Source organism: Phycodurus eques, chromosome 3, assembly GCF_024500275.1.
Source record: "Phycodurus eques isolate BA_2022a chromosome 3, UOR_Pequ_1.1, whole genome shotgun sequence".
Lineage (NCBI taxonomy): Eukaryota > Metazoa > Chordata > Actinopteri > Syngnathiformes > Syngnathidae > Phycodurus > Phycodurus eques.
In genome coordinates, this window is record NC_084527.1 from 6,573,410 (window position 1) to 6,695,305 (window position 121,896).

The 121,896-nt window shown below is 40.6% G+C and overlaps 2 protein-coding genes across 2 annotated transcripts; one reads left to right on the forward strand and one right to left on the reverse strand.

Moving 5' to 3' along the window:
- Window positions 1–18,652: 18,652 nt before the first annotated feature.
- On the reverse strand, window positions 18,653–92,858 carry ntrk2a (neurotrophic tyrosine kinase, receptor, type 2a). The gene is made up of 19 exons (XM_061671838.1): window positions 92,276–92,858; window positions 89,244–89,318; window positions 87,488–87,559; window positions 86,102–86,170; window positions 85,725–85,873; window positions 79,123–79,256; window positions 78,446–78,578; window positions 78,205–78,276; window positions 76,833–77,081; window positions 76,672–76,698; window positions 75,146–75,183; window positions 74,974–75,073; window positions 52,170–52,358; window positions 47,215–47,345; window positions 38,564–38,736; window positions 38,024–38,179; window positions 34,230–34,314; window positions 24,313–24,471; window positions 18,653–22,191 (listed from the first exon to the last, which is right to left on the reverse strand). The coding sequence occupies exons 1-19, from the start codon at window positions 92,530–92,532 to the stop codon at window positions 22,006–22,008; spliced, it is 2,454 nt and encodes an 817-aa protein (XP_061527822.1). The 5' UTR covers window positions 92,533–92,858; the 3' UTR covers window positions 18,653–22,005.
- A 4,565-nt stretch (window positions 92,859–97,423) lies between these two features.
- Window positions 97,424–111,101, forward strand: LOC133399542 (solute carrier family 28 member 3-like). Its single transcript, XM_061671109.1, is given in 18 exon segments — window positions 97,424–97,501; window positions 98,864–98,940; window positions 100,751–100,842; window positions 100,953–101,142; window positions 102,012–102,156; window positions 104,234–104,347; window positions 105,417–105,494; window positions 105,577–105,657; window positions 105,754–105,834; window positions 105,921–106,046; window positions 106,449–106,576; window positions 107,539–107,629; window positions 107,631–107,708; window positions 107,782–107,979; window positions 108,778–108,859; window positions 108,941–109,039; window positions 110,073–110,187; window positions 110,981–111,101. Coding segments are annotated over 18 exon segments (1,974 nt in total).
- The last annotated feature ends 10,795 nt before the right edge of the window (window positions 111,102–121,896 follow it).

A 121,896-nucleotide genomic window follows, 5' to 3' on the forward strand; every position in this document is an offset into this window, starting at 1 on the left:
TGAGTATAGGTTTAGATTAAGGGTTAGAGTTAGTGTTAAGATCTGGGTTTAGGGTTTTTGACGTCAGGGTTAAGGTGTCTGGGATTGGGTTAAGATTTAGAATTAGCATTAAGGTTTGGCTTAAGGGTTCACGTCAGCATTAGGGTCTTGGTTTAGCATTACGTAAAGTGTTAGGGTTAGTTAGTTAGTTAGTTAGTTAGTTAGGGTTTAGGGCGATAGTTCACAGTTAGGGTTTTATGGTTCCAGTTATAAGGTTGGAGCTATACAGTGGACCCCCGCATACTCACAGTTCAGGTGAATCCATGGAATTTTGTTTTTCTTTTTTACTGCCAATTTCTTTCTCAATTCTTTTTTCAATTTGTTTGGGATTTTTTATTTTTATTTTTTCGGTGGGGGGAACCAACTCCATCAAAAACACCTGAAGCTAACCCTAACCCTAACCCTAATATGGCTGGTTTACCCTACTTATTCAAGAATTTTTTAATCCCCCCCCAATGCAATCATAATGGCCCGGTCCATATCCCTCGCAAATAGCGGAGGTCCACTGTACAGGTACTCTAAAATAGAAAGGTGCTTCAGAGGTATCCTTTATTTATCCAGGTAAAGCAATTGAGAGCAGATTCTCATTTGGGATGCCAACTTGGCAGCAGAGAGCCGACAAAATAAAAACAAATACATAGACAACAAATGTAGTTAGATAATACATTAGATCGTAGCACATGGCAAATAAAAACATCCTAAGTGATCGCGTACTGCGTCCCTCGCTAATGTTCTAAATGATGGTATTGGAATGATTGAGGTGAGTTTTATTATTTGTTGTAACGTTCCAATCATTGGGAGCAGAAAATTCAAAGGAAGATCGACCAAATATAGTGCGGACTTAGGCAACAGAGCGGTTAGTAAAACTGCTGGAGCAAAGAGTGCGGCTGGTGGTATGCATGGTGAGCAGAGAGCCAAGATATGGTGGGGTCTGACTGATGAACGTTTATGAATAAACATGGACCAGAACCTACAATACAATGTCCTTCACACTGCAGACAGTATTTTATCACGAAAATGGAAAAAAAAAAATCCATATTTTCGGATTTTGTTTTTTTGCCATGTTACAAAAACAAATCATGAATAGGCAAGTTTTTCTGCAAACAACTGAGGCTAGATTACCCCCCTAAATATCTGCCGAATGAATAAAAGAGTGCCAAACTGTGAAAATGCGGGGCTCTATGTAATTAGGGTCTGGGTGAGGGTTAGACTCAGTCTTCAGGGTTAGTGTTAGTGTTACCTGTTACCGTTTGGGGTTAAGGTTATGGTTATGTCGTTAAGGTTAGGGTCAGAGGTGTATTTCCCCTGAAAATGTTAGTTGCATTCCAAATTTTACGATGTCATTGAACTTTGGAGCTTCCGCTACTTTATATTCGCATGAACAAAGTTAATGTCTCGGCTTTTGTAACAGCCCACGCACTTTAACGCATGCCATAGAGAACAAGTGAGGATAAAAGCAAGAACGTTCACTCACTTCATATTTTGCCTCGGGTGCTTCTCGTTTATTTGGGCCCCGTTAAAATGATACCGCCTGCTCTTCGTCGCCGTCTTAAAGCGCATAGTCGACTTTTTGCGATGTGCGGAGGACCGCAATTAATATGAGAACAGCGCACTTCTACAAGCACAATACTAGGTCAAATGATATATTGTTAAATCTATTTTGCGTTCATTTTATTTGTACAGCTTTAATAACTCAGTGGAAAGTGTTGAATATTTGACATTCTTTTCAAATACGTGTATTTGTTTATTTTTCACAACACTACACACACGAAAAAAACGTTTTGTGCGAGATAAGTATCCTTTAAATGGCTTGTAGGAATTGATATTAGTTGTATTATTTATTTGTTATTATAGATCTACTAATGCACTGGCAACAACGTTCAAATTTTATTTATTAAAAATAATGAAATATGATAGCATTCATTTGTTTTCAGTCAAAAAAAAAAACCCGAACAAAGCAAAAAGGACAAAAAAACGGAAGAACCCATTTAATTTTGTGAAGGGTTTGGATGTACAGTATTCATAATATTGTTATTTTTATTAATTTGATTCTTAAATATTTGAACTCACTAGTAATTTATTTATAAATAGAGTACTCTTTTATTTTCATGCATTTATTACCAAAAGAAGACTATTGTATTTCACACTAAGGAGGAACCCTTAACATTTCTTGTTTTTTAATGTTAAGTTGCCTAGTTTCCTACCCCATTGGCACGAGTTTTATTGTTGACATTTTTTTTTAACAGCAAAGTATACATTTTTTAATTAGTATACATTCATTGCACATAAAAAAAATGACCTAGGAAGAACAGGTATTTATGGCTGTTTATTAATGTTTCCCCCTGGGGGGGGGTAGGTGGGAGGGAAAGCATGCATTTGAAAGCCGAAATGAGCAAGACAAAATGTCTCCATAAGGTCCCCATTGAAGGGATAGAAAAGCGGAATGTGGAGAAAAACATACTCTTCAGATGCCACGCCCCCCCCCCCCCCCCCCTCCGACTTCCGGTCCTTTTCGTCAGTCACAGCAGTTGAAGTGCACTTGACACCCCTTCTGCAACCCCCCCCCCCTACCCCCGGCCAACCATCTGCCCACATCATCCATGAAGGGTTTTTGATGGAAGTATGGAAATGTGCACGCTTGTTGCCAGGAGGACTTTGAACTCCCTTTTTGCTTTCATTTCAAGCTTCCTTTATCTGTGAGTGTGTGTGTGTGTGTGTGTGTGTGTGTGTGTGTGTGTGTGTGTGTGTGTGTGTGTGTGTGTGTGTGTGTGTGTGTGTGTGTGTGTGATGCAGTGTGGGAGCTCGCAGCGGGCCAATTAGCGCAGTGGTCCGACTTGGCTGCTCGTCAAGCGCTCTGGTGGTCCGACTGAGGGGACACAATGGCTCCTGTGAGAAGCTACAAGACCGCAAAGAAGACGAGGCCTGCGATGTGTGTGTGTCCAGTGTGTGTGGACACACACACACTGCATCACACTGGAATTAAAAGGAAAACTCAATTGATATATCAGTTATTTGTCAGTTAATTACAGTTTTACCAAGCAAATGCAAAGACCCTGTAAAGTGAATTCCGAGAGTTCTATCGAAATACGTTATACATGTTTGTAGATAATTGCTGAAAAGACCGAGAACTATACAGTCCAAATACAGAAGCGCCAGGAGGGACAGTGAGTAAAAAAAAAAAAAAAAAAACAGATTTCAAGGCCAGCATGTGGACCAGGGCTTGGGGCTGGCATGGCTGCTTTAGAGCGCCTTGTTGTCACGGCGTGGAAAAGCCCCGCAGTGACCCACCACACGCTTTAAGTGGATATATTTTTGCAGCGCAAAGATATAGTTAGACGCTCAGCTCAAATTAAATTCATCATCTGTTTAATGTATTTTTAAAATGTATTGTAATTATTAGATTCCCTACTCATTAAAGTTTCAAATAGATACAAAATATTATTATTATTATTATTATTATTATAATTATGTATTTCTATGCTGCTATTCATAATTACAATTTTTCATCATTTTATTATACTTTAATTAAAAAAAAAGGACTGGGTGGGCAGATTATGTATATATTCTTTTATACAGTAGAGCGTACATATTTATTTTAGAGTATCTATTTTTTATCATGAATTGTAGTCTATTTCATTCAATTTCAATTTAATATGATCTTTATTATATAAATCATGATGTCATGATAGCTAATGTGAACAGTATGAGTCAGTAGGGTTCATCAAAAATGCAAAATAAAAATACATGGTTGGATTTTTTGTGTGTGTATGAAGTTAGCATAATTGAGACACATGCAATTTTCTGGCACATCCAAATCATTAGTGAATATTTTGTCTGAAGCCGGTGAAGTGATGGAGCATCCTCATTGTGTGACCTTTCATACACTTTGTTCTTTCACTGACTTTCATTCAATGTGATTCAATGTCTCTTTTTGCAATTGATGCTTCAAACATTTTGCTCGACGAAGCCTCCGAGCGAGAACAGGGCGTCCAAGACCAGTGGGAACAGTATGTTGCTTTTGTGGAGGGACGTGGATTTATTTATTTTTTTTAATTTTTTTTCCCACACAAAAATATCTCTAATGCAAACTAAACGATGGGGAAAAATGTTGTCGGGCTATCACCGTCACCATGGCAACAGCATCCACTTTAGCCATGAAATTTACGCCCGTTCGGTTAAAGGCAGCATTCATGCATCTTGATGGCTGGAACTACAGTTATAAAACATTAAAGATTAAATGGAAAAGTACATGTAAAATTAAATAATACATAATAATACTCTAGACCAACTAAAAGTAGGGAAAAAAATAAGGAAGAAAATGAAAAAATGGATCGTGGATTAAAAAATACAAGTAAACAATATGATATAAATACAAAATAATATAATTTAAAAAAATACAAAAGTTAAAGAGTCGGAGTGCAAGAAAAAAAAGTTCAATTAATACCTAAATCAAAAGTGAGCCTTATTAATTCACAAATTAAAATGTAAATATTAAAGAAACAAATGAATAAGAATAACAATGCATTTTATTTAAAAGACCTTTGAAGCCACTCAAGATCACTATACAAATAAAGTTAAAAGAAATCAAGCAACACAATAATAAAATAATCAAATATATATAAAACATCAATTAAAATGGCAACTGATATGGGAAATGTTAGAGTGACTAGGGAGTCTGGAATTGGTGTGTCTTGAGTTTGGATTCGAAAAGGGGTCAATGAGTCTTTGTTTCAGAGCTCAGGTGAGTTCCAAAGACGGGGTCCGGAGCAGCTGACGGTGGACAGACGGGCAGAAGGGATGGTGAGGTGGATGGACGACAAAAATCTGACAAAGCGGGACGGTACGGCAACGTGAAGGAGGTCAACAAGATGCGGCACGGCGAAGTTATTGATGGCCTTGATGGTGCAAATCAGTATTTTATATTGGATGCAGTACTGAACAGGGAGGCGGTGGCTGGAGTGACGTGGTGCGTGAAAGGGGGTCCTCGTGATAATACGCTTGGCAGAGTTCTGGAGAAGCTGCGGTTTTTGTAGTGACTTGTGGAATAGACCAAACAGGAGAGACTTGCAATAATCCGGACGGGAAGTGAAAAGGCTTTGAACAATCACGTGTAATGGAAACGCTATCAATTTTGCCAAACATGGACTTGGTAACTATGAGTAGGATTTTGGTTTTATCACTGTTGAGTTGTAGAAAGTGGGATGAGAACCAGTGTTTGAGTTCAGAGAAGCAGTCAGTAAGGGAGGAAGGGAGGAAGAGTAGCAGTTGGTACGGTGGAGAGGTAGGGCTGGGTGTCATCCGCGTAACAGTGGAAGTGGAATTTATGAAAAATATTGCCAAGAGGTAGGATGTATGTGATAAAGAGGAGCAGGCACAAGAAAGAGCCCAGGGGGACACCAGAAGAGACTGGGGATGAATGTAGTGCTACCGATCAAAAGCTTCAGAACACTCCAATTTTTCAAGTTTTTTATTTTTTAAATTTTCTTTAAGTGAGAGTCAAGTCGTTCAAGTCCAATGAAAAGTCACACAGTTATGGGAACTTCCACAACAGTCGGGAAGAACTTTCTGAAGAATATTTGATTCCCATTTTGTGTGTTCGGCTGTTATATCTGCCCAAGGTGGTTACTTTAACGAGTCAAAGGTTTAGAATACAATTTTGTTTGTCGGTTGATACCGTGATTTCTTTTGTAACTTCCATCCATCCATTTTCCGTACCGCTTATCCTCACTTAGGTAGTTTATTTGTTCTGTGCTTTGAAAATTGAACTGCATAAATTTCAATTAAAAAAAGAAAAAAAAAAGCAACCTTTTGACCGGTGCTGTATGCCCGACCCCCTCGTTTATATGTTCAAATAAAGCAATCCATCAGTCCAACATACTGTATTAGCTTCAAAGTAATGGCGCCATGCATATGAGGTGACACGAGGTCAAGCTTTGCCTCATTACTTTTTCATCTGCAAGCAAATGTGTCTGCGGGCGGGCGCGCGCGCGTGTGTGTGTGTGTGTGTGTGTGTGTGTGTGTGGAGGCGCCTTTCATCAAATATGGCATGAACATGGCAACCTGTGTGCGCTTGTGTGTGTGGGAGAAGCATGTTTGCATCAAGATGGTTGAGAGTGCCTGTCACATGGGCCCACTTCCTCTTTTGCATATCAATGGTCGCCACATCGTAGACACACACACACACTCACACGGCAACATAATTGGCTGCATTGGGAACCGAGCAAAGGTGCACCTCGTTGCCGTGGCAACCGGGAGACAGATTTTTGTTGTCGTCAGGAAACACTTACTCACATCCGGTCTGTTCTTCACGTTTTTGTTTTGTTCATTCATTGGCACTCTCAAAGCTTTCCTCCAATGAGACGCCCCGCTGGCAGGCATATGCAAATGAAGTGGCCATCCACACCAATTAAAACCAACAGAATAGTTCACGTTGCTGTGCCCATTCGGAATGTCGAAATAGGTTCGCATGTCTTTAAAAATCCATTATATAACATATTGAATTTGAATGTGTTTATGTGGCGCCATGTTTAACATAGGGGAACAAAAACAGATTAAAACGTGTTGTTTTGGCAGCTCGCTTATATAAGTTTTGAAAAAAGCACTTTTTTTTTTTTTTTTTAATGTTGAAAACGGAATACATAATACACAAATTCACCCAAAAATGCGAAAGTCACACCAAACTTCAGCGTCACATGGCGTCACGCATTATGACCGAACTTGGCTAGCAGGCAGCATTACCTTAAAAACACACACGGAATTGAAATACTTTATACTTTTCTTCACTTTCACATGAAGCAAAAAAAAAATAAAAATCCAATCCAATTTTGATCATTTTCTGAAAACAAGAAAAAACAAAATAAATTGAACAAAGAAGATGAGTGACTGAGAAACTACAGACTGTAAAGACAAAACAAATTGCTTTTAGTAAACACATTGCTATTTTTCATTGCTATTGGGACAGTAAGTGAAAAGTTACAAAGGCAATTGTGAGAATGTGATTTTTTTTTTTTTGATGGCCACGGTCTGACCTTGGGGCAAATTATTTCTATTACCATTATTTCTCATGGGAAATATTTTTCCCCTCCTAAATCTGGACACATCTTTTTTTTTCAGTTTTTTTCTTCTTCTCCTGAATTATTCTTGTTGGACATTTGACCGGTGAACCCTAGAGTTCCCACTGCATTTACAGATTATTTGTGTTTCTTGGCCAGATGACATCGCCAACTATTTGCACTGGGTCAAACTCTTTATGAACCCAAAGAAAAAAAAAGGATTCCTGTTTAAACTGGCTCAGTGTGCAAAAGTGTGTGTAAAAGTACACCCTGAAAGATTTCAGCTTGACTTCCTAGTCGCTTTTTGCCGTGTTGGCGGTGGCCTCCAGGGTGTATCAAATTATCATTGGCCAGCAAAACAGGAAACAAAAAGTATTCCGTACGGGTTTCTGCAGAGGGGCACACAAATCAAACACGATTCATCACATCGCATGCAGCTCATGTCAGCTGTCCATCAACGACACAAGCTCAAATAGTCCCGTGTCAGCGTCCACTCAGGTCTCTCGCTGACTGATGAGAGGCTGAGTCGATGAGCGGACGGGGGTCCGGCTGACGGCCGTGACCTTGAAATCGTGTTGAAGGTCACACTTGGAACTAGTATGGACGAGTGGAGGGAAGCGTGTGTTGTTAACCGCAGCTAATGGGATGCCAGCGATGCATTGAGACAGGCAGCATGGAAACACGAGCAAAGTTGAGCCCCCATATATATATATATAATATATATAATAATATAATAATATAATATAATATATATATATATATAAGTCAATATATATATATATTGACTTAGAAAAATAAAGCCTAATAAGAAGTAAAAACGGATGTTTAAAAAAAAGTCAATGACTCACATAACATCATAATTATATTATGTATTTCTATTTATTTCAATGAGTAAATTTCTCCTGCATGCTCTTTTTTTTTACCAGTTTTTTTTAAATTCATTTTTTTTTTTTTTTTTTTTTTTTTTTACTGCTACTTACACCTGCTAATGTTGCTCGTTTATTGCTCCCGAAGAAGAGAAGGCCTCAATTAGCTGTCCGCGACCCTTGTCGGACTCATAAGCACACGTGCGCGTGCGCGCACACACAAACACACACACACACACACACACACACAAACTGTGGTGTCCCCCTCAGGATTAGTCAATTATTAAACGATCTAGCCCACTAAGAAAGAGTGTTATCGATTGATTATTACAGTATGTCTTGAATAATTCAGTTGTTTGAATAGCAATATGGAATCGAGGGGATCGGACATCACAACATTCGCAACGACTGAGTATGTTGACTTTCAAGTGTTTGACATGTAGCGAACCCGATGTTTGCAACTACAGTGACTAGTAAGACATCCAATAACGGTACAGTCAGATTGTGGAGGAAGGAAGTATTGGAGCAGCAACACAAGCTATAGCCAAGTGGAGTAATACATACGGACTGACGTATGATCAACATGTGGAGTGTTCAATGACTGCATGAACAGTAACTGAATGGAAAGTTGTTGAATTATGGCAAGGACAGATTGTATGAGAGGGCACGATTGACACAGAAACACAAGTACAACCCCAATTCCAATGAAGGTGGGACGTTGTGTTAAACATAAATAAAAACAGAATACAACGATTTGCAAATCATGTTCAACCTATATTTAATTGAATACACTACGCAGACAAGATATTTAATGTTCAAACTGATAAACGTCATTGTTTTCATCATCATTCATTTGGAATTTTATGGTTGCAACACGTTCCAATAAAGCTGGGACAGGTGGCAAAAAAGAGAGAAAGTTGAGGTATGCTCATCAAATACCTGTTTGGAACATCCCACAGGCTAATTGGGAACAGGTGGGTGCCTTGATTGGGTATAAAAGGAGCTTCCCTGAATTGCTCAGTCATGTCATTCACACGCAAAGATGGGGTGAGGTTCACCTCTTTGTGAACAACGTGTGTGAGAAAATAGTTGAACAGTTTAAGCACAATGTTCCTCAATGTACAATTGCGTGGAATTTAGGGATTTCTTCATCTACGGTCCACAATATCAAAAGGTTCAGAGAATCTGGTGAAACCACTGCATGTAAGCGGCAAGGCCGAAAACCAACATTGAATGCCCGTGACCTTCGATCCCTCAGGCGGCACTGCATCAAAAAGTAAGTGCAACTTGAAACTCTACTATGCAAAGCAAAAGGCATTTATCAGCAACACCCAGAAACGCCGCCAGCTTCTCTAAGATGAACTGATGAAAAGTGTTCTGTGATCTGACGAGTCCACATTTCAAATTGTTTATGGAAATTGTGGACGCCGTGTCCTCCGGGCCCAAGAGGAAAAGAACCATGCGGACTGTTATGGACGCAAAGCTCAAAAGCCAGCATCTGTGATGGTATGGGGCTGTGTTAGTGCCAATGGCATGGGTAACTTACACATCTGTGAAGGCACCATTAATGCTTAAATACAGGTTTTGGAGAAACATATGCTGCCATCCAAGCAAGGTCTTTTTTTATGGACGCCCTGCTTATTTCAGCAAGACAATGCCAAACCACATTCGGCACATGTTACAACAGCGTGGCTTAGTAGTAAAACCGTGCGGGTTCTAGACTGGCCTGCCTGCAGTCCAGACCTGTCTCCCATTGAAAATATGTGGCGCCTTATGAAGCGTAAAATACGACAATGGAGACCCCGGACTATTGAACAGCTGAAGCTGTACATCGAGCAAGAATGGGAAAGAATTCCACCGACAAAGTTTCAACAATTAGTGTCCTCAGTTCCCAAACGTTTATTGAATGCTGTTAAAAGAAAAGGTGATGTAACACTGTGGTACACATGACCCTGTCCCAGCTTTTTTGGAACATGTTGCAGCCATAAAATTCTAAGTTAATGATTATTTGCTAAAAACAAAAAACAACAGTTTATCAGTTTGAACATTAAATATCATTGTAGTGTATTCAATTAAATATAGGTTGAACATGATGTGCAAATCATTGTATTCTGTTTTTATTTAGGTTTAACACAACGTCCCAACTTCATTGGAATTGGGGTTGTAGAAGCAAAGTGACACACTTTGCTTCTACAACACATGTACACTGAGGTATGACTGACGTGTAGAGCACGTAATGACTGGATAAACAATGACTAGCAAAGCTATCATATTGCAGTACAGTCAGATTGCACAAGGCAGGACTGAAACAGAAATACAAGCCACAGCGAAATGGAATAATACATGCAGACTGAGGTGTGATTGACATGTGACGCGTCCAACGACAGCATGAACAGTAACTCAATAGAAAGTTGTCCAACCACGTTAAAGTCATAATGTGCAGGGAGGCAGGACTGGAACAGAAACATAAGCCACAGTGAAGTGGAGGAATACGTGCTGACTGTAGTAGTGAAATGTCACGACACGTAATTAGGTCGACATGTCCAGAATAACAGTTCGCACGAAACTGAACAGGAAGTCGGCCATTTTGTTTTGACGCAGCCATTTTGGAGGAATTTCAGGGCTCCAACTTTGATACATTCCTACTAGGACTAAAAGAGCCATAAATCGAAACATGAACCACGTTAACTTAGCACTCTTTTTAAAAAAAATTTTTTTTTTACCTACGTGACGTCAAAGTTTGATTACTGTAAAAAAAATATTGGATCAAGTGGTTATGAGGGTGTGCAGTTTTAATGAAAGTTACAACTGCCTTCTTTGAGCCCATATCAACATCCACAAAAGGCATTTTTAAAAACGTTTTGAGGGGCAGAAAGTTATTATTAAATAATATACATTTAGACAAGCTTCATTAAGCGATTGGAAACAGCGCAGGTGGTTTTTAGCCCCTGAGTCAAATGCTCCGTTGATGCCTTCAAATCAGTCTGCCGCTCTACCACGACCACAAGTCCCAGGTGCCGACACACACACACACACACACACACACACACACACACACACACACACACACACACACACACACACACACACACACACACACACACACACACACACACACACACACACACACACACAAAAACTTCTTCAGCAGGTTCTGTAGGGTTCTCTATTCAGGCTCCAGTACTCTGGAATGATATAATATCAAATATCGACTTAAGAATTATTGATACAGTCTCGGATGTGGTTAAACCACAACTAATATACAACTAGTCTCTCGTTCTGCCTCACCCCCTGCCATCTGGATTTTGGCCTGTCTTCCTGCCGCTTCTCCTCGTTGATTTTTGTGAACTGTGGGCCTGCGACCCCCTTTGAGACTCTATTGTGATTAAGCGTCATATAAATAACGCACATTCGCAAGTTCATGTAGCGTAAATACGTATTTGATTTCAATACGAATCAAAGCTGTCGTGGTTGTGACTGACGGTTGTGATGTGTTGTCTGTTTGTTTCTTACGACCGTTTAGCGATGTCGTCAATTAGTTCTGTGTTAATGCGGGATGTCAAAACAAAGCTATTGATCGTGCGGCCTAAGCAGAAGGGATTGATCCGTCCGTCAACTCATTACGCCGGCTGGCGCTGGGCCGTCATAAGCGCTCCACTGGAGACTCCATCAAGAGCATCCGTGGCGCTGTCTGAACCCCTGCTTTATTCATTTCAACAAATAGCCCCTTTATTGTTATGTATGATTTGCTCTTTTATTCCATTGATTGTTTTTCCTTTGCACGCTCCCACGCCCCGTCTTGTCATAAAGATAACGGAGCCTTCCATGTACAACAACCGTTTCTTCAGATTTCAAAATTGTCACCATTACAGGACATTTTTACACTTGCAAAAAAATAACGGCTGTAAAATAATTGGTAAATAGAAAATTTGAACATGATCCCAAAGTTTTGAAAACAATTCCCATGGGAAATAGTGGAGATGGAAGTTCCAGTCACTGTATGCCCCGCCCAATATATGCTGGGCCAATGGCGAGCCTGGCTCTCGTTACCATGAAGACTGGGTGTGGTTTCTGCTTGTGGAGGCAGAGCGCACAGGAGAGGGGGGGGGGGGAAAGTGCGACAATAAAAAGCATTTTCACTCACGGCGGCAGCACTTCATACACTACTACACTGTGTGTATGTGCCACAGAACAAAAAAAAATAAATTACTAATGTATAACAACTAAAAGGCGGCACGGTGGACGACTGGTTAGAGCGTCAGCCTCACAGTTCTGAGGACCAGGGTTCAATCCCCGGCCCCGACTGTGTGGAGTTTGCATGTTCTCCCCGTGCCTGCGTGGGTTTTCTCCGGGCACTCCGGTTTCCTCCCACATCCCAAAAACATGCATAAATTGGCGACTCTAAATTGCCCGTAGGTGTGCATGTGAGTGTGAATGGTTGTCTGTTTGTATGTGCCCTGCGATTGGTTGGCAACCAGTTCAGGGTGTACCCCGCCTCCTGCCCGATGACAGCTGGGATAGACTCCAGCATGCCCGCGACCCTAGTGAGGCTAAGCGGCTCAGAAAATGGATGGATGGATAACAACTAAAATTATTAGTTTCTTTCAAACATTATATTCCCACCACTGCAACATACTTTTGCCTTTGAAATGTTTTTAAATTAACACCAAGTCCGAATACAATTTATTATGAAGACCATTTTGACTCATGTTTCTTACATTCCTGTTTCCTTTCTGACGTGCCTTCTTGTCCTCCCTTTCTTTCTTGCTTCCCAAGTCGGCATTTGAAACCAGAATCTAGAATTGTCAGGCAGATGTGGAAACCTTTCGACCAGCGTGTTGTCCCCATTTCCTGTGCTTTCCATCATTCCTTTCTAATTTCCTCTATCCATTCTAACTTATTTTATTGTCCTTTATTTTCCTCTCTTCCTCATTTTTCTTCTTTCCTTGCTTCTGTTTTTCTTTCTTTCTATCTACACAAAAGCAATCTATAAAGTAGCTTTCAAAATAAACAATGAACTAACTAGACAGCAGTTGACATAAAAGTGACATAAAGGTTGCGCCTAAATAAATGTTTGCAAACAAACTATTCTAAGATTATATGAAATCTTAAAATTGAAATCTCTACGGATAAAGCCTGGCTGTTTTGTTATCATGGTCTTCTGTGAATAATATATTACACCAGGTTATTTCCAAGAGTGGTTAACGTTGCTCCGAACATTGCTTCTTTGTGTTGTTCTGTGGTGCTTCCTCCCACTCGTCACGTTCCTTCGAGAAACTTTGAGAAGACGTGAACGTCCCGGATGACGGGACAAGGACAGGACGCAGCGTAATTATCAAATTGAAAGCAGTAATAGTCGTAACATCACACTATTATATCAGAAATGACACTCATACACTTTGTGTAGAATATTAACATATCAAGTTATGTCATGTCTACGCTATACGATGAATTTCCAATTATACTGCCCCCATGTGGCCAATTTGCGCATATCATAAAGAGCAGCACAATGTCCATTGAATTGAAGCAAAAATGTGGCATGAACGGTTTTATTGAATTATGTCATTACTGTGTGTTTAATTCGATAGGCCTGTTCGATAGGCAATTTGGATTTGCTTTCGTGGGTTATTTTGGCCATTTCCAAGGGTCCTTCAAAGACAGACGCATTCGAGATTTCGTCCCAGTGCGACCAAATTTCAACCAAGCACGTCAGACGCATGGCTAATGTTAAACTGCGAATCATTTGAGCTTGCGTAAACGGACATGCGTGTAAAACGCAAAACTCAGCTCCGCAAGATCAGACCCAGTTTCAATTTGCTACATGAAATGTGGGAGGCATGTCTATCACGAGTAGACACTTAAAAGAAGGCCGTGAAACTTGCCAAGGGTTGTTGAAAGATGGATTTGTCCTAGAGATTTTGTCTGATTGCTACCGAATTTAAAACACGTATACTTGACAGACGAGCAACGCTAAACTGCGAAACATTTGAGTTTCTTTCATTGGATGTAGTGGGAGCACGGGGACTCAGTTTGATGACTCGCCATTTCAGGGTCCTTAAGTGGCATTTCCTTGGATCTTTCAAAGATGAACTCAACTACAGCTTTTGTCTGATTGCTGCCAAATTTGAACTTCTCGTGGCAGACAGGTGGGCCACGCTAAATTGCAAACCATTTGAGTTTTCGCCATTGCAAGTAGCGTTGAAGTTTGACACATATTCACACTTTCACATACTTAAAAAAATATATTTACACATATTTTAAAGCTGTATGAACCTCCCCAGGCTCTTATTAATCTTCCCCACACTATTAACCTCTACCATACACTTATACAAGCTTACACAGATTTTAAACTCTTAAGCATACAGTAATGCCCAGTAGTATTGTCCGCTACATACATTTTATTCCTTGTAATATGTGTTTTAATTACATTTTCTTTTGTTTTTCTTACATTTTTTATGTTTTAGGCTAGGACTTGTTTACTTTTCCACAAACAAATTTACATCATCCACTCAAAATCCTGCGATATGGCGAATTATGCGCAATATGAATATGGGAAAAAAAATCGGCAATGCACTGAATCTTCAATTGGTGAACCGTGATACATTTCCCCATGTTTGATGATGGAACACATCAGCCCTTTTTCTCAGCTGCTCTTGTGTACTTTTTGATGGCCTAACAGCATCCAAATGGCATGTCAGATTGGCATCAAAGATAATGACCATGATGGCATCTGGAGGGAGCGCTTCTTTGTCCCACTTGTTTTTATTCCCTCCGTCTCTTCATCTTCATCTTCCCGCCACCTGCTCCCCCCGCCTCCGCCCCAACAACAAGTGTCTTATATTTCCAAGCTCATAAATCTTGATCACGCTGCTGGCTGTTCCGTTCGGCTGGAACAGGAAACACGAGCAGAAGAGCGGAGACCACACAGCATGAGGAATGATTCTCGTTCGCCAGCTTGTCCTTTTTTTTGCAGCCTTTTCCACTCGGACCGTGTCCTCCGGGAGGGTTCGCCCTTGTGTGTCGAGAGCACGCTCACAACTACGAACCTCAATATTGTTTGTCATCACGTCCACATCTCTTCAGCCGTCTTTTATATTTGTCCTTCAATCTCCTGGACGCTGCATGAGCTCATTTTTATACACCTGTAGCATTAACCTGTAATTACATTGTAATAGCATAGTAATAACGAGATATTAACATTTTAAATATGTAATACCATTATAATAAGAATCTACAAACTTTGCAAAAATCATTTCAAGAATACTGTAATAAATTATTGTTATAACACTGTAATAACTGCTTTGTAATAGCAACAAATGGCAGTTTGGACTGGCAGTATATGGTGTTTCTGAATCGGAAAACATTTACATGGCAATTTTTTTTTTTATGTTTAAAAACATATTTGTATGTTCGAAACAAAAGTTCACTTGTCAATCCAAAAAAATAAAACATGGAAAATCCAGAGAAAAAAGCTCTAACTGTAAGAGAATGACGTTTCGAGTGAACAAGAAATGGTACTGTGTGTTGTGAATAATATTGTTCAGAGGGAATACAACGTAAACCACATACAGCACACATCGTCAGGCTGTACTACACACACACGCACACACACACACACACACAATGTGAAGAGTACACAAGACACATCCGCCCTCCCCGTGGCGTGGCTGATGTGACCCACAGGTGCAGCGGGGCCTGTTGAAGCCTTAATAAGCACGTGCGGTTCCTTTGACTGCGGTGACTGGATAATTGGTGCTGGCGTCATTACAAAGCATCCGTTCCACACTCTTGCCTCACTGCGTGTGTGTGTGTGTGTGAGCGTGTGCGTGCGTGTTCTTCCTGCCTTCAACTGTTTCTCTTCCCCACAGCTGTGCCATCTCGAGCATGAGGTGACAAGTGTGGAATTAAAGCAACCTGCAAGCTATCGTTAGCAGCAGGTGCATCAGTGAATGCCAAGTCCCACATGACGAGCAGCAAAACGAGTTTGCACAAACATGTGCATTCATTCGCCAACATATATTGGAACGACAATGGAAAATTCTAATTTCAAACAAACCCACCAAAATTCGAACCCTAACCTAATCCTCTTTTAAAACCATAATTCACAACCAAGCCCCTAATTGAAAACTTTAACGCTGTATAGAAACCCAAATTTGAAACCCTTTCTCTGCCTTTGAACCTTAATTTGAAAAACAAACCTCTAATTTGAAACCCTAACCCTGTCTTGAAGCCCCAATTCAAACCACTAACCTTTAGAGTGATACATAAAACATGAACTTGGACATACATTTAGAATGGCCCTCAGGGAACTTAATGTAAACTGTAAATGGCCCCTGATATCAAAAAGCTTTCCTGTTATAGTTTCTTCAAGCACAACTTCATCCATCTCTTGTGCAGGAAGCACCGAAGCTGAAAAGTCATCTTAAGCGCTACCTTTTGTGGTATTTGCGCTCTGTTAACTAACGCCGCCACGTAAAGGCTGTGAAAGACGAGGCGATTAAAGGATTTGGATCAGGACATGTGGAAATGTCATCATGTGTCTCATGTGACCCACGCAAAATACACAAAACATGCCGCACTGAACGCATCAGTGGGAACGAAACGTGCTAGCATACGACAATGGAGGAGAACAAGTGTCTCTTGTATTAACCTCTGGAGACCCATTTAATTCTAGAGGAGACTAAGGGCCACTGCAGCAAAGTGGAGACTGTGGAAACCCCAATCCCTTCTTTAAAACCTTAGGTTGAATTCCTAACACTTTTGAAACGTTTGAACTCTTCTTAAGGAGCCCCAATGTTGTCCAAGAAGAGACAAAGGGTGTCTGCAGCAAAGTGGAGACTGTGGAAAACCTAATTTGAAACACTATATCTTTTCATGAAACTTTACTTTGACACCCTAACCCTTGTTCGAAATCCTTCTGTTGGCCACGGTAAAGAGCCCCAATTTTATCCGAGAGGAGCCGAAGGGCCTTTGCAGCAAAGTGGAGTAGTACAGCCCGGACTTGTTTTTGAACTGTAAGCCATTCTACTTGCCACGCGAGTTCACCTCTTTCATTCTCACCGGTGTCTAGATTCCTCCCCACAGGGGCGCCACAAGGATGTGTCCTCTCTCCGCTGCTCTTCTCTCTCTACACAAACGACTGCACCTCAATGCACCCGGCTGTCGTGGATTACGCTCGAGTATAAAGGCAAACTGCGTGCGGGATAGCCGCAGTGACGTCCGCGCGAGTATAAAGAAGCCTGGAGTGACTCTCCGTAGTGTGCTTTTGTGTTTTTATGCCTCAAAAGTATTTATTGTCACAATGGCTGTCTATTGTTGTACTAGAGCGACTCCAACTACTGGAGACAAAGTTCTTGTGTGTTTTTGACATACTTTGCAAATAAAGAGGACTCCGAAAACTGCGGAGTACAATACAAAGCACAATTATTGAAATTTATGGTGAATACGACTTCTTCTTGTACGGCCTTAACTGAGCCTCATAGTTTACAGCGGCAATGAGTAGAGATTGAAAAGTATATCATATTGCAGATATTGCTGTCCAAAAAGGTGTTAATAAAGCTGTGTAGGCGCCATATCAATGCTCCTCCAGGAGGTCGTTTGTCATAAAGTGGTGATCAGTGACAACAAATCAATTCCACGATCCCCACCCACCACTCACACAAACACACACGAGGGTAAGGAGGCCGTCCTCATGAAAGTTTAGGCGGGCGGAATTGCCGCATCTCCAAAAGCGTCGACTTTTCAGGAAACCCAAAAAATGGCACGTTTGTCGAGCCATTAACATTGCATCATCAAAGAGCGCAAGACATTTTCAACACTTTCGATAAGGCAATCATTTGTAAAGATACCAGATTTATGTGAGGACTGACTGGATATTTGCATGTTTAAAGCATACTTCGCAAGAGAAATCTCAAATGGTCGGAACGCTAATCACTTCACATTCTGAAGCGCCATTTTGTGTCTTTGTGTGTTGTGGCGAGATTGAAAAAGGACATGGCAACAAAATGTCAGACATGGTGAGCAACTCTTTGTTTCTTTCGGCAGCTTAGTCACATTTATATCCAATTTTTTGTTCTTGTTCATTCATCGCCACTTTGTTTTTCCCTTTTACAAAAGAAAAAAAAAAAAGAAGAAAAAGAAGCACTTCTAGAGACGTACACGTACATTATAGGCAGCATAGAAGAGAAAAAGGAGTTTATGGTACAGTAGGTCACTTGAAGGAGAGAGAAAGTCCAAAGTCTTTGATTGTCACTCCCTCCGTTCATACAGAAGTTATCGCCTCTATATTTGTCTTGACTCAAAACAGCGCCATTGTCCCCTTTGTCCATTGGATAGAAACAACTTATTAAAAACATAATGTCACTCAGCAGAGCACAGACCTCCGCCAAGGCTGGACAGTTCACTAAAGTGAAAGAGAAAACAAACAAACCAAAAAATCCCAGAGAGCCATTTTGCATTTTTGTCCGTTTGTAGGCAAGCAGGCTACTTCCTGGTTGAGGACAGGAGTGTACCATTTTTATTTTATTTTATTTTTTTTTATTCCAAGGTGAAGCGAGGGGCATGTTCATTGTGACTCAAATGTATTTTGTTAGGTTGCCAGATACTTCCCGGTTCATGGAAAACGATGTAAGACATCAGGAAACGACAGACCGGACTCTAGGGGGAACAGTCCATTGTGACATGAAAAAAAAAAAAAAAAGAGAAAAGAAATTCCTCCATCCATATTTTCACACAGATTAGTATCAACATGTTGCTGACGAATACACAAATAACCAAAAACCTACATCTGGCCTTTACACTTTGCATACTGTAAATAACAAAGCAGTGGAGTCTATCTGACTTCTCTTTTTGTGTGTGCGGGGAGGGGGGGGGGTGATTTTTATGTTTTTTACCCAGCATGCATTCTGCCTTCAACATTGCCCAGAGAGGCTGTGATTGGCCGGGGCTTATATTTAACACTTGAACACGTTGAAAAGCATTGAAAGTCTTCATCAGTTTCCACGTCTGCAAAAGGCAACCATAGAAACAAAAAAAAAAAAAAAAAAAAAAAGTACGAAATGCCTCGAAATAGTCTCTATTATTATATTATATGCATATATACATATTTGTTTGTATATATGTATATAAACCAAATGACTACAAGTCAACTCAGTGAAACAATTCATCAAGTCAAGTACACAAACATCAAAACCATCAAATGCTGTTGTCGTGAAATGAAGTGAGAACCTCTAGTTCCACATCAGATTATCATTATTATCCTCACTATAATTACTACTACATGACGGTTTTGGACACAATATGGACGAGGCTATGATTTGATGCTTGTTTTTGCCCTTTACAGTTAAGGAATAAAAAACAAAAATGGAGGAAAAAAAATGCATGTTGTATTTACAGTGTGACTTGTGTGCGCGCGTGTGTGTGTGTATAGCAGCGGTGGGCACATGTACATTTAAATTAAAAAAAACAAAACAAAATTGTTTATTTTAATAATAATTTGTACTTATTTTAAATTTCGATTATTCATTAATATCAATTGTATATTAGTAATTGTATAGAGAAAATTGTTTATTTGACCAACATTTAGTAATGTATGAGTCAGTTAAGCAATTATTTAATCAGATAAATGAATTGCAAATACAATACAATGTTACAGAACTTTCTTTTTTCTTAGCAATCACTGTCTGGCTCTCCACTCCTGTCCTTTTGGACTTTTTGGATGGAGGGGGGGGGGGGGGGGGGCGGCGGGGGCGGGGAGATCAATTCTGAGCAGTTTCCCCCAAACAAATAAAAAATGCTTTGCCTAATCCCGGTGTATCGCGTGTGCGTGTCGTGAAATGATGGCCGCTCACGCTCACGGACTCCCCGAGGTCGCTCGCGCAATCACATCCCCACCCTCACTCCTCCACTCCACCATCTTGCCTTCAACCTTTTCCTCCCTCGTCTCCTCTCTCCATTCCCCCCACCGCGTTCCCCTTCATCCCTCCCCGCCGTCCTTTCCCCTTTCCCCTCTGCGCCATAAAACAATAAGTCTTGAATGTCTGCGAGGAGGCCCGCGCTAATGGAGCCCATTAGGCCCCGTAATGAAATATACATTACACCATTACAGAGGACTGCAGCGCTCAAATAATAAAACATGCACAATTCAATTTCCTACTCGGACCGGCGTGAGTGTCTTCCAGCGAATGTGGGTGTGCGCGTGTGTAAAGATAAGGTAAACAGTTTGTGTAACACGCACACACACAGTTTTGAAGCATGTCTGAATGTTAAGAGGCCCGAGCATTTAATATGAGTTGACCAGAAGAACCGCACCTGCCACGTGTCTCTCCCCACGTCTGAGAGGGTGTGCAAGCTTTGTTATCAAGTAAATATATAAAGTTGACAACATTTGTTGCATTATTTAAAAAAACAAAAAAAAACATGTATTAAAGTGTCTCATTCTACTTGTGTCGGAAATAGAAACCACGGGGGAAAAAAAGCTTTGCTGCCTGGACTCCCTATATTGTCCTTATTATATAGTAGAAGCCTTTTGTTTTTTATTTTATGACAGTTCCTTCGAGATTTTGTTTTTAGAACTAGCTTAAAGCCCCCCCCGTCTACAACGACCCCTTTAACGACCCCTTTAGCCGTGAACGTGGCGCAGCCGTTGCCGCGTCAATCAATCGACCCCCGACACCAGCAGAAGCGAAGCATCTGTTCCTTTTTTTTTTTTTTAAATGCGGGTGGGGGTCGGTTTTCGGCCGTTCATCATATTCCCCTCTTTTAAAAAAAGTGTAACAACGCAATGATCATAGCAGGCCGAGCAGTTCAGTCATGCTTTGAAAAGATCAACAATCGAAGATGGCAATCAGAAATCCATTCATTCTATCCAAGCCTGCCTAACGGGCTTCCGTAGAAATTCGGAAACAGGAACAGGAGAAAAGTGGGATGCTTTCTTAGCTTGAAAAAAACAAAACAAAAGACAGTATAAACCAAGAACTAAATCGTAAGCTGGCAGGAAATGAACGGAGGGAGGTTCCGTGGGACGGCGACGATAACGCGTCGCTATTTTTGCACTGCCTTAATGTATTTTAGCGACACAACTGCTTTCAGAAGTTGACGAGCTCGTACTTAATTAAGGAGAGTGCGAAGCAAGTGCTTTAGCTCTGAGCCTCAGCTTGCTATTCCTGTCTGGTCGGCCTTTCCGAATTTTTGCATATGGTTTTTTATCTTGGATAGATCCTTCAGTGTTGTTTCTTCGGTAGTTTCTACCGTCATTAATAATAAAAAAAGAGAAAAATATAAAAATACATAAAATAAAATAAAAAAATACATGTATAAACAATCTGTAACATTAAAATATTTGTAATATCATTAAATTAAAAAAATGAATACATGATAGTTACTTGCCAGTTTGTTTGAATGTCCCAAAAGTCTTTTTTCTTTTAGCACACTTTGTTGGGCGAACGTTGACGTGCTGAGCACGTGTGCGTAAGGTATAAATTAATCACATACAAATGAAATATCTAAAAATATATACAATTGAAAATATTGACTTGAGCATTTTTTAAATGAATAAATCCAAAGTTGGATCAAGCAAATTTCTTCGAATGTCCATCCCTAATCTTCATTTCTTGAGGGCTGACATTGAATGATGAGATGGTATGCGCGCGCGTGTGTGTGTGTGTGTGCGTGTGTGTGCATGCGTGTATAGTGGGTTGGTTGATTAATGGAGGGGAGGTGGTAACACCGTGTCATTTCGGCTCCATATCACATGGAGCCAAATCCTCACACACACAACAGCAAACCTTCATCCAGTCTCGTATTTACATGGAAAAGCGCCAAGAAGCATTCCTTGTCGAACTGAGTCAGTCCGTTAAGTCCAGCAAAGCGTTCCAAAAGGAGCTTTTTCCCTCTTTTTTCAGGAAAGATGAAATGGGAAATAGTGGAAGGATAGGTGGTGTTTAGGGGATTGTTTTTCATTTTTCTTTTTTTTGTTTTTTTTGTTTTTTTGATTGCCTTTAAAAGTTGTTTTCACATCCGGTACGGCTCTTCTTCACTCCTCGTTGCGTTCATCCCAGAATGTCCAGGTAGACGGGCGAGGCTTTGGCCAGGTTGAGGAGCAGGCCGTGGATCTCCTTGATGTTGAGTCTCATGTGCGGCTCCCTCTGCCAGCAGCCCAGCATGAGGTCGTACACCTCTTTGGGGCAGGTCCTGGGGCGCTGCAGCACCCTGCCCTGAGTGATGCACTCGATCACCTAAGGAGAGCGGGGAGGCGGGAGACACAAACACGGGCGATTTGTCGGCGTACAAAAAAAAAAAAAAAAAAAAATGTCAGCATACATGAATTATTAACCCGCGTGATGAAGTCAGACCCAATCGGAACTGACAAGCGCACGCATCCGACGTCGCTTCTCGGCGTCGGTGCGAGGTGAAAATCTTCAAAGTGGCTTTGAAAGCAGACGCTTCATTCAGTACAGCTACATTGTCGAATTCGAGAGATGTATCAAATAATCCCACTACTGGCCATGGATTGCTGTGGTCCAATTACTCTACGGGACCGTTTGTTTTATTATTGTCTTTGCAAAGTCAACATATTTGATACAGCTCTAGTTTTTGGATCACTTCAAGATTATGCAAGTCTACCAAATGGTTTGGCCATGAGGTGCACACCTGAAGATAACAAATGGATAGGAAAAAAATGCAGTGTAAATAAAGGCAATCACATTTGACGACCCCCTTAAGGGATTAAAATGTGTAATTTGAAATATTAGAAAAATTAAAATGATCCAAATATATGAAATAAACTAAGTATAAGTAATAATAAATAATTACAATAAAAAATAAAAGAAAATTGCATAATTACAACATATCATAATAAAATAAATATAAAATTGTACTTACAATGTTTATATATAGTTAATATTAGTAATTTCATAGAATATAATTACATATTTACATTCAGAATATAACTATGAAACAATGAAATACAGTAAATGATCAAATTATTATTCATAATAATAACTTAACCATTTCTATTACTAATTATCAAAACGTATCATTATAATACAATAAAATATAATACAATAAAACACGTTCCATAAGTAATAAAATAATGCTATATAAATATAATAATAATATATGTTAGCTCATATATAATGTAATTGCCATACATATAATAGATAAATCAATCAATAAATGATGACATTTTATCATTGAAGACATAAACTGTACATGTGTATGTGTGTGTATAATATAGAATATATACGCGAAGAGCACAAGTCTACTGTTACTTTGTCAGATGATGTGACTGACGCGTCATCAGTCGACCATGGCAGACAAACGTCAGATGCCGCCACACCGTCGCATCACTTCCCGTGCAGGTCACGAGGTGATTGGACGGATGGAAAAGGCCGAAAGGTTCAACGTGAACGCAACAAGAGCGACTCGGAACGGCAAGAAAACCACTTGAGAGGTCAGAAGGGTCGAAGGCCAGGCCGAAGGGCTCCAAATGGCAGCCCACCCCCGAAACTGGGTCACGGCCCAAGAAAAAGGAGATTTGTAAATCCTATTAAATATTCAAAGGAGTCTCAATGCGTGCTCGTAAAGTGAGCATGTGAGCCCCCCCATCTTAGAATGCCCTTTTGAAGTCAAACAGAAACCACAATAAAAGCAAATTAATCCAAAATGAAAAACAGTAATTATACAAAAGTGCTGTTATTATTTTCATTATTATTATTGTTATTTTTGAGCGAGAGAGGAGCCCGTGTGAGCTAATCAGAATATTAAAGCAACAATTTAGTGCAAATTGTACAAAAGCACGACCATTCCATTCCAACTGGACTATTTCCCAGCAACGTTAGCCTGAGTGTGCTTGTGGAAGTTCAAATTCTGTAAATTGTACAAAAACACTAATATTACATTTAAATTGAACTATATTTGAAAGCAAGAAGAACTTTTACACATTCACCTGTGTGAGCTGATCAAAACAACTTATGACAAACTGTACAAAAGCACTACCAGTATATTTAAACTGGACTATTTCAGAGCAAAATTAGCATTCAGTAAATTAAATCATCATGTGCTCACGATTTTATTTATTCATTGCAAAATTGCTGTTCCCTCATGTAACAAAATCAGAACAATTAAAACACATTGGCGCAAAAGCTTTTATGTGTCGGAACGGGATTATTTTTCAGAAACATTAGCCCAAGGAGTCAGCATTTCCCAGATAAAGAACATTAATCCATATCGTCAAAGCTATCGGGGTTTAGTTAGGGCATATTATGTCCATTGTGGACTAATTAGAGTTCATTACTTTTGGTATGAATTCCTACTTATAATTCTGACCACAGCGTGACGAGAAAGCAGTAAGGTACCTCGTTATTGGAGAGCTGGTACCAGGGCTGTTTGCCGTAGGTGAAGATCTCCCAGAGGACCACACCCAGACTCCAGACGTCACTCTCTGTGGTGAACTTCCTGTACATGATGCTCTCGGGGGGCATCCAGCGGATTGGCAACATGGTGTGACCTCCCACCTGAGGGCGCAAAAAGCAGGGGAGGAAGAGTATGATGAGATGCGGAGAAAATAAGAGAGAGTTTGCAAATGTAAAATTTGCGCACACACCAATTTCAATGGGAATATATCAAGTGGGGTGAGTGCATTTTCAAAAGGGCTGCAAACATTTCACTTCTCCAAACTACTTCTTGACACTTAATAAGTAAATGGAATTTGATACTTTTCGTGATGATCGCAAAGCTTGCACCGGCTCTAAATCAAATGCACGTACGTTTCAGTCAAGCTCAAGAGGTTGTCGCTCTCCAATGAAAACTTTTAATAACCACGTATCTATGTTTAGCGCGGGGGATATATGTTGCAGACCGCAATAGGTGAAAATCCAAGATATAGTTGCGCATCTAAAACCATCTACCCCTCTTACACACTGTAAACATTTCATATCAAAAACCTTCTAAAGCACAGTGGAGCCTCGGTATACGAATTTACGTGTTACGTGACTGCGTTCAAGCGTTCGCGAACCAAGGAAATGTTTCCCATTGAAATGAATGGAAACACAATTAATCCGTTCTAGCCCCAGAACAATCATTATTATTTGCTTTATTGGTGGGTGATTAAAGTAAATATAGTACAGTATAGAAATGAGTGAAACATTTTTACGACGTTTGCTAGAAAATCACTATGCAACGTTTTAACCTTTTTGCATACAGTGCTGTATTCTTAAACATCGATAACATAGGTGAGCTTGTGCAAGCTTAACAACAAGTTCTCACAAAAAGGTAGAATATTGTACAAAACTGCAAATATGTTTAAACTAGCCTATTTTCTTTCAATATTAGCATGGGTGATTCTGTGTGAGCTTGTCAAGTAATCGCAGGACATTTGCAGGAAACTGTACAAAAGACATTTTAAGCACTCACCAGTCCATTTATTATTTAGAAAGAAATTGTACAAAATCATTAATATTCCCTTGAAACTGGACTAGTTTTGAGCAACATAACAATAACAAATAACCAGTTAAACATTTAAAATTGTTTACCGGCATCATTATTTATAACTAGGATCTGTATTTGTTGCCGGAAATGCCCTTAAAAACACATTTCTGCACCCAAGACACACGTCACACTAAAACAGAACGCTGTCACTTGGTTTTAATGAACTGGCTGTCAACAATATTTATTATGAATGTAATGTTTTGAATAGGTGATTGACCAATTTTTATCAATCACTCGCTTCACTGAAATATACTTTTATTGTCAGCTAACTTCGCAATGAAATATTAATCGCGATAAAAATAGGTAGCAGTGGATGTGCGTGCCATTTGCGTCAATAGCAGTTTAACTAAGTTGTCCCAGGTTAGCGTAAATAATTGAATTATGACTTATGGTCACTGGTGACAACCAACGGCAGCGTCGGCGAGCAGAGAGCAGCAATCAGCCGCTAATCACAAACTCAGAGGGACTTTTGCTCTTTTCATTAAACGCTAATCACAAACGAGCCTTTGGAGAATATTTTTGCTTAGTGAGGGTGACTGTCACACTGTAGAAGATGTCATTACTATATTCGGGATGGGCATGATAATCGCTTCCAAGTTTTAACACTCGCATTGACACCTATGGACAATTTAGTCTTCAATGAACCTAACAGGCATGTTTTTGAAATGTGGGAAGAAGTACTCGAAGAAAACCTAGACAAGCACATGCAAACGCCTGAGCAGGGATTTAAACCCAGAACATCTGAACAGTAAGGCAGCCGTTCTCACCACCACCTTTGATTTACTCTTTGAATAATTTAAGACAAACAAAATGAAAAAAAAAAAAAAAAAAAAAAAAAAACCCGGGCAATTGTACAGAAGCACTTTTTGTTCATTTCATTTTGTTAAAACTGGACTGTGCGCTAGTCAATATTAGTATTTAGTAGAAAATTGTACGAAGAAAAAACTTTACCTGTTCACCAGGGTGAGCTAATCAACAAAGACTCGCATAGTATAAAATAGTTCAAAAAAAAAAAAAAAAAAAAAAAAAAAAACTCATGCAAGCTTATCAACACATTTAAAGAATTTAGAGGGAAATAATACATCATCTCCTTTACGTGAATTTTAATGTGATTGTGCGACGTTGATACACTCGAAACGTCAGTACTGATGTCAACTGAGGACACTACATATTTTCTTGTTGTAATGCAGTAATGTTACACGCTATACTAGAAACGGAGTAATATTTTACAATCTCAGCAACACACGCTTCAATGCATTATTCGGCATATCCGCAGAGAGAGCACGAAACAATTTATTGAAGTATTTTACTGTGTGCTATATGAAGATGCCGCTCAAGTCTTTCTTCTTCTTCAACCTGCACAAAAAAGTGAATTAAACCTCGCTCGGTATCGGGCGTCTCCTCGATTGCTCTCGGCGAACATGAATCTCGCCGGCGATCCTCGCGCCGTCGCGCCCCGCCGATAGGACAGTCCATTTTCCGAGGTTTATGTCCGTTATTAATGGCCTGCGCGCCGCACTTGGCCCGTTTCTGTGCTCGTCAGCGGCTTATTTAATGGCGTCATAAAATGCGGACGGTCACATAGATAGCCATCAGGTTCTGCCTCCATCTCTGGAGTGCTAAGTCTTCGCAAGCAAACCGTTCTTCTTCTTCATCTTCTCCTGTCAAGACTGCTTTTTTTGTTGTTTTCTTCTCAATTCAGTGAGGAGCTTTTTTTATTATGCTTCTCCACTTGTTGGCTTACATCTGCTAACCGCTGTCTAGCTTGGACGCCAGCGAGAATATAACATACTTTATTTGATTATTTATCTCGGGAAAGCATCCGAGTATACTGTTCTAGTCTACGCTGCTGCATTTCTCGTCTTCCTCTCGTTCTCGAACATCATCGAGTCACTTACGTCTCTCAAACCGGTCGTACCCATTAGATGTTTTGTTTTATTCATCATGGCTGATCATTTCCCCTGAAGGTCTGAAATATTAATAGCTCAAGTGCTCGGCCACCTTGTTTTAATGTTTGTTACGCCTGCGTTTGGTTTCGATGTTTGTATGTGTTTTACCAGCATAACAAACATTGACTGAACTGATTTCCAGTCAACTCTAAAGCGGGGTGTGGCACCGACCAAAGAAGAAACCATTTGACTTTGGTGCCGATCCAGTACTATTTTATCTTTTTGATGCATAGCATATCCTCGGGAAGACTCCAAAGTCATGGAAGGCAGTAAGAACGGCAACATCGGCGTCACCTAAATGATAAATGTTTTAGCGTGTGAAAGGTTAAATATGAGTATTTCCACATTCAAATTCTTTCGAAACAAAAACTTTTGAATGAAATACAGAATGGCAACCAACACGCAAAGCCTCTAGGCCCCCCTCTAATCTCGGTGAACCGACCCTTACCGACTACTTGTTAAAATGCCAAACAGTAATTACACATTTGTCAACTATGGCAATGTTGTTTACTGCGTCTGTAGCTTTTTTAAGACCTTCGAAGAGCGGATTTGGGGATTAAGTGTCATTATGAAGGATAATAAAGACTTAATTCAGCCTTAATTATGGAAAATCAAATCAGGGTCCACAGACACATTGCATTTGTCTGTGTGTGTCATTTTGGGTCATCTTCAAGTGTTATGAAATTGGAATATATTGCCGTGTCCATTCAAGTACATTTTGGCTGCAGCGAGGTTGTAACGATACTTACGTTTTCGCGATGTAACATTCGGTAGCGTACAGAGGCGTATCGAGTTTCCAGACCGAACATAGTCACTACGGGACAGGAATTGAAACTGCCGCCTGCTCTCGTCACGCACATCTCCGCAAACAACCGCAGCGCAGCTCGGCCGCTGGCTAAGCAAGCGATATGTTCATATACTCCAATGTGAATATCAGTGCAGCAGAAAAACAAACTAGTGCGGCGGAAATGTAGCTTTCATTGAACATAACATTTAAACAGCCGCCACCGGGCTTCTCAGATGGAGCCAAAGCGGTTACCAATGCCGTTGGGTGTTTTTACCGCATAATCGTTCCGCCTATTCAAACTGTTACTGTCGCCCTTGTCTCCATTGTTCATTGACGGACAAGCAGACAAACTATTGATATTGCACTTGCTGTTAAATTCTATTACATGTTTATTTTACTGGATACATACCCTATGTGGTTGGATTGCAAACCTTTCATTTCCTGGCGAATTAACTGATGGCATTTTGTTTTTCAACGTTTACACAAAGCAAGAAAATCAGTTTTATATTTTACATTCTGTTCCTTACTGCAATAATTCCCAACGACTGCGCCGCAGCAATTGATGTATCTTTGTTCATCTATCAGTGCCAGCGATGTACAATTAAATGCTCTTCCATTGGATGGCAGACGGTCCAATTAGCCTGTGTACACACCTGTTGCCATTCATACAACTTACGTCATGGCTTCCCGCGGGTACAGCGGACCGCAGCTAATTCACGGGGGATGGAGACTGAACCGGACCGCGAATAGCGAAAATCCACAGATATTTGACGCCAGTTATAATTGCAAAAATTAACCCCAATAAACCGCCACTAAGTGTTTTCGGGGGTTGGTTCCCCCCCAAAAAATAAAAAAATTGCAACAAAATGAGATTTTTTTTTTTTTTTGGTGTGTGAAAAATTAACCCGACAAATTTGCAGATAGTTGAAACGTATGCGGGGGTCCATTATTTTTGGATCAGCTTTGTGTTTAATTCAACAGAAGCAGATTTCCCACTAAGTTCATTTGCATTTCCGTGTGTTTGAAACATTTTTGTTACGTCGTGCGCCCTGAGAGTTTTCTAATGGAAAATATGTGCCTCGGCTCAATTAAGCTTGAGGAACGCTGCTTTACTGTGCCGAATGGGAACTGAACTCTGGCCTTAAAACCACGATACGTACCAAACCCTGATTTTTGGCCTACCCCCTAATATATTCTCTATTGTCGTCTCGCTAGGCATATATCCATCTCTGCTGGTCCCTACATCCTTCCATCATGGATCAATCTTTCCTGTTACATCGACACATCAATCTATCAATTCATCAAGAGTCCAATATTTCTCACGTTCCTGTCTCTCCCTCCTCCTCGCCTTCCCGTCCGTCTCTCTCCCGGCCTCGTGAATATGCATCGTTGCAGCCGGACGGCCGCCTAAGTGTTCCAGGAATGACTAAAATAAAGAGGGGAGGGGTCAAATACAGCAGTGGAGGAGATTCTTGTCACTCAGCGGTGACCACCTGGAGCCTGGCGTGACCATGGCAACTAGGCCAGTCCAAAAAGACGGGGCGGTGGGGGAAGCCAGTGGAAAGATGCTGTGTGGGTTGGGCTTATGTGACAAACTCCACCCACTGCTTGATACACAGGAACCTTAATTGGCCTCAGTGTTGCCATGGAAACAAAAACGAGTGAATTTTTTTCTTTTTATGAGCGCGTGTGCGTATGTGTGTTCCTTTCGCCTCCTGAGAAGGAAAGAAGTCGCTCTCCTGATGCACTCATTTAATATATTGCGATTATTCTACTTGTGGAAAAAGTCTTATGTAACCGCCTGTCGAAGATTAAGAACACAATTTGAATGAGAGTAAATCTTCCAATTAAAAACCACCCACACGCAATTATCATACAGTAGATAAAACACCAAACATAATTAGTTCAATCTCCGTGAGCTTTGTAAAATGTTTGCTTAACACGTGTTTAAGTATCGCCTTGGTGTTAATGTGTCACGTGACAGCATTGTGCTCGCTTATTGGGAAGGGCTCATCGCTGCTCTCCTTGCAGTCAGCTTCTTCATTAAGATGCGGTTTGTTTGCTTTGTAAAAAAGGTGAAAAATATGGAAACAAAAAAGGTCTGTCTGTGCTTTGTTACCCGGAAGAGACAATACAACCAAATCAGACATTTAATTTCATTTCTCATATTTATGCATGAACGCCGTTTAGGGAGCGAAGGCATTCAAAGTCCTTTTTGAAGTGTTTGTTTCCTTTTTTATTTGTTTTCTGTCATTGTTTATTCAGAATCAAGCATTCACTAGCACTGAATCTGGCGAAGGTTATGATATTATGTTATGAATATCAACTTTTATTGCACTACTGTGAAAATAACTAATACATGATTCATCTGGTGTGAAATTCAAGGCCCGGGGGTCAGATCTGGCCCGACAAAGAATTTTTATGTGGCCCGTGAAAGCGAAAAATGCAAATTGTCTTTACTTTTAATTAGGGCTGCAACAAACAATTACATTAATAATGTCGATTAGTCGATGAATTGGATTAAGAAAACGTTGCAATTTCCATCCCTCTGTTTAAAAAAACGGCATTATTTCACTTTGACACAGCATGAAATACATAAATTGATTATGATTCAGTTACTGGTTTGGTCTGTAACTTGTCAGAAAATAGAAACAAATGTTGCTCATTGTTTTCCAGTGTAAAAGTAGATGTTTGTGTCAATGTCTTATTTTGATAAAACACAAAGATAATCCAGCTGCTTTCATGGAAGTCTACACAAATCTAAGAATATTTCATGTTGAGAGGCTGAAATTTGACAACATTGTTTTATAATTTTAAGTTAAACACTGACTCCAAATGATTATTTGGTTATCACAATAATTGTCGATTATCTTGATAATCGATGAGTTGTTAATTAATCAATTAATTGTTGCACCTTTACTTTTAATAATGTTGAGATAGTGGAAGCATTTTTTGTTGTTGTTACCAAGTAAATTGAATGAACATTTTTTTTAAAACTGGATTCTGATTTCAAAACTAGTTGTCCATCAATTTGTTGTGTATATATAATAATATGAGACCGTCATACATTTATATGGGTTCACAGTCATAACGGTCCTCTGAGGGAAACCATAACTATGATGTGGCCTGCAACAAAAATAAGTTTGAAAACCAAGTTGTATAAACAACTAAACATCTTGAAGCCTAATTTACTTATTTAGACTTTTCTCCTCAAGCTGAGCTGATTAAAATTAGACAACTCTAAATTCCCCAAAAGTTGTCTAAATTAAAATTAAAGCGCAGTATCCCCCAAAAGTTAAAATAACACTCATGTAAATCCCTCCAAAATTGCGCTGGTTAATGTAAATCCACTAAAAGTTCTGCATGATAAAATAACACTACCGGGAATCCCCCAAAGTTGTGCAGGTTAAAGCATGACAATTCTAATGCAATCCCAAGTTAAAATGAAACTACGGTAAATACCTCAAAAGTCATGCAGGTTAAAATAAGACTAAAAAAAATAAAAATAAAATAAGACTACCTTAAAATAAGAGTACTCTACAGCAAATTATGAAAAAACTGCACTATTTCAAATAATAGAAAAATCCCCCAAAGGTTGCTCTGGTAAAAATAAGACAACTGAAAATCCCCCTGAAATTTGCAGTGGTTTAAATTAAACTACTGTAAATCCCCCCCCCCCCCCAAAATTGTGAAGATTCAAACGAGACTACCACAAACCCCCCAAAATTGTTGTTTAAAAAAAAAAAAAACCTACAGTTAAATCCTGCTGGTTAAAATAAGACTATAAAGCCATCAAAAGTTGTGATGGAAAAATGATTATATTAGTAAAAATCTAATAAAGATTCTGGGTCTGCATAGAAATTCATCTATACTGAATTAGCATTAGGGGCACCTGGGTGGAAATTTAAATAAAAAAAATAAATACAAAATGCTTTGCAAGGGGAGTCTATGAATAAAGGCGAGAATGGAGGCATCAAAAGCGTCTGCCAGCCTCTTTTTTTTGTAAGCGGATGCTGTGACGTTAAAGCAGCCTCGTCAGTCCTACGCCTTTGCTTCTATTTCCTCCCACACACACACACACACACACACGAACGCGCGCGCCGCACACACACACACACACACACACACACACACACACACACACGCTGAGGTAGGGGGCTGATTCCTTTATGAGTCATCTTGGCTCCTGTCTGACGTAAGCGGATGACTGAACACGCTTACCCCCCCACATGCGCGAGCACACACACACACACACACACACACACACACACACACACACACACCACGTCCCCTGACTCTCCTGGATGCCAAAGCACGACTAAATTCTTGCACCTCTTCTTGCGTCCCCGACATTTCTGTCATTTGCGATAGAAGTATTCACTTGATGCTCAGTTGTGTTTTATTTCTTCTGCGACTGTGTTGTACATCGCCCCCATCTGATTCTTTATCCTTCCAACACTGACTGCTTTCTCAGCTGGTGTATATTTACTTGTTTCCGTCCCCTCCGGCATCCAACAGTTTGCGCCCCCAACACACACTATCCTCCTCCGCCATCTCCAGCGCTGTTCCAAGCATACTAAACAAGTTCCCTGATTACTTTTCTTCCCGAGAAAACGTCAGATACAACTCGGCGGCTCACCGGCGCTGCCTTTGTGTGTTGCCATGGCTACAGCCTCAGCACACTTAGCTCTGTTGAAGAGAGGAGGGGATGCGAGGGGAATAGGGGAACAGGGATGTGGGGAGATTTGTGGGGACTGGTATTTTGCCATCACAGCGCACAAAAGAAAGCCAGAGGGAAGTCTTTGTATTTGCACACCTTTCATTCCGAGCAATGCTGAGATTCCACATTTAATCCGGACAACATTTAAACAATTTACAAGGGCACTTTCCGGGCAGATTGGCTGTGTAAACTGTGTAATAAGATCTCCTGTTGTCACAGACACGAATATAAAGAACACAATGCATTTGGTACGCACGTTTGTCAATTCTTCCCCTACAATTGCGGTTAATTGGGGACACGGCCTTCATCAGAGCGGAGGCCGATAGTTGAGGACATTGGAAACAACTCTCATTGTAATGCAATCAGATTTACACCAGCGCAAACTACACGCGCAATAATAAATGTACTTAAATGAAAACCTAAGCATTATTATGAACCTCCCTTGTATGTTCCCTTATATAATGTCTCTTCCACTATCATCGATACTGTGACCCAATAAGTCCCTTCTACCTTCAGAAAAAGATGGCAACTGTAATTACCTCAGTTCACGACTGCTGAGCCCATTACAGCGCAATTGCTAGCCAAAACAGCAGCCCTCATCAAGTCTCTAAGATGAATTAAAGTTCAGTTTGACTGCATGTTGCAAGCAAGTGAAAAAGTCCCATAATAAGATTGTTCAAGGTCTCCTGCTTAATAAACGACTGCAGCCATCTGTAGTTGAGTAGTGTGATCACATTTCACTTTTCCCAAATTCACCTATTTCCTTCCGCCTTTAGAACTTATCAGCTGTTTGCTGAAAAACTATCCTTTGCATCTTTGTGTGCTCATTTGGTTATGCCTTAAAAGGCCACAAGATGGCGCTAGAGCCTTGGCTATACAGGAAAGTAGTAATTGGTATGAAGGACATACATTGAAGTGATACTTCTGGACTGACAAAAAGGCTTTGTACGATGGGGAGGAGCTAAGTTTAGCCTGGGTTGTTAGTGGAAGTTAGTCTTACAGGTGCATTTTTGGTGCTTTTTTTTTTTTTTTTTTTTTTTTTAAATCAAATAATCAGAAAGTTATTATTTTTAAGGATAATGTTGCAAAAAGAGTTTACAATTATACAAACTGTTTTGAGAACACAGTTTATTGTATAGTTACGGTTTAAACTATGAATATAGGAAATTATAAACATTTTATAGGTTTTTAAAAAAAAAAATGTAATTTATTTTTTGAATTATTTGTGACAACCCTTGGCCCAAGGGGCCTCATGCAGCAGGGATGAAGGGTTTGGAGGCGCTGGGACGAAAAAGTGTAAAAATAATAAAGTTGGACACATACACCTACCCTGTAGTAGTCAGTGCTGTAGACGTCTCTGGACATGCCAAAGTCTCCGATTTTCACCAGCAGATTCTCACCCACCAGGCAATTCCTGTTGGACGGCAGGCAAGACACGTCAGCCGAGAACCGGCGTGTGCTGGCTAGGCAGGTATTGATTTGAAGCTTGGAAGTTGCAGTGTAACTTTTACATTTGGTTCCGCTGTAGGCTGTGCTGCGTGTTATTGATTAGCAATAGCATGCACCCTGAATTCTGGATGCAGCAACACACTCAACGTTATCAGACGACCTGAGAAGGCAACATTTGGTGCGAGGCATGGTTGATTTCGCTGATTCGAAACATTTGAAGGAGATTTGTATCATTCAAATGAATATTGTCATATGTATGGATTTGTTTCCGTTAAAATGAATATTAAAATTGCCTTCTCATCTAGTTGTCCATGATGCGCAGCACAGAGTTCATGAAAATCTCATACTCTTTGCAGACACTATAAGACCACTACAATACTTTGAAAATGTGAACAATTGCTAGAATGGATCATTTCAAAGGCTATTATAATACGGAACACATAGGAATGAATATTTTTGATGAGTACTATTATGTGGAGCAGGTACTATTTTTCGTGGGTATTATGATGAGGAACGGGCTATCATTTCTTTAGTATACAGTATAATATCGCATGTAATGGTGTTTTCAATGGCTATTGTTAAGAGGGTTAGCATTTGCAGCAAATATTATAAATAATACATATATTGATTAATTTTCACCACCGTTTTCACCAAGCTAAATCTCAGAATATTTTGTAATACAAGAATGTTACAGAAAGTTGGTTGATTAATTTCTCCACGATTCTAATTCAAAACATGATTTCCTAGCAACACCTGGTTTGGCCCTTGCTAATATATGGTCTTCTTCTTTTCCTTTGGACTTGTCCCTTTAGGGGTCGCCACAGCGCGTCATCCTTTTCCATGTAAGCCTATCTCCTGCATCCTCCTCTCGAACACCAACTGCCACCATGTCTTCCCTCACGACATCCATCAACCTTCTCTTTGGTCTTCCTCTCGCTCTCTTGCCTGGCAGCTCCATCCTCATCATCCTTCTACCAATATACTCACTATTTGTCCTCTGGTCGTGTCCAAAGCATCGAAGTCTGCTCTCGCTAACTTTGTCTCCAAAACATTGAACCTTGGCTGTCCCTCTGAAGAGCTCGTTTCTAATTTTATCCAACCTGGTCACTCCAAGAGCGAACCTCAACATCTTCATTTCCGCCACCTCCAGCTCTGCTTCCTGTTGTCTCTTCAGTGCCACTGTCTCTAATCCGTACATCATGGCTGGCCTCACCACTGTTTTATAAACTTTGCCCTTCATCCTAGCAGAGACTCTTCTGTCCCATAACACACCTGACACCTTCCTCCACCCGTTCCAACCTGCTTGGACCTGTTTCTTCATTTCCTGACCACACTCACCATTGTTCTGGACGGTTGAAGTATATAAAGTCCTCCACCCTTGCTATCGCTTCTCCCTGTAGCCTCATTCTTCCCCCACCAGGCCCTCTCATTCATGCACATATATTCTGTTTTACTTCGGCTAATCTTCATTCCTTCATTCCAGTGCATGCCTCCATCTTTCTAACTGTTCCTCCACCTGCTCCCTGCTTTCAGTGCAGATCACAATGTCAATGTCTGCAAACAACATGGTCCACAGGGATTCCAGTCTAACCTAATCTGTCAGCCTATCCATCACCACTACAAACAGGAAGGGGCTCAGGGCTGATCCCTGATGCAGTCCCACCTCCACCTTAAATTCATCTGTCACACCTACAGCACACCTCACCGCTGTTCTGCTGCCCTCGTACATGTCTTGTATTTTTCTAACCTACTTCTCTGCCACTCCAGACGTCCGCATGCAGTACCGCAGTTCCTCTCTGGGTACTCTGTCATAGGCTTTCTCTAGATCTACAAAGACACAATGTAGCTCCTTCTAACCTTCTCTGTACTTTTCCATCAACATCCTCAATGCAAATAATGCATCTGTGGTACTCTTTCTAGGCATGAAAGCATACTGTTGCTCGCAAATACTCACTTCTGTCCTGAGTCTAGCCTCCACTACTCTTTCCCATAACTTCATTGTGTGTCTTCTCAACTTTATTCCTCTATAGCTCCCACAGCTCTGCACATCAACCTTGTTCTTAAAAATGGTTCTCTGCTCTGCCTTTGTCTTCCTAATCTTCCTCCCCACCATCAGAGTCATCTTACACACCACCATCCTATGCTGTCTAGCCAAACTCTCCCCTACCACTACCTTACAGTCGGTAACCTCCTTCAGATTACATCGTCTGCACAAGATGTAATCCACCTGTGTGCTTCTACCTCCGCTCTTGTAGGTCACCCTATGTTCCTGCCTCTTCTGGAAAAAAGTGTTCACTACAGCCATTTGCATCCTTTTTGCAAAGTCTACCACCATCTGTCCCTCCAAGTTCCTTTCCTGGATGCCGTACTTACCCATAACTTCTTCATCACCCCTATTTCCTTCACCAACATGCCCATTACAATCTGCACCAATTACGACTCTCTCTCCGTCTGGGATGCTCAGAACAACTTCGTCTAGCTCCTTCCAGAATTTCTCTTTCACCTCTAGGTCACATCCTACCTGTGGGGCATAGCCACTAATCACATTATACATAACACCCTCAATTTCAAGTTTCAGCCTCATCACTCGATCTGATACTCTTTTCACCTCCAAGACATTCTTAGCCAACTCTTCTTTTAAAATAACCCCGACTCCACTTCTCTTCCCATCTACACCATGGTAAAATAATTTAAACCCTGCCCCTAAACTTCTAGCCTTACTGCCTTTCCACCTGGTCTCCTGGACACCCAATATATCAACCTTTCTCCTAATCATCATGTCAACCAACTCCAGAGATTTTCCTGTCATAGTCCCAACACGGCGGCACGGTGGCCGACTGGTTAGAGCGTCAGCCTCACAGTTCTGAGGACCAGGGTTCAATCCCGGGCTCCGCCTGTGTGGAGTTTGCATGTTCTCCCCGTGCCTGCGTGGGTTTTCTCCGGGCACTCCGGTTTCCTCCCACATCGCAAAAACATGCATGAATTGGAGACTCTAAATTGCCCGTAGGTGTGACTGTGAGTGCGAATGGTTGTTTGTTTGCATGTGCCCTGCGATTGGCTGGCAACCAGTTCAGGGTGTACCCCGCCTCCTGCCCGATGATAGCTGGAATGGGCTCCAGCACGCCCGCGACCCTAGTGAGGAGAAGCGGCTCAGAAAATGGATGGATGGATAGTCCCAACATTCAAAGTCCCAACATTCAGTTGTATGCTCTGTGCTCTTTCTGCCGAAGAACCCGCTTTCCACCTCTTCTTCTTCGACTTAGACCCACAATAGCAGAATTTCCACCGGCACCGTCAACCTGCAGGGCGCCGGTTGTTAACCCAGCCCACGACTGATCCGGTATGGAATTCTTTGGATGACGCTCATATTTGTTTGGCAAAGTTTGAAGCCGGATGCCCTTCCTGACGCAACCCTCTGCATTTATCCGGGCTTGGGACCGGCCTACAGTTTGCACTGGCTTGCGCCCCACACAGGGCTGCATTCTTGCTAGTATATGGTAAAAGATGATAATTTTCGAACTATTAGATTTTTCTTAATTTGGAATTTTTAGTATTTTTTTTTCTGATATAAATCAAACAATTGAAATCAACTCAGGTGAGGGCGGACAGTATTGTCTATGCTTTAATGGGCCTCTTACTGTCAAAGTAAGTCATGAGATACGTAAGTGCTCAACCTGGTGGCCAAGTCGCGGTGCACAAAGTGCTGTGACGCCAAGTAGACCATTCCAGACGCGATCTGCTGAGCGATGTGCAGCATCTGCGACTGTGTCAGCTCCACCGGTCTGGTGGTCTGGCCTTCTGCCATGAGAACCGCATCCGGACCGTGAGCCCTAAATGGGGGGAGCATGTGGAGAGGCCTGTTAGGTTTTTCCTGTCATGTTAATGCTTATCTGCACAAATATTTGTAGGACACATGCCATGAAGGATGGGAAAGTGGAAGAAAATATGGAGTTGTTGCACTCTTTGCAGCTAGAACTGCGTCCAATTTGCTGGGAAAGCTTCTACATGATAGGATTTGACCACACTGATTGCAGGATGCGGTGTTGCTGTGTTAAACTGTGCACAATATCCTGCTTCACTGCGGTCTGTGTAAAAGGCACAGGTTGACAAATGCCGGGTCTTCTCTTGCAACCATTTTGCGGAATCTCTTTGTGAAATAGACTGTGTATAGTGTAGTAGACTCAATATGGGAAGGGATAAAAAAAGATTCATGCCTGAGGAACTTATTGAGGTCTCCGTGTTTCATGTACTCGAACACCATGATGAGGGGGTCGCTCTCCACGCACACGCCGTAGAAGGTGACGATGTGCTGGTGCTGAAGGTTGGTCAGCAGCTCGGCCTCACGGTGGAAGTCCTTCCGGGCATTTTCGCTGGCCTCTTTAAGAGTCTGACACACAAACATACACACAGGCACACACACACACACACACACACACACACGTGTGCGCACACAGTGACATTTTATTAAACTGACAAATGTAAAAACATTATGCCACACTACAATGATCAATTAGTCATGTCTGCTGATTGAAGAAAAAAAATTGTCCTGCCTTGTAAAAAGTGAGTTACGGTAAATTAGACCGAGTAATGATTGATTACAAGGAGAAATTACAACTGCGAGCAGCAATAAATGTTCGAGAGTTGCGCTCAACGTGAGTATATAGAGGAAATCGGAGCATCAGGAACGGAGTTATGCATCCGTACATTTCCGTCAGTCGGGAGCGCCTTAGATTCTCTTCAGAGTGGGACCTCTATTGAGCAAGCGCATGACCTTAGCTCTAGTGTTGTTGAGTTATTAGCAGTTTTTGTTTTATGGGCGAGTCATCCCACTTCACTGGCACGCTCTACGGACACCCTTTTCTGACAATAAACCAGGCTTTTCTAACGTATTGAATACATTGACAAATAGCTATAATAATAATAAGAATTATTATTATAAGTGGTAAGGCTAGCCCTATTTGGGGTCGTCCACAGAATTTAGAATGTTTTCAAGGTCTAAAAAGTTTGATCAAATTTCAGTGTGGTACTTTCGAAAATTAAGTGATGGGTTCAGCCCACCCAAAGTACTTGACCTAGACCCGCCCCTGTTGCTAAGTGAATTAAAACAAAAAAAGTAGTACACTTTCCTCAGGGTGATTATGTTTTTGAGTGGGGGGAAAACCCTTAAAATGATGATTTATTAAGCCAAAGAATAATAACAATAAAGGAATGAAGCCATTTCAACAGTCTTGGCGCTGCATGCTCAGACCCTCAGATTTGCTGATTACATTCCCAGCTTGTCTTGAATCCAATCTGTCATCATCACATCAGCCAGGGTTACATAACACGTGCATTTGTGACAGAGCAAAAACGTCAACTCAAAGACGTGGGCGACTGATCAAAAATGAAAATGATACGGGTTACAGTATGTCTGCATTTCGCATCCCAGCAGGAAAAATATATCCAATCGCTTTCGCCCTACATGAATAATAGATTGTCTTCCTACTGTAAATGCCATGTATATACGTTCCCCCTTCTGCAAAGAAATAAAAAAAAAAACAAAAAAAAAACAGTAGCTCCCATTACAAATATGTGTCTGGGGCACAAGGACAAGTTGCTAAAAAAGCTCCAGGAAGACGGAAGAAAATGACACGATGACCTCGTGGCAGCTGGAATGCTGAGATGCCAGAAAATGAGCTGGACCATAACCCCGCCCCCCCACCCTTTATCAACCAATCAAGTCTCGCGCGAGACCATTATGGGCTGTAATGCGAGCCGTCGTGACAATGGAGATTATTACAGTGCAAAAGATGGAAATACAATATTGTGCAGATATGGGAAATCTGTGAATGAGGTTGAATGTCCAGGTGTGTCCAAAGTCCGGCACCGGGGACCATTTGCTTTCCGCCATTTATATTATATAAATACTATTAATACTAAATAATGCTTAGGGTAGGGCGACGATGACAGATTTATTTCAACAGTGGGCATCCAAATCTCTTAATCATTATAGAAATCATTAATTGAATGTATTATTACAAACGGTCGTCCATGGGTTGAGACAGATTCAAGAGGTCGGCGGCCATTTTTAAGTCACCGACGGGTATCGCCAGCTCATTCTGTATTCATGTAGTAAGGCCCCTTTTGTTTTTCCAATTGCACAACACTGGTTTCTTAATTAATAACCAAACGGTGCTCACGGTTCATGATGAGAAATCTTCAACGGCAACTCGGAAACCACTAATGTGCTTTGTGTTGAGTGCATAAAACATTCATGAAAGTGTAAAACCTGATTTATTAAATAGTGTGTGCGTTTAGTTCTACGGCACATCGGTCCACCGAGGCCACAGCAAAGACGCCGTGAAAAGAGAAACGTGGGATACAAAAATCAGATTTTATGAATTTCCGTTCGAGTGACCATTCACTGCTCCTTCGGGGGTCGGCCAATGATGTGATAACGGCGTGGAATGAGAAATTAAATCAGTCATCGCCGCACATAGACAATAACACGAGTGCGGGACGCTGCAAAGTTACAGCAGAGACCACGCGGGGTGACAGCAATAGAGTGTGATGAGTCCCTGAATGCATCATCCTAGCCTCACACGCTTCCGTATACAGTGAATACGGTACGCGTGATGCATTCGGGGACAAATAAAAGCAATCGACATCCTCGGTCCCGGCGGAATGTAGCGACTCGCATTTACATGTGTTGAAGGAAGCATTACTGAGAGTGTTCCTGATTGATGAGCTACAGATGGGGAAGCGTGTGTGTGTGTTTGTGTGCACGTGTGTTCGTGTTAAAGAGTGCCTGTGATCAATGCCACCTAGCCGTATATAATTCAGTACGAGTCAAACTTACCTTCGCGTTATGGGCCCGTGGCTGATTGATAACCAAGCCTTAAGCCGGGATCATTAAGCTCTGCTGGCGTGCGCATGTTTATTGTGACGATCTCAACATGTTTCTGTAGTGTAGCATACGTGACAGAGTGCCGGGCTAATTATGTACAGTCTGTGCACAAGATGTGTTGGCAGCGTTTATGAAAGTGAAAATGGACGACAAATTGAAAGGTTATGCACTGAATGCCAATGTGAAGCTGTGTCATTAATGATCTTCTATCACAATGGAGGTTTCAAAGCCACATTAAATGGCGAGAGTATTCCTCTACATATTCACGGTTTACGAGTTACAAATTCACCTACTCGCTATGTTCTTTTCCCTGTGGAGCTTATACCCAGCTATCTGCTACAAAACTTAATTGGCTTTTTTTCATGCGCTTTCTGTAATGCACTAGAATGTCACAAGATGGCACCAAAGCCCTGACTAAATAGGAAAGTAGTAAAGTAATTGGTCCAAGGAAGTATGTTAAAGAGATACATTATGACTAAGAGATAAGAGCACTGTGTATCAGGGAGAAGCTACGTTTAGTCTGTGTTGTTACAGAGAGTTTTTGTGCTTTTCCACACGGATTTAGGGTGCATTCCCCCCAAATCAAATCATCTTCAAGCCATTTATTGTGAAGGGTTTGTAAAATGTGATTGAAATGGTATTAAACGGTTTTGGGGTAATAGCTTGTGTGATATTTACAGTTTGAAGTATTAATATAGGCCAAAATGTATGTATCTCTCCAGCGTGTCCTGGGTCTTCCCCGGGGGCTCCTAATAACTTTACCAATTTTACCTGCATCTCTGCCACCGAAACGGTAACCTCAGCTTGCTGACCTACAACCCCAATTCCAATGAAGTTGGGACGTTGTGTTAAACATAATTAAAAACAGAATACAATGATTTGCAAATCATGTTCAACCTATATTTAATTGAATACACTACTTTATTCATTAATTATTACTTAATTAATTTATATATTATATTAATATTAATGTTCAAACTGGTCAACTTACATTTTTCTTTTTAGCAAATAATCATTAACTTTGAATTTTATGGCTGAAACATGTTCCAAAAAAGCTGGGACAGGTGGCAAAAAAGACTGAGAAAGTTGAGGAATGCTCATCAAACACCTGTTTGGAACCTCCCACAGGTGAACGGGCTAATTGGGAACAGGTGGGTGCCATGACTGGGTAGAAAAGGAGCTTCCCTGAATTGCTCAGTCATTCACAAGCGAAGACGGGGCGAGGTTCACCTCTTTGTGAACAAGTGCGTGAGAAAATAGTCGAACAGTTTAAAGGACAATGTTCCTCAACGTACAATTGCAAGGAATTTTGGGATTTCCTCATCTACGGTCCATAATATCATCAAAAGGTTCAGAGAATCTGGAGAAACCACTGCATGTAAGCGGCAAGGCCGAAAACCAACATTGAATGCCCGTGACCTTCGATCCCTCAGGCGGCACCGCTTCAAAAACCGACATCGATGTGTAAAGGATATCACCACATGGGCTCAGGAACACTTCAGAAAACCAATGTCAGTAAATACGGTTCGGCGCTAAATCCGTAAGTGCAACTTGAAACTCTACTATGCAAAGCAAAAGGCATTTATCAACAACACATCATCACAACATCTGTGAAGGCACCATTAATGCTGAAAGGTACATGCAGGTTTTGGAGAAACATATGCCGCCATCCGAGCAACGTCTTTTTCACGGACACCCCTGCTCATTTCAGCAAGTCAATGCCAAACCACATTCTGCACGTGTTACAACAGCGTGGCTTCGTAGTAAAAGAGTGCGGGTACTAGACTGGCCTGCCTGCAGTCCAGACCTGTCTCCCATTGGAAATGTGTGAATTGTAAAATACTAAAACGGAGAACCCGGACTGTTGAATAGTTAAAGCTGTCCATAGAGCAAGAATGGATAAGAATTCCACCTACAAAGCTTCAACAATTAGTGTCCTCAGTTCCTAAACGTTTATTGAATGTTGTTAAAAGAAAAGGTGATGTAAAACAGTGGTAAACGTGACCCTTCCATAAAATTCTAAGTTAATGATTATTTGCAGTTTGAACATTAAATATCTTGTCTGTGTAGTGTATTCAATTAAATATAGGTTGAACGTGATTCGCAAATCATTGTATTCTGTTTTTGTTTATGTTTAACACAACGTCCCAACTTCATTGGAATTGGGGATGTACAATACAATATATGATGTATCAGATTTCCCTGACGGACCAGCAAGGACGCCTCTCGCGTGGTATGAGTGTGGGGATTACTTTGGTGTTTAGCGCGAGTATTTACTAATAGCGTCAGTCAGCTTATTAACAAAGGCACACGTTTATGGCTGTTGAACTGTATTCAGCACCTACACAACATGGAGAGACATGGAGCAAAGAAAAAAGACATTACTTATTGTTTGTGGCTTTAAGTGGTCATCCAGAATGTGATTAAAAGGCGAGTCAACATGGAAGCCGATCAAACAATCCAGAAGAATGCATTTACTCAAAAACTTGGAAAGGACGTACCCCCAATTAATTGTTATTAATAGTGTTGCTTTATAAGACCTTGGGGAAATGGGATAATTAGCACGCTATCAGATCAAATTATTCTAGAAACTCTATTCGCCTCAAATAGTGGCCTCCGCTCTAAAAACCAAGTACCAATGATTTGGCAAGCATGTCATGAAAAAATAAATAAAAATAAAACGTCTTGCTTTAAGGACCATCTGGAATTAATTTACACCCAGAAACCTATTTTAAAATACTATATTCCTTCAAATAATCGCATCCGTGCTAATAAACACCGTGCCCCAATGAATTGTTGCGTCATCACAGTGTTGGTTTAAGGATCTTCCAGTATGGGATTTAACAGCTAATTGACACAGGGCCAGAAGAAATGATCTAAAATCTAAAAAGAAATGTCCACAAATAGTGACCTCTCCTCGAATAGAAGCCGTGCCCCAATTAATTGCTGGTTGTATCATAGACAAAGGGGAAAAAAACATTGCTGGAAAGACCTTCCTTTTCTGGTTGCGTTGCCTCAAGCCACCTTCGAGAATGTGATTCATTGTCTAATAGCGGCTTGCCCCGAATAGACACCTAGTACTCTCTGCAGTTGAGTAAATAAATGCGTTTCGGCTATTAACGACGCAGTTTGGGAAATTGCCTACTTCATTTACACAGTACACGACCATAGCAAAGAAAGCAGAAACAATACTAGCACCTGACTTCACATTTAAACGTAAAAACGGCTCACTTGATTGACAATTACATCCGCCGGTTGAAGTCATTTCATCTATTTCCGACAGCCTGGTTTAATGTTCCAATGGTTGATGCAGCAAAAAAGGGAGGAGGAGGAGGCGGAGGAGGAGGAACCCTGGTGAGAAATGGTGACTCACAGCATTCCAGCAGAGGGAGGAGAAAGGGGAAAGAGCGAGAACATGCCACATTAACTAATTGAAAAAAAAAAAAAAAAAAAAAAAAAGAACCTCTGTGGAGTCTAATCAATGGACTGCCTCTAATTATTCCATGATGAATGCACATTAGTGAAGCAGCGGTTTTCAGAGCATAACATTGGGTACACTTGCACAATCGAAAAGGAACACAGTAGTACCTTGACTTACGAATTTCATTTGCTCCGTGAACAAGCTCTTGACTCAAGTTGCATTGGATATCAAATCCATTTTTCCCCATTGAAATGAATTGAAATGTCATTATTCCGTTCGAGTAGCAACGACTCAAAAATGACAGGTCGAAGTGGCCGTTCCAACCAGACTCTGAATTCTGACGCACTGAGTACGACGCACCAAGAATTTAGAAAATCGGACGATGGGTTTTGGGGGGGGGGGGGAGCCTTTTTGGGGGAACATTTCTCATGATGTCGCCTGTAGAAAATTTGGTTAAAAAAAAATAAAAACGGCTTCAAATGAAAGCCCAAAATAACAACTACAAACCAGGCTGTCTGAAGATGAATACATACGTAGGTCACTGATGCTTCCCGCCTCCTCTGGCTCATTTGGTAGAGCGGTAGACTGAAGGGTTGCCGGTCCGAGTCCCGGCCGTGCCGACTGTCTGCTGTCGAAGACATTGAACCCTAACTTTCTCCCAGTGGGCATGGCAGCAGCCGCCCTTGTGTGTATGAATGGGTGAATATGAGCCTCTGTAAAGTGCTTTGGGCACCATTTTTTTTTTTTTTTGTAGATAAAGCGCTACCTAAATACACTCCGTTTACCATTTTGGTTCTGCACTTCTCTCGAGCAACAGCGTACCTGAAATTCACTTGTAACTCAAATTTTGGCTGTGAACACAAAGCAAAATACTGACCAAGCGACAACTTGCGACTTGAAAAACTTGTACGTTGGGGCACTTGTAAGTCAAGGTACTACTTACTATATTGCTGTAACAATTCCACCGCATGTTATTGTGACTGAAGAAGGTAATGCGGGTGAAGAGGAAGGGGAAGATGTGTAAGTGGCGGAATCTCTTGCAGGTCATGTATTGTTAATGAGAAGCCTTCCTCAATCGGATTGAGTTTCGCACCCCTGATGGAGAGATGGATGAATAGATAAATCGGAATTTCCGAGGAGGCAAAGTGGCTCAATTTGACTCGGAAGCCCTGCGGCTTAGGTTCTAATTCGACGGCTTACTGGCGACAAACTGCAAAGCGAGGAGGGTGAACCCGGAGACCAGACAGAGCAGAGATGGAAAATAAAGGATTACTATTTTCAACTACATAAATAAAAGGGAGGTGTTTATTTGTCTTCTTGAGTAATTGGACAACAACATCTACAGAGAGAGAGCAACCATTTGTGAAAATAACGTTTATGACAGCAGAGACCGCATCTTTCAAACTCGTGGCCCGGGGGGCCAGATCCGGCCCGCCACATCATTTTATGTGGCCCGTGAAAGCAAATCATGGCAACGGACTTCATGTTTCTTGTGAAAACACTAAAACTGCAAATTGTCTTCACTTGGAATAACTTTGAGATATTGCAAGCATTTTTTGTAACAAATCCCCCTTTTAAAACAAATGTAATAATAGTTGAACACTTTTTTTTTTCAATTATTTTTGGGGCTTCTGATTTCAAAACAAGTTCTCCATCAATTTGTTGTGTATATGTAATTTTATGAGGTGATAATTCATTTACATGGGTTCACAGTCATAACGGCCCTCCGAGGTGAATCCAAAACTACAATGTGGACCGCGACAAAAATGAGTTCGACAGCCCTGGTATAGAAATATGACGCTGATGGTCCCAAAACTTTAGAAATGGCTTTATTACCTTTTCCACACTGATAGATCTAAATTACTTTCTTTCGCATGTGTTCCTGAATTTCTTTCGACCTTGGCATGATGTCTAGCTTTTGAGGATCTTTTGGTCTACTTCGCTTTGTCAGGCAGGTCCTATTGAAGTGATTTCTTGAGAACAGGTGTGGCAGTATCAGGCCTGGGTGTGGCTAGAGAAATTCAACTCGGGTATGATAAACCACAGTTATGTTTTAACGGGGGGCACTCACATTTTCACACATAACTATGTAGGTTTGCTTATTTTCTCCCTTAATAATTAAAACCTTCACTTAAAGACTGCACTCTGTATTTACTTGTGTTGTCTTTGATTCTAACATTTAAATGTATTTGATGATGGGGAAACATTTAAGTGTGACAAACATGCAAAAAAAATCATTTTTAAATAAGGAAGGGGGCAAACAATTTTTGACAACGCTGTGCGTTGGATTCGATGCAGTAATCTGTTTAATATTCCCGAACATGCTGCGGGGGATGCAGGTCTGCTGCAAAAAAAATAAAAAATATTGTGGAGCTCGCAATAACTTCCCCCTCCGTCGATAACAACATTACTGGCTTTATTATTTGTGTGCCAACAGTCGCCTTCCATCCAAAAATTAATTTGACATGCAGATCTCTTCAATTCCCGCGCAGTAAAGAGAATAAACAGAATGGGTAGTTGGCAGGTCTGAATATTAAAAATAAGAGTCAATCTACTACCTTGACTGCCACCAGAATCTTCTCCTGGTCAGGTGACAGGTTGTAACATTCGGCGAGGAAGACTTTGCCGAAGGCGCCCTCTCCCAGCTCCCTCTTCAGCACGATGTTGTGTCTCTTGATGTGCTGGACAACTAGCGCAGGTGGCAAACATTTTGCATTAGTGAAGAGCAGTAGTGGGGGGGGGGGGGGGGACCGAAATCACAGAGAGAACCGATATTATGGCGTGGCATTTACGAAACATCCATTCATATTGCGCTGATGTCATCCCTCATTAAGTGGAAATTTGCACGTTATGCTGCAATGTGTTATCTTGGAGTCCTCAATTTATGGTTAATTGAATGCACACAGTATCTTCAATAGACAAAACACTATGGCATCATACTTGGACTTCATTTAAATTTGATTTTAGTTTTGGGATATTTTTCACACAACCTTTTTTCTAGAATTGGGCATTTGCCAAAATGTATTTCTTCAACAATGGGATAATTAATCATATTTATCAATTATTTGTCATTACATATAATGTACTAATAATTATATTTAAATTGAATAAGTATTATTACTATTATTAAAAATGTATCTAAATATAAAAACAGGGTGTTACTTTATTCAATTGCGTGAGGTAAAATAAGTTTCGGTTTGAGTAGCCACTCTGTCGGAATGTTCTCCACTCTTGTTTCCATGCGAGAGTCATATTAATCTGAGGACGAGTGTATTGCGGCATAGACGAGGTTGTGGCTAAATATCCGATACCGGGTGTTATATTGTGGCTTCTTTAGACAGCAAACCACCTGAGAGCAGTTGCAGTAGAATTATTCGTTATCTGTTATTTCAAAACGTATATACATACAACATATCTGTTGTTGACCAATACTGGCCACTCGTGTGCCTGAGTAGCATCTGCGCCATTTGCACAATCGACTGAGTAGTATCTGCAACATTTGCACAATCGACATTCTCCCAGATTATCGCACTACTCGTCACTTTAAACTGCATACATTTCTTGCACTATGGTCATTGCACCAGACTATCGCGAGATTAGTCATTCAAACTGCTCTCATTGCTAGAGAACGCTGCATCTTTTTGCACAATTATATATATACACCAAAAAAAAAATGTACTGACCGGCATTACCCGATTACTAGCAACCTTTTATTGCTCAGTGACTGTTTTTCTCAATGTCTTTATGTCTCAAAAGTATTCTCTGTCAATTGAGTGTCTGTTGTCGCACTTGAGCGTCTCCAACTACCGGAGACAAATTCCTTGTGTGTTTTTGACAGACTTGGCCAAATAAAGAGGATTCTAATTCTGATTCTGATAGGATGATCAATTCAATCATTTTTATTATGGCCATCTCTAGTCCTTGTGAAAGGTATTTTCTCTTTTTAGGGGGTGTGAGGAGTCTTTGTGTGTGTGTGTGTGTGTGTGTGTGATCCCTCACTGCCTTCTGCTCTCCCCACAGCTGAATCGCTCCACAAACCTGCTTTCTGTTGCTTGGCGACCTGTGACTCCACGTCAGCTCATTTTGACAACATTTAACATTATTATATTTCATTCCGCGCATCGCTTAAGAACGTGGTTGCTGTAACCTCGGGCAGGCAGACGTGTAAATTCCTGCCTGTATAGTAACACCCCATGTGACCACCCCAAGCACACACACATAGACACACGAGCTGAGATTCATCTGTGATGTGATTAAGAGGCACATTTGAAGAAAAACTGTCCTCTCAGAATATCACATTAAGAGCCAGCCGGTCTCTTAGAGGCAGCATTGATTTATGAGTGAGAGCGAGAGACAAAAGATATCGAAATTGGAGAGCGAGAGAACCCCCGTCATGCTGCCTGCAAAAGCCCCAATTGTTCGCGCTGCTTTTACGTGTCACTCATTTCATGTACAGGGGTACACACGTAATAGTTTCTAACATCTTAACCGACTTTTCGAAATGTGTGTGTGTGTGTGTGTGAAAGGCAAAGGCGGAAAATGTGGGATCGTCCTTTACAGCTCCGATTTTTGCGGGATCGCTGCGTAAAAGAGGCTCCCGAAAACGTTAGGAGCGACACGAAACAGTAGCAATGTTCATTTCAAAGTTGACATACAGGGTAGCAGAAGTTAATTTAGGACATTGATTTAAGAGAGCAGGTGCTGATGATCCCGCCTACTGGTGGTGAATTAGGAAGACTAAAGAACTGGCAAAGGCGACCATCTTAATGCGGAATAAACACACATTTTAAAAGGCATGAAAGTAAGATAACTTGCTTTTTAATTGACGTTCTTAATTGTCATTCCTAGCGCATACGGTATTGCACCGCACATTTAAAGATGTGCAAACAACCTCAAGCAGTGTCTACACATCATTGAGTTCGTGACGCGAGATGTTGATTCAAGAGAGGTGCTAAGCAGGGAGTCTTCTTCATGGCGAAGAGCTTATTGCTTAACAGTGCGGCGGGGCGATCAGCGCGTTAAATCGGGGGGGGGGGGGGGGTTAGTGGCAGATAAGCGGATGTGTTGGTGTGTTTTATTCAGTACTAGCAAAGTATTGATATCGCCGCTGAGCGCCGTTGCAATGTTGCAGATGTAACAGCCAATCAAAAATGCATGAGCTTTCATAAAAAAAGTTTCCAGATTTTAAGCATAAGCGAGACCTAGACAGACGATGCAGCACAAAAAGTATATAATGTATAATACTTGTAGTTTCTAATATTTATAAATTCTAGCAAGCAAAATGTAGGGAGTCTCTGGAGACGAACTGCACGCGTGCAGGCTCAAAATATCCACACTTTCTCTGCTATTCTCGCCCAATTCCTGTGTTTGTGACAATCCGCTTCTTGCCTGACAAATGATTTTGTGGTTCAATAATAAAAAATTAAAAAAAAAAAAGTGCAGTGCAGTATATTGTATGTGTAGCCTCAAAACCCGATGCAGAGTCGCAGTTTCTCTGTTGCAACACGTCGGTAGACGTGGAGTGCTCAGTTGCTTCGTGCGCGGCAAAAAGTCGACAAATGTTTTGATGCTCCATTTGAGTTGCTCGTTGAGTGCCGGACTTAAAAGCAGTAACGTCTGTTCATATGTTACAATTTGGAATGTGTGTATGCGGAGAAAATGGAGAAACCGATTTGACGCCTTAATGCAAAACGTGTTGCAGAGAGACACCAGGAGCAGTTCAAACGTTTTGGATTAAATTTGGTTGTTTAAGTCAATCCAAAATCTATTTAATATGAAAAACAGGTCATTGTGCCAAAGACTGGGTAATATTGTGTACAAAATGTGTTTAAGCACGATGAATGAATTGTTAAGCCTTGAATTTAATTCTAATTTGTATTTATTATTTATTAGTGGTGCCAATATGGGATTTACAGATGTAACCATAAGCCCCTTTGAAACGGTTCCGGCACAATTGTCACATCAGAGCCGAAATAAACATTCATCCATCCGCCTTTGCCTTTCACACATAACGCAGCGAAGCACACAGCAGACAGATGGCGGCTTTTACAGGCAGGGTAAAAGGTACCTTTGCATTTCACTCTGTCTTTATTGAACATCTTTGTGGCCCCGTTGTTTACTCAGGAGGGAGTTTAATTAACATGCGCCCTTCGCTTCCTGCAGATCATTTGCACGCTGCCACATTATCGCCCCCATTCTTCAACTCCGGCAGTCTATTTGTGTCAGGTGTTTTTCCCCTGCTTGGACACTTCCCATCAAGCACCCTCCATTTTTTCCCCAATCATTCCGCCTGCTCCCTCTACGATCTGGCCATCTCCATGCACACACACACACACACACAAACACACACACACACACACACCTTTCACCCGCCTTCATCAACATTTATTTCCTGAATCCCCTGCCGCAATTGCTCTCCCAAATCTTTCCGTGACCTGACCTGAAATAAAAAAACGTACATAAAAGCTACGGACTGAGTTTAACTTATATATATATATATATATATATATATATATATTCACAGTATGTATATATATATGGTTGAATGTATTGCTTTCGATGGGAAACCACCACTAAACATTTTCAAAATGTTGCAAAAAGTGTAACTGTAAGAACCTTGTGTGTTTCCATCGATTGATCAGCGTCAAGTGAAGTGTTATGAGTGTTAATGGGGCATTTATATACCAGCCCCGTGGCTGTTCAAATATGTTTCTTGCGTGTGACGTTTAAGTGTTGCCGTCATGCGTCATCCTCATCAAGGATGCTGACAAATAAGTCCATATGCACCACATATAAAGCATCGGTATTACTTTTAATGTCTGTCAAATACACAAAACACACTTAATATTGAAAGGCATTGATTCCACATGCTTTTTTCCGCTTCTCTTATGTAGTAAATTCTGCGCTGTTGCTTAAGAGGTCAATCCCACATTTGCCATTATTATATAACCCCCCCCCCACACACACTCTCCACCCCACTCCGCCTTGCTTTGCTAATGTACTACACAAGGTCACAGCCTGCAAAAGCTTTTATGACTTGCCAATAATCATAATGTCACATTGATGGAGCCGGTCAATACCTGAGTGTATACATATGTGTGTGTGTGTGTGTGTGTGTGTGTGTGTTAAACCTGAAAGCAATGTGACGTTAAAGTTTTTCTGAACGCTAATGTGTTCACGCGTCGCTCACATGCGTGAGCTTGGTTTTTGTTCATCCCTCAGAATAGACAGCGGCTGATATGCTACAAGGTCATCGCCATGACAGCAGCGGCAGCTATTTCGCCATGGCAACCACAACACAACTTTCACAGTTAATTTAGGCGTCGCCACTTGTGTGAAAATGTCAACCCTTTGCAAACTCCACCAAGGAGGTTACAGGCCAAAATCTGATAGCTCTCTCAAACGTTGTTTTTACCATATGCTGTGGGACACTAAAAAAAAAAAAAAAAAAAAGAAAATCAAACGGGCGGGGCGCCGGACTTGGTTTAGTGGTTGGTCTGGAGATGCTACTTACAGGTGTCTGTCTTGAGCAAGCTGTTTGAGCTCCTGAAGTACTGAGGGTTCTCGATGACCGGGATTTTGGTCATGCCAATGATGACGGCGTCGGGACCCATCTCGGAGGACGACGGCGTGTTGCTGCCGTTGGAGACGTGGTGGAGCGGCGAGGCAGAGTCGTCGTCGTTGCTGATGACCGAGGACGGCCCTGAAAGAGGACAGAGACGGGTGAATCGCGTCTTTACGAGAACCGAACGCCGAGCCATTACAATGCACACGCCCGCCACAGCCACTGTAATTGTACGAGAGGCACAGGAGACTTCATTAGGCAGTTAAGCTGTTATTAGTCAAGATGGAGCGGATGGAATCCTAAGGAGAGGTGCTTATGTTATGCTATTTGATCCTAACAGGCTCCTGTAGGAGAAAAGAGATGCCAGTCAATCAAATGTTGTAACACTTGTTGGGTAGACTCAAAGGGTATTACTACGGATTCTAAATAAATGCCGTATTCCTCAAATAGTGACCTCCGCAATTAATTCCTAGGTGCATCGTCCACTTGAAAAAAAGGGGTTAAGCCGGGCCTCAAATGGGTGCTTGCGTTTTCCCTTCAGGGAAAATGACTGAAAGTGGTTGGAACTACCTTACCCGGACTTTAAGCCTCATGCTGAGTGTTAGTGCCTCTCTAACCATATTGTGTAAGATGCAACAACTTCTGCAACGAAGGGGAGAAAAGAAAAAAAAAAAAAGAGTTCCTTTTGGCAACAGCGTAGATGTGTCATTAGCATGTAGTTAAGATAGCGAAAACAGAAAATTGTTTTCATACACCTTCCCAACATTGTTGCCAAGTTTGCGTGCTAGTGGCGTGAAGCACAAACAACATCACAACAACATTAGCAGTGGGAGTGGGGGAGGGTGGGGGTGGGTGGGCGTGACTAACTTCACAAAGAGTGAATGAAGAATTATTCCAACACACACACATACATCCATATTAAAAACAACAGCATGGCTCAAGGCCAGTGCATTATGAGCTGGGATTGATTTCCCATGAGCATCAAATGACAATGGATGTCTTTCCTCTCATGCGGCCGCTTCAAATGAATTTTAACATCCAGCTGCAGCCGACGGGACGTGACTGAGGATGTGTATTTATTTGGGTGTGTGTCAGGCTTGACCAGCTGGCTTGTGCGCGTGCACGTCGGTGACTCATGCGAGGATTGAAGGAGTCTCGATTGGGAAGCGGAATGAAAACAGATAGTGCAGCAGTAGATGGGTTTTTGTAGATGATCTGCGTGTTGCTGTCGTAGTTGTTGTAGTTATGCTGGAAGCTAACACCGTCTTTGACACAGAAACACTGCAGAGTTGGTGCATCGAAATCGTAGCGGAGGATTTAAAGTAGCCATATTTGCCTTTTACACACGCAATAATTGTGTTCAACACTGCAGGACTGGTTAAGGAAGGGTGTGGTGTTAAACTCGCCACCCCTGTTCACTGACGAATAAAAGTACAGGATCGCCTTCAGCCCCCAATTCTGTATTGGTGCCTTTTACACAGAACAATGACATGGAAAAATGTCAGGACCCCTCTACAAACTACCACTGCCATTTCGTAGTGATTATATAGCAGATATACGGCACTTAAATCGCTAAATTCGATGAAGAATGCGCCTTCATACCGTCACATGGCGCCAGCGGCCACTCTCTTTTTCTGTTGTACAGCTGCTACTTGGCTGCTCGTCTGTCGTCACTGTCTGATCGGCTCAAGCGTGTACGCTTTGACGATTCCAAGTTCAGTTGGGTGCTCCTGTACGTCGAAGTCCTCCTCCTCCACATATTCCAACACGTTGCTCGCCATTGCGTATAGTGTGTAGCGCGCTGTGTTTGGCAATTGCCGGTGTCTTGAGCTTCGGGTATGTTCGGGGAGGACTCCATATGCGCATAAAACCCTCATTTTTAGCTAAACTATGGTTGAAAAATTGCTGGAAGTTACGTGCATGTATTGCATAACAGAAACAATGCAAATATGAATTTTAACTGACCCCATAACATCTTTGTCATCAGACCTTTAAAGAAAACAAATGTAATATTTTTTAAGGCCACCTTGATCAAATTTAAGACCTCTCAAATGAATATGACCACAGGTAGTGGGCGACATGGGCTCAATCTTTTACGAGAGTATTTTGTGATAATAGTTATGATATATCCAATATGTGGATAAATGTTTCTAAGACCTTTGAACGGTGGCTGCAAAGATTAAGGGCTCAATTTTCGTCGGGCGGCCAGCGCGATCTGCTCGGAGGAGGGTTAGGCCGTGTTTTCGTAAGCTCGCAGATGCACAGAAGCTGGCGCATTTAAAAAAAAAAAAAAACACTCTGCGCCTTTTTGGGCGTGAACAGGGTTGACTTTATTCGCTGCCAATCAAACCAGCTCCTCTCATTCCCTTTAAATGTGGCACGAGTCTCACGTGGCGACATCTCTGTGACAAAGAGGACGCGGCGATCCGTGCTTGACTTTGAGTATTCTCACTGATCTTGGCCGGTGTGGCAACAGACAAAAAATATTTTATATCATTATTATATTAAAAGAGAATGAAATGCTGATAACCGCGGACCTCGTGTATACATCCCCACCCCCGATCGTTCGTGGATAATTCTGCATTACAGAAAACTGGGAAATTTTAAATTAGGACCGCCAACTCGGAAAAGACCTTATGTCCATTACAATTTTCTCCTTACAAACTTGGACCAAATTGATCTGCAGTATCCCACAACTTTCCCCAAAATGCAGAAACCTGACGTCACACAAAGCAATCAAAGAAAAAAAAATGCTTCAATTTAACCTGCGCAACATTGATGGGATTTACGGTGTTTCAGGGCGTCTGCACGTTTAAGGAAGCCACGTTTAAGACTTTTGAAGACCCACTTAAAACAAATTTTAAGCCCTCTCAATTAAATATGAAGACGGGCCATATGTGCTGTCAAATCTAACAAATCATCTGTATGAAATGCAATATTATTTAACTATCCCCCCACGGCCCTCACCCATTAAAAAAAACAACTGAATAATTGTTTGTGGTTCCATTCCTTCTGATGTTATGCTAAAATGTAAATACTGTATGTTATTAAATGCAAATATAACAGTTTTGTTTTTATTTTGTGTGACGTTTTATTTTTACCCTAATCTTTTAAAGCCTTTCAGTGGGTTTAAGGATTAACTGTTTCTTTTACGGATAGTAAGGACCTTCGTGTCATCCAAAGACTTTCACAGAATCCTCGGATAGCCTGCAAGTGGCGTTTTCAAAGATAACGAAGACCATCATTTGGACAATCCAATTTTTCTCTCCGACAAAGAACAAGCACAGGGTTTCTAAGTCCTTCAAGGAACTGAGCTGCTTGTTTATGTCCAGCCAATTCCTCATTTGTTTAGCATTCTGAGGCTTTCAGTGTGTAACGAAAGGAAGGGGACACACACCCACACACACACACACAGATTATTCTCAGGGGTGTGTGTTTGTGTGTGTGTACTGGGAGGAGCTGAAGATCATTAACATTGGGGTCAGATCGTTATAAATACAGTTAAGCCGAGGGGCAAAAGGAGGCCGTGTGTCTTGTGTGTGCGCGCGCACGAACGTCTGAAGACAGAGTGAGGTGGCGTCAGGTCCACTGGGAGTGACTTGGTAAAAAACATGAAGGACAAGATGGAAGGGTGAGGTGGAATAATAAGTGGGGTCAGGTTAATAGACATGGAAGTCATGTTTAAACTGGCCTGCCGGAGGGGGATGGAGGGGGAATCCCCCACTTAACGGTCAATAAATCCGTCGTGGTCCTGACTGAAAGCTGGGTGCTGATTGTGCGTTACCGTCAGACGCATTCTTTTTTTTTTTTTTTTTTTTGCACACTCAGGCCTACAGGGTCAAAGGGCGGTGTCGTAGAACACAGTAAACATGTTCCCTAAGTGAATTATTCTTACCTTTAAACGTGTGTTCCATCGCGTCATCCGCGGAGGTTCCACAGCAAAAAAACATTTTTTGATAGCGATCAGGCAAAAAGATGGGCTGCTGTTTTGTCCTAAAGCAAGGCGTGAAGCCTGTTGATCCAAAATGGCTGACAAATTTCTGTGACATCATGTTACTGTACGTCATTAAAAACAAAGCAAAAAAAAACCAATATTGATTTCATTGTTATTATCTTTTCGATTGGGTGGAACTAATACATCCGTAACATCAACATGGAAAGAAAACATCGTGGAGCAAGCGCAAAGGTGAGAGTAAGTCACGTAAGTCAAGATAAGTTTTTATCTTTAAGTTTCAAGCAAGTCCCAAGTTACTCTGCCCAAAACTTGTCGCCGCAGAATTTCAAACAAGTCAAAGTCATTGCTTGGTTGAAGCAAGTCGAAAGTCAAGTCTTACGATCTTGCTCAGTCACAGATTACAGTAGATCGGCGTGATGGTAAAAAACATTTTTCCCCTCATGATAACACAAAATCTATTTACACCTATAAAAGTTATATGAACAAAAAGAGAGTAGGAAATAAATTAGAGAAATAAATACATTTCTTGTTTTGTATGCAACACTGTTGAAATATAACAGATATATTGAAACACTGGATATATGGGAGTAGAAAATGTATAATCAACAGATTTGAAAAAAATACATCTGTTCTTTTTTTTATGCCTATCTGTTCTAAGTCTTGGGAATCATTCAGATGTTTTATTGTTTTTGTTTTTTTGTACAAAAGTAAGACAAGCCTTGATGTTCCTTTTGGTCAGCAGTTGTTTTTGCCTTTGACCTCTGCCACTTTTTCCCCAGTCTCTTCCACATTGTTGAGTAGTAAACACTGACCTTAACGGAGGCAAGGGAGGCCTGCAGTTGTTTAGATGTTGTCCTGGGTTCCTTTGTGAACTCCTGGATGAGTTTTTGCTGTGCTCTCGAAGTAATTGTTGGAGTCCGGCCACTCCTGGGAAGGTTAACCACTGTTTTCTCCATGTGAAGATAATGGCTCTCACAGTGGTTCGCTGGAATCCTAAACCTTTAGAGATGGCTTTGTAACCCTTTCCAGACTGACAGTTACTTTATTTCTCATCTGTTCTTGAATTTCTTTGGATCGTAGCATTTTGTTGCAACTTTCTGAGCTTTTGGCTGACTTCATTTTGTCAAACAGGTTCAATTTAAGTGATTTCTTGATTGGATCGGTCTGAAGGTCATCAAGTTCTGGTGGAGTCAGTGAAATCAACCAATAATTGTGAATTCACAGCACTGTACGTGTTTTACAAGGTGCTGCTGTTTTAGTTAGCAATGGAGTTGAAGTGGACTTAGTTGGAAGCACTTTCATGTCCGTGTGAACAATGGCGTCTCTAAATGGAGTGTACTCAATTACCATTTAAGGGAGGCGTTTATTTGTTGTGTGGAAATTGACAAGCACTTGAGCGTAGGGACCAATATTTAAGCAAATACGATACTGTAAATGTGTGACACACGATGTCTGGGCCAATTCTTTAAATCTGGGGTGCATATTATTCAATATCAGAGCAGCAATCCTACATGTGTTCTTCATAATTCTACACATGTATTTCTTTTTCTTTTTTTGTGCCAGTGCTGTATGGGATGTCATTTTAGCCATTCTTCCTCATGGGTTGAAAGATTTTTGGTCAACACAATTATTTGTGTTTGCCAGTCCCTCAATGGGTTCCCGATTTTGACGATTACATCTCAGTTTTGGGGATTTCATTTCCTCGAGTGAAGACACGTTTCACTCAGTCAACAACGGCAACAATTGTCTGACAGAGCAGCTGTGTTGTGTCAGACGAGGTCGGACGACTGCGGCGCTTTAATCACAGTACATCTTGTTCGCAGTCGCACTGTCAAATTAACACGATGCCATCCCGGCTGCCTCCTTCATCGGAGATTTGTGCTCAACAATACAATTAGCCGCTTAGTAAGAAAGTGAACAGATGGCTTTTTGTACATCGTAGACACTGTGATTGGAGATTAAGAACAAAGAATAATAGCAGTGAAATGGAAATGTTTATCATGCTAAACAGTGAGTTTAAAATACATAGCATGGTGTACGCTGGAATGTGTGTATTCCCACACTTTGTGGCTACAATTTTCTTCAGGGGGAATGCAATTGATATTCGCTTGAGTATTGCCAGCTGGATATCAAAGGTAGAATATTTAAGTTCTGGAAAATACATCACGTGAATCAAAAGAAAATAATTTTTCACTCAGCTTTTGTATTGGTTCGAATTAGATTGCGCAGTGTGACTGCAAGTCAGCTACAATGCTAATTGGGTTATGTAGTGCAGGTTCATTTTTGAAGTCCCAGTTGCTGTGAGGGCCTTGGGGGGGGGGCTTTGGATAAGAAGTTTTATGGCCCGCGCTGGAGCCCGATGGAAATGACGACTGTGAGCGATGACATTGATCTGCCTCGGGCTCGCCGGGTACACCGCAGACAAAGTGTAGCCATTTGCCAGTGCCTGTGCCTGTGCCTGTGGCCCGGGGCGATAGATGTCGAGAGGCTATAGTGGGATTTAAGAACAACAGTGAGAATCTCAAGGGACCCGTGAATGTCACATGCCCGGGGAGGAACAAGGACAGTTATTAGCGGAGAACGGTGGATTTTAAAGATTGAAGATAACGTCAAACCGTTTGTCAGTTCGGTTGGCAATCAAAATCCCCATAGCTAGCCCAGGAAGCTAATGTAGCAGTCTACGTTTTCAGTCGGTGGCACTACTTGTCAAAATAGAACAAAAAAAGGAACTCAAATAGCACATGCAAATCAGTCCTTTGGATGCAAAAGTTCATCAATAGTATCAAGTCCAGTCAAGCCAACACCAGTGGGAACAAAGACGCGAAAGACAACAGAATAGACGCGTAAGGCTACGGCCATGGAGAGTTTTTCTACCTTTAAATGTCTGCATGCTTCACGGTAACTTCTTCTCTTACCATCGTCCTCGTTTGACAAGTGAGGAAAAAGCCAAAGGAAAAAGGGTCACACAGGGTCACTCCCATTTTCTTAGCATTAAGCCCACTTCAACCAATCCCACAATTAACGAAGTGATGGAAAAACGAATATTGATATCATCCGAAACATAATACCTTCACGTAAACAAACCCCAAGGATGCGGAGGATGAGGAGCAGGCACTTCTACCCGGGAAAAAAAATCCTCTGTGACCCATTAAGCTCTTCTCAAAATGCGCACACACACACACACAAAAACACGGAAACGCGCGTGTGGTAACGTGAACCCCAATGGTCTCTAAACTGCTGTCACCAAAGGGGACTAAAGGCAGGAAGTCAAGTATTGATCCTGACCAGGGAGGAAGAGTCTGCCTTGGTAGAGGTGTGCACTGTACCAAATAGACCTCCTAAACTAGTTCATTACAGTCTTGATCAATTTGAACCACCAACAGTATTGCCCCAAACGTAAATTCTTTGTCATTCTGCTCCAATTTTGTCCCGACTTTACCGATACAATATTTTGCTAACAGCGACAGTATCGCCATCAATCTATTGCGCGATAATCGATATTCAGTATTTGAATACAAAACACCTTTATCCCATTATCTATGTAACTGAAATATTTATTCAAAATACAACCATGTGCAACCAAATGTGAAAATAATGAAATAATAAAAGATGGAGGAGACAGCGGTAATATCGATATTTGATGTTTGTGTATCAGTAGCATAAAATGGGAGCTAAGGATACAATAAATGACAACATCGATATTTTGCTCCATTCCCAGGGTTTTTGTATATTATTGATACACTAAAATCAAACGGCGACAAAGTGGAATGCCCCAAAAGCAGTACAATTAGTAGTTAAATTGGCAAAAAAAATATATATATATAAATTGAGCAGCAATTACAGACTTTTGCAATTTGTGTGAGACCTTCACCAGAGTAACTAAAGGATCAATTCCGGAAAGACCTATAAAATGTCCCTAGGTAATGGTATTGCTCTGCAAGGACCTTACTATTCTATTTTAAATATCTTTCAACAGATATCGGCGGGATCGCAAATAGAAAATTGTAAGCTTGGCATCAGTAGACGGATGGTGGCTCCTTAACATCGCACTAGGATAATAACCTCATGAATCGGCCTCCTCCACTTTGGGCCTGATGCAGAGCCTCATTGCATTTTCTCTGCAGCACACCTCCGCTGGAGAAAAATAGTCATTCTCTCCTCTCCATTCTCGCTCACGTTTGCTACTCTGCCATCTCTTGCATCGCCACCACCCCGTTTTCTTGACTCACCCTCTTGTTTTTTTTGGTTTTTTTTTTTTTAAATCACCCACATCCTTCTCGCTCTCTTTCTTCCCTCGGTTTGATCCTTATGCTTTTTTTAACATTCCGCCCACATTCAGGGGCGCTGACGACATGCTTGAAGACTGATTCCTCCTCCTCCGGGCCACTCTGTCGTGACGAGCTTGAGTGTAAGTGAAAAGTTGGCGGTGATGCTAACAAGTAGCATCTGCGAAGCTAGCTGGAGGTTCCAGGCGTGCTGAGCTGACACCATAACAGTCCAGCAGATTCATCATGCAGCATTAAGCAATGAGGCGGCTCCAAACGACAATCACTAACACACAATAATGTCTTGCGTCTGCACGCTACAGCATGATACGCCAATGTTTCCATTTTGCTGCAGCCCTTAGTTGGCTCTCAAATAAAATGAGTCTCCCAGAAGTAAATACAGAAGATCATGGTTATCCTCCATTGTGGTTGTTTGTTAGCGCTCAATGCAGTGTGGTTTCCGCCGTTTGCCGTTGTTACTGCTCTGCACGCTGCAGTATTATAATCCACAGTCTCCATTTTGCTACAGCAGCCCTCAGTCTCTTATTGGTCCATCCAAGGTGGTACTCTGCAGTGGAAAAATGCATGCCGTACCGAGCTCGGCCATTCTGTACAGCTTGGAACAGAACTCGGGTAGACGCAATTGCACAGAGACCATGTACGCTATTACTAAGGGGCGCCAAGAGGAAACCCACACAACCACTGCATCAACCATTAAAACACCCAAAAGACACATTTTCTTTGCCGCAAGCAACTGCAATAACATAGCAGTCTGCACTAATGCTTCAGTCAATTTTGACCTCTGATATGACACTTAACATCTATCTTGAGCTTCAAAACAAAACAAAACATCCATCCATCCATTTTCTGAGCCGCTTCTCCTCACCAGGGTCGCGGGCGCGCTGGAGCCTATCCCAGCTGTCATCGGGCAGGAGGCGGGGTACACCCTGAACTGGTTGCCAGCCAATCGCAGGGCACATACAAACAGACAACCATTCGCACTCACAGTCATGCCTACGGGCAATTTAGAGTCTCCAATTAATGCATGTTTTTGGGATGTGGGAGGAAACCGGAGTGCCCGGAGAAAACCCACGCAGGCACGGGGAGAACATGCAAACTCCACACAGTCGGGGCCGGGGATTGAACCCGGGTCCTCAGAACTGTGAGGCCGACGCTCTAACCAGTCGGCCACCGTGCCGCCCAAAACAAAACAAAACAAAACAAAACAAACAAAAAAAATCCCCAAACAAAAAGTGTTTCCTTGAGCAATTCAGGTCTTCACAACAGCAAAATTATTCTGAGATGGTTCAGATGCATGCTTTAACTTAAACTGTGGCCCGAAGTATTCAGGTCACAACATGACCTAACACACTCCCTCGAAAGCATATCAACACACTCCGTGTAAGCCTGAGGCAGATTGTGCACTCGTCGCCGATGGCAACAGTGTTTTTAAGCAAGCAGGTGAGGCTGGAGAGTCTATCGGTGACGAGCAACGCTTTCACTGCACGTTGTTGCCGCGGCGTATTCTTGTGAATTTTGTGGAACTAAAGAAAGGAGCCGTGGGTACAAAGTGTTCAATGCACCGATGAATACAAATATACGCAGACGCGCGCACACACACACACGCACAACTGTACACCAATTGCCTTTATTGAAAGAAATGCCTCAAAATGAAGGAACATTTTTCAAATGAGCAGTTAAAAGCCCCTTGAAGGCAGCTTTAAAAGGCGCAATATGCATTTTCTGGAGGGGCTCCAGGGCCACCAATGTCCTTGAAACTCAAATGCAGATGTTTCCTTCAGATGCTTTTCCAGGAGTAGGACACTACTTCCCATACTACTGTTGATTGAGGTGTATAAATTGATAAATGGTCATGAACAAATAAAACAAAAGAACCTTTTAGAATCTCACATTTGCCATTGTTAGCATTTTTTTTTTTTTTTAAGAGCAGTGTATAAATCACAACTGTCAAAAATAATGTTTATATACAATCGTGCAATTAAAGGCATGATAAAACAAATGTGTTGAAGCACGTAAAATACCGTTATGTATAGACCTAATAATCCTCTTATGGCTGAAAACACAACAACAACTTTGTAGTAGGGTATAATACTTCGAGCTTTTTTTTCTCCTAATAGGAGAAATGAAGAAGCCACGTTTCTACAAAATGGTGCCGCTCTGTTTAGTTTGCCACAGTAAATCTTAATCGGGATGGAAATAACCAATGAACTGACCATTAAAATTCTGCTAATTTTGTGGAATTGCTTGATGCTAACATTAAGAGATTCTCCCCATATTTGCAAAATTTATTGTTAATTGATTGTTAAAATGAAGATCATTTTCACCCATTCTGAGTTTGCACTAATGTGTATAGCGGCGTTACTTGAGTAATTAGTATGATCGCATACACTTCATTTTATGGCACATTCTGTGTTTTCGTTATGGGGGGGGGGGATTTATGAGATTATGGTTTTGATATTCGAAGCACAAAAAAGGAAAAAAAAAAAAAAACTAAACTGAGATGTGCTGAGTGGTGAAAACATGACTAAACCTTGTATACTGTGAAAGAGTCAAAAGTGCTGCATTTGGTTCTGTTGTTTCGCCAACACTGAGGAATCTGCCAAAATCTGTCGAAAATTATCACTTCCACTCCCACAAAGAATTCTGAGGATCTCCAACAAAACACACTCCGCAAACAGAAGATATGCGAAGTGTGACATTTTACCACAAAAACATTACAATTAGTGGCGTTGCTACTAATTGCAGGCTACTACTTTTGGACAGATATTCTTCTGGGTCCTTGTGAGACCAAGCTGGATTTTCACAAAAAAAACGTTCAAGTTGCTGACTGATCATGTTTCTGCATGTTGTTGCCCCCCCCCCCCAACCTCCAATATCTTCTCATATACACCCACCAACATAATGACTTCATTTGTCATTCATGTGTCACTGGAGTCTAATTGAATCAATTTAAATTACTATTCCATTGCTCAAATATTAGGTATCGTGAGTTCGGGATGTGATTAGTTTTTGGGGTCTAATTAGCACTTTGGTAGATGGATTATTTGTCGCTCGGCTTCCCGGGCCTTGACGATAGCAACGCTACCCTAGGAATCAAATATTCCCCGCGCATCTGCCTCGGGCGGAACGTGCAGAAAACATTATTTTACAGTATATGAACAAACAATTAAAAGTTAAATCTGTATTTCATATACTAACAAAAAGACACTGTTGCAAGATGAAGCATCCAACGTGCTCATGCGCTATTTCGTCTTTTTGTTCTTCTAACACGTTACGCTGTCCAACGAAAATCCAGCATGTCCACTTTACCATACGATGACTGACTAAAGCGTGTAGCTAAACAACTAAAGAGAAAAAAGTTTGTTATGATGCCATTTAATAACCAGTCACAACTGTCTTGAGGAAAAACCGACCAGATGTCACTTTGTTTGAAAGTGTCAACAATCGTAGATTACTAAGGTCGGGTTTTGAGCAGTCGATTAACAATAAAAGGTTTATTTTCACTGATCTGAGTCTAAATTCGCCATTACCGATGTCAAATAATGTAGTGCTTTGATGACAATGCGATCTTAGTGTCACCATGTCGTTTTACCAAGCAGCGCATTGTTTGGAATGATTCAAACAACAAATTTAACATTTAATGTCCTCGCCATGGACATGGAAGTCATGTCTAATAACTCTGTATTTATATAAGAGTTGTTTTATAAGTTTGTACTGTAAAAATAACCAGTTTGTTGATGTGCAGTGGGGACAAATGTTGACCACAGCAGACTTGATGGCAAGTAGACAGAGGAGGAAAAGGTTTCCCGGAGCCGACGTTCAGGATGCTTCGACAGGTGCAGTTTATGCCGAGTACCTGCAGAACTAATTTCATGGCCATCCGGCAGTTTCATCCGGATTTACCGACTTACTGCTGTTACCGTACGGTCCAAAGACATTTCAGACGGCAGGAGTGCAAGTGAAATCAGCATCAGCCAGTATTGATCTGTTTGGAATGAATGTGTTCTCATGAGAATTTTGTCGGAAATTGCATGACAAGTTTGGGAATGGAATGAACTGCTCTGAAAACAATACAGTCGACCGTGAAAATGATGGATTTTGGCATCAAACTTATGCCCAGTGACTGGGCATAAGTTTATGGCATATTATTTTTAAGAAACCCCAAAATGTGTTGGTTAGACAAAGTATAGCGGTGGGAATCGTGATACGATATTTCCCCAACATCTACTTGTATATGATCATGAACTACACAATTCTCGAGTCACTGGAAGAAAACCACTGACTGATACGGTACGTTAGAATATCGATAGCCCCTTTCATACTATTAATAGATATGTATATCAACGTAACGTTGATACTAAAACTGAGGTTTTATTTCTTCTTTTTTCCAGGTAGCAGGAACGAAGAATGAGAGCATAAGTTGCACGGAGAACATTCCATTTTTCCGGAGGCGATACTAGTGGTTGCTTGTACAGTTACGTTCACTGACCTCAGGAGATCAAACGGCAGAGGATGAGTGGAACGCAGTGTGTGTGTCTGGGCACCTGGATGAGTCGGAGGATGGTAGGCGGGTGGTAGATGTAGGTTAATGGCCATCTACGGCCATCTGCATCCATCTGATGTGAATAATTCATCCAATGGGAGAGGCTTTTCGGCCTCAAGGTTCGCTACGATTGGTTAATGAGGTTCTCGGGCCTGGAGCTGGGCTCCTTTGCAACGATTAGAGTGTTTTCTTTTTGTTTTTGTCGAGTCGATATTTGTCAATATTCGTACTGTCCCCAATTCTTTGCCCTCTGTCTTATGTGCAAACAAGAACTCTTTCAGTCGTTCTTTTAGCCTCGCGTGTGTCCACGTCCATTAGTGTGATATCACCTCCACTGGGATGTTCACACATCCTGAAGGGAAACAACAACAACAAAAAGAATATCACAGAAACATGAACAGAAATAATAAGAATAATTAACTGTGGGGTCAGTATTGTTGAGACTATTCTATATGTATTAGTATTTGTTACGTATATGATATTCTATGGAATGGAGAAGGTTTTCAGTTAATACAGAATTTCCTCTAATACGGGGGTCCTAGATTTATGACAGTTTTGCACGTAAGTCCGAAACTATAAGTGTCGTCGTCTGTCACTAACCTACGCTGATGTAAAGTCATAATTATAGGGATTTATTTGTACGCAAAACACTTCTCGGCCGTACGTATAAATCAATCCAATGAAAATCAGTAAGTACGCCAGTAACTGAGCGCGCCTTCTTGTGTCATGTGACAACGTATTCTTACTCACGCAGCTGTGCAAAGTAGTTCATTGAGCACCTTTTGTAACCTCGAAAGGTCATGATTACAGAAAATATTTGGATGAAAAAACTTCTAAAAAGACAATGAATCTAAAACAATCCAATGAAGAACAGTAAGTCCGGCGGTAACTGAGCGTTGATGTATTGATTGCGCGGCGTTTTTCTTCACAGCAAAATGTCATATGCCGTGAATGCCTTAAACCGAGGACCCCCTGTGGTGAGTCACGTAGCTACTGTAGCCCAATTGGGGTTAGGTTAGGGAGTTAGTGTTAAGATTAGCGTTATGTTGCGAAATGAACAATAAATGCAACCTTGCGATCTATAACAGTACAACGGGATATTCTAATTTAAAAACCAATCTCGAATCCTCACCACGACGCCACCTACATTCCCTCTTCTCCATGACTGTTGCCGCTGAGGTAATGTACAGGAATAAGGAAGAACAAGCACCGAGTGTCACTGCGAGTGAGTGATAATGTCAAGTATATTTATGCGTCACTTATTCAGCAAAGGTCACCTTCTCTCTAAACGTGTTTGACAAATTCACAGCAGAGTGGCGGCGCAGTCAAGAGGATGTTTGAAACAACAATTTACTCACAGCCGGGGTGAGGTGACCTTTTAGCGCGACTGCGGTGACACAGCCTATCAACGTCACTCTGCTAAACCCACACAGACACACAGCAGAACTCCCCTTTACAGTTTTCATCCGACCAACTGCGCCACACGTTTCTTTGTTTGTTTGTTTGGTTTTTTTAAATAGCATTTTCTGCCAATTTGCAGTCTCACACCAGGCACCCGGCTCGGAGGATTAGCGCCAGCTTGACAATTTCCGACAGAGGCGGCACCAAGCGGTAGATGTGACACGTCTCAAGTTACAAATGCACTGGAAACATCAAAGGGGGGAAAACGAGACATTCAAACCCAAAAGGAACCTAAAAGCAGAAATGAGTCGCAAAGAAACGTCCAAAACCCCCAAAATTCCAACCTCATAAAATGTGTAATTCGACCATGCTTTCCAGGAATAATTGACATTAAAGTCAATCAATCGTCAGAGCACCTTAGGAGAGCTCATTTCAGCCAGCATCAAAAGGAGTAACTGTGTGTGTTTGGCTTCTGTATCCAAGTACTTTTGGAGTATTTCAGCATCATAATAGTTGCAGTTGTTTTTGTTCCAACTCCTGTGTTTGCTTGAAAGAACTCTTAGTTGGATCCTGTACTGACAAGCTTTTGTCGGAAAATGTGTTGTTGTTTTATATATATATATATATATATATATATATATACTGGCACTGGTATTGTGCATTTGAGTCCATCTGTTGTGACAAGAAAAATGCAGTTTGCTGTATGCTTGTCACTAGTTAGGATAAAAAGTTGGTTGTATTGGGTGTTTTAACATTTTACACTACATTAGTGGTTGATTTAATTTTAAGCTTTCATGACCATTAATAATGTTTAAATTATTAATGATCGATTCAATGCCCTGAGAATGGAATGACCTCGATGAATGAGAATATTAAATGTTAAAATTCAACTTAAAACACTATCTGTAGAGTTACTAAAGGGTTTTTGAAGGTCGAGGTATAAAGAGAGAAGAATGCCGCGTCTGGTGGTGTTATCATCACGTCCGGCCCTTCAGTTTGATTCCAGGCGGCGGTGCACCAATAAAAGCAGCTCCTATTTTGCCACTGTTCTCCACACACAAACAGTTTTGTGTGTGCACTAAAGCACTAAACTAAAGAGTCGCTGGAGTCAAGTGACGCCACCCACGCAATCTTTTCTCTAATTGTTTTACAAAGATTCTGCAAGGACAAATATGATTTTGTTTGCGAAGCAACAAGCAAACCATTGAGCAGTTAATCTCGGCTATGGCTAAATTATTTATGAGCAGGTGAATTCAAACTATGACCATAAACATAATGGGGTTAATATTTGACGAGGTTGCGTTTTTCCTCAATTTTTGTGTGTTGGATGAGGAGAAATATAAAACTGCAAAAATGTGGTTGACGGTATTAGGAAAGAATCTATTCCAATGCAGCGTCTGCTCAACGTGCAATTAAGGAGCATGCGCTGCGGAAATAAAGTGAAGGCGAGGTAAACTAATGGCTGACGCATCTGTCAGGAGAAGAACGCAAGGAAGAAAACAACTCCAGGCAGCTGACACTTGGCGATAAAGGACACGGCGAGACGAGCCAAAAACAACAACTTGCTCCCCGCGACTCGCTCGCGCCGGCTTTGTCATTGCTGTTTCGCAAAAACAGAGGAAAACAAAACAAGTTTACAAGGCGTATAAAAAAAATTTGTTTTTTAAAAAACCACATGCTGTCAACTGGGAAGACTTAAACTTTCAGACTTAGACGACAGGAAAAGTTCAAAAGAAAGCCACTTGAAGTTCCTACTAACGAAGCAAATTGATTTGAGATGCAGTAGTTGCCCACCCAGGCATTGTTGGCTCACTGCCCCTTAAAAATAATAATAATAATAATAAAAAGTCTTCAGTGACATTACGACCAACAATATGCCTTGTGTGGACAGATTTACCCTTATATTTCATAATTTTTATCATATGTGTGTAGTTGGAGGCCCTTACCCTGTCCACGCTACCATAGTGAAATAGCAATAGAAATATTCGAAATATATTTGTTAAACTGTACACATTTAGCTTGCTAACTGAATCATGTTGCTCAGTGAAGGTCCACCATGTGCTCATAAAGACGCTAACATTAGCCAAATGGCCACCTTGTCAGCTAGTTTATTTTAGCATTATATAAGCATATTTTACTGTTTGCTTGTTACAGGACGATGGTCTGCTTACAGTTTATTTAAAAAAAAAAATCTATTCTACTTAATATAATGAATATAATATATATTTATAATATAAAAAACGTTTTGGGGTGACATGGGGACGTTTCAAAGGCACTTTAAGGTGATGTTAAAACACACTTTACACACCCTATTTATTTTTATTTATTTTTTTTTGCCAATTTTTGAGGGGGTGGTCCTGCGCACCTAACCACGGGACCAATGTCGATTCCAACTTTCATGAGCCTTTAGTCTAAAATATATATATATATATATATATATATATATATATTCTTCTGAAAAAATAAATAAATACAAATAAATCACAAGGAGAACTCCACAAGAGGCAGAGACTCCGCCACAGCATTTTCTAAATACTTCAAACCACGGTTAGACAATCTTTTCGGTGTCCTGTCCCTTTAAGGAATAACTGCCAGACTGTAATTTAACAATCTCAGGTTGCATCAGAGATATGATGCTTGTCTTGCATCGCAAAGTCTTTGGCATGTGTAGCAAAGCCAGAGTTCAGGTTCAACTATTCTGCAGCAAGAAATGCAGTCATTTCCTCATAGTGGGACATAACAGATGATCCATTGGGGTTGAGAACAGGTGAGCATCTGCTTGTTGTTTGCCTCGGAATGAGCAAAGCGTGTAAATATTCCAAAGTAATACATAACAGATTTGGCTTGACATTTGCGCTTGCCCCTCGCGTCTCACATTCTCAGTAGGAATACACAAATTGTGATGTCTGATGCTCGGTTGCCAGTCATAAACGGATGGAGTGAATAATCTTGTGTTTTTTTTTTGTTTTTTTTATCCCCCTCCGATGACTCACTGGGTAGCCAAGAGCAGCAAACGGGGCCGAGAAGATTTTCGGTAACGAACGCGGCGGCTTTGCTGTCCTTCGTTGGCACTCGGGTCCTCCCCAGGTGACGTTTCATGCCTTGACGTCTGCTCGTCTGATTCACTCCTCGCCACGCTGCGCTCGCGATAATGACTTCCTCTTCGGCGATGGCGGGGGATGCGTGTTGCCGTGGCGACCGCATGCAACGAGGTAACAGGAGGCGACTGAGTCAGCGACGCACAAAGTCTACGGGGTTCGTTGTCGGGGTTGCCCGATCTCCTCTGGCCCATCAGATAAAGGACGGCTGTCAACGTCACTGTTATGTTGCAAAACAAACGAAGCCTTTTTCAAAGTTTAAACATCTATAAAGAAAGTTTTGAAGACGTGGCCGTAACGACGGCGCTGTGAAGAAGATTTCATATTTTTCTCTCTTATTCTTACATATGGGAAAAATGTTTTGGAGTTTGAACAACTTGGAAGTCAACAGTGTCACAGAACTGCGAGTGTACAACGTTGGTGTTCGCACTGTATTTTTGTGATCATTATGCAGTATTGGCCGCCAGCATCCTCTCGGTTAGCCGCTGATGCCAGTGGATGGCAAAACAAATACCGGCCTTTAACTTGGCCCCAGGCCGTGAACAAAGACGTGAGAGGTGAAACCAAGTGACCCTTCTCCGAAGTCTTTAAGAACGTGTCCCACACGCAGCATGAACACGTGGCAGGAAAAAAAAAAAACTAAATGTAAATCATGCATCATTTGGCCCTCTATCACTTCTATTTTACGTCATGAAGTCTCCATCTTTCAACACTTATCGTTAGCCTGTCAGTCATTGATGTTCGTCGACGCACGCGCACGGAGAGATGCTTACCTTAGCATTAGCCAATGAGGAGGGGGCGTGGCCAAGTTGAGAGACGCATCCCGACCGGCGTGCAATCAATCGATCAATCAATACAACTATCTGGTAGAGTGCTATCCCCAATCACTCAGTACTGCTGCTGCCACCACGCGCGCGCACGCACACGCACACACACACACACACACACACACACTCCTTGCTGACAAAATCTACAGCACAAAGTCAAGAGCCACACTAAATGATATTGGCACTCATCTTTGGCCAATGCTTAGCCACATTTAGAGAAGCAGCATGGCGCCATTTGTGTGCGCGTGCGCGCTCTCCTTGGCCGTCCCGCATCTTGCGCGACAAGGTCTCGATCGATCGCTAAAGCCTCATTATCAAAGCGCCTTATCGAGGCGTCGTTCACCGGCCTCCCGAAAGAAAGAAAGAAAGAAAGAAAGAAAGAAAGAAAGAAAGAAGAAAGAAAGAAAGAAAAAGCCACGTCGACGCAAATGCTGTCTGGCAGCGGCGACGTTTACGCAGCGACCGGGAGGGACTTTGAACGCCTCGGTATTGCATAGTGCGATGCCGTTGCCGTATGAACACGATGAGTGCCTCCGAGCGCAAATACTGCAGTCGATAGACTCACGTCATGAATTTAAATGAGCGGTGGTGAATTCGATCGCCATGTTGAGGACTTTCCCATACATACACAGTCACCAAATATTCCCGCCGTGTTGCCAATGTTCCCGAGAACACAAAATTAGGTCACCGGTAGTAGTCTAGCTGACATTTTGGTTCGAAGCGGACATCCATCCATCCATTGTCTGAGCCGCTTCTCCTCACTAGGGTCACGGGCGTGCTGGAGCCTATCCCAGCTGTCATCGGGCAGGAGGCGGGGTACACCCTGAACTGGTTGTCAGCCAATCGCACGGCACATACAAACAGACAACCATTTGCACTCACAGTCACACCTACGGGCAATTTAGAGTCTCCAATTTATGCATGTTTTTTGGGACGTGGGAGGAAACCGGAGTGCCCGGAGAAAAGCCACGCAGGCACGGGGAGAACATGCAAACTCCACACAGTCGGGGCCGGGGATTGAACCCGGGTCCTCAGAACTGTGAGGCTGACGCTCTAACCAGTCGGCCGCCCGAAGCGGACATTTGAGGTGTTATTCAATCCATCCATTTTCCATACCGTTTCTTGTCATTAGTGTCACGGGTGTGCTGGAGCGGCGGGATGCACCCTGGAATGGACACCGGCCAATCACACGGCACAGATTAAAAACGGAGACAAACAAACATGCGGACAAGCGCTATCAAAAAATGGACGGCTGGATAGCACAAGGCTCAAGGCCACTGCCATCGACAAACCGTAGCTGACTCGTCTGCCGGGAGAGGAAGCGTTAGGAGGAGGCGGGTGTGCCGAGCACGCGCAGTAGCACCTTCTGGCCTACAGTGGAGTCGGGCTGACCTTGAGGGTGTCACGTCGATCGATCGAGACTCGGACAGGTTCTCCAAACGAGGAGAAAGCCGAAACGTCCGCTAATGATGAATCATTGATGGCGTGCGGACAGCGCGAGACTTTCTCTTCACGTCCACTTCAGCATTCGCTCTCGCTTTCTCTCCACGTCCCGTTGGCCCTGCAACTTCACTTTCTATCGCTTGTCTTTTTGCCGTCCGTTTTTTTGACCGTCTCGGTTCTCCATCGCAACTCGCACGACGCGATTTGGATCCAGAGCACGGGCAGTCGATCGTTAATTTCGATCATTCGAAATCTTAAAGGGCAACTCGAGCCACAACAATTTGTATGTCATACAGGGACGTCTCGGCAAATTAGAATAGTGTCAAAAGCTTCATTTAATTAGGTAGTTTGATTCAAAAAGTAAAACTTATTATAGAGATTCACTACACACACACAGAGTGAAATTATGATTTTTTTTTTTCAATATATATGCATCATTTTGATTATAGCTTACTGCAAACAAAAAAATCCACCATCTCTAAAAACTAGAATATCACGTTAAAAAAATAAATAAACATTTTTAAAATAAAATCAAGAAACAATGGAAATTATTTTTTTAATGTAGATATTAGGCAGGTTTTCCCAAGTGTTTAATGAATGTATAAAATGTATGAGTACTGAAATTGACCTTTCTGGCATATTCTAATTTATTGAGATGTACCTGTATTTTAAATCTGCATATCTTCTTTATCAACTGCTGTTTATGTAAAAAGACACCGGAAGAAAAGACCAAACGTACTTAAATCGAACATGTACATGTATTGAACATGATTTAAATGTGTTCACAAATATGATTATTTTTTAGGAAAAGATGGGAAAATTCCATCATTTTACCACATTTGAAGCACATGCAGTTTTTATTTTTTTTAATTTTGTTTTAGTGTACCAAGTACAGTATGGGTCAGACACACATCCAACGTGAAATTGAATTGGTTATTTGTGAAAATCGCATCAAGCCATTCAGAAATCGTATCGTGACAATTCGGATAAACTGTCATGTCAAAGCCAAACGGTAAGCAGAGCTGCGGTGTTAACACGGATTAGCACTGGCTAAGAGTTACAGCCTCGAATGTTTGTTGGGAAGTGATTATTCCCAATGTTTCCTTTGCACCGGAACAGACTGCGCTGGACTTGAGCAGTTCCACGGCACCTCGGTGGATGAGACTTTTGCAACCATCTGCCATAACACACAGACACGCTCGCGCCACATCAACAACAACATTACTGTGAGGCAATAAAAAGGACCAGCCAGGTGTGTCAAGAATCGGGCATAGCGTGAGAAGAAACCCGCTACCAAATGTTGCCCATTTGTTATGGATGAGAGATAACGTCACACTTATGAATTATGTAAACATCAGCGCCAACAGCGACATGGTTCACACGCACACACACATAGGGGGTTTTTCTCACACAGTACACATCTGTACAGAACACGCGGCCCCGCACACATTCCCAACTTGACTGCCATCAATGGGTTAGGTTATGTAATCATGCTCAGTTTAAATTGACACTTTCAGAGAGCTGCTAATTTGTTTATCCTTCTGGTGGTAATTTGCTATATTTGTGTCACAATTGCGCATCATTTTTTTTTTGCTGGAAATTGAAATTCTGCTTCCTCGCTGGGACTCAACTCAACCCACAGTACGGGAAACCCTAGTCTGTACCGAACAATACGCCTCGACAGTGTAATTATTAAAAACAACGACAAGGAAGCTGTAAGGTCTTAAAGAGGCCACATTTGTAACCCCCTGGTGAAAGAAGACGACCCCTAAAAAACACAAACGCACAAAGAGCTCATGGCGCATGTGTCACGGTTGCCGCCTCTCCCCGGAGGGCCATGAATCAATCACTGCCAAAATACTGCACTTCAACTGTCAGAACGGCCGGACTCCAGCGCACGCCGTTTATTTGAAATAGTGTTGAAGGGTTACGCAGTGTGTAAAGACTATGTATAGCCCTAAAAGTTCATGTGGAAAACACAACACATGCATGTTATGTGCAGCAGTTATGGTTAGTTTGCAAAGAATGAGAAAGCCAAGCAAAGATATTAGCCAAATCTGCACAGCAGATCACATTAGAAGGACTCAAACGGTCATTGACAGCCATTCTCAAGACATCAGTAAAGTTGAGAGGGAAGAAATAAGAAACGGGCTCCTCAGTGGATGCCACCACCTGGACTGGATGGATTCATGGACGCACAGCCTGGTTTTGATCATTTGTATTAACATTGTGTTACTCTACAAACGCATGGGTGAAAATTACAGTGGAACCTCTAAGAATGGAAGTCACTTTTTAAAAAAAAAATAAAAAAAAATTAATAACGCACATCCAAGTATTCAGTTCTGGGATGAAAAAAAATATGATCTGCGTCACATTTTTTTGTTTTTTTTTTTAAGTCTCTTCATTTACACAAGTAGAGAAAGAAATGAATACAAGAACCTAACGTAATGCAAACTAACGCAGCATACCGTAACGCAAAATACCGTAACAGAACCTAATACAAACTTAACGCAGCATACCGTAACGCAATTTACTGTAACGCAACTTGACATAATGTAAATTACTGCAACGCAATATACTGTAACATACCGTAACGTAATGCACTCCGCCGTAACTCAACCTTCTGTAATGCAACATGCAATGTACCGCAACGGATCACACCTTAACGCAACACACGTTAAAGCAACATACCGTGACACAACTTAATGTACAGTAGGCTCATGCAAAGTAGATAACGCAAGGCAACGTACCACATAATGCAAAGCCCAGTACCGCGACACACCTAATGCAATGCACCAAAACGCATTGTAATGCAAATGTGACGCAATTTAACACTGCAGAACGTAACGTAACACAATGGACCGAAACGTAATTACTCAGGAACGCAATACACCACAAGGCAAAGCAAGGCATCGTAACACAACATAACGGAGTGCAAAGTTACATAAAGCGACTTGCTCAAAGCAACGTAACTTCTAGTGTATATGAAATGATTGCTAAATACACCTCTCAGAGGCGACGTGTCTTGTTTTTGCGACAACGTGTTATATTTCTTAGAGAAGGTCCCACTTCACAATAAATAGAACTTCTTGGGGTATCACCCTGCGGGATAGCTGATATATTGCGTCTTCATGAAGCCATCCATTGTACACAACAAACAATTCTTCTCATGTCGTCGCCAAACACCAGCGCGGACTTACCTTTGATGCCGAACTTGGAGTTGCCCCCGAACTTGAGGATGGCCAACATAATCAGGAAACCGAAGAAGGCAACGGCGGCAATCCCCACCACCACGTACACCTGCAGGGAGGACAAAATTTAGCAATATTTGTCAAGTGCACGGGCTGGATGGAAGGCTGATTGAAGACTTACGGCGACTCTGTCCTCTGGTGGGTCCGCAGTGGGGCCATCTGTTCAAGAAGAAAACAATCTGTTAAACAAGTGAACGACCGTAGGATTCTGCCCTTATTTTACACAACACCGTAAGTGTAGCACAAAAAAAAAAAAATGACATTTGTAGCAAGTACCTATGGGGAAGTCTGCAGCCAAGAGAAGGCGAGGTTAAGAAGCAGCAAGAGAGAGACAGAAAAACAAATTAGACCGCAAAAAAGTCAACACATTTCAAGAGTCTTTTCCTTGACATGCAGCTTACAAATGATGTCAATTATCATGCATTGAAGCGCCAAAATACAATGTTTGACCACAGAAAGACAACAATGGCTCACATGAAGCATGCAAAGATCAAATACAGAAATATATATATATATATATATATATATATATATATATATATATATAAAATAAAATGGGGCCACAGTGAGGGCATGAGATACACGAGCGTGCGCTGTGTTCCCGGCTGCAAGGTTGTGTAAATAGGCAACGCACCCTCACCAAAATGAGGACGAAAACGACACATAACACAAACAAATGAACAATGAGGCACGAAGGAAACAAAAAAAAAGGGGGGGGGGGGGGGGGGAAATAAAGTTACATGGGGAAAAAAATATTACAACCTTAGTCATCTTTTAAATGTCATGTTTTTTTTGTTTTTTTTACATATTACAACGAATCAAGTTGTAAAAAAATGACTTTCCTCATGAAATTATAGCTTTGTTTCGAGAAAATGTTTTTGCGTAATACTTTAGCAAAAAATATGTAAATTGATAAGAAAATATGTAATTTTATGAGAATAAAGTCATAATGTTATAGTCGTGCAAAAACATAGAAGACGACATAATACGAAAGAACATTACATTTTTTTTTTTTATTTTTTTTTTTTAAAGTCAGAGGACAGAATTTGTAACAAAGCCAAATGCTGTACAATTGATATAAAAAGTCTACACACCCCTGTTCAAATGCCAGGTTTTGGTGATATAAAGAAAAAAAATGTACCAAAATAAATTATTTAAAATCTTTTTTGCACCATTAATGTGAACTACAACCTGTACAACTCAATTGAATTATTAGTATTATTATTTTTATCTTTTAGAAAGGGGCAGTAAAAATAAGTCAATGTGATTTCACAAGTGTGCACACCCTTTTATAAATGGGATGTGGCTTTGTTCAGAATGAACCAATCACATTCAAACTCATGTTAAGTGGGATTCTGCACAAACTTGCCACCATTTAAAGTGCCTCTAATTAACCCCAAATAAAGTTAAGATATTGCGGTTGCCTTTTCCCAACATTTATTTTTGTACTATTTCTAGCAGAAGGGGTGTTTTGTGCCAAGTTTTATTTTGAACTGTTAATAATTCCTATAAAGCCAGGTCAAGCTTAAGAAAATCAGCCCCAAAGACTTTTTAGTTTTGGAATGATGACAGACTCCTGAAACAGTTTTTTCTCTTTTCTAACATTACAACTTTATTCAAACATTTGCATTTTCACATTTCACTCACCGTAGTAGTAGGATTCTTTCTCAGTTCCTGCTAGAGTACAATAAAAAAAGATTGAAACACTTGAAAGTTAGATCAATGGACGAGTAAAGACAAGGCCTGACAGGAAGGCTTTTTTTTTTTTTTTCTCTGCAGAATTCAAATGTGGTGTGCGCCATAATGACCTGTCAAGTGTGACTCCTCACCGTCCCAGGGTTTGCGCATGAAGTGGGCCTCGACCCGCTTCCGGTCTGTTCCGTACTCGTTCTTGGCCACAAGCGTGTAGAGGCCGTTGTTGAGGTGCGTGGGGCTGTCCAGCTGCAGACAGCCGTGATACTCGCGCTCCGTCACGTCATAGATCATGGTCTTGATGAATTTGTCCTCGGTCACTGCTTTGTCGTTCAGAAACCACTGCATCTGAGGTTCTGGGTTGCCTGGTAAACACATAGATTCAGTTTTACCTTCTTAAAATCAGTCTTGCATCAGTTATAGATTATTTGTTGTTTGGCCTACTAGAACCTCTCACTATCACTGACATTTTTTTGAAACATTTCATCACATTACAACTTTATTCTTGGAAAATTAGGACTCTCTCATGTTACTAGGACTTTTGTCCATGGTCAAATACAACAATAGTCTCCGAAAATGGTGCTATATTTTAAAGAAGGGTGAGTTTATTGTAATCCAGTATGAAAAAAAAAAACATACAATACCCTTCCCATGGGCTCACCACCTGAGGGAGGGGCCATAAGGGTCAGGTGCGGTGTGAGCTGGGTGGCGACCCAAGTCAGGGATCTTGGCGATCCGATCCCCAGCTCGAGAAGCTGGCTCAAGGGATGTGGAATGTCACCTCTCTGGCAGGGAAGGAGCCCGAGCTGGTGTGTGAGGTCGAGAAGTTCCAACTATATAGAGTTTTTCTCTCCTCCGCACACAGGTTGGGCTCTGGTACCAGTCCTCTCGAGAGGGGTTGGACTCCCTTCCACTATGGAGTTGCCCACGGTGACAGGCGCCAAGCAGGTGTGTGTATACTTATTGCCCCCCCGGCTCGGCGCCTGCACGTTGGGGTGCACCCCGGTGGACAAGAGGGTAGCTTCCCTCCGCCTTCGGGTGGGGGGGACGGGTCCTGACTGTTATTTGTGCCTATGCACCAAACAGCAGTTCAGAGTACCCACCCTTTTTGGAGTCCTTAGAGGGGGTGCTGGAGAGCGCTCCCGCTTGGGACTCCATCGTTCTGCTGGGGGGAGTCCAATGCTCACGCGGGCAATGACAGTCTGATTAGGATGCCTCCTGGGCTCCTTCCTGGTGAGGTTTTCTGGCCATGTCCCACCGGGAGGAGACCCCGGGGATGACCTAGGACACGTTGGAAAGACCATGTCTTCCCAGCTGGCCTGGGGATCCCCCCCCCCCGGAAGAGCTGGATGAAGTGGCTGGGGAGATGGAAGTGTGGGCGTCCCTGTAAAGCTACTGCCCCGTGACCCGACCTCAGATAAGCGGAAGAAAATGGATGGATGGAGGAACATACGATACATGAAGAGCAAGAATCTAACCCCATCTTACCTGCCACACTAAAGGGGATGCACCAGTGGTGGTCCGGGATAGCGTCACTCAACTTGGTGATATTGGGAGGAACTAGGGAGATTAGCGGCAGCGGACACAGACACAGACACACACACACACACACACACACACAAAGACTTAACGCGAGCAAAGCATTAAAAGCAAATAAGGTCTATTTTGTCCGGCTCCGCGTGAACAGCTTTCATCTAAATTGGATTTTTGCAAAAAAGGGCAAACGTACACAGTATGTCCAACAGCAGCGAGGCCTCTTTCTCGCCGACGATGTTCTCTGCAGTGCAGCTGATCTTGCTGTTATGGTCCAACGATGACAAGTTGGACAAGTGTAGCACAGAGCTCTGGCCCGATCTCTCGATCTGCGGACAGAATTTAGCGTGAGCGGATTTGAGTAAAAGTCGGTGCTCTGAATAGCCTTCTTCACTGCACTACTGACAATACTGCTGGCTTCATTCCTGCATTCATATGCAGTATTGTCAAGCCATGTGGTCCCCGCATACAATGCTGCCGACTACTCTTGCCGCATTTGTTCACATTCATCTCTGCATATATAGGATGTATAATATAGTATTCTGTGAAGTTTTAAGCATAATCATGATTTTCTCGATACAATTCCTTCAAAGGCCCCTTCGATAGTCTTCTTCAATTATGCTTCAAACAACACCCCAAATGCAAATATTATCAGTCCATCAGACAAGCTCAAGCGCTACAAAAGTGTATAGCTAACCCTTCGAAAAGACATTTTCAATTATTACCACAAGAGCGCCATTAATTTCCTAACCCCGAAACCATTATTTTGATTCAGTGACGATGACTCCATGCAGCGATGCTTTATTGCGCTCATTTCCATAACTTGTGGGATATATACAGTAAGTGTGTGCGTGTGTGTGTGTATATACGGACCTCATAGCTGGTGACGAGCGCCGTGTTCCAGATGAGGTCGGGCGAAGGCACACCCGAGGTGGCGCAGGACAGCTGCATGTTCTCGCCCTCCATGACGGTCACTTTGGACGACATCAGCGTCGCCATGGGAAGCTCTGAGTGAAGAAGCGATTGAGGAAAAGTGATTTAGTGCTGGAAGGAAACACCAATTTTCTTTTCTCTCCCATTGAAACACTTTGCACATAAACACACACACACACACACACACACACACAGAGAGAGAGAGTCAAAAGAAAGACCTTGGATTCAAACTCGGTGCCCTCGCCTTTCATGTGTGCACGCTCACCTCAATTCCACACACACAAAGAAACACAGAGAAGCGGTTACACTCATTAGCGATGGAAGACTCCAGCACGCAGACTGCTAATAAACTGATTAGACACAGTTCCCTTTGTGTGTGTGTGTGTGCGCGCGCGCGGGTGTGCACGTAAACAGGAATAATCAGGTGACCTGTGACTGACAAAAATCAGCTCATCAGACAAGACCAGACAACAGAAAGAAAGAAAAAAAACACATTTTTAAAAATCACTTTTTAGTAACCAGTGCAAACAAGGCACGATATATGTTGCCTTGTCCTCATGTTAGTAGCTTTGCTTATTTGTCTGCAAGACATTTGAGATTTGCTACATAGATTCAAAGAGGCGTTTGTCGTTTTGCCAAGTGCAACCAAGGCAAATATGTTACCGTTGTTGTATATTGCGTTGATTTTATTTTTGGGCTTTTGACTCTCTTACAGTCACATACCAGCACCAAAATATTTCAAATTCAATGTATATATCATTTGGCCTTTTTTTTTGTTTGTTTTCCAACCAATGTGTCAAGGTCTGAGGGAAATCTTGAGTTCCTTGCAAGGTTAAACTGTAAAAAGAAATGAATAATAATTTTAACTGAACTTTTTCTTCATCCCGTCATCTTCATACTTAGTAAGCATACAGAGCATTCCAGCTCCTGATGTGTACTCTCGTGTTCTGCAATCGTGTCAATGTGCCCTCACATCAAGGTGCAAAATAAGTGGCTTGAAAATGCCAGAAATATTTATGATAACAAAAAAGTCTATTGTACAAGTCTGGCATGTACAGTACTATAATTCTACTATAGTAACTATTAACGAAACACATTAACGCTAAGTATTTCGATCAGTGCCATATAAATGGTACCTTAATAAAAATGTTTTCCAAGCTGCTTGTCGATGTTTAAATCCTAATCAGGTAATGAAAGTTAGGCCTGGCTTATTAGTTATTTAAGACCACATCAAAATAAAGAGACAGTCCTCGCAGGCCTTACGTCAGTCAGCCAGAGGAGATGGCGAGGCGTTGACAGCAAGTGCACATTAAACTGGACAGATTTCTTATCAAGTCCTTTTGTCCGTCGGCCTGTCACCAAGGCAACCCACTTATCACCACGGCAACCCGTTCAATCACCACCAGAGACATTAAAAAGACAATCGCTTCCGCGATGCCAGCTGCTGCGTTACAAGCGCATATCTTCTGAGCCATCCTATCAAACACACTTTGTCCAATTAAAGTGTCTATACACCTAAACATGAGGCCGATTGTACGGTAACGTGATGATTCTGCAGGGAAATTATTTCCACGCTCAGCTTTTGGTGGTGAAACCAGCCTTGACATTTGGTGACTGCAATCCTTCGGGACGTGATCAGAAGGAAGGAAGCGCTAATTAGCATTGGCGGCGCAGCTCGTGACTATTTTGCGCGCATCTCCAGTTTGGCTCGGTTACAGCCTGCGTGTAAACATCTGGAAAAGTCACACAGCCCAGGCCTCACTCACAAAATACACTGCAAATGCAAAGTTTTCCCATGGTTTTTCTTATTTACTGCATTGTAAATTCTATGCATACCAAAGTTGTCGTCACAGCTGCAACTGGGGGGGGTCGCCACCCCACTTGCAAAAATGCAAGTGGGCGATAACTCCAGTCAGTCTGCACCTTTATCGGCACCAACATTTAATGGATACTAATAACCGACCAACTTTTTAACTAACTAACTAAGTCCTGCTATTCTGTGGGGATATTTTTGAAAATAGTGGCCATTTATTTCCTCAACTGCAGATGGGGGAGGAGTCTATTTTTGGATTCATATTACAACCGATGTCCTGTGAAAGCGTCGTTTTACCGGTAAACGTCATTTTAAAAAGGGACTGTTACGGCGAAACGAGGCGAGTGGGCAGAACAAAAACCAGTACTGAAGAGGTAGCTTGTTCAGGCTCTTTAATGCGCCGGCGAAACCAACATCTGTGCTGCTGTTTTGGTGAGCAACATAACTCAAAAGGGCTCAGCAGTAATATCTATGTGAACAATACTCAAATAACCACATGATACTACGTGACGGAAAAAGAGAGGAACCTATGTAATGGAGGTGTACATTTTCTTGGAGTGGATCACAATCCGCTGTTTTGGTTAGCAACAGACTTCAAATGGGCTGAACAGCAGTTAACTTCTTAATGTCATGTCGTGAGCTGATTATAAGAGATTGACAGGTGACTAATTGGGGCGACAAAACCGTCATCAATGTTTACATGCTTTGGTATGTGCTGCCGTTTTGGCTAGCAAATGAGCTCAAATGGGCTCAGTGTATGAACAAGGGCGTCTATGGAATCATAAGATTTACTATACGTTTGTTTTTCCCCAAGGGGAAAAAGGGAGGCGTAAGAAGATTGTGGGATGGTGTATTTGCAGAAATTCATATCACTCTTTATATTATCTGAAAGCTGCAATGGGACTCATGGGTCCACATTGTTCATTCCATTGTAAATTTGCTTCATTGAACCTAATTTGGCTTCATAAGTATGTTGGCATGTTTAAGGGTCAGTCGGCCTTCTGTTTGACAGCACCCATATAGTTTGACTTGAGGTCATTACTCTTAAAAGACTTGAAATGAAACATTCGCTTTAATAACATCCCCATTGATCATTGTACCTGGTATTTGTACCTCCCTCCCCCCTTTTTGTTCAACCCGCACGATTAAAAAAAAAAAGCGAGTCATGACGGCGTTCGCATCCCGCTGGTTTAATTTACTCCTATTCAACCCGAGCGCTCTTTCCATTCAGATGGCAGCAATTCACCCAAAAGTACGAATGTGCTCTGTCGACACTGGAGCCATCTGGTCTCCTCAGCGGCTTGGTTCAGCCGTTTAGCTGCCTACATGTCTGCTATATCTCCGTACACAGCATATAGTAGGTGCACCGGGAGAATATTGTCTGCTTACACCTCAGACACTGCTACAAGTTGGAAAGGGGACCATTTTTGTGGAGTTTATCGACTCAGTTACAAATGGGAGGAGGCATCTTTTAGGGCGGAGGCCTTGCTTTCTTGGCGTATTGTAATGTATGTAAAGTGAAAGTGCAGTTTGAAATGATGATTATTATATAGAAATACAGTAAAATAGAACAAATAAACCACGTAGTGCAGCAAGGGCGCTAGTGGTTAGTGCATCTGCCTGACATTTCTGAGGTTCGGGGTTCTAATCTCTCTCTGTGTGGACTTTGCAGGTTCTCGCTGCCACGCTATAGAAAATGAAAAAAAAATAGATAGATGGAAATAGGGAGGCATCTATTCCGGGGAGGTTTTGATTTGTTTTAAGTGGGTGACTAATTGGGGCAAAGCATCTATTAAAGGGATGGAAACTATTTCCGAAAAGTATGGTAATAATGCAATTAATGTGCTTTGTTAGGTGTTCGTGTTTTGGTTAGCAACAAAGTGCAAATAGGCTCCAGAATACGGGGAAACCGCATCAATAAACTGAGCTCATTATACTTACATTTATTTTCTTTTTTTCCCCCCCGAGTGAGGTGTCTATATAAGGCAGGCGTTTGTTTGTTTTGTTAGTTTTTTTGTTTTGTTTTTGAATCCGATTAGGACCATGGAGCTAAAAGGTCTCGGCATCTACAAACTTGTATTTTTCATCCAATTTACGACTAAATTGTAAACTCGGAGAAATAGAGTAACTTTTATGACATGGATAGTACTGGCTTGGGCATTACGGTGCATTTGTGGTTACCCCGACTCCCTCATGGTCAGGAGATCCGGGTTTGAATCTTAGCTCTTATGGCTGGCCGCCATTTTCGGGGTATTTGATGGAAAATGGGAGATTTGGGCACATTTCCTACATAACTATGTCACATACCTGCATGTGACTCGCTTAAAACTGAATACTTAAGACCAAGACCATCTTCCTGCGATAGAATGCAGTCCATGTTTGAAGTATCCTTTGCACAACCGCCTTGGAAGCTTCTTTTGCTCTAGGTTTGCTTTTCCTTCTTGCAAGAACACTAAATCATCGTTAAGCTCATCCAGATCTACTAGGAAGCATTGAAGTATTTTTTAACTTTATAACAGTGTATATAATGAGGACAGGCGCGATAGGAAATGGATGGATGGTCTCGGCTTGTCTGTTCCCTGGTGGGAGTGCAGCACCAACCAGAGTGAGACATATGTGTGAGATCAGCGCAAGCCTGAGGGCACGGCCGCTGACAAGCGCACAGACGGACAACGGAACACGACAGACAAACAAAGGCTAACCGTCCAGCTGGACTTTTTCTAGTTCTCGGCGTAACCCCCGACAGCCTCGGGGCTCCGACCAGACCGTGCCCGCCTCCTCGTGTGTCCCGCGGCCAAAAAGGAGTGGAGCTGGGGTTCCCCCAATGCCAAACATAACCTCCGCTAATGGACAGAAGGAAGAAGGAGAGGATCAATAGGAATTATCAAGGACACCGTTAGCTTCCTGCAGACGGCGTTTGTGTTCTCTGCGTCCCGACTGCCCTGAGCAATCACTGACCATCTCACTCATTCCGCCATTAAAAGCCTCTTACGCCCGGGGCCTCTTGCTTTATTATGTATATTTATTTAGTCAGTTAGTTAATTGTTTGTTGTTTGTTTATATTATGCATTAAATCATTGCATTTTCCCATCTACATTTTTGCAAATTGGTATCAATACAGCGGAAAAGCTACTAGGCAGCATATTTGCATGGTATCCAGGAATTGCTATGAAATCCTACGGTCATGAGTCGCATCGCTCAGCGGTCGCACACAATTTTCTTTTCTTTTTTTGTGTAATTTTGATTATAAGTGGCATGGAAAATGGATGGATGGAATTTCATTTTTACATTTTTTTTAAAATGTACAAAGGTTTTTATAAATAATGTCTGTATTCAGTATTACATCGAAATCTTGGGGGGAGAAAAACACGCACGAGTCTCAAAAAGCGTTTACAACTTATCGAAGTTACTGTAGAATTATTATTTTTTTTTTTTTTTTAATGCTTGTTTCTTAACAGCACTGAGTTACTTTTACACTCGATTGACAGTTGAGAACATTTAAAACAAATTATGCCTTACGTTGAAATGTTACTGAAAACACTACCTGTACAGTTTTAGAATGACAACAGTTTGTAGTTATTTTCTTTTCACTTTTTCTCCCATGGGAACAATTGTTTTTAAATGCAAACCAATCAGAGGTGGAAGTACGCCAGCGGGTCCGACCAGGCCCAGCTGTAACGGAAGCCCGTTTATGAACAGTGTCTAAAATAGAGCCATTCATGAAAAATTCATCGTGTTGGTATAAAGGAGCCAAAGAAACAGTGTGCCAATTAAATGCAGACGTTTATATACTCCAGCGTGATAAGTACACAAGGAGGGTTTGTGGTCTGCGGCAGGCCGGCATGGTGCTTAAGGTGACATTGCACTCGCTGGTATTGTAAATAACGATGTGCATCGCTGCGGGCTACCTTTTGTCAGCGTTCATCTAAATATTCTGGCTATTTTAATTTTAGGGCTTAAATATCTTTCTTTGCCTAGATAACGTGTCATTCCTTCAGGGAATAAGAGACTTTGCACTTCTGCAATGCATTAATCCAAACCCAAAATTGAAAAAAAAAAAAATTTTTATCAATCAGGGATACATTTCCTCAAATGCTGTCCGTCCCTCAAATAGACAAGTAAACACCACCTCAAACAGACCATTTGAACTCCATCGCTGACCAAAACAGCGTCACCAGACGACAACGGTACACATGAGAAGACTTCACCACGTCATGTGGGTCTGCCTACTCGAATGCTGACGCCATTCGAAAAGCCAAAAACAGATGCACCAACCAACGCACAGAAACAAACCGTCTCTCAGAACAAGTCGAACCGCAAAAAAAGGAGGACGCGAAATTGATACGCAATGTTTCAGTTCTGCCTAATCTGCATTAGTTAGTTAGTTAGTCTGCCACCCATTCAGTTCCTCAGTTTAAGTTATGAAGTTTGTTTGTTCATTAGTTTGTTCTTTGCTTGGGTGATATGTGAGTGAGTGAGTGAGTGAGTTAGTTAGTTTGTTTGTTAGGTAGTTAGTCAGTCAGTCAGTTTATCTGTACATTCATTCATTAGCTAGTCAGTCAGCATGACCATTTCTAAGTGTGTGTTTATTCATTTGTTTGCAAGTTAGTTTATTCCTTCCCTGGAAAATAATAGCGTGCAGTACATTATTTGCATTACTGCCACCTAAAGGACAGGGGTGTAACAGTTTTAGCGGTGTGTGAATGTGTGTGTGTGCGCGCGCCCTCACCACAGTTGGAGAGTCTAAGTCTGGACAGCGGGCTGCGTCCTCCGCCGTCCTCGATGCAGCGCAGCTCCTGGGTGTCCGCCTCCTCTCCCAGCCACAGCTTGATCCACATGTTCTCACAGGAACAGTGCAGTGGGTTTCCCGTCAGGATCCTACACACACACGCACGCACGCGCACGGACATTTAATGCAGACAGTAAAGGACAGCGAGAAGCAGAGCTAGACTAGAATGATGTAGGTTTTTTTTCTATGCAGTTTAAACAAGGACACAGTAGGGCCAACTTGCATTAACCTACATCTAAGGGCATAATTATATTACATAAAACATCAGTTTCCCCTTAATAGCCATTCTGTATAGACAAAGCCATGAATCGACTCACATGTAAGAGATGTTGAGGTGTCGGAATAAGGTCCAGGACAGCGATGACAGGTTGTTATCTTTCAGATTCCTGCCAATCAAAGGATGATATTGTTTGAATTGTCACAAAGAAAAAAATCATAAATTATTCATAGTGATAATGACGATCATTAGTTTGTGTAGTCTGGACCTGTACAGCTAATGAATGTTCCTCTAAAAGTAGCATTTTCGCAAACAGCATTGTGGAGCATCAGATTCTAGTGAAATGCTAATAATGTACGTGAAGCTAACTCGTTAACATCGTGATAAGACTAACGCACGCTTCAATACAGCTGAGATTTCTTTGTGTGCCTCGATCAGTGCTGCTTTTTTTGGTTAGCAACAGAGTTCGGATGTTCTCATCTGTTAACTCTAAACTCTTTCAGTTACTAAAAAATGTTTTCCCCTCATGGAACAGGAGAACCACCTATCTGCAATGCTAATAAATCGCATATTTTGAAGGTAAGTTTGCTAGCATCGGTTGCTAGCTTACTCCCATGCTGACATGGTGTGGTGCTCACGCAATATAGACGAGTAAGATGAGTTGTGTGCTTGTGTGTTGATCCTTCTCCCATCACTACTGCTCTAAGGTCATTACCAAACATTGTAAATATGACTCAAATGTTAGAAATGAATGTTTAGTCAGAAACAGATATAATGGATGCCAACCCTCAGGATTGAGGGTTTTCTTGGTGTTGTTGTGGAGGACTCAAGTGCAGAGCTGCAGGAAGGCAAAGTAGGAGCCTTGTAAAGTCATTTAATTTATATTTTTAAAAAATAATAATAAATAAAAAAATTTTTAAAAAAGGCAAACGAGGATCATGGAAGCACACTAAATTTAATAAAGTCCAAAAATCTAAATTCAACATAACAAGGAAATAAAACACTCACCACTACATGAAACATGAGGGTACTGAGAAAACATGGCAAATGACGACAATGCACCAACACAGACTGCAAGAAAGCAGGGAACTAAATGCAAACAAACTGACGAGACAACGAGGCACACCTGGACTAGACACAAGTGGGTGGAGAGAGCTGATTGGTAGACACAAGGAACAGGGTTGATGAGAACAGGTGGAGAGGGGAAACCTGACGAGCGAAACACGAAATGAACATTCACAAGTGACTCAGGGGGAAAAAAAAGTTACATGAAACAAAAATGTTATCGAATCAAAACAAAGTCAACAAAAACACAGATTATGACACGAACGAGTTGGTGATAGCATGTCAGCGAGCGTCACTTGCTACCCCGTAAGCGTGCTTGCCGGTTGTTTCCTCATGTTTGCATTCTGCTCGTATTTAAAGCTGACATAAGAAACAAAAGGAAATTGTCAAAGAAAATAATCTGAGGTTTGTTTGTACTTACAGGTATTGTAATTTGACGTTGTTCTGAAAGGCCAACTTGGAGACGTACGTCAGCCTGCTGTTGGTCACCGTTCTGACACACACACAAACACACACATCGTATTCACCACACCAGTACACGAGTGACAAATAAAACAAATAATGCCTCTTTATCAGTATTTATGCGCTGTGACGTATTGTCACACAAATCAGAAGTCATGCCCCCCCACACACACGTACACACACGTACACACACACACACACACACACACTTTCCTGCTCGCTTGGAGACGCCCACTCAGACTTTGTCCAATCAGTGACTGTCCTTTTTGCCCTCCAGATCTTGTGACCAGCCAATGGTGCTGGAATTGTTTTTTGGTTTTTTTTACTGTACCTTTAACTGTTTTTTTTTTTTTGTTGTAACTGGATGTTCCTCTGCCTGGTTGCTTGGATTTTGGGATCTTATGTTAAGTTTAGCATAAGCACTGAAAATGTGAGTTACATTAGACACTTTTATTATGCTGATTACAACCTTTTTGTGTCATTGGATATTTGGATGTGATTATATTTACAGGAACAGGAACCGTTTCATTAGGAAGTGTCTTCCTATACAAAACTGGAATTGAACTGTATCATAAACGTGCTTGGCTGAGGCTCATTTTCAACATGCACGCTCACTTGTTATTTTATTAGGTCCACTGTTCCTGTGTTTTGTACCGCTACCTGTGCAACAAGATTTGTTGGTCTCGTTTTGGATCTAGACTAAATTGTCAGTTGCACAAGATCCTTTTGTCAGGGTTCTTCGTTGGTTGAGTTCTTCGTGAGTTCTTCGTTGAGTTCTTCGTTGTTCAGTTGGACTAATACCATTGATGACATAAAGTGACTGCATGTACAGGAGCAGCAAATTTGAATCTGCACTGTGTGTGTGTATGTGTGTGTGTGTGTATACGTGTGTGTGTATGTGTGTGTGTGTGTTTTCTGGATCCAAGAGACTCGTGACAAGTGCAGGGACAGGGACAGGAACAGCTTCAGTAGCATTCATATGCGAAATACATTTTTTTTCTTTTTCGTCTAGAAAAAAGTAATTGGAAAATATACTTTTGTGTTAAATGAGAAAATAACATTTAAAATGGACAATATAAATAATTAATAATATGTATAATGCGATTGGCTGGCGACCAGTTCAGGGTGTACCCCGCCTCTCGCCCGAAGATAGCTGGGATAGCCTCCAGCACGCCCGCGACCCACGTGAGGAGAAGGAGAAATGGATGGATAATATATATATAAAATATGTAAATAACACATTTAGAAATTATTAATAAAATATGAATTAATATAAATTAATCCAAATATTTAAAATAATGGATAAATACAAAATTAATAGTTTAAGTATGAAAGTATTTAATTATAATTTAAATAAAACTTTAAAACAGTGCAGAAAAGTAAATACTGTACATCCAAATAAAATACAGATGTTATCAAATATTTTTAAAAACAATCGTAAAAAATGAACCAGGACAAGTAAATAAATTGAATCTCAAATTAAAAATTAACTTCTAAAACTTGCAAGTCAAGTGAACTGTTCTGTAGTGCTTATCCTCTCTCAGGTCACAGGTGAGCTGCAGCCTATCCCAGGTGACTTTGGGCGAGAGGCGGGGTACACCGTGAACTATTACCAACTGTGCTAACCATCCGTCCAGCGTGCCACCCCAAGTGAACACTATTATAATATTTTCAGCATATTAGCGACATCCATTATGCTGTTGCGAGAGACTCACAGGTTTCTGAGGTTCTTGTAGTCGTGCAGGTCCTTGTCGTTGATGGACGAGAAGCTGCTCTGGTTGGCGATGTAGCTGTCGGGAGATACAAACAGCGTGTCAGGCTGCTGCCTTACTTGCTCGGGCAAGCAAACATTCCCGAGCGAGACAATGCGCCGCTGATAAAGGGCGTATAATTAGCAGTCAAAGTGTAAAAATGAGCGTAGGGAGGACATGCATACATCGGAGCACAAAGGGAAAGCATGTGCCTCTGCAAGGGCGCTTGTAGAGGAGGCTTTATCAGTACGATTGAGTGCATTTCGGGTGAGGTCAGACCCATAAACAAGGTCTTACTGTTGACACCTGAGAACACTCTGGAAGGATCAGTGTCGGAACATAAAGAAAATAAGCGTCCTTGTCCCTTTTATGTATTCATAAGGGCATGCGAATAGCATGCGCCTTCATTGAGAAAAACAACTCATTCTGATAGGATTGGAAAAGATGACTGAACGCGGTTATTGGATATGACTAAAAGTGACGAGATACAGTCACAGTCGAATAAAATCCAATCCAAGAGTTAGTATCACAAATTCTGCATTTGCAAAGAGTACATCGTTGCAAACCAGGCGACAAAACAGGCGATTCAATACCTGCCAGATGAGGTAGGTGTATGGTTGGAATGTTTGGGACCCCAAAACACTATTAGACAACAACAAACAGCATACCCCAGAGGATTGTGTCATGCATTCCCAAAAAAAAAAAAAAAAAAAAAAAGCACAAAAGCACAAATACAGCACAGATTCCAAAACAGTGGTGGGCAAGTTTTAAAATGGAATGACAATTTGGTACAACAACTAGGCATTTTTTTCCCCCCCAAGTGGGATTGGCTACATTGGCGATAAGAAGGAGTCACTGATGGTGTAGTGGTACACTCGCCTGACTTTGGTGCAGGCAGCGTGGGTTCAGTTCCCACTCAATGACGGTGTGAAAGTGAGTGCGAATGGTTGTCCGTGTCTATATGTGCCCTGCGACTGACTGGCGACCGGTTCAGGGTGTAGTCCGCCTTTCGCCCGAAGTCGGCTGTGATAGGCTCCAGTGTCCCGCGACCCTAACCAGGATAAGCGGTGTTGGAAATGGATGGATGGATGGATGGATGGTGATAAGAAGGCTTTTATCTTGTTGAAGGAGGTGCGTAGTTCAAAAGTTCGAGAAACACTGTTATTGATGACGACAGCATACCTCAAAACACCAGATTTTGATTCGCTAGCGCAAATTAGAGGATTCCCAAAGAGGTGCGTGAGAGTAATTGTGTAAATGTGGGCTGGGATGATCATTGCAAGGCTTTTTGTTTCTTTTTTCAGGAAAGAAAGAGGGTACGCTAACAGTGTCAGCACGGTGAAGTGCGTTCAAATGTTTGGGAACGGCGACACCTGATGTTGTCGTCCATTCCAATATGCATTTCGGCGAGCAGGCTGCAAGGGGTGCGCAAAATGAAATGTGAAGGTGGGCTGGTATCATAATAAACAACAATAATCTCCTTACCGCGAGTCGTTATATCGAGGAGAGGTCGAGATGGTGCGTGAGCAACAATATAATGACCGTTTATCATAACAACATACATGCTGTAGTTGCATTTTTATTTTTTTTTAACCTTAAAGTGTGATTTGCAAAATTGCAGATAAACTAAATTAAAATTTGCAAAATTGCAGATAAACTGTTAATTTATTTGTTTTGGTTTTTTTTTTGGTTTTTTTTTGGGACTTTCAAGATTTGTTTATTTTTTTTTCACTTCACCATTGCGGGTACAACTACCGCACTCATCGACTGCGGCAATGCATGGTGGGTAAAAAAAAAAATAAAAAAATTTCGGGATGTCATTCGAGTGCAACTGTTTTACCGAATGTTGTGGTTATGATATGATTCATAACCGGGGCAATTAAGGACACTATGATGATGTATATCATTGACAGCCTGTTGCCTGCTTGCACAGCCAACTGATATGATTTGCACTGATGTAAAGATAACAGCAGCTATAAAACACGCCGCTCGGGTTTTTGATCGGTTTGCAACCAGATTTCAGCGAGGTTAATCTGACTTTATTAGAACGTATTGGTTGCGTGTGGTTAGAATGTGTTAAACTAACATATTTTTCTATTATTTTCAAGGAGAAGAGGGGGAAATGATGCCAGTTTACCGTATTTTATTCATACATGATCAAATTATGTTGTTGTTGTTTTTTTAAAGTGGAGTAGTAGAGTTTGAAAGTTCAAAATTGTATATTTCATTGTTACGATACTTAAAATAAATATTCTCATCATAAATATAATAGATATTCAAATCCAAGTTTGCATTTAAAAAAAATTAAGAAATCAATAAAAACCAAAAAGTAATAAGTACAGCCAATCAGCATTGATAACAGAAAGTTTATCTCGCGCCAAGTCAGATACTGGCAGCCAATCTCCGCTTGAGACGCTCTCGCCAGTTTACACAAGCTTTTATTGTTGTCCTATTGAGTTATCTTTTTTTTTTTTTTTTTTAATAAATGATCGCTTTTTACTCTCTTGCCCTGTCAAATTGTTCACCATCATCTCTACAGGTGCGCTTTATAAATAGACAATCACGGCCATCCAGTGTCTGTGCTAATATTTGGACAGCACACACTGCATGGCTCCTGTCCATTAATATGAATAAATTCGATTTTTCTATAGCGATCGTCCTCACCCTGGACTGGTCGCCTGCCGATCGCAGGACGCATATAGACAAACACTTCGCATGCACCCCAGTGGACAATGAAGTCTCCAGTTTCCAATGCACTCAATGAAAAATGCTTTAAATGACCATGAGCCTTACATATGCAAAGTTGACTCCTTGTAACATGCCTTTTAATGCATATAGATGCTTCTGAAATAGATTTAAACGCGTGTTTCAATCTTGATAATGAATGCAGATGTTAACCGCAGACGTCAGCTGCCAAGCGGAGGAGACGATGACGGGATTCGGAAGCGTGCGGACGAAGTGGAAAATAAAAAAAGAGGAAAGAAAAGCTGACATACATGTCTGTGATGTTCTCCATCTCAGCCTCGCTCTGCAGGATGGGGAAGGCGCCGATGCCCCTCTCCGGGTCCACGCAGGAGATTCTGGTGTTGGTGCAGGCGCAGGAGGACTGGCATGCCTCGGTGGGCAGCCACGGGTCCCCGGAGCCCACCGCCAGCCCCAGCAGGGCCAGCCACAAGCACACCATCCGGCCCTTAAAGATCCACCGGGCCGACGGCGACCGAAGAGCCCCGCTGCCGGCTGTCTGCGCGCTCATGTCGGGTTACGAATCTCAGCCGAGGCGCGCCGCGCAGCCCCCACCGCGCCCCGCGCCCAGGTCGGCTGTAAGGATGATGAGTGCAGCCAGGCAAGGGGAAGGGGCGGCGGGGGGGCGGGGGGGGGGTGGCTCAGGGGTCAATTACAAACACACACAGAAAACCAAAAAAATGAAATGAAATCCTCGATGGGAGGTGTACAGGCAGGCTAGACAAGGTGTGAAAAACAAGAAAATTGCCCAATTTGCTCCTTTGATCCCCACACATACACACGCACACACACACAGCCTGTGAAATCCTCCTTCAGTGCAGCTGAAATCAAACTGACACACTCAGTGCATTGTGTGCCAAGAAGACTCTCGACTCTCTCCCCTCTGTCTACTCGAGCCCCCCCCCCCCCCCCCCCCCCTCCGCCCGCCCCAACCCCCAACCTCCCATGATTGGATGGATGGATGGATGAAGCCACAAGGCAGCTGACGTCACAGCCAGCATGCACTCGCTCCTTCATGGTTGTCCAGCCTGCAGGTGAAGGCGTTCCCACAAAACCTATTTCGACCTACTCATCTATTTCGTCAAAGACAAACATAATTGCCACCCCCAAAGCAAATGTTTGGTGGCAAAAAAAAACAAAAAACAATAATACAAATTTCCCACTAATGCAAAAAATGCTGTATTTTCTAACATGTATCTTGTATTTGGGCGTCGCAAAAAAATCTGAAATCATCTTTCACCATTGAAATGAATGGAAAGGCCGATAATCCTTTCCATTATATATGTATATATATAAAACAAGGAAAAATAACACAACAGAAAAACATAGAGTAATGAAATACTTCAATTGAATGAAAATAATCCGTTTTTTGGTCACATTTTTTGCTTCAGTTCAATGGACAGTGTGCTGCTCCTTCTCCTGGCGGGCGTGCGTGGCCACCTGGGGGCGGGATAATACAGATATTGATATCATAGATAATAGATGAAGTAGGCGGTCACAGCTGTTCAGTCAGCCGCAGTAATACTAGTTCTTCGCATATACAGTAAACACTATGTGCGTATTGTCATATTGTCTGTCTAGAAGCACTGCTCCACCGTTCAAATATCCAATGCTTAAAAGATTATAACACCACGACACAAATGTTACACATTAGCCCGTCTATGGCGTTTTCCATTGTTTGTCAGCAACATGCTAAACGGACTTTACTAAGTCAAGGTTAGGTGATTGTTTTAAAGTTCCCCTTCCATCATAAGCATTTTTTCCGCTACTGTTTTATTCACAACATCGGACAAAATGTGTCTGTCACATGGTTTAAGGTTGACGTCTATGCCGTTTGTCGTTTGAGAGCGAAAGCCTCTGAACACCAAAACGGCTTGCAAATGACAGGATTTGAAATTGCCGACAGTGTGACGTAGTTTGGGTAATTACGTTCATATATTCGTATATTACACCTGATACCCGCCCACTCAACTCAAATTTAAACGACCGAGTCTCAGCCGCTGACAAGCCATAAAAATACACTCTATAAAATATACACATGTTCTGTTTTCCAACAATACTTAACTATGTGTATGTATGTATATATATATATAAATATATATATATATATATATATATATACATATATTTATTTATTTGTTTTTGTTTGTTTGTTTTTTAAATATGACTGTGGTGCGGTGGATGAATTCATCGTCGCGAACGCGGTCATGTTCAGCGGGTCGTCTCGCCGTGCTGTGAGAAACCGACGGGATCATGGAATTTGCCATGGAAGACGCTAGTGATTGCTACAAACGCCATTTTGAGCCCAAAATGTGCTTTACGAAAAATACCAAATTTTGCAACAAAATGCTGTATTTTGTTAAAAAAAATAATAATAATTCGCCAAGCAAAATGTTTTATTTTGTCACGTATCAGCAATAATTTGCCGCCAAAGTCAGTATTTCGCCACAAAAATGGTGCAATATGCAACAGAATGTTGTATTTTGCCACAAAGAAAACACAAAATGCTGCCATAGATGCTGCGTTTTATTATAAAAATGCTATATTTTGCTACAAAATGCTGTATATTGGAATGTTGCCATACAATGCTGTATCACAACACAAAATGATCATTTTGCCAGAAGCTCCGATTGATTGCCACAAAATGCTCAATTTAGCCACCAAAATGTTATACTACGGCACATAAGTACTGTATTTTGCCATTAAAAACATTATTTCCTTGCTCTCAGTCTGCTCTCTTCTTCTCTTCCCCTGTGGGTGGATTCCTGAATCCATGAATGATGGATCCAGGATGCAGCCCACATACGGTAATAACCAACTTGCACTGGCCCAGTCTGCAGGCCAGAGTGGAATGGAAAGGCTTATTTGTCCGCGCTGGACTTGCCTTGGGCAGCGAAGGAGGAATGTCCTCGTGGAAAAAGAGGGAGAACGAGGAAGAGGAAGAGGAAGAGGAAGAGGAAGAGAGGGAGGAGGTGGTAGCGGTGGTGGTCATGCTTTTAGGACGTTACATTTTTGCCGGTGGGCAGCCACAAAGATGCTGTTGTGTCCCAGACAAAACAAAAAGTCTATTTGTATATCATCGAATATGCTATATTTTTGTATTAAAACAATTGTCTCTTTTTTTAATACCACGTAATGTCACAAAATGTACAATGCCACAAAAATGCTGTATTTGGCAACAAAAAGGAAATCTATGTCATCGAAAAAAATGGTTTGCCACAAGAAGCACTAAATGCTAATTTGCCACAAAAGGGTTACATTTTTGAGGAAATATGCATTTGTATGTATTGCATTTTGCCATAAAAATACTATGTATTTTGAACCTCTTTTATTTCTCCAACACTTTTTTTCTGGAAAATATATAACCTTTTCTCACACATCTACATCTTTTTAAAAAAAAAAAAAAAAAAAAATTCCTTAAAGAATTTTCAAAAGTACACAGCCTTTTTGTAAGATACAGGATTTTTTTCCCTCCAACATCTACATATTGGACTATTCTCAAATTGATGCCTTTATTTATGTTTTTTTTTTTTTTCAAATCTATGTGACTTTTGTGATATGTACTACATGTGACTCCTGATCAGTTTGTACATACTGTAGGAAAAATAGGTAAACCGAGGATTGCAACACCTCCATGACGTGAGGATAGGGGTTTGTAATTGCCTATAGGTGCCACAAGATGGAAGCAAAGCACTTAAGAGGATCATAAAGCATCAACACCATGCATCGAGCATGTCTACCATCATGCAACCATGTCACATAAATGACTGTATTCTGAGGTTAAATGATTCAAAACAAACAAACAAACCACCAAACAACTGTTATTATCGGGAGAGAAGCAGAAACATACCTTCACTTTCACGTTTGACTGTGCAAAAGGTGCATTCAAGGACAGCCAACAAAACAGGACATCTCAAATGCAGATGAACAAAAACACTATCAATAAATTAAACCTTGCACCAGGTGCCGATGACAAAATAATACTTTCAGTGTGTCAGTCTGAGCACAAAAATAACAAAAATCCTCCTTTCCCCCCCAGAATGCTGTGCTTTGCTTGAGGCGTTTGCCACCAGAATAAGATGTTATTATTCCTTCTCAAATCAGCCCTGCTCCACGTTTCACCTTTTGTGTGACAGCCAATGACGTCACACGTCGACACGCTTGCTCCTCTTCCTCTTTTTTCCTGCTGCTGCGGCTTTAACATGACGTTTGTGGTGACGCACGGACACTGCTGCTGAATAGAGCAGTGTAATTATGGACACACACACACAATACACTCCAATGTGTGTCCATGGCTCTAATTAAAAGGTTGTCACAACAAGAGAATATTGCGACTAATCGTGTCCTTCCTGGTGAAAAGTGACGGCTCCTCCAACCATAATGAAGTATGGCCGTCCATCACTATTGTCACTCCAAGGTCCTCTGTGATAAAGCTTTGCAATCATTTTGTCAGTGGAAGTGCAAATGGCAGCGGCCTCGAACACGTGACCTGTATTTACAGTAAGGTGTCATAATTTCTGCAAACAAATCATCCATTACGTCGCTGTGCTCCATTTAGCACTAATTGCATTTTGGATTGATTCAGTGCCTTTACGCGTGACACATCAGGCCAATTTTTTCCTACCTATATCATTATATACCCTGGCAGGAGACATTTTGATTTCTTTTTTTTTTTTCAATTCATACATTTATTTTGTAAAATATTTTGCCCTCCCCAAGTAATATTATTTTTGCAGCATACAATTTTGTAATAATGAAATGTTATATTCATTTGTATTTTATTTCTGCTATTTTCATTTCTTTGTCAATGCTTTGTCAATTTTAATATATTGAAAGTATTTACAGTATAGGCCGAATATGACAACGTATATTTTAAAATATATATTATTTTAGTTTATTTTTCTCCTTATTTTAGATTTGCTTTTAATTAAATTTTCTGTGCAGTACTTTTAGTCATTTAATTGAATATATTGTATATATTTTAATTATATTATATTATTTATATTCTATATTCTATATGTATAATTATATTCTTATACATGTTATGTTATGTAATGTTATGTTATGTTATGTTATGTTATGTTATGTTATGTTATGTTATGTTATGTTATGTCAGTGAATTGATGGCATGGCCTTGAGTGAAATGAGCTAATGTCAACAACTCTTCGCCTGAACGTGTTTGTTTGACAATTACTGAGAAATTATGAAAATACTGCACTCTTGTGGTGGTTGATGACATCGCAGGAGGTGGAAAGAAAATAACCTGAGCGACAAGGAGGGTGGAGAGAATCAGGATAAGGGTGGAGCGGGTCGAGCCGATATTTCGAGAATGTGCGTTTGGTTTCTCCTGTGCTGCCAATTAAATGTTAAATTTTGAGCAAAAATAAACTAAAATAAACAAAATGAATATTAATATAAATATAACGGAGTTGATTGGGGGACAAAAACGCGGCAAACACAACAGAGCCTTTGAGGCAGAGGTAGGAACATTATTACATTCTTGTCAACTATTTTTTGGGGAAAACAACATGAACATGGCTTTTTCTTAAATATACATACTTTCTGTCTTTAGGCAAGTTTTTTTTCCTTGGAAAGTATAGTCATTTTTTCCCCCTCAAAAAGATAACTTACTGAAATATTCAGGGGGGTTTTTTTGTTGGTGGAAAATGTTTTTTCCGAGAAAAAAAGGTTTGATATCACATTTTTCTTGAAAACTTACAACTTTCTTTCGCAACAAGATTTGCGTTGAGATGTGACTTTTTTTCCTAAATATACAGTCTTTTGGGGGAAACTATCCAAATTTGTTTACCCTCCAACATATAAATAAACAAATTCAAAATATAATGCTTTTTTTTCTATAAAATAATCTACCTTAAAATATATATGTGACTTTTTAAAAACTTTTTTTTCTTAAATGCACTTCCGTTTTTCTTGGCAATTTGTTTTTTTTTTAAATATATGCAACATTTTTCTGGAAAGTACACCACATTTTTCCTTAAAAATATATTTTTTATTAAATACTAGTGCAACATTTTGTTCCAGAAAAAAATAACTTTTTTCTCACCATAAAAAATAACTTTTAATAATAAAAAAATTTAAAAAAGTAAATAATAATAATAATAACTTTTTCTGGAAAGGGGAAAACTTTTTTCCAACATATTGATCTTCTTGGTGGAGGGGAAATATGCATTTTTTCGCACGTCTGTTGTTTTCCCCGCTCTTAAATATACTTCTTTTTTTCATGAAAAAATACCCTTAAAATATATATTTGTCTCGAATGCAGACACATTTTCTTTCATTGAAAATATGATTTTTGTTCTTAAATATGCATAATTATATATTATATATGCATTATATCAATATTTTTTTCTGTTAAATATACAACTTTTTTGCACCATAAGCATCTTTTATTTGGAAAATATACATTTTTTTTCTTGAAGAAAAGGCAGCTTTTTTTTTTTGTTTATACTTAAAAATGTGAGTTCTTTCTTAAATACAGGCACATACACGATTTTTTTTTTCTTAAATGTGCTTCTTCACCCCAAAATATACTGCTATTTTCTTGAATAAAAAATGTCAGATCTTTTATCAATATTTTTTCCTTATGTTTTCAAAAAGACATGTAATGTTAGCATATGCAGCATATGACTTTTTGTACAGTCTGCTTGCTGATGTAATAGAACCGTTTGCTGTGTTGTCACTCATTTGCCTTCTGTGTATCTATCTGCAGCACATGAGCCAAAACCTTGTGTAAACATTGATTACTCCAGTTTGTACACATACTATCCCCAGGCTCTGTGTGTATGTGTGTGTGTGTGTGTGCGCGCGCGTGTGTGTGGCAGAAGCAGGTGCCCGTCGATATGGACTCCGACATTGGTGAAGATGCTGAGAAGACGTCGTAAGGGCACAAAAACAGTTTGTGTATCTTTATTTTTTAAGTTACATTTTCACAGGCCCCTTCAATACATACACCATCATAATGAGGATGCAATACAAGAGCTGTATCAACCCTTCAGCCTTCATGAAAATGATGATGATTCTAACCTTTACATGTAGACAAACAACAGTGCACACACCCTCCGTGGGGTGTGTGAGACTAAAAGTTGCATCTGATCTGATCATTTCATATTTACAGAGTCTAATTATTATTTTATGATTTTTGTTTGATGGTGTGCCATTGAGATGCCATGTGCCAACAGCATGATGCTGTGTATCACCAAAATAATAAAAAAAAGAAAAGAAATGTTTTTTTAAATGACTTTTCCTTGCAAAGGCAAAAAAAAAAACCATTGTAAATAAATGAAATAATAAAAGATTATCTACGTGAAGAAAAAAAATAAGACATACATTTAAAAAAAATACATGACAAAAATAAAACAAGTAAATTTTGTCATTTTTAGATGAATAAGATGATAAAAATAGTATTTGAAAAGTCATAACAATTACAACAAACAACATTAACACAAATTTGTTTTAAATGATTCCAAATAAGCAAAACTTTTGTAAAAAAAAAAAAAAAAAAAAAAAAAAAAAAAAGTTTCATAAAAACTCAAATAGGAAAGAATAAAAAACAAAAAGAGAGTACAGTACCTTTTAAAATGGAAATCAAAATAAATAATGTTTTGTAAAGATATTATTGGTCATGTTTTTAAAAACCTCAGAAAATAATTAAAAATCAAAAAAGCATTTGAAAGTAAATGAAACAATATCAATATTGATTCTCTATGTAAATACATATACAGATTAAAAACGAAAGGACAATCTAATACAAACAATTTATATTTTTGAGGTCAGAATCTAAACTGAAAAAAATGGATATAGTGGTGCAGTGAGATATGAGTGCCTTGACTTGCAAGTTTTTCGAGATAAGGGTTGTCGCTTGGCTGATTTCTTGTTTTGGGATACAAGCAAAATCTGAGATCTGAGTGCGCTTCATAGGCCTGCCGCTAGATGGAGGCAAGCAAACCTCACAAGTAGCCACCAATAATTCACATCGGTTTCCTTGCAGTGGAAGGTCACTAACAGTTGGTGGCGCTAATGCATCTTTAAGCTGGTTTGCCAACCACAATTAGACCCCAAAGAAGAATAAAAGGAGCCGAAAAAAAGATAACACAATACACAGGGTACCACGAATATGAATAAAATGGAAGATATGCCAGCGTACTGTAGCAGCTAATCGACACGCTTACATGGCGGCCACATTGGTGGGGGCAACGTTGCCATCAAATGTACTTTGAAAATAAATCATAATGTGCTCATTTCTCAACCGATTTTCATGAAGTTGACTTTTTTATTGACATCACCATGTGCGATTAATTCAGAACACTTGAAAACAGAACACAAAAAAATATTCTTACATATGAAAGCTTATTCCCAGTTCGCTTGCTGTGGCCGAGCGGCACCGTGTGCAACCGTATGCGACTGTACAATATGCAGGCATTCTTGTTATTTTGGTTTTCATGCCATTTACAATTGTGGGGCGCGTTGACACATTGCCCCCACAAGTTCAGTATCGTCGCAGGCACGCAGTTGAAAAGGGGCGTGTCATATCTACCTGTTGTTCATTTATATGTTAGGTACAGTCATGTTTTGTGCGCACATTTTTTTATTTGAAGGTTTTGTGGAGAGCATAGCACTGTGTGATCTACACAGTACTATACTAGCTCACGCAGGGGTACCTAATACTATTAGCTTTTCCTTCATTTGCTATTCTTCTTTTGGGCATGCAGCCTCCTGCTAAGGAAAGCGGCGTCACTGAAAGGCTTTTGCATGCAACACCGAGACGCATTGGGGCTGCTTCTGAAGCTGCTTGTTGCGGCAGGTGAGTGCTCTTTGTTCAAACTGGAGGTGTTACCTCTGCTGTAAAAGGAAGTAAGTCACTGCAGGTATGCCCCTGCAGGTGATTATTAATTAACTGGGCTTGTGTTCCAGGCTGGGTTGCCATGGTGATCGCGGCCTGCGTGCTGAACTTCCGGCGGGCCGTCGGGCTGCTTGTCATCTCCTTATTGGCGCTGTTCTTCCTCGTCTGGGATTGGACGATGGGGCGCTATGGCCACCGGATATGGGAGGGGCTTCTTCCTGTCAGGGAGTTGGTCAGCACACACTGGATACGAGTCAGATGGTGAGAAACGACATCTGAGATGTATTTGATGTGCAGTAAAGTATTACCAATAAGATGATGCAAATGATCCGAATCATTAAATTCGATTTAGTTTTTGGGGTAAGCGTGGTAGTGCCCCATCTCATCCAGCAGATGGTGCTGTGAGGAAAATAAATCATACAGTGTAGTGATTCATTTGGTAAATTCAAATGTATCGTAAATAAAATCTCTTACAGTTCAGGTCTTGGGAGTAATTCCTTTTTTTCTCCAAAAAATGGATTTTTCTCTTGCAACTATTCAACTTTTTTTTTTTACAAATTACAAAACATTTTACCTTATGAATATGCCATTGCACCCCCCCCACATCCCCACTCAAAAGTACAGTGCATGACTGTTTTCTCGAACATAAACACATTTTTCAAAAAACAATTATGACTGTTGACATTTTCTTATCTTGGAAAAGAAGCTTTTTTTCTGTAAAAACACATTTGCTCTAACATATTGGAGGAGTATTTGTTAAAAAAAAAAAAAAGAATGAGATGTATTCTTCAGTCAATATGTTTTGTCTTACTCAAATATGACACTTTTTTAAGATATATCTTTTTCCTCAAAAACATGTGCCTGTTTTCCTGAGGTACGCAAAATTCTTTTTGGTTTCCTGAAAAGTGATTGTGTTGGAGATACGAAGATTCCGCCTGACTCCGGCGATCTACAACTTTCTGTCAAAAATAAATGCCTGTTTTCTTGAGAATCCTCAAAATAATTATGCCACTTTTTTTTTCTTATAGAATCCCCCCCAGAATTCTGCATCGAGCGCAGCAAATGTGTTCCCCAGCACTTGTTGACGTTCGTGCAGGCTGCATTTGATTTCGCATATGTCGTCCCTGCAGGCTGATATACGCGTGGGTGCTGGTGGGCCTCGTGTGCTGGCTGGTACTGGACACAGCCAAGCAAGGAAAAAGACAACTGGTGTCTTTCTTCGGTCTGCTTCTGCTCATCTTTCTCATGATGATCTTCTCCAAACATCCTTTCAGAGTAGGTGGCGCGCACACACACCAAACGAGACACAGAAAAGCTGCTTCACGTGTTCATTTTCAGCAGAATGGACTATTGCAACAGGGGTTTTACAGGTCTTAACTAAAATACCACTCCTGCTGGGTGAGTTCTTACTGGTACCAAGAAACTGGACCGCGTCCTGAAATCTTTACACTAGTTTCCTGTGAGTCACATTAATAGATTTTAAAATCTTACTGTTGGTTCAGAAAGCTTGGAAAGATCTTGGACTTGAAGAGCCCTCAGACTTACTGAGCGTTTCTAGACTCAGAAGGAAAAAAAACAAAGTGAAGCAGCATTGTGTTCTCTCTGCTCCCCAACGGTGGAACAAACTTCCAGAACACCGGAGATTTGCTGAAACTGTCGGCAAATAGAAACCTGGCCGGAAAACTTTATTGTTCACTGCTGCTGTTTCATAAATGAAAACTATGATTTCACCATTTTGCTTTTATTCTGTGATTTTCAATGTCTTTTGTCCTGTTAGTGCACAGGTGTCAAACTCGTGACCCGGGGGCCAGATCCGGCCCGTCCCATCCTTTCATGTGGCCTGCGAAAGCAAATCAAATGTGTCAACCTCCGTGATTCTAAAATCCATGCTAGAATTTCACATTTTCATGTGGAATACATGTTGAGATATTGCAAAAGCATGTTTTGTTACCCAAACCCCTTTTTGTACAGTAACTTGAACAACAGTAAAAGTATTATCCTTGAATTCTGATTTCAAAATTACTTATATGTAATAATATGATGAGGCAATTAAACATTTAATATTCAACACGTCCCTCTGAGGGAAACCGTAATCACGATGTGGCCCGTTACAAAAAAATGAGTATGACATCCCTGTTTTACTGTTTCTCTTTTCATTCATCCTGCTTTTACGTGTGGGTTTATCTTGAGTTTCAGCTTCTAATTCAATGGCGTTTTGAATTTCTTTGCATCAGTAAAGCACGATGGATTTGCCTTGTGTAAGAATGGTGCTATACAATTGTGTAAAGTGCAGAAATGAACAGAGAAAAAACATCTTTTAGATGAATGCTTGTCTAAATGAAGGTTTAGTTCCAATTTTGACATATAGGTGGCAGTCCATTATTGCATTCATCACTTTTCCTGAAACCAGGCTTCACTTCCTACAAAAAGCTCCCAGAAAGTAAGGTCCAGAGATTGATACAAGGCCAAGAAAATAAGTGCATTTCGGTATAAGTGAATGTTATCGGTCATCTTTCATGAAATATTGCTAGGTTTGACAGAAATAAACAAAATTGAAGAAAAAAACAAATCTGTAAAAACAAGTGCAGGTATCCAGATTAAGTAATCTTTGCCCTTTAAATCACCAAGATTTTATTGTGGCCATAAAATACCCTAAGAGACCCTTTAAAGTCATTTTTGTGTTTTGATTTTAAATACATTTCATATGTTTAAAGATGTGTGCGGAAAACATGTGCTACCACTGAGAACAGTTTCATACTGAATTATAATAATTATAGGGTAAACTCGTTCACCATCTCAGTTGTCCGGATTTTTGGGGCGGTGCTAAAAACGTACCAGGCGCCCTCATTTTAGCTGTGGCAATTCGGTGTAATTGCAACTTCATTCGGAACATTTCTACCACAACAGCACAACAGTTGGTCGTCAAGCTATGCGTCCAACGCAAAAAAAAAAAATAGATCAGACTGTCACAGTATGCGTTTTGTGTATTTTGGGCTCGTCTCTGCAGCCCGTGAGAGCGTGTGCATGGACCGCAGCGATCCGGGAGAGACGGCACGTATTTGACTGAAAGCTGGAACAATGTGTCGTTTCTTCAATATTTTAAAGCCTGATTTCTTATACTGAATTTGCCGATTTTCTTTTACATTTTTTTTTTTTACATTTTTTTTAATTCATTCAAATTTGGTAGACTTGTCAACAACACTCTTCTTAGTGGTCTGTGAAATTTACAAGACATTTTTTGGGGGTCACTTCACAGCGTCTTTCCTGCAAAATGACAAAAAAAAAGGGAGTTGGCCCACTCTCGGTCTCAGTGGCTCAAATGAACCCAATCTGCTGTATGCGTGTGTTCTAGTGGTCCTGGCAAGCGTTGTTCTGTGGAGTCGGGCTTCAGTTTGTTTTTGGGCTTCTCGTTTTAAGGAACTCCTTTGGTTTAAAAGCGCTGGAGTGGCTCGGCAAAATTGTGGAGGTATGCACACACACACACACACACACACACACACACTTGTGGTTCTATGTGTCAAGTAATCCAGGTTATCGGTGCCAAAACGCTAAACGGAAAAAAACTTGTGTAATCATGTCAACACAATCTGTGGCTGATCAAAGATTCAACGAGACATTTGTCACTTTTGAAATCAATGAGTCCACAAGAAAAAGAAATAACAGGAACAGAATGGGTTCATCATTTAGGCCAGGGGTGGGAAAACCTTTGCGCTCAAGGGTTCACATTTTATTTTTAAGACTGTCGTAGGCCAAGTCATTTGAGAGGAGCTACAAAAATTTAAATACATAGTAAATAACCAAATATTGATTGAGAAAATGTACAATAGTATTTATAGTGCATTTATTTGTAATTAATTAAACAATGATGTGATAAAATACTGTATAGTCAAAAATGTAAATGTACTATATATGTAAAATGATCTCTTTTACTTTTTCCGATTATTTACAATAAATTCATTAACCAATTATTGATTTAAATCAATTTAGATCAGGGATGGGCAAACATTTGTGTTCTAGGGCCACTCTTAATTTTTAAAATGGATAGATGGGCCAGGTAATTAGTAGATGAGATTATTTAAAAAAAAGTTCAAATAATAAATAACACCCCAATAATTACAATATTTTTATTTGATTGTTTAATTAATTTAAGCATATTTAATTCACAGTTTATTTTCATAAAAATAAATAAAATAATGTACATATCAAATGATTTAATTCATATTTTTTATTTTATTCACACTAACTAAATTAACCAATTAAACAATGAAATCAATTAATAGACAATAAATAAAGCCTGTATCAATATATTTTAATTAACCGATTTTAGGCAAAACAGGATAAGCAAATGAATGCAACAAAAATGACAGGACTCTTGATAATATCATATTCAGGGAGCAAAAACATGGTGCCCGCGGGCCAGTTGCCTCGTACTACATGACGATGATGCGTTATATAAAATCTTAAAAATATAAAATACATTTTCAAGTGTAGTTGATTATTGGCCATAAACGTGTGACAAAATGTCCTTTCCGCAGAACTTCACAGGCTACACAGACGTTGGCTCTCGTTTCATCTTTGGCGACAATTTCCAGGAGCACTTCTTCATCTTCAAGGTAAGCTCAACGTGACATTTACTCATCGAAAAATATGATGAAAGCGTTGTCGGTGTTTTTATTTTTTATTTTTTTTGTGCAGGTGATGCCCATCTTGATTTTTCTGAGCACCGTCATCTCTATGCTCTACCACCTGGGCTTTATGCAGTGGCTGGTTAGCAAGGTGAGAAAGCGGTGGCGCAGGCCAACGGGTGAATACGAAAGCAAAGCATTCACCCAGTACGCGAGGAACACTGAAGATCGTGCTTCCTGTCGACAGATCGGCTTCATAATGCAGGTTACCATGGGAACGTCTCCCGTCGAATCAATGGCCGCAGCTGGAAATATCTTTTTGGGGCAGGTGTGTCGCCATGACAACAACAATACGCCACCATCAAATCCTCCTCCGGCTCATCATCATCACCGCGTCAAATTAACGTGTTTCAGACAGAAACCCCCCTGTTGGTCCGACCCTACATCAGCGATCTCACCCTGTCCGAGATCCACGCCGTGATGACAGGAGGCTTCGCCAGCATCGCCGGCACCCTCTTGGGAGTCTTCATCTCCTTCGGGGTGAGGAAAATGACCAAATGCACGTGGAAAAAAACAACAAGAACAAAACACTAAAAATAACAATAATAAAATCTACCTCATGGGTATTATTAGGGGACTTTAATAGGGCGCTCATTAATATAAATTGGTGCCTTGAAATAATTGGAAATGCAATTCATCCATTACAGCCCACCAAAGAAACACCCCAAATTCATCGTTTTCATCCGAAAAGTTCGACTGAAAATCTCCAGATAATTGACACCCATCGTACCCCAAACATTTTTGAATAACATATACACACACACGTTTAATTGTTTTATTTTAACCTATTTTATCTCATTTTTAATTGGTTTTATATGTATAATAATGATATATTATTAGGATTATTATGTATTTATTTATGTATTTCCTTGTTTTTGTAAGGTGGAAGCTAGGCACTTGTTGACGGCGTCATTGATGTCCGCTCCCGCCTCGCTGGCCATCTCCAAAGTTTTCTGGCCAGAGACGGAGACACCGAGCACAAAATTATGTCACGACGTCAAAATCCAAGGGTAAGAAAAAACGAAGTGTGAAGGCAAATAAAGATTAGAGTACAGTTAAAACCCCGCTATTCAAGGGGAATAGGGACTGTCGCCCGCCCCCCATCATTTGTTTTATAATTGCCTATATTAATAACGCAAACCCTAAATACACCACAAACTCTGATCCCAAACCACTTTTTTTTAAATTATTATTTCAAACTCATCTTAAAACATTACCCTTAAAAATAAATAGCTTCCAGCTTATTGATGTCGGGTGGGGTGGGGTAGGGGGGAATGTGCAGGAGGTGATGTTTATTTTTTCGGAGAAACCTTCCCTCTGTAATTTCTGCTAACAACCCAGGCTAAACTTAGCTCCTCATAATAGTTGAGATGTATCAACATTCTTCCTCCTTGACACCAATGACTACTATCCTCTTACCCACCTTGTGTCATTTTAGGGTATTACAGAAAGAGTACAAAAAATGCTAATATGTTAGTTTTCCAGCAAACAACCTAGGATAGGTTAAAAAAAAATGTGAATAAAGGACTTTATGAGTCACGGATGGCAAATAGGCAGGAGTTCACTACTTGTACATACTTTAGACTTCTTCACCATGACGTCACACGTGGCAATCGCGCCGATGGCACCACGAGTCAACAAACTCTTCTGTCATTCGACCACGCCAGAGAGATTGAGAGAACAGGGTAAACGGCTTGAATCTTCTTCTTGAATCATCTTCTCTACCACAATGGTGTCAAGTGACAGTCAAAAAGATGTTACACCAGACCCAATGGCGGCCATTATTCACATTTTAACGCGTTGATTCAAAAATAGACATGGTGGCAATTCAAACATAGTTAACATGATCATTGAAGGACTGCAATGAAAAGCAAATAGGCCAGGAGAGGATCCACAGAAACAAAAGAAAAAACAAAAAAAATAGGTGAGTTTGTGTGTATTTTTTTTTTCTAATGTTGACTGTTTCCTTCAGGGGGAGCACTAACCTGCTGGAGGCAGCGTCGCAAGGGGCCATCTTCGCAGTGAGCCTGGTGGCCAACGTGGTGGTCAACCTCTTGTCCTTCACTGGCGCTGTTGGCCTTCTTCGACGGCGCCCTGTCCTGGCTGGGCGCCATGTTTGACTACCCGCAGCTCAGCTTCTCTGTAAAGGACGCACACAAAATGAGTTCAAACTACCGTCTGTAAAAATCAAGTCAAACTCCTCCCCTTCTTCCAGCTGATGTGCTCGTACATTTTTATGCCCCTGGCGTTGATCATGGGAGTTTCGTGGGAGGACAGCTTCGTGGTGGCCGAACTGGTTGGCCTTAAGACTTTCCTCAACGAGTTTGTGGCCTATCAGAAGCTGTCGACGTTGATCAAGAGGCGCAAGGGGGGCGGGCCGGAGTACGTCAATAACGTAAAGCAATACATTTCTGTAAGGTTGGCTCTTTTTTTTTTGCTCTCTATATACCATACCTCTAACCCCAAACCCCTGACTCAAACCCTAACACTCTAACCCTTACCCTTTAACCATAACTCTATGCCCCAAACCCTCTTCATCTCTGACTTCTGCATATTAGGCCATAACCCCTTAAATGAACCCAAAATCTAACCTGAAACCTGAAATCTAACCCTACCATAACCCCTAACCCTAACAGCAAGTCTAACCCTAACCAAACCCCTTAACCCGAACCCTAACTAACTCTACAGTAAATCTCCAGCCTTAAAACCAACAATACGCTGAACACTAACCCTACCCAAATCTCTTATTCTCTCTCTTATTATTCATCTTAAACCCCCAACTCTAAACCCAAACCTTTAACCATAACCCAAACCCATAACACTTTAAACAATAAACGTAACCTAACCTCTAAACCTAGCACTACTCTGACCCACAACCAAATTCCCGTGCCCAGTGATTCTGATGCAGTGTGGTACCACTAGTGGTACAAGGGCTCCCACTAGTGGTGGTACTTGGAAGAATCACTGTCTAAGTAGAGTTTGGATGTATTAGTGGCTCAAAATAATATGAAATATACTTAGGAATAGAATGTCGCTCTCATTTCTAAAACACATAGGCCTACTACACTACTATATCTTAATGTTGGTCATGTTGATGGTACTTGGAGAGGTAAGTTTATATTTTTCAAGGTGGTACTTGGATTAAAAGATTTGTCTTGAAATACATATGTATTGAAATACATATTAAGACGGTATGGCTTTCCCTTCACAGGTCCACTCTGAAACTATCGCCACATACGCTCTGTGCGGCTTCTCCAACATCGCCTCGCTGGGCTTGTCGATAGCAGCGATGGGTGAGATTATTATTATTAATATTGTCGTCATCATCATCATCATCATCATCATCATCATCATCATCATTATTATTATTGTAGTGTCGATGGCCCCCGAGAGGGAACGTGACATCTCCTCTTGTGGCCTGCGATCCTTGATCGCAGGCAGCGTTTCCTGCTTCATGACGGCCTGCGTCGCAGGTGACTGCCTACGCTTCAATCATAGTTCACGCTTTATGAACAATGAATATCATTTATGAATCCACACACGGCGACGGAGGCTTCTTAGTAAGTGGGAAACAAAAGATTTACTGTTGGGTATGCGCCATCACTTCCTACAGTCAGATTTGAATCATCCTATTGGGAACATATTTACATGAATATTCACACGCATATGTCATATTATTATGACTAGACTGAAGACATGAATAAATCTGGGATCCATTTGTCCCTTCACTTAGCGTCCCTTCTTTGAATTAATTAGTTATTATTACTTATGATGATTTTTTTTTTTTGTTAGCTTTTTGGAACATAACAGCCCATAATTGCAGCTGCGGTGATTCAATGATCATTTAAAAGCACTACAACAACAGTGTTATGATTAAATAAAACAAACAATTAAAATGATTTTTTTTTTTAAAGCAGTGCATGCCGTAATCCACAAAAATAGTAATACAACAAGTACATCAATTCTATTTACTGGTTTTCACATGAAAGTTTAAAGTATATGCCGAACGAAATATACACATCATAGTCCGTTTTATATTAGCTTGTGTTGAAAACTTCAATAAATTCCCACAGAATATAATTACAGTACAGTACAAGCCTTTTTAGTAACATTATTTTTGAAATAAAATATTGTGTTGACATTTTCATGACTTTAAAGAGCATTGACTTAAAAATGCAACATTCTACTTCCTCATTTATCTATGATACATTACAAGATGTTTTGAATAAATTGCATATACTGTCGGTTTAGTTACTTCATTTTTTTCCATTTTCTTGATTTCAAAAAACAATCAAATTAATTTCGACCTACAATTTAAAATATTACTATATATTTATTATTTAAATATGTACAACAATTTAACCCCAGTATATGACAAGATTAGTGTTTAGATATTAAATAATTGAAATAATTGTAGCTTATTTTATGAAAATGATTGTTACATGTATATACTACTGTACTGCATTTGTGTGTGGTGTCTGTGCATTTGTGTGTGCGTGTTTGCAGGCATGCTGTACATCCCCCAACTGGAGTGCCCGCTCTACCTCAGCATCGCGTTCAACAGCACCAACGTGACGGCAGCCACACAACTGCTCACCTGCTGCACACAACTCTACAACAGGTATGAATATCTATATATCACCAAAATATGTAATGCTCCATATTAAATGCCAGGAGAACTGTAAAAATCTTCCGTTCCGCTTATCCTCACAAGGGTCGCGGGCGTGCTGGAGCCTATCCCAGCTATCTTCGGGCGAGAGGCGGGGTACAAGCGTGTGAATGGGGCAAATTAAAACAGATCGGTTTTTTGTTTTGTTTTGTTTTTTTTCAGTTTTTTATCTGGTCTCGCGATAGCGCAGATTTTCACCTATTGCCCCGAAACGAACAGCGGATACAAATTTAATTCATTCCGTGACCACACTTGTAACTCAGAACACTTGTATCCCTTATCATCTTTCCCTATTGAAATTAATGGAAACGCCGTTACTTCATACCAGCTCCCCCCACCCCCAAATTGTTTTAAAATGTTTTTTAATAAGAAAACTCTTATTAACTCTCTTATTAACACTCTTTAATATTGTACTTTGTAAAAACATACATTAATCGTATAATTAAATCGAATGTCATGAAGAAATTAAACCGTTTTTGCAAAATGTTTTTGGCTTCAATTCGATGTACATAGTGCTGCTCCTTCTGGTGTGTGCCCCTTGACCACCTCGGGGCACCATAACACAGACATTCGGATACTTGGATCCTCAGTAAGCTGCAGTAATATTAGATGTTCAGAGTATAGAGAATACAGTATATGCCTGTGAATATTGTTCTATCTGTCTATGTGTTACCCCGCTGTGTTTTACGACACAAATATGTCGATATTCATCCTAAACTGACGTGTGTGTCTGTTTGATTGTCAGCGTGGCGGTGCGTGATCCGTGGAACTTCACCCTGAAGGAGGAGTTCAATGAGAGCAGTATTCAAGCGTGCTGCGCGCTCACGCCGTCCTCGTCACACTTCAACTGTAGCTGGCTGCTTTAACGCACCAATGACAGCGCGCCTTATGTATTATTTGATGTTGTGTTATGTTTACATTGCATTTCATGAACGGATTTCACAATGAAGCATTGAGGAATATCCAACATTTTTGGTTTTGTTAAAAAGAGTTTTTGTCTCTGTGAACTGTGTACTTTTTTTTTCTCTCTTTAAGACAATGTCACATAGAGTAAGACTAAAAGGTCCTATAGAGAAACTCGTTCTGTCAGACTTTAGATCGTGGAGCATCAGGGCACAAAGCAACTAAAGATGAGTCATGAATATCAAGAACAATGTCCGAAGGTAAATGTTCGACATTCGAATTGTATTTCTGTTCTTCGCTCTGCTGTTCCCGTTTCAATCTTTCAATGTTAGCGACAGAAAGAGGAAACAAAGCTGAGATCTTGAATCATAGTTTAGCGTCCTCTGCAAGCAGAGCAAAGTAATATTCTTTGTACTTATACAAGGACAGTTGAGTGCTTCACTGTATTTTGTCCTGATCTCGAAACTGAAAGTGAAGCACTCTTCCAAAAACGTCTCGCTTGTTCAGTTAGCTGATGGACAGCTACAGTCTACATTGGGGGAAATTAAAAACATTAGACAATTTAATACACCTTCATCAGTTCATCTTCCGTTCCGCCTATCCTCACAAGGGTCGCGGGCGTGCTGGAGCCATTCCCAGCAATCTTCGGGCGATAGGCGGGGTACACCCTGAACTGGTCGCCAACCAATCGCAGGGTACATAGAAACAAATAACCATTCGCACACACATTCACACAAACGGGGCAATTTAGAGCTGTCAATTAACCTACCATGCATGTTTTGGGGGATGTGGGAGGAAACCGGAGTGCCCGGAGAAAACCCACGCAGGCACGGCGAGAACATGCAAACTCCACACTGGCGGGGCCTGAATTTGAACCCTGGTCCTCAGAACTGTGAGGCAGATGTGCTAACCAGTCGCCCACCGTTCCGCCATTTTAATACACTCACACACACACACACGCACACACACACACACACACACACAATAAAAAATTGTAATATATATATTTTTTTTTTATAAAAAAATTGAGCCAGTGAAGTTATTATTTAAATCTGCAAAATTTTATGACGTCCAATACAAAATAAATGACAATAGTAATAACATCTGAGATGATTCATTTCACAAATATTTATTGTGGTTGTACTGCAGCTGGCAAAGATTTTAAAATCATTTATTAGACATTTCTAACTGTGCAAGTCATTTAGATTTTCTGCAGTTCATGCCAACTTAGTTGCAAAATTGTAGTAAATATAAATATATACCTTTAAAAAAAAATTGCTCTACATAGAACAATTTGCTATTTACACTTTTATCTATGCTGTATATTATTATTATTATTTTTTTTTTGAATTTTGTATTTTTAAATATTAATTTTGAATCACTTGGGCATGATTTAACCACTGACGTGTTTGAAAACCGTAATGAGATGGCGCTGCATCTTGTGAGTGTAAATACTGTATATATATACTGTATACACTGTATGTATATTTACGGTAAATGTAAATGTAAATATGTAACGGTGGATGGCACTGGGCTTCATTTTATATTTTTTTAATATAATACCGCATCTATCTGCATTAACAAACATGCATACAAACACACGCATACAGCACACTAATACAGTAGCAAAAGGCATTGGCATTGATGAAATTGAGTTTTGAGCAGAGCGTGTAGCTGTAATGTAACACCTGACCACTGGGTGTCGCTAGTGTGCTTTTTTTTTTCTTTTTTTCTTTTTTAATCGCTCCACAATGACACAAGGGCCTGACTGGGTCCTCTCACTTATTAACAGCACCGACGACATGTTCGTTCATTGAGACTACAGCCGCACAAAATAATGCCAGTGGCACCATGCAGTGCTCACACACAAGTGTGACATCAAAGAACGACTGCATTTATTCCAGGAGTAGACAATATATGAACACAATATATGAATTATATGAACAGATAGATAGATCGATCGATTACTACCGATTCGGAAAGTCCTGGGCAGATTAGATACTGTACATATGGCAGCACATAGAGGCTGACATCTAATTTGATAAATGAGGAAAATCCTACGAAATGAAGACAATAAACTGTTGGGAATAAATGAATCCAATTTTAGTGAACTATCTGACTTTGGGTTGTAAATGTAGGCCAGTGCTTCTGCTAGTATTTTGGCAAGCGGAGAAGGCCTCGCTGGCCCTGACCTCTCACCACTGTGTTCGATTATTGGAGAGCGAGCAGTTTGGTGTGTAAGACACATTAGAGACATTTATACATAAACGCCAGCGAATGCAACACCGGTGCGCCTCGTTTGTAATTCTCAGAAACAACGCGGCCCGTCTTCCCGCTCACGCGCACACATTTCCCTTTCTCGGAACACGCGTGCGTTTAGCGCCGTGTGCCCTCCTTCCTGTGTGTGTTGTCCCCTGCTGTGAGCACGCACGCACACACACATGCACTCTGTTTACATTGTGTGGAAGCCAGGCAGGTGGTCCAACCAGGTCAGGGATCAGACCAGCAGAGCATGATTCCCGTTTATCCTGAAACCAACCACTTAACAGCCCAAAGGCCTTTTTAAAAGCTACCAAATGCATCCTGAGCACACCCTGGCAAACATCCCCTGCACACTCTCACACACACAAGTAGACATTTAGGAAGGACTAGTTCTCCAAAAAATCTAGGTTATTATTATTATTATTTTTTTAATTTCTTTTTGCTACTACAAATGTCTACATGTTTTAAAGCTCTTGATGTTCCGCGCAGCATGTACCGATTGTACAGCACACTGATGGTTTTAGACCGCAGCTGCACTCACAATCATTCAACCGCCCTTGGAAATGACATTTAGGAGGAAAGCAACTTGTGATTTCACCAAAATAATGTGGCTGTGTTATTATGAGAATGGAGTGGTTGTACAACCCATATTCCAATGAATGTTTCTCCAAAACCTGTATGTACCTTTCAGCATTAATGGTGCCTTCACAGATGTGCAAGTTACCCATGCCATTGGCACTAACACGGCCCCATACCATCACAGATGCTGGCTTTTGAACTTTGCGTCCATAACAGTCCGGATGTTGCTTTTCCTCTTTGGCCCGGAGGACACGACGTCGGCAATATTCAAAAACAAATTGAAATGTGGACTCGTCGGACCACAGAACACTTTTCCACTTTGCATCAGTCCATCTTAGATGAGCCCAGAGAAGCCGGCGCCGTTTCTGGCTGTTGTTGTTGATGCTTTGCATAGTAGAGTTTCAAGTTGCACTTACAGATGTAGTGCCAAACTGTATTTACTGACATTGGTTTTCTGAAGTGTTCCTGAGTCCATGTGGTGATATCCTTTACACATTAATGTCGGTTTTTGATGCAGCGCCGCCTGAGGGATCGAAGGTCACGGGCATTCAATGTTGCTTTTCGGTCTTGCCGCTTACATGCAGTGATTTCTCCAGATTCTCTGAACCTTTTGATGATATTATTGACTGTAGATGAAGGAAATCCCTAAATTCCTTGCAATTGTACGTTGAGGAACATTGTCCTTAACCCGTTCGACTGTTTTCTCACACACTTGTTCACAAAGAGGTGAACCTCGCCCCATCTTTGCTTGACTGAGCAATTCAGGGAAGCTCCTTTTCTACCCAATCATGACACCCACCTGTTCCCAATTAGCCTGTTCACCTGTGGGATGTTCCAAACAGGTGTTTGATGAGCATTCCTCAACTTTCTCACTCTTTTTTGCCACCTGTCCCAGCTTTTTTCGAACGAGTTGCAGCCATAAAATTCTTAGTTAATGATTATTTGCTAAAAACAATACAGTTAATCTGTATGAACATTAAATATCTTGTCTTTGTAGTGTATTCAATTAAATATAGGTTGAACATGATTTGCAAATCATTGTATTCTGTTTTTATTTTTGTTTAACACAACGTCCCAACTTCATTGGAATTGGGGTTGTATAAAGGGGAAATAAGGCATACTTTTATGAGAAAGAAGTTGTAATATAAGGAGGACAAATAAACATTTTAGGCAAATAAAATCGTAATGTTATGACAGAAGACATATATTCATATATTTGCTTTAAATGACAAGTCAGAATATTACAGTGGAAATGTTTTTACAAGAATAATGTTTTATTTCAACAGGGCAAACAAAATTATTTTAGGAGAATAAAGATTCTGAGAATATTATGAGAGTACAAATCCTAATCTCAGGAGAATACATTTGTAATAGCATGACAATAAAAAGTGAAGTTTATAAGAATAAACTTAATTTTACAAGAATAAAGTTGAAACATAACTTAAAATACATATTTTAGGAAACTGAAGTCATAACATTATGATAATTATTTATAAAAGAGCAGAATAAAGTCATAATATTATGAGAGTAAGCATCATGATTTTACAGCTTTAAGGTTGTCATTTTATGAGGAAAATAAACTCATAATTTTACAAAAATAAAGTAATACTATTACTGAAAAAGTGAAATTTTAAAGGAATAGAAAGGTTGTAATACAGTGATGAAAAAAGACTAATTGTACGAGAATAAAGTCCTAATATTAAAACAATAAAAAAATAATAATTTTATAAGAAAAAGGTAATATATTTGGGGAGGGAAAATACCTTATGAGAATAAAGTAGTGTTATGAATAAAGTGGAGTGGTAACATAATGAGGAAAAATATACTTGAAAAATAAATACCATTAATATTTAGAAAAATAAACGTCATTTACAAGGAAAAAAACGTAATCATTATAAAAGAATAAAGTTTTAACATCAGGAAAAAAAAATAATTTTAGGGGACTAAAGTCATGATATTAGAAACCAAAAATCTTAATTTAACAAAAAAAATAAAGTTGTAATATAATAAGAAAAAAAATATTATTCAAGGAAAATAAAGGCATATTGCGAGAGAAAAAAATAGAATAAAATTGTAACTTTACAAGGAAAACATTTTGACGAAAAAGTGAAGAAAACCTAATTTTACCAGAATGAAGTTATAATAGTAATATAATGAGGAAAAGAAAATTAAAATTTGTGGAGAAAAGGTCATAATGTTATCAGAATAAAAAGTGTAACTTTACAAGAAAAACTCAATATTTTAGGAGCATATAAACCATAACTATTATTGTGAGTAAAAATCTTAATTTACTAGAATAAAGTAAACTCAATTAATCAGAATCAAGTTGCAATATTACAGGAAAAACTGAAATTTACGAGTGAAGTTGTAATATAAGAAAGAAACATATATATAAAATTTAAATAAAGCTGTAATATAAGAATAACAATTTTAATTTTAAAACCATGAAGTTGTAGTCTGACGCAGAAAAGAGAATTAATTTTTTGAGAATGAAGTTGTAATGCTATGAGAATAAAAAGCAACAGTTTTTAGAGTGAAATTTATTTAATGAGGAGAGTAACAGCATAATATATTACAAGACTAAAAATCTTAATTGTTTATCAATTAACTTAATTTCACAAGAAAGAAAAAAAAACTAATCTACAATAAAGTTGGAATATTAGGAGGGGAACATTTTTTTTTTCCAAGAGGTGGCATGGCTCAGGTGATAGAGTGGTCGGCTCCCAATGTGGAGGTTGTCGGTTCGATTACTTGCTCCTGATGATGCGTCAGTAGGCAAATGAGGACAGTGTTGAAGGGCTTTGAGTATTTTGAAGGTTGAAAAGTGCTTTACCAGTAGCGCCCTTTTACATGAACAAGAATAAAGTTGTAATATAATTAGGGAAAAAACATAGGAGAAACAGTACTGATTTTATGAAAATAAAGCTGTAATATTACATGAGTACAAAAAGTAATTTTACATGAATAAAGTAATTATATTACGAGGCCAAAAAATATCATTGTACAAGAATAAAGTTGTGAAATTATGAGGAAAAAACTGTTAAAAAAAATTGAAGATGAAAAATTACATGGGAAAAAACAAATTTTGCAAAAGTAATAAGGACAAGAATACACATTTTAAAGATATAAAGGCATAATATTATAACAATAAAAACTGTAATTTTAGAAGAATGAACTTGTAATATACGAGGGGGGGGGAATCAAAATGTTCACGATACGTCAATGGCATAGAAAGACGAAACAGTAATACAATATTTGTCGAAAATAATTTGCTTTTGGACAAATTAAATGAAACTGGATACATTTCCGCAGCACACCTGAGGAGCTGTGACGGCACACTAAAGTGCTACAGCACCCTCGTGTTTCCCACTGATGCGCACGATCCCTTGTTAGTTCCTCAATGGATCGCTCGCGGCTGCGACAGTTTTCTTGCCGAAGCGTCTTCTGTTGCTAAATAAGCAAATCTCCATGGCGACCAACGGCGCAGAGTGCAGGTGGAGGGCCCTTGAAGGTGCATTAGGACCTTCTCCAATAACAACGTGCATTAGCTAGCTTTGTTTCGACTATATGACCACTAAGAGCCTCACTTGAGAAGCATCCTCAAGTCGTCGTACTCTGCGCGGCGGACGAGCACTCACAAAAGACGTACATGGACATCATCTACATTATATCACTGAAATATCCATTATAATTTATAAAGAAGTAAGTAATAAGAAGTACTAGGGCACACCGGGAAAAAAAATACAATAAGAATAAAGTTGGGATATTACAAGAACGTAATCCTCATTTCAAGAAATTTCATTTCTAATACAGGGAAGCCTGATTTATGACTGACCCAACCGAATTGTTGTCTTTAATGCAAGCAAAAATGTTTGTTCCGAGTTCTAACAATGCTGGCATCGAACTTGGCAACAAGAAGCAATTTGGCAGATAGTGAACAACTCTTCAAAAAAGAAAGCTGTTTATTACCACTTCCAGTTGACCTTTACTGCAGCAAAGATAAACTTAAAACCAAAAGAATTCCACATTGTGTATTTAACCAAAGCACATTAACTTGGTTTTACAAATGTCCGTTTGCTTAATGTTAATTCCAAATACAAAACACGATAGACGTGCTCATGAAACTAGCATTGATGTTGCGGTAATTCTAATCCTTTCAACAACTTATATTTGAACACAAGCGGTAAAACACATGAGTATGAGTACATAAGTATGTCTGCATGTATTATACTGCCCCTAGTGGCCAAGGTTCACACACCAGAATGAGCAACACAATGCTCATTGAATTGATGCACAACTTGAATTCTTTACATTCTGTTATCACGATGTGTTTTGATAAAGTGCAGTGCTGTAGAGTGCTGCTTTTCTTGTTAAAATCTTGCTACAAAATAAATGTTGATGTTTTGGGGGCCGCTAGAACAGATAATGGTCACTTTCATATATATATATATATATATATATATATATATATATATATTTTTTTTTTTTTTTAAATTTTTTTTTTTATTTTTTTAACTTTGACAATTTATTTAAATGGTGAAAGATGATTTGATGTACAAGTGTTTTGCGTTGCAATCCTGGGCATGGAACAAATTAAACTCGTAAGTCTAGGCACCAATATATGCATAACAAATAATTATTTCTGGAATACAAATCTTCTAATTTTCTTATTATCCATTTCTTCTTCCAATTTTATTCTTGAGACATTGTCACTTTTGTTCTACATTGTGTTCTTGGTCAGTTCTGCTGTTCCATCTTACATTGCTTGATTTCATTTTAGCGTGTTGCTTTGCCTCATTTTACTTGCCTTGCTAGCCTCCCTCCTGCCTTGACATTGTCTCAAATTACGTAGCGGATGACACCCTGATAACTTGTTTGCTTGACGCGATGACAATCATGATGGAAAACAGATGCCTACTGATGAGTCATTAATATCAATGTCAATTGTTTCTTTTGCGCCTCGCTTGAACAACGTAATGAAAATGTGAAAGTGAAATGTAATATTTATTTTTGTGTGTTTATTTTTTTAAATATTATTTCACGTGTTCAAACTCTTGCATCCGAAACATGAGAAATTCGAAGCTTTGGTGTTGCATCCCAACAAGCAGACAGAGTGTGATTTTGCATTCTAATGGAGCTCCATTATGAAGACGCCACAATGGTGAATGACTCCCACCATGGTTTTTGCCAATGTGACTGTGCATTCATGAAATACAAATGCACAATTATTTGTCTCACTTCGTTCACCAATGATGAACGATACCATACATATATCTATATCTATGTGTATGTATATATATATATATATATATATATATATATATATATATATATATATATATATTATACCATCATATACAGACATGTCAAAAGGGATATAAAGTTCAGATGTTGTAGTAGGCTTTTACTGACATTTTTGTCGTCATCGAGACATCTATTTTTATTTGTGTACAGCAGTTTGTTTTAGCTGTGGTTGTTTTAAGACTCATTGTAACTTCCACTAACAGCCCAGGCTAAACTTAGCTCCTCCCCAGCATAGAAAGATGTTAGTCAGTCTCTAGGTTCGAGATAGGTCAACATACAGAACTTCCTTGAAAGCAATTCAAACTTTTAGGGTTTTTGGTGCCATCTTGTGACATCTTGGAGGATTATAGAAAATGAGTATGAGTACATAAGTACATAAGTAAAAAAAAAAAAAAAAAAAAACGAGACTACTTGTATGTGAGTTTTCAACTAACAGCTAAGGATAGGGTCACAGAATTAAAAAAAAAAAAAAAAAAAGTAGACGTAAACTGCGGAAAGGCGGAGGTTCTCCTCGTCTGTGTCGAATAAGCTATTAATTGCATTTCTTTTTCTTTTATGATATTCTGATAGGCGGCACGGTAGACGACTGATTAGCACATCTGCCTCACAGTTCTGAGGACCGAGGTTCAAATCCCGGCCCCGCCTGTGTGGGGTTTGCATGTTCTCCCCGTGCCTGCGTGGGTTTTCTCCGGGTACTCCCACAGTTTCCTCCCACGTCCCAAAAACACGCGTGGTAGGTTAACTGAAGACTCTAAATTGCCTGTAGGTGTGAATGTGAGTGCGAATGGTTGTTTGCTTTTTGTTTACCCTACAATTGGCTGGCGACCAGTTCAGGGTGTACCCCGCCTCTCGCCCGAAGATTGCTGGGATAGGCTCCAGCACGCCAGCGACCCTTGTGAGGATAAAGCGGTACAAGAAATTGATGGATGGATGGATATTCTGATATTAGTTTTTTTCACAGGTGAGGTTCACAAGGTTTCATAAGCAAGTAAATGTCCTGTGCTCCAGCCTCAAGAGCCACATACCCAGGTGTCTGTATAATATGCGCACACAAAGCCTCCATTAAATTTCATAGATGCTCATGAGTAGACCCTTTCTTTTGCCAACCTTTAGCCTTCAGATTTTGCAAAAGGTCTCTCGTTAGACCATAGCACCTTGTCACAAAATTTTGGAGGCTTTTTTCTGTCCTTTTTTGTGGCAAATTTCAGCCCAGGGCTTTCTATTCTCCTAACCCACGAGTGGCTTCCATCTCCTAGTGTTGCATCTGTGCTTTATTATCATCTGGGGATTGTTGCTGATGTCCCTAACATTTTTTTTTTTTGGGGGGGGGGGGGGGGGACCACAAAGACTTTTATGTAAAACAACAAGCAAACGAAAAGACTCTGTTGTGTTCAAATTCTGCAGTCTTCAACTCATAGAAACGGAGGTTATGTCGAACTTTAGCCGGCATCTTGAAAGAAAACCTAAACACAGGTAAGCTAACATTAACTTTAAGTCACACCAGCAGATAATCGTTTTCTTTCTGAGATGAATACTCCTGGAAAGAGGTTTTAATTCCACCTTAAATTGGTAGAATTATGAGACCCCCACCATGCAATTTTACGTCACAAAATTATATCATTATTGTAAAATGTCCGTTATGCTTCTCAAATGCAACCAAGCTATTGTTTAAGTTTTCATTTTTAAATACATACAAGGTGTTATATTTTGCAAGAATTTAGTTGAAAACTATTATTGAGATTTGATATTTTTGTAAGGCTTTGGGATGTTGCAGAAACCATATTTTTGGGCTGTCAAGTGTATTTAAAAGAACATTAAAATTAAAGGCAGAATACTATTTAACTGATCAACCTTCTCATGGTTTTTAAAATCGATTGTTATGTTTTGGTCTTGTCTGGACTCCCAAAAGTCTAGGTCTTGTCTTGGTCTCTGTAAAAGTATTGGTCTCAGATAGTGTGGTCTTGAGCCGAACTTGACTTCACTTTACTTTTTTTTTTTTTTTGCGCCGGCTCTCATCCCTCTCCATATCTCCTCCAGGATGCACTCGGCTCCACTTTGAGTTTGACGCCGGCTCTTCGCAGTCGTATCATCGTACCAACAAGTGACGATACTCTCCTCTAATGCATGTCACAGCCCAAAACGCTGAAAACAGCCCACAAAGGGTCCGTATGACAAAAAGGGTGGAAAAGTGCAAATTAAAGAGAAAAAGTACAGGCTGCCAACTCAAATGTGTCATCCTGCATCAGTATGTCGACTGCTCAAATATTTCTGTGAACAACTGCAGTTATTTTCCTTTGTCTTCCCCTCGCAGATTTTTGCGTTGGTTACACCTCTTCTGAAACTGAATGTAGACATTCAGCAAATGTGTTTTGGGCAACAAAACACGTGAAAAATGGATGGGTTCGGACAAAAAGTGTTACCTTTTAAGTTCTGTATCTGTAACCTTACAGAGCATGCATGTACTTTTACGTATTAAAGAATAGACCGACGTGTTCCATTACAAATAATGCTGTCTTCTAAGTCAGTGGTTCTCAACTAGTGGGTGCATTTTTCCTATTGTTGCAAAGTTGTGACCCACTTTAATAGAAATTAAGAACAATAAAGCATTTAATT

Coding starts and splice junctions, on each gene's coding strand:
- ntrk2a (XM_061671838.1), bottom strand. CDS start 92,532: ATGAGCGCGCAGACAGCCGGCAGCGGGGCTCTTCGGTCGCCGTCGGCC. Junction 78,579..79,122: donor CGCTCGTCACCAGCTATGAG/GTCCGTATATAC, acceptor TTCTGTCCGCAG/ATCGAGAGATCGGGCCAGAG. Junction 34,315..38,023: donor CACCGCGACTTGGCCACCAG/GTTGAGCACTTA, acceptor GCCGTCCAACAG/GAATTGCCTGGTGGGTGAGA.